Source organism: Pyrus communis, chromosome 10 (assembly GCF_041283825.1).
Source record: "Pyrus communis isolate YQ-2024b chromosome 10, ASM4128382v1, whole genome shotgun sequence".
Taxonomy (NCBI): Eukaryota; Viridiplantae; Streptophyta; class Magnoliopsida; order Rosales; family Rosaceae; genus Pyrus; species Pyrus communis.
In genome coordinates, this window is record NC_142574.1 from 23,654,858 (window position 1) to 23,796,010 (window position 141,153).

Genomic DNA, 141,153 nt, shown 5'->3' on the forward strand with positions numbered 1-141,153 from the left:
CCTTATATATTTTCCAGAATTTCTTAGATATGCTGCATCAAAACATGTAATACAATTGAATTCACATGTAAAATAACAAACAAATGCTGGAAATTTCAATGCAGCCAAGTGACTTTGACTTTACACAAGAAAAACATAGTCTTCGTTTGTTATAGGTATATTGTTTTGGTAATCCGAAACTATCCAACACACTCCGCTAACCAAACACGGCCTCAGTTTCCTCGCATCAAACGAACATTAGCTGTGTCGTATGCATAATTGTTTCATGTGTCTGCTTCAGCCAAACCATGGTTGAAAATGTACAAAAAACACCAGCTTTCAACTTAAACTTGTGAAAGTTACTAGCTGGTTCTTCCCTTGTTTCATGCAGCAGTCGAAATCAACGGGTGACTCGATCGAATTTTGCAGTTTCTTGCTAACTAATACACATACAGATTGTGATGCTATCTAAGTCAACCTTGTCCTCCCATTGCATCCAGTAAAAATCTCCTAAGCCCCTCTAACACAGTTCTCTAACCCCTTCTTTCTTAAACAACTAATCACTTAAATAAGCACACATATAATCTGTGTGTACATCCAAATTCCTCTTTCTCCGTCACTCTAAGTTCTCCCCTAATCTCTTTCTCTTAATTGATTATAGTTTTTCTTAATTGTCATTATCGCTGTGTTATTCTTTAATTAGTTACTTTTATTCCTTAATAAACAAGCACAAGCAATTTGAGTATCATTGTAGCCTTTCACAGGAAGTTGTAACTCTTCATTTTATTCTTGTGATTGTGTCCAAAACAATTTCATTTCGGGGTTTACGGGTGTTAAGCATTTTGGATTAAGGTTTTCGTGTTCAAGATTTTTATCGGAAGGATAAGTATATAAAAGTCTGAAACGACGTAGCTTGAGACATAAGCACAATATCAAAACCAAAAAGTCGAGTGGAGGATTAAACCTTTGTGGGAACGTATACGCCTAGAGTCCATTAAGTTTGATCCTAAAGTTGACTCATTCAAAGATTATGAACAATCCTTGCAAATTAAAGATGTGTTGCAAGATAATATCCCTCATTCATGTCAACACTCACCTCCCACAACTGGGAGTTACCTATTTTCAAGGTGATTAACCATCAATCTATATGGTGCTTGAAGCCTGAAGCCAATGGCTTGATCGAGAAATTGCGAACGCGATAAGTGATGTGATTATGCCACTGCAAGTGAATGTTTTCATCAACATTAACCCTTGATTTCATGTTTCGGGAGTGGATTTTTGGAATGGGAGATACTTTGGTTTGGTTGATTTCATGTTTCGGGAGTGGATTTTTGGAATGGGAGATACTTTGGTTTGGTTTAGTCCGTATTGGTTTGTATTTTACTGAATTTTCAGACTGAACATTGCCTTGTATACAAATGCAATGGCGAAGCCATGAATTATCGCTCGGGATGAGGGACAAAATATAAAGGGTAGAAACTTCTACCTTCTTTTTGTCGCGCTCCACAAAACACATTCGTTTGTGAAAACTCAAGAAGCACTTTTGTGGAGCCAAAAATAATCAAGAGGCGACACATGGATTTTTGAGTAAAAGGACAAAATTACCCTCGAGACACACCATGTTTCCTATGCGCGAGCAACGGGCAAACATCCCTCAACCAAGCCAGAAGTGCCCAAAATAGGTAACAAATTCAAAATGATTTCATCCATCCTCATCTTATATTCCCTACAAGGTATTTACTCCATAACCTTCCAAACATTCAATATAAATTGAGTTAATTGGCCAATTAATGGATTTATTACCTAATTAATCCATTAATTGCCAAATAACTCACCCATTACAACCAAAAAACACCCAAAGGCCGGCCACTCTCTCTCCCAAAGAGGGTCGGCCATACTCTATATATTGGACCCCATTTTCTCTGAAAAGCTAAGTGACACACTCTTGCAAAACTCCCAAAAACTCTCCAAACATTTTTCTCTCTGAATTCTAACTTTGACATCGGAGGTTCTTCGGCCAAATCTCCCCCTCCCATTCATCGTGGGCGCGTGAGGCTATTGACCTTAACCAAAGATGTTGATTGTTTTGTAGGTGCAATTTTGTCAAAGAAGGAGAAAGCGAAAATTTGCATCCACAAATTGGTGCCTTCATTAAGAGTTGAGATTCACACTCATAGAAGACTCTCACGCAAAAAAGTATTTTTCTCTATTTTCTAGTCCACTTGTATTTTTCGTACGTTCTTATTATTAGAATTTTTTATTTGCAAAGATTCATTGATAAAATGTAAAAGAGAAATATAATGGCTAGAAATTTAGAAAATTCCACAAGTGAAAATTCCAATATTCAAGAAATAGGACCGCGGAGATCCACGAGACTAAATGTGATCTTAGGGGGAGTGGCACCACCACCACAAGGTTTTACCATAGTAACCACCGCGGTGGCTACCACGACAATCATCCACGACGAAGTCCATGGCTCCACCACCACGGCCCGAGCCATGTCACTCCATGCCCAACGCGAGCCCAATGCGTTGCCAACCCGAGCCCAAGCCTAGCGGCCCAGCCTGCTCTTGTGGCCCAACCTACCCTCGCAGCCTAGCCTGCTCTTGCGACTCAACCTCCTCTCGTGGCTTTCTAAGCAGCCCCAATCGGCCCAAGATTAGCTCAATCATCCCAGCTTTAAGTTTCAAGACCTACGATGGAACCGGGGGTATTTTTACCATATTTCTCCGCAGATTTGACATTTCCCAACTCAAATCTCACACTCAGATTCTACCACTCTTCCACTACTTAAGGAGGTGCATTCCTTCTAGACCTTTCCAATCCAAATGGTGAACAACACTTGTCTCGACAAGTCATAGAGTTGACGAGCGCCCTCGCACAACAGACGACCTTGGTGAATCAGCTCTTGCAGCGTACCGAGATGCAACATGCCCCGGACGAGGAGTCCCGAATTAAGACAAGGGCAGACAAACCTCTCCAACAGCGTCCCGGTAAGCAGCCCCTCAAACAGCCACGATATGAGCGTTCTGGCAATTTACACTCCCAATTGGGTCCTTGGGATAACGTATATTCTCGTCGTAGCATGCAAATGAGCATGCATTCCCGATCAAGCCCACAGACGAGCATACGTTCATGGTTGAGGTCTCACTCCGCTTATCAACATGGATAAACTTCCAAGCTAAGTGTCCATTCACAACTAGGCTCGTGAGGAGCATTCTCCACCTCACATCGGAGTAGGCAGCACGGTAGACAGAAAGAAGCAGTTACTCAATCCAACTCAAGTTCAATTGGCAGTTTGCTTGCAGCTCGTTCGCCTGTCAAGAAAGTGCCACATGCACTACAGCCGTGATATAGACAAGTTAAACATCGGGAATAGTGGCTTAAACCCACATGTCACAACTGGGGGCAGCCGAAAGTTCCACTGCCCCAACAAAGGTAAATTCAAGAAGAAGTTGAGAGACTCCTAACTGAACAATTGTGCAATTTCCAACGTGATAAGGCTGCTAACGATGCGCTTCAACGAGACATGACCAACATAAGCATGTCACCATTCACGAATGAGATCGAGTAGACAGATCCACCTCGCGGGTTCACTATGCCTCACTTCAGTCCGTACAAGGAAGACGAAGATCTAGATCGACATCTGAAGCATTACTGCATTACCATGATCCTCTACAAGAACAACGATGCGCTTATGTGCGAAATTTTTGCCATAACTCTACAAGGCGAGGCACAAGATTGGTTTCACATCTCTACTGCCGCAGCCGATCCAGAGTTTCAACGAACTTTCCTTTATTTTCACTAAGGAGTATTCGTCTAACCGCTCAATCAAGAAGACATCCGACCATCTCTTCAGCATCATAAAAGACCATTGGGAGATAATTCGCGATTATGTTAAAAGGCTCAAAGCAGAGAAGGCCAAGATTGTTGGCTGCAATGAGGACATAGCAACGGCATCATTCAGAAATGGGCTTCCCACCGAACACCCTTTATTCGGAAAACTGATCATGGGAGAATAACTGACCCTAGCAGCTTCGTATGCTTTGGCGGAAAAACATGCACTATGAGATGAGGTCAAGCAGTCTAATGAAAACGAATTGGAAAAGATGCATATAGAATGTTCCCATACTAGAGAATACTTAACAGCTGAAACATTCACCAAGTTCACAATTCCAATCAGCCAAATTCTCCGTCAGCTCATGAACGAACCTTGTTTCGAACTGCTGCCACCCATGAAAGGCGATCTTACCAGGCTGGATCATACAAAGTATTGTGCATTCTATCAAGGATCGGGCCACACTACCCTGCTTGAAGTGGAAGCAGTATCTTGAGAAGCTGACAAATGAGGGCCGGTGCAACGAATATCTTAACAGGCCAACAAAACAGCCTACACAAGCAAGGGAAGTTTCCATCACCCTTTGAACCCGTTAAGGTTTTTCCAAATAAGTTCGAAGTCTCAAGCAGCTCGATGAACAAGGCTTCGCAAGCCAAGGATTATCCAGTTTGTTATACAGTTTCTACTTTCCAGCACAGTTGATTTATTTCTTTATTCTCAATGAAGATTCAAGAAGTTATTCATAAGCCTGGCTCAACTGCTGTCTACAACAACTGCACAAAATCCTTTTTGGGTCTGCTCTCTAGTGCGAAAGGGTAAACCAAATCCCCGACACCTATGTGGGTCTGCTCTCCAGTGCAAGAGGATAAACTAATTGCTCTCCAGTGCGAGAAGGTAAACTAATTCCCCAACACCCATATAGGTCTACTCTCCAGTGCGAGAGAATAAACTAATTGCTCTCCAGTGCGAAAAGGTAAACTAATTGCTCTTCAGTGCGATAGGGTAAACTAATTCCCCGACATCCCATCTGGGTAAGCTCTCCAGTGCGAGAAAGCCACATAGCTTAAAGGATAGAATGCTTGAAGATCGAGTAAGAATCAAAATGGTCAAGGGGCAGTAGCCACTTTTTGCACTCAACAATTCACTCATCCAACACTTCATCTTCAGCAGCTTCGATTTTGGCAGTTCCATCCTTGACTGCTCCATCTATGGCAGCTGAGATATCAAAGTTAAGTAATTTCCTCATTTTCGACAAGTAGCCCAAACCGTAACCTATGCCATGCCATTTCCTCAACCCATGCCTAGCCAATCCTTGGCTTCAATCAAGCCGAGCAACACAAGCAAAGGCCCCTGCCACACCATCTCTTTGGCTCATGCTAAGCCAACTCCTGGCCCCTACCAGCCGACATGTCGCATCACCCCGATGGCTGCACCGCTACAGTACTATCCAAGAAGAAGACAAGGAAAATTAAATTCTTTACATCGGTGCGGCGCGGAGACGAAACAAGCAAAGAAAGATGATCTTTTGCACATGCAAGATGTAGAAGATTGCTAGAGGAGGGGGAACAAACATCCTCTAAGCGTTCTCTCTCTTGTAGGATAGAATTAATTGTTCTCCAAAGTTGATTTAACAATCTACTTAAGGTGGACTGAAATAGACTTTGAGAGGAATTTATTTCCCTTTCCTAGAATGATCTAATTTCATATTAAAGAGGGACTCTACATCAAAATAGGAAGCATTCCTAAGTTTCCTAGAGCAAGATTTCTACACCTGCTGCCATTTCCTACAAGCAGCCCAGCAGGTGTGGGGGCATTTGTGGAGCCAAAAATAATCAAGAGGCAACACGTGGATTTTTGGGTGAAAATGACAAAATTACCCTCGAGACACACCAGGTTTCCTACGCGCGAGCAGCAGGCAAACATCCCTCAGCCAAGCCAAAAGTGCCCAAAATAGGTAACAAATTCAAAATTATTTCATCCATCCTCATGTTATATTCCCTACAAGGTATTTACTCCATAACCTTCAAAACATTCCATATAAATTGAGTTAATTGGCCAATTAATGGATTTATTACCTAATTAATCCATTAATTGTCAAATAACCACCCATTACACCCCAAAAAACACCCAAAGGCCGGCCACTCTCTCTCCCAAAGAGGGCCGGCCATGCTTTATAAATTGGACCCCATTTTCTCTAAAAAGCTAAGTGACACACACTTGCAAAACTCCCAAAAACTCTCCAAACATTTTTCTCTCTAAATTCTAACTTTGGCATCAGAGGTTCTTCGGTCAAAGCCCCCCCCCAATTCATCGTGGGCCCGTAAGGCTCTTGGCCTTAACCAAAGGTGTTGATTGTTTTGTAGGTGCAATTTTGTCAAAGAATGAGAAGGCGAAAATTTGCATCCACAACTTTCACAGCCTCATCCATTTCATCTGCATTTGGAATACAATTCAATCAACGCATAACCCCATAACATGTCCAATGTAACCTTATCATGTTTCTTCACAAACCCATGTATTATTTTTTCACGCGAGTGTCTTAACTTCGCACACGCTTTTAGAGCAATGGGAAATGGTGAAATTATCAGGCTTTTCATCATTGCCTCTTGACTCAGATGTCATGTTATTGGAAAAGATACAAGGTATCTTCCAATCGGTTCTCTCTACAGTAGCTTCTGAGCGTGACATTCAAGATAGAGACAGTTAAGTGGAATGTTTCATCAAACACTTTGTGAACATGACTGAGTGACTCATACAATTTATAAGTATGCCTACTGGGCTCTATTCTCTCACTCAACATTGCATTAAAATACCTCTTGACCTCATATATCGGTTGTGGCGCATACTGGCCTTAAATAGAGCCTTATAAGACTTGAAGCTTGTTTGCACATCCAACTCCTTCATACTATCAAACAACATAACAAACTCTTGAATAATAACAGCCTTACCGTGGCCCTCCTTAATGATGACGTTCTATTTATTTTTATCCCAAAACCAAAAAGACGTTGTCTTAGCCTAGGTATTTAAAAGCATAAAACACAAAAGCAACGAAGTAGCGCAAAAGATTTCGGCGGCAGTTTAGAGGACCAGAAAGGCTAAATTCTTACTCTCAATGGTGATTTCCGGCGACTAAAAAGGCAGCTACCCCTCCTTATGCCCATGTAGCTTCGCCCATATTTGTATGTATTTCCAAGTGTATTCACCATATGCAACACCAACGTATGATGTTTTGGTTGAATTCATGTTTGATACTAGTGTCGAGATAGTTCTATATGTGTTTATTTTTTTTTCATAATCATAAGAACTGTATTATTAATAAGCTTATGTTCGAGTTTAATCTCGATAGTTGGGGTACCATTTTCGTTATTTGAATGGTCAATGTTTCGTGTTGATACTACTTGTTTTTAAGAATATAACATGGTATGATCTGCCCTCGAATAATAAAAAAAGTGGCATGCGGATGCTGGAAACATACTCTTGGGTTACATGAACTCTCCTTCGGTTTGCTTTGTTACCGTTATTGTGTCCTGTAAGTTTAACTTCATGCAGTTTATATTGCTACCAATACAATAGAATGTTTTCTTGTGAGCTAAGATAGTACTGCAGAGGAAAAAATTGTTGTCGAACTACAATGTTCTTTTGTGTAACAATTTACGCGATTATTGTCAAAACATGTGTTTACATTTATCACTTAATTTTTACGCTCCGCGACATGATTATTGCACCGGAGATGATTGACGGCATTATCGATGTATACAATGGACAAAAATCTAGTTGACATCTAGCCTGCAATTAATTTATCTCTGAGTTTTCAATTAGTTACAAGCCTAATAAGAACCATTCCTCTCAAGTAAAAAGACATTTACACATTGTGATGAGTAACTAACCGCTCAATATTTTGTTTCACTATCGACTCATGCAAGCTTCGTGATCAATTGCAATTCCATTCAATGGGAGGACCATTTGGGCCAGCCTTGGACAACATCAACAGAGTTTGAGTGTTGGACATGCTAAGATGAGACCGGATTGGGCTTTGAATCATGTCCTATTGTGATCCATTCCTCTTATAGGGACAGTTAGTCCCGGTTTATTTGGAATCTAATTTAACATTAGTCCACACTCCTTAACAAGTCCGTCCATGTTTTTTTTTTTTGTCATGGCTAGATCCCAAATCTAACTCAACATTCACCTCCACACATTTATTCGAGCCACGGTGGACAAAGAGTAGCATAACCATAGCGATCTGTTCTAAATTAATCTTATTCGTTGAATAATTGATCGATAGTAACTGCCATGACAATACTCACAACAAGAGATGAGTGGTAATGAGAAGCCAAGACAATTTACTACTTGAGTAAATAGTAAAGGCCATAAGTCTACTCTTAAACCTGCTCCTAAACCCACATCAACAAACCAACAGGATCATCTCCGAATCCTTTTGATGGTCCTGGGGATTTATGAATCGTGTACATTCATCGTACATCGTGCGGTCAATTTTTATCAAGTATTGTTTATGTTTATTTTTAAATAAAAATATTTAAAACAATTTTTGACTGTACGATGTACGATAAACGGACACGATTCACGGATTCCCAAATCGGACTCATCAACAAAATGGTGAAAATACTCTTTATAGTACTCGTTTGGTGGACCCAATTAGATAGGATAAGTCTCTAACGATGTAACTTATCAAGTTTGCCTTATCCGAATTTTTCGCTCAAGGCCAAACCTCCCATCTCTTCTAATACAAGCTACACTACCTAAAGCATTTTTGTGCAGTCAAGCATGTAAGATCGGCTCAATCTAAGGACCAGTCATGAAGTCTACCCTTGTGTGATCCAACTTGCTGGCCTTAGAGCATCTCCAAGATAGTCCACCAAAACTAAATTTGAAATGCCACATAGGATCTTTTGTGCTCTCTCAAAGTTGTCAAATGAGTTTTCAAATTTAGAAATGCCGATGTTATCTACACTCATTTTTATCTCCTACTCACCTTTTGTTAGTTTCTGTTATTTTATCTTCTTCAATTTATTTGATTCGACATACAAAAATCAAAAGGGGTGTGAAAGATAAAAAAAAGATTTATGAATAGCACCACCCGTTTAGAAAATGTCCTACACTCTCTACATTTAAATACTCTTTATGCCACTTCAAATGAAATATTTCTCATAAAATGAAATATTAAAAAAAGTCATATGCTGGAAAGTAATAAAAAGTACCAAGGTTTGTGCGACTCGTCAGAGCAAAATTGTGAATCAACAAATTTGATTTTCAAACTGTCATGTGTCAACAAATTTCTATTTTAAAGAGTCAATACTTAAAAAAAATTGTTAGAGATGCTCTTAGCCATCATATAACCAAGTAAATAATTTTATAAGATGACCGAAGATAAAGTCATAGAAATAATATGATGATATTGTCCCATTCACATTTTGTTCACTAAGCAACAACTGCTCTAACAAGCACAATAAACTCTATATTTTGGTTTGACATCGCTCTGTAAATTTATTTCAACTTAAATAAGGGGATGAAGAAGAAGTAACTTACTAAACTTAATTCAATCTAATGAATTATGGAGCAATTACAATTGGTTCATTTTTCCTATACGATTTACTAAACTTGACTCAATCTAGAGAACTTAACCGACACTAACAGATGCTTATATGAATTTATTGAGAAATGTTAAAGGGATTCTCTTGAAACTGAGACTCTCAAGAGAATTCTCTGCTACTTTACAGTTTAACGTTAATTTTTATGTTAACATTATAAAATATTATATAAAAAACATGAGCCGACAGAAAATCTATAAAAAATTTCACTTCTTAAAAAGTCCCTTAAAACATCTACACCAGTAAGATAAAAGACCAGAACAAAGGCAACAATGTTGCTCTCTCTCACCCAAAAAGACCCTGTCCAACAGTCCATAAAATCAAAAGCCGAGTTAACCACTACCGTCCAAATGCCTAGCCTTCCCGGCCTACGTCCTTTGGACAATCTGACGTTAGCGTTTCTCAAATTTCTTCCTGCATAAATCGTGATTTTTATAGGTTTTTAATTTGAAAAGACAGGTGACGGTGATCCGCAAGAGAAAGGTAAAAAGGGTGAAAACGTATAAAGGGGAGCAAGTGTGCGCGTGAAATTGTCCTGTAGTTTGTGCGGTGGGCTACGACACCGAGGCGGGAACTTTGAAGCTTAGGTAATGATAGAGTCAGTGTTGTCAGGTAATGAGAGACAAATATGGGGCCCCACAACGCCCCATTCACTGCCATCGTACACTTCCCGTCCACGTGCTCCTCAACACCTCCTCGTCTTTTGAAAAACCCTACCACCGCTTTGCCGCCGTTTCATTTACTTTTGGTTGCGGTTCGCCCTTTTGACCCACCAACAAAATGTTTGACCCAACGCCACGACAAGTTTTTATTGTTTTACATGGCAATTTAGGGATGCTAAATTGCTAATTGCTAATTGCTAATGCAATGCGAGTGGATTAGCTTTGGGACTTTCGGTAGTTTCTGCTGCTAACGAATCTTATGTAGGTTTATGTGTTTGTGGTTGCGTTACGATGATGATGGTGGCTCACACTGAGTATCGCCCTACCAGCCCTCCCTTATGTTTGTTGTTCTGGCTACTACTGGTGTGGTTACTTATGACGTCTAACGTGCCTCGATTACCCACGTTCCTGCTAATTCTGCAAATGCTTCTTCAATGTGGACATGTCATTAATCTTTTGTATTTTTTGGTTTAGTTTTTATATTTTGTTTGTGTTGCTTTGGAAAATTGTTTGTCACTATGACAACTATGTGGTTTGCTGTTAGTGATGGCTTTATGTGAGTGTTTCGGTGTTAGGTAGTCGTGTTTGTCATTCTTGTGACATATCTACTTCGGAACTCCTTGTTTTAATGGTGTGGTGTTTGTAGCAGCTGAATAGGAGTTTAAAATCATATACGTTTTATACGAATTATCTTCGGAGCACGAAATTAATTACTAGATAATATGTACCATACGACACTTCTTGTGATTGGTTGTTCTTATTAATAAAAAAAAAACTATCTCTCATCTAAAGAAAGAAATATCAATATGAGTCTATTTGCTTCTGATCCTCGTATATCAAATTTGAGTCTCTATACGAAATCGAACCTTATTGCACCAAAACCTAGTTGATAAGCAAAATGGTGAACCAACAAACAATGTATTAAGCAAAGATAATAATCAAGATGATGTTATTAACATTCTAAAAGAATTAGCACTAAATCGTTCAAAACGAAACAACTTTGTTTCTCATATCACACATTAATGGATTGGATTTCCACATTATCCAATAAAAACTCTAAGGCTTCCACGATAATGCAAAAACCAAACGACGTGCGTTTTAGCTGTCACATGGAAACTGACAATTATAAATGTAGGTCCACAATCCCAATTAGGAATTAACAAAAAATGTTTGGATCTGTGCATAAATGTCAAATACGCCCCACCCAATATCATCTTTACACGCATGCATTCAATGCGTCAAACCTATTTAAATTAATTTCGTTACCTTATTAACCCGTTTAAATACCGAATAAAAAAATAATAGGTTCCGATTTAGTTTTTTATTAATTTATAAAATAATATTTAACATTTAATATTTTTAATTCAACCCAAGGCCAAAGCTGTCGGCGTAAACGAAGACTGTCTCCTCGCCTATAAATACCCTCCAAAAATCTCCAACCCTAAACTCTCACTCTTCGGACTCCGCCTCCATTTTTCTCTCTCCGTACGGTCCAACCAATGTCTACTGTAGACGCGCTCCACCTCCGCGACACAGCACTCTCCCTTGCCGTCGAGCCGCCTTCGCCGCCGCCTGGTATACCTCGACCTCAGCCAAAGCATGCTGCACCCGTCCAAGCTGGCGCAGGCAAGGATCCGCATTTTAGAGGCGTGCGGAAGCGGCCGTGGGGACGGTTCGCCGCTGAGATTCGCGATCCGTGGAAGAAGACTCGGAAGTGGCTCGGCACCTTCGACACCGCCGAGGAGGCGGCGCGTGCATACGACGAGGCCGCGCTTAGCCTCCGTGGTCCCAAGGCCAAGACCAACTTCGGAAATCTCGCTCTTGTTCCGCCTCACTCGCTTCTCCTCGGCGGCGGCTCTGAGATGTTCTGGCCTCCGCCGCCTATGTACTTTATGTCTGGAGCTCCTGCGGTGGCGCCGATTAGGTCGGAGTATAGAGGGTACAAGCTTGAGAATGTGGACGCGGTAGGGGGCCAGGAGGAGAAGAAGATGAGGAAGGACAAGAAGCCGTTCTTATTCGATCTGAATCTGCCGGCGCCGCTGTTCTGAGCAGCCGCCGACGTTGTTTAAGCGTTTACTTGGGTGACATTCCATTTTTGCCCTTGGCGGTTACTCTTAATTTCTACCTTACATGTGTACAGTTATTGTAAAAACGGGAATAGTAAGTTAAGGGCGAGATTAAAAGTTAATTAACGACTGTTAATTCTGTTTGTACTCAGCTTAATCTGAGTCAGATAATTGTCGCAATTTGTTGCCCTTTTATTTATTTATTTTAGCATGAACAAATTATCATTAATTCGTTTCTTAGCCTAATACTAACAAATTAACAATGCCATAATCGTGTTTATCTCATCTTTTCTTTTCTCTAAATTGAATGGTGATTCTGTAACTGATATGGACATGAAATCTCTTTCCCTTTTATATGTACGCAGTTATGATGTAAATCCGTTATGTTTTGGGTTGGGCAGTGATTTTCACGCTTTCGTTTTCTCTAGCGCATGTATTCTCTAATCTATTTATTTTTGTTTTCTCTTTGTATTTAACTGCTACAAAAAATGTAGTACTACGAAAAATAGGAGAGTTTGGAAATCAACGCAAATATCGTCATCTTGCATTCTTGAGCCGCTAGCACTGCGGTCTATTAGTTTCCCTTCACTTTAAGTGAGATTTTCGATTCACTTGAATAGTAAGTTCGAGACCCAATTATTATAGCTAGCCTATTTGAGCAGTCGGTTTTTCTTTTAAAAAAATAAACTGTTCATTTGGGACGAGCGCAAAATGACTGTTTTCGTGTTCATTTGAGATGAGTGCGAAATGACTATTTTCGTTTGGTGATCAACTCACCAAAACGTGAGTCATGGGTCATGGGTTCACCTCAACCAAGTGAACCCACCACAGATATTGGGCTGGTGCATTCAACGTCCTTGACAGCAAAATCTCGTTCTAAACAAAGTTATGGGTTGGGCTTATAACTAAAGCCCAAAACAAAACAGACTAGGCTCTGGGCCCACCTATGATTGAAGGTGATGCAAACATTTTCTTCTCATTTCTCCCTTGTCAACGAAACCAATTGAGAAACCCTACACCCACTGGTTGCTTGATTGTCAAGAATCAAGAATATTAATCCCAGAAATTAATTTTTAATTCATTAATTATTGATTGCGTATGGTATCTTGACTGCCTTTCTCTGGTTGGTTAGGGACTAGTTAATCAGAGATTTGGAAAAAGTAGTAGCAACCGTAATCGCTAATTAAACATTCTTAATCTTCCTCTTGACATATAAAAAAAAACATTCCTAATCTTCTTAAACAATATTTACTATGTTTAACCTCATTCAATCCCATTGATCATCTTCTCATGACTGCCACAACATGCCATTGATCTTCAAGAAAATGATTTTTTCTAATATACCCTTTTTTGATTTTGACAAGAAAATAAATTCAAAATTGAGTGCAATAAGACGGATGCATTACTCTACACGGTTGGCATACTCAATTTTGAATATATTAAAAGCAGAAGCTGATTGCTCCAGTGTATGACACACACTAGATCAATAACGTGTTGAATGTGCAACAACCAATAATCCAACAAACAAAAATCTAACGATCACAAATGTCGATATACTTTATACACTGATGCATACTAAAAAAAACCTCAAAAGGATGAGGCCACTTGTATTTAACTTTCTCTGTAGATTGCAGTACCCAACTCTCACAAGCAAAATAGTGGAGGAAAAAAGGTTTTAGCTCAGCAAAAATCATTTCATTTGTGCCCGTTTGTTGTGCCACATCTTTTTTATTCTGTTTATCTCTTGGGTGGCGTACTTAGCCATATCACTTCTTTAATGCAAAGGTCCCAAGGATTCACCAACCAAAGAATGAGTATTTGCTACTACTAAAATTAACTTGGGAAGCACGTACCCACCATGTTTTTCGCACAATACTTTTTATAAAAGCATAAGATTTTTTTTGTATTTTTGATCTTCTTCATACAATTGCACATTGGTCTGATCTCTCACCGCAACTGCATGTGAGAGTTGTCATAGTAGAATAACACGGTCAAAATATCTTCATCAGAAGAGCAAAGAATTGGGCATTGCCAAAGATAAATTCCCAAAAACTGTATGCTTACTATGCAGACAATTATATCTTCGCGTCGCATAATGAGTGGTATAAGAACATGGACACATGGGCTAATGTGAAGAATGCTCTAAGCAAACAGAATATATGCCCGTCTGCATGCAATAATCGTCCCCATTACCAGCGTCAGGCCAAAGAATTTTTCCTTTTTTTGCTTAAAAAGAAGTTTGGAATTGGACCCAAAAATAACATTTTGGTTTTATTCTTGTGAAGGAATAATAACAAGATATCTTATCTTGGTCCCCCTCATTAGTCACACCCAACTTTTCTTTTTCCTCACGCCAATTGAAAGCAACAGTAATTTGGTAAAAAGGATGGATTATCTATTACTTGGCTTCAAATTAAACCTGGCAAAAGTCGTGTTTGTCACGTTCGTGTCATTTTTGTTGTATATTGTATCTTAATGGGTCATATTGTTTCAAATTTGTTATCTTAACGGATTTTTAACAGATGATCCTATAATAACTCGTTTTGTTAACGGATTGTGTTGTTTTATATCAAGTTAACGAGTTATGCAATAAATTGTTTATGTCTTGATGCCTAGAAATGACAAATGGTATCTTATCCGATTCCTACCATGTGAGTCACCAGATAAAAATCTAACTCGTTAAAAGATTATCCACAAACCTGTTATTTTCGTGTTGTGCCGAATTAACGGATCATGCAATCAATTGTCAGACCTACTTTTAAATCATTCTTTTCATAGTAAACATTTTCATCCAAAATTATAAACAAAGAAAATAGTAAATGAAAAACAAAAGTACCACATGAAGGGCATTTCATTAATTTCAAAAACCCCAAATTGTTTGAAGCAATGGTTGCTAAACAGAACAGAAAACATAAAACAGTTCTTATGGGATAATGACCTAATTTTACAGACTTGTTGCAGTCCACCCCGCTGGGGCTTCATGCCCGCTTGCCTAAACGCAAAAACGCTCGAAAGAGCCCAACTCCCCAAAGCCGAAATAGCCGCTCCGATTTGTATGTCATGCTTGAACCATCCAAATATATGTACAGGAGCATCTCAAGCCGAACACAGATAAGGATTTGATAAAATGACTGTTGGGCTGAGCTCGCCGAGGCTCTCCATGAATTTCATGTTGTTGTGGATTGCGAGGGTATCCTTGGGTGGTTATGCTCACCTTCGTAGGTAACAATAAGCATGGATGGTTCTTCCAAGCACCTCTCGACATGTTTCCTTGCTGGACAACCTCTCATGCTACTGCATTTATAGTATCCCCTGCACAAGTTAAAGGAGCTTCAATAGTTAATTAAGTTCATGAGAAGTTTAAACTTAAAAAGTCTGATATTCGACAAGCATAGTAGCATCGAATAAACTCAAAACTGCATATCAACAAGCATTATCAAATATCAAGTACATGTCATATTCAACTTTGATTCCTTCTAAGATTTGATTTCCGAGAATATAAAAACAAAAAATTGCATAGAAGTATCGGATAAACTTGAAAGTGCATTCGCCAAGCCTCATCAAATACCAATCACATGTTGTATTCAAACTTAAATTCTGTGAACAATCTTGACCCTAGATTCGATTGTTAAAAATGGATAGAAATTCAAACGCTGAAAAAAGGAACAACAATTTTAACTACCATCTTTGGCCAAAAAAAGAACTATTTTGGCCACCTTCTCTTCTGAGCAACAAATAAACCACGAGAATAACTTTAAAGTAGGCATTAGAATGTTTTTGTATTAAAGGCCATAATTAAAATACTCGACGAAATCAAAAAAAGCAGGGTATTCCACATTTCCAATGTACACCACTGGATTACATCTCATCTAGCGGCACAATCCAATGACATCAATTTGCAGAATATAAACAACAGAACAACACACGAGATCACTAGATTTTTACCAAGATACTGCAATGTGCAATCCTATAGTGGTTCGTCATACTAACTGATTTTTAGTTCATGGAACACACACCTCTATCATATAGGTAAAAAATTCTTAGCAAAGAGTTAACACTAAAATTCACTACAAATCATATTCAACCATGTACATAAAGCACTAGCAAAAGATTTTGCGCATCAAATAAAATCAATTTCTCATTCGAAATGCAGAAATATTGTACCTAGGGTGAGGGGAACCCTTGATTGGCTTCTGGCCATATTTCCGCCATGAATAATCATCAGGAGGGATATCTGCAAGCTTGTTACTGATAGCAGGCACCTTAATTGACCTTTTAACCCTATGCTTCCTGCCAGCAGAACATAATTAACATAAAATAGTTCAAAAGCAAGTATAATAATTGTCCTCCATGACAGGACACAGAAGCATTGCAAGCTATTATTGAACCAAGTAGTGCATAAGGAGAAATTCAACCTCTTCTTTGAGCAGTGACATCTACCACTGCTACCACCGCATTTTACACTCCCATCGTCTCCCCTAGCAGAACACTTCCTCTTATGTTGTGAATTCTGATCCGAAGAGAGAGGAGCCCCGAGCAAATGAAAGGAATTACCATCGAAGTTGGCCACACTTCCATCTATGCTCAAGGAAGAAATGAAGGACCTCGTAGATGACATTGTAGGTGTGCAGCTAGAGCTATCAAAATTCAGATTTATGCCACTATTGCTCCTACGATACATCATTTCCGTTTGCTGCTTCATCTGGTGCTGCTGAAGTAACATCCTCTGCTGCAGTTGCTGTTGTTGTTGATGTTGCTGGTGCTGCCGTTGTTGCTGAAGCAAGTGATATTGAGCGGGCGGCACTTGTTGGGCAGGGTGAATTGGGGTTTTTCCATTAGCACTCAATTCCAACGATGGACTCCCCAAACACAACGCACTTTTAACATCTAAACTCAAATCTTGAGTTGGGTTTTCAGGGAAGCTAGATTGAAGAAAGTGGGGAGTTTTGGATGGATGGTCCGCAATCGATATAGGATTATCCAAAAGGATTCTTTCAGGAAAAGGGATTTGAAGCTTCTTAAGCTTTCTAACTCTAGCATGACCTAAACCAGTATTGAGAATGGAAACAACTTTCTTAAACCTAGACACAGCCTTTCCAGTTTCCACCATTAGATTCCTGTACTGAACTTGTTCCTGTGGCTGAGACAAGAGGCTAAGAACTCTATGGCAGCTCTCAACAGCTGTTTTGTTAGCTTCTTCAACTTCCTCCATATCTACCAAAACTACCAACCACTATCCTAAATCCAGAAAAGGTAAACAATTTACACAAAACACACCAGAAGTGCCAAAAACTCAGCAACCCAACACAATTTATAGGATGTTCAGCAATCCTCAGCAGAAAAAACAACTACCCAGGTAACCAAAACCCCAATTTTTTTACCCAACAAAGCTATGAACTTTCTAATGAAATTTCAACCAGGAGAACAAAAAACCAACTGGGTTTATGAAATTTGACAGATTAGAGGAAACCCCAGATGGAAATCAAGACATTACAGCATAGCAATTTGGTAAAATTGTGAGTTGGGAGAATGAAGAAAAAGAGAAGCAAAAGAACAGACCTTGTTGGAGTTGGTGCTGTCAAACCCTAGATTCTGAATTCATGCTTTTGAGATTGAAAGGTGTGAAGGAGAAGACTTTTGCTTTGCTCTTGATAGAATTCACACTGCCACAAGAATACAAAGCCCCCATCTTTGTTTAATATAAAAACTTCCCATTTTTTCTAGAGGGAGAAACCCAAAGAATTCAACACAGGAGAGAGAGTGGGAGAGAGAGGAGATTTAAATAAACAGGTAGTGAAAGAAGCAGGGAAACTAAGAAGGAAAGAAAGCTCAGGAAATAAAATGAAACTGCCGTCTATGTCACAGATTTGAAGGGGCGGGCCCCACACTGAAGACCTTTGTTATTCTCTTTTCGGAAGTGGTCTTCCTCTTCTCTACACATACGTCCGTCCGCTAAATGTTAAAGCGAGCCTTTGATTTTACGGTCTACACGAAGTTTTCTTTTTATTTTTTTCCCCTTCACTTTTTCCTTGTTTTCTTTTAAGATTTGAATATTTGATATTCCTTTTTTTTACCTTTTTTGTTCTCTTCCCCGCCAATTCAATTTTCAAGTTTTTAAATTTGGGAATTTCTTTTCCTCCTTCCTGAGAGTGCTAAAGTCCATCTTTACTTTTGTAACCTACATGAAAAACTTTACCCTCTGACGAAATCTACAGTGTAACCGGTGGTGTATTTGTCCATTTTCTTATCTCTTCGATTATGTATCGGTTACACAATTGAGTCTCTCGTGTGCTTGGTGAGTTGTCAGATGGTGGCAGAGTTGTTGAAGAGTTGGGTTTTACTTGGCCTCTTTGCATGTTGTGCAATCTCTGCTATTTTGGACTGGGCGTGGTAAATGAGGACATAGATGGTTTCGCATCCTCAAACGTCTGCAATTTAGTTCATTCATTGACTGCCTGCATGTCTTTCTTTTTCTGTGTAAAATGACACTTATTTGAACGTACTCACATGCATAAATGCCCGTTAGGTCAATTACATAGGGCAGTGTGCTTGTTTTTTTACACTCAAGTTTGAATTTTCACACATATGGATTAGAACAAAGTACCTGTTAAGATATTATTTTGTCAAAATAAGAAAAACTCAAACGCACAATGTTCTAATACATGGTAAAGTTGGGTAAAGTTGTAATGCCGAAAGTATATCCTTTTCTCTATTTAATTTTTATTCATCAACAGTCGTTGATAAGATTTGAATTCACCACTCACAAAATGAAGATTAAGGTGGCATTAGATTTAAGGGAACTTTAACGAAAGACTCCCAGTAATGTTCACTTTAACAAAAAACCATATTTTTACATTAAAAAATTAATTCTGGTACTATTCACTTTACTCTTTATTTTGTTCTTATCGTTAAAACTTAAAAATTTCAAGCTATTTTCGTTAGTTTTCCTTAGATTAAAATTATTGATACTCTACTACTGTTTGACAACTTGAAGTCTTGAACTTTGTCATAACAAAGATTAGATGGCAATGCTCTTTCGTTGCTTAATCTTAAGTGTTTTGATAGAAAAGAAAATGGGTAAGTTGTTTTTGTCAAATTATATCAATTCTTAAAACATTTTACTTACGAAATTTAAATCATGACTTGCTATACTAAAGTGGAGACATGTCACTAGGCTAAATAGTTAAGGGTGGTCATTGTTATATGAGAAATTTTTGGAAATGTAATATGAACTTATGAATCATTTCCACTTTGTCATATTAATTTTTCGAAATCATTAATTTTTCGTCTCACCATAACCCTGTTAAGCTTTCTATCCAAAATAAGTCATGTGGCTTGCACATTACGTGTTTTTAAGGTTATTTTGAACATTTCAACTCTATTTTTTTATCAACATGATTGACCACATTAAATTCTCAAAGATGACAATTAGCTAAATTCCATGCTAATGAGCTTAATATGCTTTTTTATTAGTTGACCATAAACTTTTGAAATGAACACAACATGTTTTTTACTAGCCAAAAGTCCTAGGTTCGTACCATAGAGAACTTGTGGAACAATAGTTAAAAGTTCGAAACCAATTCATCGCCTCACCCAGTGCTAACATATGTTTGTATAAAAGAAGAAAATTAACTTGAAAAAAGAGGTCAAAAGTCCAAAATGACCCATAATACAACTTATTTGGATGAAAAACTTAACGAAATTAAAATGATATGACAAATTAATGATTTTCAAAAATTAATACGACAAATCGCTTAAATTTAATGTTAATGGTGATGATAAGGGTGGTGATCATGATATTTTTTAGAAGATGCATTACATAGTAAATTATGATATCTGTAAACAAAATATTGTCAATATGATGGTGGACACTTTAAATCAAGATAGTGATTGAAAAATCAACCTTATGAACAAAATTAAATTGACTTAATTGGTGCAAAACTAACTTTACATCAGTTATTGGATTTAATCTTCTACTGTCTAGTGGTATTCTTCTTTACTTTTAAGTGAGATGCCTTAAGTTTTATTCTCGCCAAAGGCAAATTTGAACCATATAATTACTAGCCTATTATGAGGTTAAGCCCATCTCCCTAATTTTAGCATAGAGAATAAGAAAAACTAATGAAAATGACTTAAAATTTATGAGTTTTAACGATAAGGACAAAATAAAAGGTAAAGTGAATACTATCATAATTGACTTTTTAGTGTCAAAATATGGTTTTTTGTTAAAATAAATAGTACCGAGAATTTTTCGTTAAAATTTTTTAAATAATATTGCTTGTTAAAAAAAAGTAAAAAGATTAAATTAATCTTGATCAGTAATAAAATTAATATTATCAATGAAAAGGAAAAAGAAGAAGGTGACATAAACTTTGAGACTTTGCTTTCAAGTCTTTTACACCCTCCGCTGCGCGGATTATCCCAACGTCCGTTCAAGAGTGGGGCCCAAGCCCCAGTCCAGCACTGGAGAGCATCCAATATAGCCGTTGCCAACGACGCCTAATCATTTGTCAACACGTGTAAAATTATCCCTAAAGTCTGACACACAAACCGATGTGCTGTTCGTACATACTAATTTTACCGCATTTTTCATACCGCACTTAACAGAAGTATGAAAACGTAATAAGTGTAGCATTACTTTTTTTTCTTCGAACCGGCGAGATACTGTTACTTCGGTGACTGACACGGCATGGGGTCCCACCGGTCCTACCTCCGTTGACTTTACACCTCACTTTTGCGTAATCAGCTCACTTTCAATTAAAAATTAATTCACTTAATTATTATGTAATAATTCCTAATTAGAGATCTTACATGATGATCATTATATAGGCCACGTGAAATTGTCCAACTTTTACATAACCAGTATATAATTTTCAACAACTATATTATGATCCTGAAGGAAAAACTTAACATTATGTTATGATTGTAGTACTAAGGCAACTGAAATTTAGGAGGCTAGAAATGTTTATTTGATCGATGTTTCGTGTGTGTTGTTCTTTTTTTATTTTTTTTATATCAACATCGGTTGTGTAAAAGAAAAATTATTATGCATATTAACACTCATAAGATTGATCGTATTCCACACGGCATGTTTTCTGTTCGATTTCTGCACTGGTGAGTTACACGATGGTGGCCAGGAGGAGATTGAAATATCTCTGTAAGTCTTCTTAACCGTCATAATTGACGTGACAAAGCCACCAGCTGATCCCTTTATAAGAAAAAAAAAAAAAAAAAAAAAAAGGTGAGATGTTCTTAGTGCATTTTAATTAGTTAAATGGACAGAAGGAAAAGTAAGAAGGACACGTACAAGTTTTTTTTTTTTTTTTTTTTAAGGCGAAGTAATAGTGTTTTATTGATAATCAAACATTACAATTTTGTAAAGAAATGTCACGGATGAGATCCAGATGTTCTTGAAATAAAAAAGATTCACGTCCAAAGAACAAAGCCAACTTGGCCAATCGACATTTGCAGAGCGTTGGGCATGTGCAATTCGACAATGTGAAAGAGAACTTGAGTAGAATTTCGATGTCGTCAATTGAAGGGTTTAGGATAGAAGCATCCCGGCGGTGGCTGCTGACGGCTTGGATAACTTGCAGAGGGTCGCATTCGAGGAGAAGTTGGTTGGGGTGAAGTTCGACGGCTCTACAACCACAAGCACCTTCTCTGGCAGCAAGAAACTCAATGAAAGCTAATACAAGTTATTTGACATCAACGACATCACTTTCATAGTATTTCTAATGTACTTTAAAACTCTAATCTCAATTAGCAATCATGTTTTCCTTCTTAATTTGGTCGAAACTTGCAACTGTTTTAACGGATTGGAGCAAAGCAGCTTTTGCCTTTTATTTTGGGACGAAAATTTCGAGTATGCAGAATTGGAATTTTACAGACATTCGAAAATTGAAAGTGGTTTGGACTGAAATTGAGGTCACCTGTTTGTGATCTGACCCATCTGAAATCACGCTTATATGCGTACTACTCAAGGCTCATGAACATTAGTTCGAAAACTGAAGCAATTCCAACTCTTTCACCGTGAATGAATTTGGGAGGTCAAAACATTCAGTAACCCAAATTTAACACAATCATATAGCACTCATGCACCTCAGCGAGCGAGTCGTCGCTCACTGAGATAAAGGTGTGCAAAACCACTTTGGTGGTTTGGCTCTTTGCACCGCCTCTTTCTGCCGTTCTGATTGTATTTTGTCCACTTGCTTTGTTGGTATCAGAATTCTTCAGTTGTTGGTCCTTGAGTGGTGGACATGGTTGCCGGGTTTGGTTGTTTCTCTCATTGGATGAGTGTTTTGGAGAAATTTAATATGTTGTTTGTGGATCTTAGATGTTGTGAAATTAGGGATTTGTTTTGTTTTTTATTTGGGGTTGCTTTGTATTTGTGTTTTTGTTTCGGGGCATTTGGTTTTTGTCAGTTATGACAGTGAATCTGTTGACTCGAGTGATGGAATGGCAATGTGCACGGTAGTCGTGGCGGTGACGACTTGTGTCAATGGATTGAGTCTGATTGGGTCATCATGTGCTTTGCTTGGGCTTTTTTTTGTACTTTTAACCTACTTGTAGCTTGTTTTTATGTTTATCTCCTGTAACATTTTTTCTATCAATGAAATTTATGCTTGTCGAAAAAAAAAGAAATTATAATAAGGTGAATGACAAAAAAGGAGGAAACAGAATAAAAACATAATTATGAGTAATAAAAAGTAGAAAAAGAAAAGGCGGATTAAAGCATGGTTTTTCCTACACAAAGTGCACGAATTCATTCTTTACAACGTCTAACTCGGGAACCATTCAGATCTTATGGATCAAAAGCTTAACTTTATCCAAAATGTAAAGCCATGAAAACACCAGTACTTTACTTTTTCTCCCTTCTCCTTTATCTGTAGTTTTATTTGCGAGGTGTATAGAGTTGTCCTAAATGGGGAAGTTAACAAACGTTATGAGGCTTACAAGGAGTTAGGTTACTACTCCTGCTAACAGTAACAGGTTCAACGGTAAAACCCCATTCCTCTGTAGAACCTGAGAATGTTGGTTTACGTGCGAAGTTCAAAAAGTTCCCCAACATGCATTGCTTACCTGTGTAGGTGAAGAAAAGAATTATTCCGAATTCAAAAGTTAAGGAAGCTTGCATTGCTTCTCTCTCACTCTTCTACAATCTAATGATTCGTTCTTGTTGCTGGATTGAAGAATCAACCCCTTCCAGCTCACGTCTGCAAGAGAATCAGGCTCCTTGAAAACCGACGTTCAATCCATGAACTTGTAACTGTACCGGAACACGTCATACGGTACGATAATGTGGTAAACAATGCAAGTGTTTATGCTTCACGGTACAACATTAAGAACCCAATTGCACCTATAACATAACTGAATAGATTATACAATACGACGGTATTTCATATTTACGCGTTAAAATAATTTATGAAGAGAATTAACCAATCCACTTTGTCCACAAGACATTCTGTCCCAGCGTCCATCTGGTCTGTCTCTTTTAACTTTGAAGAATATTTGCTTCCCCAAAACCCCCCAATTGCTTTGGTTTGTTCTCTCTGATTACTAACACACCATCTGTGTTTTGGGGCCAATGAAAGGCGCGGGGAGAGAGAGAGAGAGCAATATTTCACAAGCTTTTGTGGCACATGCATGGATTCAGTTTACACCTTTACCTTTTTCTTCATGGCCAAAAAATAAAGTAAAAAGAAGGAAAGACGGCCAAAGAGTGCATTGGGATCTGGTAACGAACTGTACGGATATCATTAGATTGGCAAAGTCGAAAACACGTTATCTTTTGTTTTGGTCTTCGCCTAGACCTCTTCCTCAATTCGCATGCCTCCTCTCAAATTCATTTTTCATACAAGCCACCGCACAGAAGGAAGGGAGGGATAATCGAATCTAGGGTCTCGTGCACAATGATAAATGTTCTTAATCACTTTAACGTTTTAATGGCTTGACATGTTATGAAGAGTTTGCAAACCCTGTTGGATCTCATTGGATTAAACGCGAGCGAGTGCGGCCCATTCTACCATTCTGATTATATCAAAGAAAACTCAATATTTTTTTTTTAGTCAAAAGATAGATTTTATTATATTAGAAGTTAAATTAGTTACCGACATGATACCCGTCATGCAAGGGCTCAACATCATTGCACTACTGTGGTAAAATGCCACTTGCAAGAAAACTCAATACCTGGACAGGTTTCTTTCGACCGAAGAAGAACAATTATATTATCCTAAGACAAATCTTAGGCATGTGAGTGACAGATCGATTGGTTGCAATTCGCCAATCGACCAGGTAGTTACATCTCATAACTATTCCACAAAGATGGTTCTTAGGTCCATCAGATCGATCTTCATTGCAGTGGAGGGCAGTTAAGGACTTACAATTGGGTCAGTTATTTAACTCTTGAAACATAACTAGGAGTCATTGATACTATTCCACTAGATGTCGGGCAAGACAACACCAGTTAAAGTCGTCAAAATCCTTTATATATAAAATGAAATCGAAAGCGAAAATCGGGGAAGTAGAGAACCACAATCTTCTGTAACCATTTAGAAAATATCAAGACAATTTTTGTAGTTACACAAAAAATAACTTTTTCAGAGTTGTAGGATATTCATTCCGAGTAGTAATCCATGGTTCCCTGTAAGATGAGTCCTGAAAACAACCTAATTACGCCGACACGACTATTGTTTTCTTCCCCGTCCTTTCTTGGTTGGCTGTGCGTCCATCTGGTCTTTCCCGGTAACTTCTGATGGGTCCGCTGTTCAAAAGGAAAACAAGAGGAAAGGTGAATTAGTTTTACTCACATCAAGGCCAAACTGGAAACAAATTTAAGAAAGGGAATTTCATTGCATTTGGAACATGTTTTTGAACATCCAGAAAGCTCCTTTGTAATTAGTGAAAGGAACCTTCGGTAAAAGGCAGCTACCCCACCGTTTCGTGTTCAAACACATTGGGACCTACAGTTGTACCAAAACCTTGTCGTATTTTTTTTTTTAAATTTAGGCTTGAATACAGATACTACCTTCAGGACCTCGGGACATCAAAGTGAAGAATATGTTGTTGAGTTTCTCCATCTTCTTAGCGTCTTGTGCCTGGTCTGTTTTGAATTTCAGACACTGCCAATGCAAAAGGATCCATCACATGAGTAAATCAGACAAATGCATGTTATCGGCGAGGATGTAAATTGCATCCATTTTCTTGAATCTGAAAATTTGAGTTTTAATGACAAAATCCCAAGTTTCTAGTAAGCCATAAAAGAGAAATTTCAGTCCAAGTTTTCATTGCAGGACATGAAGATTTTATGGTCTGCTCTACCTATAAGTAACGCAGAGTGATTTTTTGTAGTGCTAAAATGCATTAAAGACGACCATAATCAAGTCAAATTTCAGCTGGGACTTCTGCAATTAGGATTTCTCCACCAACAAAATGAAGGTGGCAAAAGGTAAGACAGGAGAAAAAGGAAACATATTGCCATGCACTATCGCGATAAGATGCCCAAGACTTCAAGTAACGACATTCCCAGTTCAATTTGGGAACAATATGGCATGAAAAGGGTTCCTAGAATTACTTGTTTACATTATGTTCAGAAAAGTTGTCTCAGATGAAACCCTATGAGTATCACTCTATGTATGACAGAACAGTTAGAAATGGATTAGGTGACATTTGCAGATTTGCGTAATCTACAAACAGAGGCCAAGGAAGCTGATCTAGGTATTTCTACCACAACTGGAAGGCTACCTAAGTTCCCAAAGAAGAAGCCCCAATGCAACCACACTAGTCTAAACAAAAAACAAGTTTGTGCACCTAACATCTCACAGAAATCCAAATTCTCTAAGGCCTTACGAGCAACATCCAGAACACATAAAATAATCTAGCCTTTACATTCTTCAAAATGGTACAAAACAAGCTACAGAGATGATGTATGAAGAACTCCTTCGAAGACTAAACACCTCGATAAGTTATATAGAAGCATGCATATAAAAACAACCGATGAAAAATCATAATCCAAAGTTCTACGCACAGACTACGGATCTCTAAACGCATAACACCAAATGCTTAGAACTACTTGATGTTCTTAAACACAACAAGTACAATGAGCAAAAGATTCACCACCACATGATATAATCAAATCAGTACCTCTTTATTATCGGTGACTTTGAGAACCAATTTCCCCTCGCAATGCCGGTACTTCATCACGTAACGAGTCTGCATCAACAAACAGATCCATCACAAGTGTTAGAAACATTTAAACATCAGTCTAACAAAACAATTCAGACCACCTAATTCTTGTTCGCAAAACGTAATTAAAACAGCAATAACTGAAATTAGAAGAAAATAATCTGGTTTTGTGAAGAAAATTACGACGAGAAAAAACAATTATACTATTGTAGACTAGGGTTTTCATGCACCGGAATACTGGGGCACCAAGAAAGAAACTAAAATCTACCAGTCCGCTGTGCCCTAACTCAACTATTTGAAACAAAGTATTTTCACGCTGCAGTCAAGAACTATCGCTAACTTCATTCGATTTTCTTGAATTTTCTCGGAAGCCAAACATAAAACAAGAGAAAAAGGAAATCGAGTAACGTACAGATTCGGGATCGGCGCGGAAAATCTGGACGGATCGCTCGACGAACTCGTCCCAAGAAGTTATGTAAACCATTTCTTCGGGGATTGAGGTTCTGAGATTAACGCGAATTCTATGCGGAGAGGAGGTAGCGCGGCGGAGGAGGTGGGCGTTTGCTTATAGGATATGGGCCTTTTTGGATTTTTGAAAGTCCGTTGGGGGGTGCAATTTGGGCCTGTTGGATTGGCACTGCCCGTCCCGCTTTTGAGCGTGTGACTAGGGAAGCAGCCGGGTCGGGGCGGGTATGTCGTTGTTGGGTTTTTTGCATTTTGAACCCTCCATGTTTCGAGTGATTAGCAAAATGAGCCATGAAATTTTATTCCCTTATTGTACCTTAAGGGTATTGACGTTTAGTCTGGTTGATTGTATGAAAAATTCATTAAATTGATGAGGTGGTGAGTTTGAGATTTTTATATGAGTTAATGTGCAAGTCACACTTGCATCACATTAACAAACAAAAAATTTGGTAATTTATCGATAATTAGACGTTTAAAGAAACAAAAGGTGTGAGTTGGTACAATTTTAAATTTTAGGGTTCAATGTGAAAAAATGGGAATCACGTGATCTATTTTAAAAATCACCTCAAATCTGAAGGATGTAAAATATAGACTATATAGTTAATCTGTCATTACATGAAGGATAATTTATGGAGAATCATATCACAAATAAACAAATTTCATAAAATAAAAAGAAAATCGAAAAGAAATGGCAATTTAAGCAATAATTAATTGGATCCTTATTGATGTCGCTTGTAACTAAGATGTTTTAAATTTAACTTTTGTAAACTACAAGCTCAATATTACATTATTATAATTAACTCATCGTTTGGCTTAACTAAATTCGTTATCTTTCTAATGTGAATATATTGATGTGTTTAAAGTTGAATTTTAATCGAGAATTTTCTTTCAAATGAGTAATGGGTACCCACAACATTTGTCCTAATGGTAATTTTCAAAGAGATGCAATAATCTAATCCCAAAGTTTCCGTGCGTCCACATCCTACAACCCCAACAAGGAAAAGTCAAAAGCAGCTTATTTAGACATTTAACTAAACTGAAGGTGTCTTTGCAAATTAGCAATCGTACACAACAAATCAGCAACCGATGAAAGCAGAAGAGGCCTTCAAACTCTGAAGCCACCCAAAAATGTCACTTCCACCACCGGATCCAACAGCAGAAGCACCGAAAGATGAACAAGTGGAGGTGGATCATGAAAGGCAAGTAGCACAAGAAGAAGAAGCAAAACATGGTCAAGGCACGTGGAAGCACGCCGCTTTCCACGTGGCCACCACGATTGCCACCCCTGCCGCCTATGCACCCCTGCCTTTCGCTTTGGCCTCTCTCGGCTGGCCTCTTGGTAGTTTATGATGTTATCAGATAGTGAATCTCGACGGTTCGAAATTCTCAAGTGATTGATTATTGTTGTAACTTGTAGGGGTGAGCAGTTTGGTGGGAGCAACACTAGCCACGTGGTATTCAAGCTTTCTCGTTGCTTCTCTGTGGAAATGGGATGGGAAGAAACACGTCACCTATCGCCACCTGGCAAAAAGCATTTTTGGTACCACTTAGGCAATTTTTAATTTCTCAATATCCTAATTTTGTTATGGAAATTACAATTCAATTTCATAATTTATTTGTTTATTTATTTTTGTTGAAGGGTTCTGGGGTTATTGGTCAATTGCATTTTTTCAACAGTTGGCCTCTATCGGCAATAATATAGCCATTCAGATTGCAGCTGGAAGCAGCCTTAAGGTTTGATTACTCAACTCATCTCATTCATTCCAAGTTGCTGTAGTTCTTTCCCGTTGGGTGGCTCGGTTTGAACTGGACTATTTCAATTAATTGAACTATCGTCCTGACCGCTGTTTGGTGAACTTATAAATTGAACTGCAGTCAAACATTTTGTGTCTTACAAGTCTTCTACTGAGGAGTGGTGAGACTCCGTCAGAACCAACGGACCCAACCACCAGACGAGCCAACCCGAGACTCGAGGGAATTACATATAACATTGCTTATTCTTTTATGCAGGCTGTATACAAATATTATCACAGTGAAGGTAGCTTAACCCTGCAGCACTTCATCATTTTCTTTGGGGCATTTGAGCTCTTGCTTTCTCAGCTGCCAGATATCCACTCACTGAGATGGGTAAATGCCTTGTGCACTTTCAGCACCATTGGCTTTGCTGGCACAACAATTGGTGTCACAATTTACAACGGTAGCAGCCTACTACTGCACAACTTGAATATCATCTGTCAAGTTTGGATTTCTTTGGGCATTTGAGTTTAGTAATTTCTTTTTCCTTGCTTGTTAGGGAAAAAGATTGACAGAAAATCAGTCAGTTATAGTTTGGATGGAAGCTCATCTTCTAAGGCCTTCAGAGCCTTTAACGCTCTTGGCGCAATTGCCTTTTCCTTTGGAGATGCAATGCTTCCGGAGATCCAGGTCAATCTGTAGTTATCGGTATTTAGTGATTACCGGGAGACACTAAACAGAGGATTAACCATATATGAACCGCACTTCAGTTTCCGTCTATTGTCTGTTTAGTGTCGCTCTAGTTCTACGTTTAACTAAAAGTTCGTAATTGAAAAGTTTGAATTATGTTGCGATACAGAATACAGTGAGAGAACCTGCAAAGAAGAACATGTATAAAGGTGTATCAGCAGCATATGGTGTCATTGTGTTGAGTTACTGGCAGTTGGCCTTCACTGGGTACTGGGCTTTTGGCTCACATGTGCAACCTTACATCTTGTCTTCTCTAACTGTTCCCCAATGGACCATTGTCATGGCCAATCTTTTTGCTGTCATACAAATTTCAGGATGTTTTCAGGTACCCTTAATATTACGCGTCATATGTTCTAACCTTGCGCTCGTACGAGGAAATTCAAGAGTTAAAAGTTTCTTAACCCGGGTTTTTCTTTGTCCAAATTCCAAGTTTATTTCCTTCTTATCCGGACGCAGCGTAAATCTCCAACACACCATTTTCCACAACTTGGGATTCTCTTCTGATGCAGTTTTTGCATTTCATGTTGTTAGATATATTGCAGGCCAACATATGCCTACTTTGAGGAGGGACTCCTGTCGCACAAAACCACCAGCACCAGTCATTTCTGGCTCCGAAAAACCCTAATTCGGCTTGTTTTCACCTCGATTTATATGGTTATGATCACTCTTGTTGCAGCAGCCGTGCCTTTCTTTGGGGACTTTGTGTCAATCTGTGGAGCAATTGGGTTCACACCATTGGACTTTGTGTTCCCTGCATTGGCATATTTAAAAGCTAGAAGAAGAAGGCAGACCCAAAACACCAAAATGTACCTTTCTTTGCTGCTTCTCAACTTTGCATTGGTTACTTGGTTCTCTGTTGTGGCAGTTTTGGGCTGCGTTGGTGCTGTCAAGTTTATTGTGGAAGATGTCAAGACTTACCAATTCTTTCATGATATGTAACACAATATTTCATGACATCAATAAGTGCACAAACACAACTCTAAAGTTACGTATTCTTACACCATTCGCTCATTTTTTGGTATAGCTCTGTACGTAACATTCAATTGCCCATTTTTTGCTTCTATGAAGGCCATATTGATGACATATAAATGAAAGGATGTCATTTAAGCAACAAATAAGAGTATTAATAACTTGTGACTATGTTCTTTAGCCGAAATCCCCAAGTCTATGAGAGGTCTTGATTTCAAAACTAATTAATGACAAATTAAACATTAATTTGTTATAATTAATCGTTGTGTGATTTAGCCCAAATCTTTTGCTACTAGGCCATGAAAGATTAATGTGCGGCCAAAAAATTCAATAATTAGTAATCTAACCGGCAATTCTATTTTGACATACTAAAAAATTTCTCGTATAATATACATCAATGCTTACTGAAAAATTTCTTGTATCCATCCAATCCTATTTTGACAAATCACAATTTTATTCTTTAATGCCAAAAAACTTATATATCTTCTCATGTCGGTCAAAAAGCTATGTAGACCAGTTGTTTGTTTGGGCTTGTTTAGGCCACCTGTTTCACCAATAAAGCTTATATAGACCACTCAGCAAACGGTGGTCACCAAAGCCGAGGCTCCAACACGTCCACCTAGTCCCAATATACCAATACGACCTTCCATCAAATCACGCATTTCTTGTGCACAATTACCTCACAACTTTTTATTCAAATCTGAACTAACGACTATAATTATTATAATTTTTAAAAAAATTTCTGTTTGTAACTGTTGAATCAAATTTCAATGGTTCAGATCATTTGATGAGTAGGCTCAGTTCCTTAAGATCCGGAAAGCCGAGGCTCCAACACGTCCACCTAGTCCCAATATACCAATACGACCTTCCATCAAATCACGCATTTCTTGTGCACAATGACCTCACAACTTTTTATTCAAATTTGATCTAACGACTATAATTATTATAATTTTTAGAATGCCTTATGTTTGTAACTATTGAATTAAATTTCAATGGTCCAGATCATTTGATGAGTAGGCTCAGTTCCTTTGGATCCGGAAAAGATCCAGTTCCTTTTTTCATCACACGTAAATTTGACACGAAATAATATAAAAATAATAAAATTTGGATTAACCTATTAATAAGTAAGGTTCTTATCCAGACACATATTAAGAACTTGTTAATAAGTCGGGTAGTTATCCAAATATCTGTTAAAAATCGATATGATAATTTCTTTCATGATCCATTTATCTAACACGACCAGCTAATAACGAATATGATACAAAAACGACGTAAAGACGCATTTGGCAGGCTCACATTCCCCAAAGCACAAAATATCAGACCACCACAACAGTCTCACACAAAGAATTACAGAAACCTCCCTCCCTCCCTCTCTGTACTGTTCCGATCACCATTTTCTCTCTCCTAGTGTTTCAGTTCAGCTCAGATAGCTCCATCTTCAACCTCCAGTCCTCCACAAAGCTCAATTCTTCCAGCTCCAAATGTCTTTAGATTCGCCACCGCACTACGGCACACATCCTCCCTCCACCGCCTCGCCCGAACCCTTCTCACGCGCCAGAACCACGACCCAGTCCTTCTTCGCCACGCGCCGCCCATGGCTCGAGCTCGTCCAGCCCCTCTCCAGCTTCACGCGCCCCTACACCTTCGGCGAAGCCACCGTCCGAATCAAGCGCAACCTCGGCCACTTCAGCGTAAACTACACGATGCTCGTCCTCTTTGTCCTCTTCCTCAGCCTCCTCTGGCACCCCGTCTCCCTCATCGTCTTCCTCTTCGTCTTCATCGCCTGGTTCTTTCTCTACTTCTTCCGCGACGAACCGCTTGCAATTTTCCATCGAATCGTCGACGACCGCGTCGTTTTGGGGATTCTCGCCGTCGTCACCGTCGTGGCTCTGGTTTTCACGCACGTGTGGCTGAACGTGCTGGTGTCGATTCTGATTGGGGCCGCGATTGTTGGGTTGCACGCGGCGTTTAGGGGAACGGAGGATTTGTATGCCGGCGAGCAGGAAGCTGCCGAAGGTGGGTTGCTCTCGGTTGTGGGCAGTCCCCCGCGGACTCGGTACAGCGGCATTTAGCCAATTGGAAGATGCTGGGTGCCATTGGATCCTTTCTGGGCAGAAGAAAGTTTCTGTCTTTAGGTCTTACTTTTAGGTAACATTTCATTCAATCTTGAGCTAAATTCTTCGCTTTTAGCTTTCGAATTCGGCTGCTTATTTTTTGGGATTTCATTTTTGTAAATGTAGTGTGAATTTATGACCCTATAGAGGTTTTCTTTTATACTTTATTTAAGCACGTATCGGATTGCTCTGGTTTCTGCCAATATCTAGTGTTGATTTCAAGTGTGGTTGTTGAAAGAATGGAAACATTGTTATTGGAGTAAGGCCGTTAATCTCTTCGAGTTTATAATCGAAGTTCTTACAGTTTATGCGCATATTATGTAAAGAAAATAGCTTGAAAACTTTGAGTTTTAACGAGTTTTTGCTTATGTATGTGCCAAGCAGTGTTGTTTGTGGCATATTGTAAGTTTCTTGCATTTGGATGTGTTGCCGCCGTTTGCATTTGAGTGTTGATAGCTTCATATTTACCTTCGTCAACCATCCACCTTTGTACCATTTCTTGGCTACTCGTTCCATGTAAAACGCCAAATTGTGTTCCTCCGTGGCATATTACTTTTGGTTTTGATTTTGTTTTCTTGCAAGTGCATTAGTCGGTGTTTATGGGAAGTTTCTTCCATTGCAATGTGTTGCTATCGGGTTTCGCCATTGGCGCATTTCAACTGTCGATTGCTCAACCCCATAAGCCAATAGTTGAGAGGTTTTGATATAATTGTTCTCACTCCTCAGTTTAATGGCAATGTCTACCCAATATATGTTGCCACTCAATTTACCTTGTGTTAATAGATACTTGAGACTGCCATAGGGCCCGTGTGATGGACGTTGAAGGCCGGACGGGGAGTTAAGCATGCTCTTCTGGTTGTCTTTTAACACATTGTTGTGGAATTGTTTTTGTAGGGTAAGATAACTCTATTCTATGACAAAAATAATTGGATTATTAATGTATCGATTGCGAAAACTCTTATCATATGAAAATTCAACGGTAGGAAAAAATGTGAAATTATATCATGCGCCAATGTATAGAATGCACTCGCCAATGGAGGGTCAAGATCCACCATGTTTTCTATTTAGTAAAGAAGTAAAAAAAATTAACGGTTTAAAACCCTGATATATGTCACTTAAGTATTATGATTTAGTGATATTTCTCTTATTTATAAGTGAGAGGTTTTAGATTTGATTCCGTTCGAAGATAATTCAATCCAAATTATTATGGCTAGCTCATTGTGAAGTTTAATCCACTTGTTCACCTTTAACATAAATAGTATTGAAGGTATTAAAAAAAAATGTTATTTACACATTTATTTTTATTTTTCACACTCTTGCTAATTTATTATCGTTAATTTTTTTAATTGAACTGTCAAAAATTTTAAAAAATGTGTGCAAGGTGAATAACACTAAAAAAATATCCACTGCACATCATGCTTTGGGGCACTATAAAACAATGTGGATGTATGTTGGTTTATATTTGTTTGGCTGCCGTCTCGGGAGTCGGGACTCAGGACTCCGGACTCAGAGATGCTCAAGGCAGAAAAACGTTGCAGCCTTTACAGCATGAATAGGAAAAGCCTATAAATAGTACAAACCAGGTGTTCAGAGCCAAGCTGGAAAGTCACGTGCCATGTAAGCAAAGCAACCGAAAATCTAAATTAATGAATTTTTAGTTCGGAGACCAAATTTATACTTGAGTTAAAATTCGCAAATTTAAACTTAAGTTAAAATTCGGGAACGGATTCTCTAGTTTACTCAAAAATAACCAAGCAAGTCCAGTGACCTTTCTTCCAAATGAAAAAAATGCTGTTTCTTGATGATAAAAGAAAAACAGGGGAAAAAAAAGTTAGTGTATTGGTACTTTGCATTGTGTTACAGACAACAAACTGCGCCCTGAGACTCTGGATCAGTCGGGTTTATACAATTTCTGCATTACATAACGCGAATGAAAAATTTTAACAAGAAGAAAATTGGATCAGGTATAATACATACATTGCAAACTGCAAAGGCCATTCGCCATGAACAACGTGCCACACTAGCGTACGGGGAAGATGAGCGAGCGTTTCTTCAGTAGTCCATTCGTCCCCGTTAACCCTGCTGTGGCAAGCTGCAGTAGACAACATGGTGATTGCAAGTTTGCAACACATACTCATAACATACATGCCGGATCAGAAACTGCTTCTTGATCATCTCTCAAATTCTATGGGAAACAAAGATGAGTGAACTGTTAGGAGTTTGAGACCTTTCGGGAATAAGCCAGCACCATCACAAAATCTTTCGCAGAGGACCCGATGGATGCTGTAATTCGTTCTGAAGGTGATGCCGTTTGTAGCCACAGATCAACTAAATTATACATCTCTAATGTGGGAACCACTGGTTGCCCCATACATTTGATTTCAACCTAAAAGAAACGTTAACTGAATGGTTACCGAAGGAAGCAAGTAATCCATAGTGAAATATTTATATATTTCAAAGAAAATCAAACAATTTGGGTGCTTGAGATGTACTATGTAGCAGTTGCTATGAATTCTTTTAAGGAATGATTTTCCAGTAGTCTTTTCAAACTAAACCAAAAATGGATTCGCTTACCTCGGCTTCACTAGTGAGATCTAGTTTCATCATTAGATATTTGTGGATGAACGAGACTGGCACACTTCCATCTCTGTGACAGAGGAACCAAATATGAGAGAAACGAGACAAATTAAAGAATTTTTCCCATAAGAGAATAATTCTCGCATCTTTAAAATCTCATTAAATCTTAACAAAACAAGAGTTTATGAATGTATAAATAGCACTGCAGAATGGAGCACTTTAGATTAAAGCCGTAGAGAAGAACTCACTTTATTCTTAAGTAACTCGTCGGAAGTTGAGGCAAGGGTTCATCTCCTTCCCTGAAACCATTAATGTAAAGAATCAGTATATAGACAGAAGAACAACTTGTCAAGCAAATTTTTTTAAATAATCCAAATGGAGGGAGAATCTTTCAAATCTAAAGTTGTTTCTCACTGATCTTCAGAAGCTACGAGTGAGAACCAAATTGGACCAGCTCTTCTTTCATGTTTGCCAATGGCTGCATCCAGAACAGCTTGGGGTGAAATGCTTGATTCTCCAAAGGATTCCCTCTTTCGTCGAATCCTACGCAGCTTTTTAGGTTTTACTGTTTCTGGAGAGGTAGGATAATTACTATTCTTTTCCCCCTCTACTTTTGATTTCTGTTTGTTTTCCTTATTTTTGGACTTGCGAACCTGAGGTTCATTGGCAATGACATGCACCGGTTCTACTTTATTTTCAGACCCTTGGGAGTTGGATTTGAAAGACTTGGTCCTATTCGCAACTTCAACCAAACAATTTAATGGTTTCCAGAGATCCAATTTCCCTTCCCATGGTTCACCGCCATTCTCAGTTTCTTTATTGGATACAGGTTGGCTAGTCTCAGCAGAAAAAGAACTCTGGGGCATCAAATTTGAGAGCAATAAATGCATTAGTATATATATCCAAATACATTAGTATAAATATCAAGAAATAGAACCTCGTTGGCAGTTTTAATGAATGTATATAAGGTAAGCTAGATAAGACAGAATGTGGCCATCACTTTACCTGCTTGTTATTTTGACCGGACTTATTTGAGACCTCAGGTGAGCTGCTGCTCTCAAGGTGATCTTCCGCGGAACCTTCCTCTTTCTTAATAGGTGTCTCAACCAAAAAACTGGATGCCTGTAAAGCAGAAGCCTTTCTCGCAACAGCTTTAGTTCTCCTTCCCGTCATGGTGGCTTGAGTTGATACTCTGGGAGTGTTGACCACCAATGATGAGAGAGATCTCTCCTTTCTTCTTGCTGGTAATGTAACTGAAGGCATAACTTCAGGTGCACTAACCTTTCTTCTTTTAAAAGGGAAAATCTTAGCCCTTACATCTTGCAAGCTGTGATCTGGCCTGATAACCAAGGTAAACTAAAAACATCAATATATCATGATTAAAAGAATGCACAATGGACGTGCACGCTTGCTCAATAATTACAATTTACAGTTGCATGACAAGGGCACAAGGACTGAAGAACTACAAATCATCTGCAATTAAATCAAGAACATTGAATGGTTGCAAATGCGACTGCATGGACACAGACAGAAGATCATAAAGAATTACAAGGCATATCATGTGTTGTACCATCCTCCTATTTGTCATCATCCCACAATAAACTTACTTATCAAATGACAGTTCTTTGCCAATAAATTAATACGGGGAGGTTGTATGTTGATGGCATAAACCATGGCATTCTGAATAAAAATGAAAACTGAATGGTTCTGTTTGAAAAAATGAAGGAAAACCAACTTCTCCAAAATTTGCATCAATATTATAATCCATATAAGTACTTAATTTGCTTAATCTGGTGGTAAGTGAAGAAATAGGAACCTTAATTTCTCCAGTGGAACACAACCCAGGTCTATGTTGCATATTGGACAGACTTCTAGTTCCTCGTCTGAAATCTTATTATATATGCACTTCCTGCAAACTGGAGAAGTTCAAACAATAAATCAATCATAATTACTCTACACTGTAGACTGAAGAAACTTACGATAAAATGAAAGGGAGGGTGGAGGAGCACTCCGGGAGAAAAACTTCACACCGAAATTAATTTGATAAGCAATAGAAAACCCAGCATGAAGTACACTAAATTCTTAATCAATGGAAAGAAAAGACAGCTTATGAGCTAAAATTAATTTGAACATAATTGCTTGTTTGTAATTCTACCTGCAAGAACACATGACACTAACTCTATACATTTATTACAGAGTCTTAGGATTCCATCCTATGAACTTGTACTAATGTAATGCGGTTATGCAACTTAGGCCACTGCAAGCAGAGACCTTCCAAGAGAGACGTCGGAATTATATCCCTTTTAGTCAAGCATTCGAAGTTATCAACAAGCATGTCAATTTGACCTTTGTCAACGAAAGAAGATTCTGCTTGTTCATCAAATGGGTGGCCAATCCAACAGGCAAAGCTCCCCTCAGATCTTCGAGTCGTAAAACAAAAACAGACAGAGAGATCGAGGAAGGAAACAGTGTCTTGGAGAGCATGGAATCCCAAAAACCCACATCCCAAAACCAGCAAAACACTCAAAACCAAGCCAAACCCCGATACCAAAAATGCAAAATACCAACAACCCAGATCACCAAAAACACCAAAACGCCATAAAAATCACAGCTTCACACTTCAAATTTCCAGAATCAGAAACCCAATTTTTGGCAGAAACAGGAAAAACGAAGAGTCTGTCACTAGGGAGGAAGGAGAACTCACACGTGTGAAGGCATTCAGATATGGTGGTGGCGTCTCTGAAAAGCTTATCGCAGAGAGGACAAGTCATGCATGCTGCAATCGTCTCCCTCCTCACTCTCACCACCGGATTCACCATCTCCGACCCAACAAAACCTCCGACTCCTCCCAATCTATAAATTCCAAAATTCCGAACTCTCCCACGTATTCACACACTGCATGTTGCCCCACGCACAAAATTTACGTCCATTTCTGTAAATCCACCTGCATTAGACCCAAAAATCACGAAAATCAGAACATCAACGGGACAAAAAAGCAGGCGAAAAAGATGAGGAAAATCCAGCAAAATCCAAGGTAGAAGAAAGCAAGAAATAGATTGTTAATACCTCCGCTTGAAGCTGCGAGGAAGATTGAGCTTGTTTGGTTGGTGGGAAAGTGAGATTTGCGAGATGGGGTTCGATCGATTTCTGAGGATTCGACGTGGGTTTTGATGGATTCCAACAGAAGGTCAAGGATTACTGATCTGAATCGGAGGCTCGCTCTTCGTCATAAAAGAGCATGAAGTTTCTTTCCTTTTTTATTTTTATCTTCTCTGATTTAATTTTATTTTCTTATTCGGAAAACAATAAAAAAAAATTGAATTTAAAGACCAGGTCGGGTTCCAGATAGGGGGGAGCCACACTAATGTACGCCGGTGGGTGCGCACTGGGTTAAAGTGCGCCCGACGGCGAGTCTTTGCGGAAGTGCGAGTCTTATTTTGTGTCCACATGTGCATCATTTAACCCATTTTCGTATTTTTATTTATTTTTGTTTATTTGGATTTTAATTTATGAAATAAAAATAGAAAATAAAATAACAAAGATTTTCACGTACGGATCGAACTGATTCAAAGTTACTCCAAACTCAGACTTTGTTCCCACGTTGCAAATTCGAATCGCGTTTTCCACCTTTTTTACTTTTACTTTTTACTTTTTACCGCGTAGTGAAATTAATGCGCAAAGGTATAAAACCAAATCTCTCAATCCGTACGTGGAATGGAATATATAACAAGTAAAAAAGAAATGCCAGGTGGAATCTCTTGGGCTCTTTAGAAAGCCATTAAAATTATACTGTGGGACCATTTCAGCTGTTGCCATACAACTCTTTGTTAGTATTTTTCTAAGAACAACTCCAGCGTTGGAGCCCTCCCCCCAGGCAATACACTATTCAATCCACCTAATGAACAGTAAATGCTCTTAATGAACAGTAAATAGCCCTGGCAATAGAATTTGCATCTCCACCGTTACACTTCAATAGCCCTGGCAATAGGCAATAAAATATTAGTATTTTATTTATTTATAAAATAATACAAAATAATTTTAATTGTAATATCGGATAAGATTTTTAACCGTTCTCGTTGCGCCACGTGTCATTATCCGAAGTATTATTAAATAATACAAAATAATTTTATTTGTAATTTCGGATAAGATTTTTAATCGTTGTCAAACTTTGAGACAAAGAAAGGAATGTGATTGAAAGTAGTTGAGAAAATATGAAATTGTTGTGTAAGGTAGATGATAATGAGAAGGTATTTATAGAAAAGTAAAAACAATTTTTTTTACAATTTTTTTCAGATTTTTCAGTTTTTTTTTTTAATTTTTTTGAATTTTTTTAAATTTTTATTCAATTAATTAATCTCTGCAGTTGGATATAAAAAAAATTTGAATTCCAACACTCCAGATTGTGCCACGTGTCACAACGGTAACTTTTCTTAATTTTAAAACTATTTTTTCTTTTATTTTTTTATTTATAAAGCATTTTAATATCCACCGTTGATCTCAGATCGAACGGTGGATATTAAATAAGACTTTTTTATTTTTTTTGACCGTTGAGATCGAACAGTCCAAATTAAATAACCGTTGAGATCTAATGGACCGTGGGAAGCCACGTGGCTTCCCAACGGTAACTGACAAAGTTTTTTTTTTTTTTTTTCTTCTGATTTTGTGTCAGCGACGCGCCCCCACGCGCGAGTGGGGTGCACGCGCCTGACAAAAAAAAAATTTAATATTGCCTGACGCCAGGCTGACGTCAGCGCTGACGTCACATGGCCCTCAGGCTGGCAATTCCCCACGGGCCCGGAGCTCGGGCCTCCACCTTCGTTCGGGCTAGCCCACGCTGGAGCCCTCCCACCGGCCCTCAGGCCCTTGTTCTCTCCACAGTCCCCCGAGCTATAGCCCACGCTGGGCTTGCCCTAAGAGGTTGTGTTATCCACTTACTTATTTTTATCTGTCACACATTTTTCCCAAGTTTCTGCCCTTGGATTGAGATAAAAATTACAAGGATGTGCGAAAGATAAAAAATGTGTGTGAATAACACTACCCTTATTGCATTAGCATCGGTCGGCCGTCGTAGGCCGGTGGTTGGGTAGTGGTTTCAGAAGTTGCATGACGCTTCACAGAGAAATTCTTCGATCCGGCTGATGTAAATTAAAGATACACAAAGGGGTGTGTAAGACGCGTGTTTTTTATCGAACAGTTGACGTAGAGCTACAGCAGGGTTGATGAATTTCTAGACCAATTTTTAAGTACACAGTTCAACGAGTACTTATTCAAATGGGAATGAAATGCCACCTGTATAGGCAGCACAGCATTAGTTGAAGAACATGTAAAACATGTTAGTCACGCGCGGCATGCTCCTCCTAGGATTGAACATGTAAAAGATATTTATATATAAGCAATACTGAATGAGAGGAAATTGAACGCATGATTCGGAGTGCGAAACTAAACGACGCTTTTAACAAGTTTAGTTACAATCCTCTTACAATCTCATACATGTTATCGACATTTTGATAATCTGAATGATGCCAACAGAATCACAACATTAAACTTTATTCAGTCTTTTGAATTGATAACTACAAGTAATTAAACCCTTGAGCCAATGTTGCCTATATTTGTACATAACAATACATGATAATTGTTGCAAAGCTCTACTATGTATACATCTTTCCCCAACAGACCAAACGGTATGAGTATCAAGATCCAACGAGACCTTTGTGCTGAGCATACGACATTATCAACAAGAAAAGGGAGGCGCAAACCATCCCCGTGACGATGATCACCTAAGTTAGGTTAAGGAAATGGAGTAAGAAAAGAAAATGAATCCAAAAAGTGAAGAAAAATTATGTGGAGTGTGGGGGTATTTGTACGTACCCATTTGAATACGTATTCATGACCATCATTCCAAGTATACGGGATGTTCATGCCAAAAATTGCGGCCACCAAAGAACACATAGACAAACAAACAGTTCCAGAACTTAGGAACAGCTCTAGCTGTCACCGGAAACTCATGTTAACTATCAAAATATGTACTTATGGAACATCGGCATAGTATCTGTTTGAGTCCTAAAGACATTACCTGAATTAGCTGATTCCGATGATTGTCAAGCTGCAATGAAAGAGGCATTAATATCTCAGACATGGTAGCTCTGTGCATTTAGTTAATGAAACTACACAGCATGGGTCAAGTTCGAAATCAGTGAGTCAAGGTTTCAATATCATGTTACCAACCATTACCTGGATGTTAATGTAATCCTCTGTGTCATCGATGTATTCGCGCAGCTGGTAAAGAGATAAGGAATCACATATTATATAGGTAGAAAGTTAGGATGCTGCAATACTAGTAGTAGCGCATACCGTTGTCAATTTATTCAATGTACCGTCAATTTGCATAAAGTAAGCCTGCAAAAGATAATAGGATTCAACTCAGACTCCAGATTTGGTTTGGCTGTACGACAGTACAAGACTTATGCTGAATTATAACCTCGAGCAACATTTCAAGTTCCTCGACATCATTCTCATCTTCAACTGTCGTTGCTGCACTCGCCCTGCTTGTTCTGGATACCTTTGACCCTATAGTTATAGTAGGTGAGGCGAGAGACCAATTTGGAGCGCCAGAGTCGCTGACGGGTGAAGTCCCGACCATCTTTCTTGATAAGTAAAGGTCTGCCATGTCATCATCGTCATCAAGAAGTTGTTCGAGTTCATCTCTTACCTAGAATGCAGTATTCCATAAAAGAAATAAGTTCATATTTGTGAGCGGAAATTAAAAAATATATATAATTGCCAATTTTAGCAACTTCTTCAACCTTTATGGCAACAAAAACAATACAACATTGTTAACGGAATTGATTGCAGAACTAAATCAAGAAATAAATCCCCTGCATCGCTGAGCATAATAGGAATGTAGTTAAGTTATCAGCATATGAGCCCTGTTTTCAGCATAATATCGTTAACCAGTATACCTTTTGAACCCTATTCGTCAACCTGGTCATTGCACTCTTCAACTTACGCACACGATCCAAATTACGACTGCTAATCTGCAAATATTTCCAAGTGTTCGGACAAAGAAGAACAATCTAAACATGTTTTCCTTCTATCATGGAATACGAAATAATGTAACTCAGAGGCTTTTGACACTACGGTTATGCATCAGGGATTTAGAAAAAAACGAAATTCAAATAAATCCTTTACCTTGGAGGTCAGCTCATCTAAGGCCGGATAAGCAGCAGCCTCAAGTTGTCTAGTCTGCGCATCAAGAAAACTACAAATACCTTCTAGTGCAACTTCTAAAGCTCGGAATTCGAATGGGAATTCTAAATCATGACATGAACATAACAACCAGGACATTGAGTCAAAGAACAGATAGACAACAAGCACAAAAACTTTGGTACCAAAATTGAATTATGCTAAAAGCAACTAGGAACACAAAACTGAACTTAAACTTCCTGAGCAATATTATCCATCTTAATAAGCGCGAAGTTCTGAAGAGCATCAATCATATTCACTGAATCATACCGTTTTCGTCATCGGTTTCGCCATCTTTTTGTACCCCAGAAGCATCTTCTTCTTCTCCTTGGCCATTGAAATTGGCGCTTGATGGAGGCAAGCGTCTTTGAAGTTCCTCAACAATAGGTAGTACATTATCATCAAGTGGGTCTCTAAGCAATACCTACACCAAAAACAAACCTTAATCATTTGCTTAAAATATATTTTACTTCATTAACCAACCCACTTTACTAATTCTGATTATTTTTATTCAAGCGATATTCTGATCTAATCTAAACTATATTGCACGGAGGAGAACTTGAATTTCGACGTAGAACGGGACTTCACTACTCGAGCTAACTTGGTCACGCTCAGTTCTGCTAAATTGTGATTAGTTGCCAGTTTAGTGCGTCTTATATTATAACAAACAGTAGTTAGAGTAGAGACAAAAGGCAAAGGCAAAGCAAACGTTACTAAAACACTAATCAAATTACCTCATCCGCTGTGATTATTGCTTTGATGTGCTGGAAACCATATTTCAAGAAGGCATACAAACCAAGCACAGTGTTTAGTACAAGAAAAAAAAAGCCAAAAGCAGAATCAGAACGAAAAGCACTTATGGAAATCTCACAACCGACCTCCAAATTAAGAACAATGACTTTCTCTCTGCCCAAGATTGTAGACGGATACGATAACAATGGATCGAGAAGCCGAAGATCTCGAGCGTGAATCTGAACTCGGCGGATAATGGCGTGCTTGTCCAAATCCAAAACCGTTCCCTGCCCGTCATGGTCCAGCGAAATCCAGCTTCTCAAAGATGTAGTCTTCTTCTTGGCAGCGGCAGAGGCTTGAGCTTGCGTCTGAGCAGTCTCCGCGGCCGCCGCGACCAGTAGCCCATCTCGGGCCATTTCCAGAGCGCACATATCTACGATTGGGAAAAGCTGCTTATTGGAAAAGCAGATTAATCAATGTGGGGAAGTGGGAAAGTTTTCAACTTCTTGTGAATCAATCGACTGGGTTTGTCGGTGGATTGGAAAATTTGGAGGACTCATGGATTTTGGGGGATTTGGGATTGGGGAGGTGGGTTTTGGAGGAAAAGAGGTTTGGAGGTAAAACAATGGTGAAAACTTGGAGCTCTAGAATTTGGTGGGGATATTTGCATGGCTTGGTGGCTGCTAGTGGAAGTGTAAGAGTGCAAGTTAAATTTTGCGAGGGGAGAAAAGTATGTCGGAATCAATTTTTACTAGCATTTAATGGCGCGTGGGCTCACAATCCCTCTCATCAACTATTTGCCTGAAAGCTGGTTTTTAATAAAAAGATGTATTTCCACTAAAAATTTAGATATTTGAGTGACTAATTTCGGACTAAGCATTTGTTTAAAATGTCGGGGCTTTTAAATGGGTATGAACTTCATATAACGGATCTCTCGTTAGAGTGCATTGGAACACTGAACTACAAAATTGTCAAAGTCGAATAGTTAACGGTGCATATACGACTCCCTTAATTATACTGGAATGATGTTGATTGCGTTTTAACTTTGATTTCCATGTAAATGGAAAAAGTTAAATGATATGCGCACGTTATGGAATAGTTAACTTTTAAATGATAATTGACAAATATATGTTATTCAAAAAAAAAAAAAAAAACTCTTAGACCAAGTGCCTGTTGTTTATTTAGTTTGCCATTTTCATTTCGTGAAATAAGTGTTTGAAATATTTCTAACATCCTCGTATCATTTCATGTTATTAATAATGGTTTTCATATAAAGAGTTCTTAAAGAAGCTCACGTAGAAATATAAATGAGAAAATACACTTAAAAGAGTGTAGCATGGCTTGCTTGGAGTGTTTTGGCAACACCATTATGTATTGAAATCTTGAATGCCATTCCGAACATTTCCGATTAGTTGGAAAAAGAATCATTGATTCTAGTTCTCCTTGAATAAGAAGGATAATAACATTCATAACAAACTCATTACGCGAAATAAACACGATTAAGAACGATAATAACATTCATAACAAACTCATTATGCAAATAGCATCTTACAGCAGTGGCGGAAAGCAATCATGCATATGCAGATGGGGGTTCGACCTCCACTAACTCCCCTCCCTTAACAACTATATTTCTAACCTAGTAATGTTGTCGCTCAACTAAATGAACTCGTATAATTTATAAATTATCATTTTTTGTCAAAATAGTAGAATTTATTAGATTCTAATGGGCATGGTTACATCTTCAGCTACAATATTAAAGAGAAACTCCAGGCCAACATCATCCCACATGAAAGTGCGATTGAAAAAAATGGCATGTGAAGCAACCGCGTGAGCAGCCATATTATTACTCCACTAATAAACAGAAACTTCACATCTCGTAGTTGAGATGCTAAGAGCTTGATATCATAAATATAACCATCTAGAGAAGCATCAATGGCCTCCTCTCCATTAACCATCTTCACCAAAGCTTGAGCGTCGGTATAATTTTCATTTGAAGCCGGTTAATACGGTTGGTAAGATATTAAGGAGGGGGAATCAAGGAGGGAGTTGTTGGAGTGGAGTGTACCACAAGAAATTAGTTAGACAAGTAACAACTTGGTCTTTTTGTCAAAAACCAAGATGCTTGAAATACAATTGTTAATGTCTTAATGACATGCATGCACGTTAAGGATTAAGAAATGCGTAAAATGGTTGTCCCCTCACAGTTACGATATGATCTTATACATACATGTGACTTGCCCTATGTTTTTAGCGCGTGGAATGAAATAAATTATTTTCTTGATTTTAACTGTAAGATTTCATTGATGAATAGATACGGGTACACATATTTTAGTGATCAAATCCTTGGTATGGCAGCTTAATTCGCTAACAAAAGATTGAACCTTTGTATAATAATTAGAGAGACAGACTAAATGCCTACTTTTAACAACGTTTATATTATCTTCAATTTCGTAATTATCACTTGCATAATCCGTCAGGTATGGAGTTTTATTACAAAACGTTGCGGTATTAGTTGGAGTGAAGTTATAATATTTAAAATCTTCTTCTCTCAGAGATATGATAGATGTGGGATATTTCATCACCATCTCCAAAACATGCATATACACAAATATAATCAGGCAACCTAATCGACTAGCAATTTCTTTTTCTTTTCTTTTTTTTCTTTTTGGTTTTTCAAACCTTCAATAACAATTAGGAAAATATACCAACTTATAAAAAATGAATCACAATTCTCTATTTTCTTTCAAATTTCAATCCCTCTATTTCATTGGAAGTGGAATCAAATCTCACAATGTCTAGACGATTGCGATTTAAAGTAGTCAAATAGAAACTATGAAATTAATGTGTTTTTCAATAATTTATTATTTAAATATTGGATTTTTTTTTATAAACATTTTCATATGTGATTTTTTAAGTTTTGAATCATTTAAGGCATATTATAAAAATAAATTACCAAAGAAAACAAAATATATGAATGTACAACATATTAGATTGCCTAAGAACTCAATGGTCGTGTCACTTAGTACTACGGTTTAGTGGTATTCCTCTTCATTAGTAAATGAGAGATTTTATGTTCGATTCTTGCCAAAGACAAATTTGAACCACATTATTACTAGTCCATTGTGAAATTTAACCCACTCATTCATTGTCTTAATGTAGATAATATCGTTTATTTATATATAAACCAACGACATTATTAATACTAAGAAATTGGAGGAGGGAGCTTGCCTCATGCTTACAAAATTGCAAGGCCGGCTCCAGCTCACCTCCTACTTCTCTTCTATCATTGTTTTGTATAAATAATTTAATACATGAAGGTTTAATAAGTTGTATAAAATTAAAAAATAAATAAAAATACATAAAAACATAAGAGACTTTGCCAAAAGTTTTAGACGTGGAAAAATTACCTAAGGGTTAAGCCCACCTATTTTTTAAGGAGCAGGATTCTCTCATCTCCTAATCTCAATCTTCTTTTATCCCCTCCTATTTAAACGGTTGCAATTGCGCCACGTTTACATTTTGTTTTGAATTTTTTATATAGAGAATAAGACAAAAAGAAGAATGTGAGAGGAATGGATGGTAATAGGAGGGGAGAGAATCCTACTTCATTTTTTAATCGTGGATCTGTGTCTGAACACAACCCACTAAAATGGTACAATTAAACGATAAACAAACTTCTAAACTCATTTATAGAAAAAAAATTACCAATCAACTTGTCTCAGCAGTGAGACCACAACTTCACCGCTTATTGATAACATGATGATATGTTTTCTTTACTATAAGAGCATTTCCAGCAATAGTGCACTTGCCATGCCAATTGGGTTAGACAGCCTTTGGGTTGAACAATTCAACTCCAGCGGCTCCAAAAGGATCAAGCGATTAGATCAAGGGCAACAGCTCGTTGGGTTGCCCTGCTTATCCAAGCCCTGACTTGTGCCAACAGGCAATGGCCTGACACCAGGCATCAGACAACTCGATTCAACCCATTGCAAGCAACCGATTCAAAAGGCTCGCCCTTAGCCGTTGGATTTTCAACATTAAAAAAATACAGCTTATGCCACATGGCATAATCTAGTGCATCTGATTTAAACAAAATTTGGTTAATCAATGGCCTAGATTAATTTGAAGGTAAAATAATCTAAAAAAATACCAAAAATTCTAAAAAATTACAAATTTAATCTACCAACACACTTAATAAACTTACAAAGTTCAACCATCTTCTTCATTCATCATTTATTTTTAATTAATATGCTTGTTTTAATATTATGCTTTGATTTGTATTTAAATTAAATTATCGAAGTTAAATGCGAAGTTTTATTTTCAAAGAACACAGTTAGAAGGCTTAAACCATAAAAAACAAGGGCTTATAGATTTTAGGACCTAAATAAGATTACTTTTAGATTATAACATGCATGGTTTTCTCTATCCAATTTAAGTCCCTATTTTAAAATCTTAAAGCCATGTCATATTTAATTGCCTCTATCACATATACTATTTACAAACTTGCCATCCACATTTTCCTATTCAATTCATAATTAAGACTTAAAATTGGAAATTGACTTTTACACTCAAATCACCCATTAATACACTTAAATCAAAATTCTTAAATTTTAAAATTTTTTTGTATTGATTAATTGTGAATATAAATGTGAAAGAAATGACAAAAATACATTACAAAAGAAAAGCAAAACATCATCACTAACACAGTTCCATCTTCATAAGAAAAAAGAATAACACCCATAAAAATTATAAGTACATTAACAAAGTGCTATACATGGGTACAAAAGTATAAGTGCACAAGCATAGGTACGGAGGTATAAGTGTATAACCATAGGTATGGAAGTATAAGTGACACACCCCGACCGAGATCAGGGCATGCTGGCCGTCACACGAAGGTGACGTAGCCATGTGCGCGTGCGGAAGCTAAAGGTAAAGTAATATAAAAGTACGAATAATTAAAAACCTAAAAGCATACATAGTACTAGTGTATGTGAGACACAATTCAGAGCAAGTCTACAACAGTCCAAAAAGAAAAGATACGACGTATTTACACCCGAAGGTGACCCTACAATGGTGAATGTCTGTCAGAAATGCCGGGACGCCCTCTGGGATAAACCACCGAACTTGCTAGACCACTAGAACCTGGAGGGGCGCAAAAACAAAAGCGTGAGTGGGCAAAAACAAAGCTCTTTGAAAACTCTTTAATAAAATACATTCTAACCCCTCGCCGTAAAACCTGTATACTTCCCAGAAAATGAACATATATACGTATGTATAGGTATGTCAATCATGCTCCACATATGCCATTCATGCTCACAATATTTCATGCTTGAGAATATGCCACAACAGAATCTCATAATCAAATATAAATACTCAAGCATAATTCACATCAATAACATATAATCTGGCAGCCGGGAGTCACCTAACGTGACATGTACCGCTGCATATAGAGCTCCAATCTCAACTCAACATCTGAATCTGCACACGAGTCGGAACCACCTAACGTGGTCTGTACGACAGGACTGGGTGTGATATATACGCTCTAGTGCTACGATCACGTGAAGACTGTGCGAATAATCGCGGGTCACCTACGAGTCGGAACCACCTAATGTAGTCTGTCCGACAAGGCTTGCACCTAACTTGGATCCAAGGCGAGCGTGTGGTGCGGGTGAACATCACGTGAAGGACTGTGCCCTGGCCCTGGGCGGGAGCACTAACACCGGGGGTGCAGATTATGAGCTCTCTAAACATCTCAAATTACTATTGCATAACAACATGAATACCGCTTACCTGGCACTTACCTGTGCGCCCACAGCACCAAATACACATTTATATATATGTATGCCGCTACTAATGCATGTGATGATGCATAAGTAATAATAATAAAGTGCATGGCATAAATCAATTACTCTTTTTAATCTATTTCTGGGAATTTAAATGTATATAGGTATATACGGAAAACAAAAGCCCACTCACTGGTAATTAGAAGGGTCGTAGCCCCCCTGCCTCGAGTGTGTACGCTCGTCTTCGGAAAACGAATCACCTATACGCGACAAAGTTACGAAAACATTAATTTAAAAGCACCTAAGCAACTTCTCGTAATAACTTCTCATACATTGCTCAAATTGGACAAATGAATATACCAATGTGATCTACACAACCTCAGGATCACACCCATATTTTTAAAATAATTTTTGGACCACGCACGCGCCCCCACGTGCCTGAACAGTCACGGACCCACGCGCCCCCACGCGCAGCCACGTGCACTGCACACTGACGGTGTCAACTGACGCCGTCAGGAATATTCCGTTAACCTGACGGAATATTCCGTTAACCTTAACTGACGCAGTTAACTGACGCCGTCACTGCCGTTAGGAATATTCCGTTAAACTTAACGGAATATTCCCCTTTCTTCTCCGGCCAGTCGCCGTCGCCGGAAAACTGGGAATTTTTCAAACTTTGTTTTCTCCTTCGTTTTTCAACCATTTTTCACGATCTTTATACCAAAATGAAGCTTAGGACTAGTAGAACAACGTTAGACTAGTTTTAAGGCCTAAAAACCATGAAATCTCACCTACAACAACAATCCAAGTTCGGCCAACTTTGCACAGGACGATCCCGACGTCCAAATTCACCCAACGAACCACTCCCAAGCTCCTGGGAACCTCACAAACACAACTACAAGCTTAGAATCTCCCAAAACAAGCTAGATTAATTGTGCATGAACAGTGTTCAAATCGGCCAAGGCGATATCGACGTGAAAACGTCAAAGTTCTTACCTGGAAATGGCACCACTGGACTCCTCTCAGCCTCACGAGCACGATGGTGGTCTTGGTTTCTCGATTGGTGAAGGTTTGAGTTGGTTTGTGTGTGTCTGTGTGTTGAAGAGGAAGAAGAAGAAGAGAGGAAATGGACTCGGGGAGAGAGAGAGAGAGAGAGAAGACAGAGTGAGGGAATGAGGGAGGGAATCCCGGGAGAAAAGAGAGTGTATGAGTGTGTGTGGTCCTACCACACCACACAACACACACTAATGGGATAAAAACGAACTAGGGGTATAATCGTAATTCTCCAAGTACGTTAAAATGAAATTTGGGACGGGATGTTACAACCTACCCACCTTAATAGAATTTCGTCCCGAAATTCAAAATAACCACATAACCCCTAGTGATTGAAAAACAATCTAGGATACAAATCCCTCATTCGTTCTTCTGTCTCCCAAGTAGCTTCTTCAACCGAGTGATTCCTCCACAAGACTTTCACCAAATTCACCGTCTTGTTCCTCAGAACCTTCTCTTTCCAATCCAAGATCGTTAACGGTTCCTCGTCGTACGTCAAATCTGGATTTATCTCTAACGGTTGAGAAGGTATCACATGTAACGGATCGGCAACATAGTGTCGGAGCATAGACACGTGAAAAACGTTATGCACTTTAGCCAACTCCGGAGGCAACTCCAACCTGTAAGCTACCTCACCAACTCTTTCTGTGACTATGTACGGTCCGATGTACCTGGGACTCAACTTTCCCTTCTTTCCAAACCGCACAACACCTCTCCACGGTGAAAGCTTCAAAAATACCCAATCTCCGACCTCATACACTCTGTCCGTAGCATGTCGATCTGCTAAACTTTTCTGCCTGTCCTGAGCTGCTTTCAGGTTAGACCTAATTACCTGAACATTTTGAGTAGTCTCCTCAACAATTTCCGGACCTACCAAGACTCTTTCGCCAACCTCTGACCAACACAACGGAGTGCGACAAGATCTACCATACAAGGCTTCAAATGGCGCCATGCCAATGCTCGAATGGAAACTGTTGTTGTAAGCAAATTCCATCAAGTCTAACCGCTGGTGCCAAGCATCACTGAACTGTAACACCGATGCTCGTAGCATATCTTCCAAAGTCTGAATAGTTCTCTCGGACTGTCCATCCGTCTGTGGATGATATGCCGTACTGTAAAGTAGTCTCGTACCCAAAGCTTCTTGAAAAGCTACCCAAAACTTCGATGTGAATCGTGGATCACGATCCGAGACAATACTCACAGGGACACCATGGTACTTCACAACCTTTGAAATAAACAACTCTGCTAACCGGCTCAAAGAGTACTTCTCTCTCACTGGAATGAAATGTGCCGACTTAGTGAGCCGATCAACGATCACCCAAATGCCATCAAAGCCATTATGTGTACGCGGCAACTTGTACACAAAATCCATAGTAATATTTTCCCACTTCCACTCTGGAACGGGAAGCGGCTGCAACAATCCAAACGGCTTCTTTCTTTCTGCTTTAACCTGCTGGCAAACAGCACAATTGCTCACATACTCAGCTATCTCCCTTTTTATACCCGGCCAATAGTAAAATGGTCGAATGGTATGATACATTTTAGTTGCCCCTGGGTGCATGGCATAAGCCGAGATATGTGCTTCATCGAGAATTTCCTTCTTCAATTCCACATTACTAGGCACGAACATTCTTCCTTCTAACATTAACATGCCATCAGAATCACGAACCCTGAGATCTCGCCTCCTTCCTTGATCTCGAGCTCGAATTAGTTCTTGAGTCTGTTCGTCAGCTACTTGAGCTTCAAGCACCCGATCAACTAAGATTGGCCTAACTTGAAAATTAGCAAGTAATGCCACTTCTCGATCTTCTGCTTCTAACCTTACTCCCGTAGCACGCAAGTCCACCAAAAGAGGAATACGACTAGCGTACAACGCATTGATACGGCCATGAGACTTCCTACTAAGTGCATCGGCCACTACGTTCGCACGACCAGGGTGATAATCAATCGTGCAATCGTAATCGCTGAGCAACTCCAACCACCTCCGTTGACGAAGATTAAGTTCCTTTTGGGTGAAGAGATACTGAAGACTCTTGTGATCTGTGAAGATCCTACATTTCTCCCCGTAAAGATAGTGTCTCCACAATTTCAACGCGAAGATGATAGCAGCCAACTCCAAATCATGTGTAGGGTAATTCATCTCATGGGGTTTCAACTGCCGCGAAGCATAAGCAATCACCCTACCATGCTGCATCAATACACATCCCAGACCATTCAAGGAAGCATCGCTATAAACCTCGAAATCACCACTATCGTCCGGGAATGTCAAAACAGGTGCATTAGTAAGACAATGCTTCAACTGCTGGAAACTTTGCTCACACTTATCATTCCACTCAAACTTAACGTCTTTCCTTGTTAACCTCGTCAGTGGCAAGGCAATTACCGAAAAATCCTTAACGAATCTCCGATAATATCCCGCCAAACCAATGAAACTTCTCACCTCAGTGACGGTTCGTGGTTGCTCCCAACTCTCCACAGCTGCAACCTTCTGAGGATCAACAAGAATACCTTGAGCAGAAATGATGTGCCCCAAAAATGCGACTTGATCTAACCAGAACTGGCACTTGCTAAACTTAGCATACAATTGGTGTTCCCTCAACCTCTTCAACACCAAAGTAAGATGTCGAACATGCTCTGCTTTGGACTTAGAATACACCAGAATATCGTCAATGAAGACAATAACAAATCTATCCAGGTAAGGCTGGAATACCCGGTTCATTAAATCCATAAAAGCTGCTGGTGCATTCGTCAACCCAAATGGCATAACCAGAAACTCGTAATGACCGTAACGAGTCCTGAACGCCGTCTTAGGAACATCATCCCTACTAATCTTCAGCTGATAGTACCCAGACCTTAAGTCTATCTTAGAAAATACACAAGCACCTCTCAGCTGATCAAACAAATCGTCGATACGAGGCAATGGATAACGGTTTTTAATCGTCACCCGATTCAATTGTCTGTAGTCGATACACAGCCTCAAAGTCCCATCTTTCTTTCTCACAAACAACACTGGAGCGCCCCAAGGTGAAGTACTAGGCTGAATGAATCCCTTATCCACTAGTTCCTGTAACTGCACTTTCAATTCCCTTAACTCAGCGGGAGCCATACGATAAGGAGTTAAAGAAATAGGATTAGTACCTGGAAGCAACTCAACATTGAACTCCACATCTCGGTCTGGGGGTAAACCAGGTAAATCCTCAGGAAAAACATCAGGGAAGTGTCTAACCACTCTCACATCCTCAATTCTGTTAGGAACGGTCTCTTCCAGCACCACATGAGCTAGATACCCCTGACAACCTTTAGACAACAACTTCTTCGCTCGCAAAGCCGAAATAACTCCGTGTCTTACCCCACTCTGCTCACCCACAAAAGTAACCTCAGGCAATCCAGGACGGTGAAACATAACTATTTTCCCGTAACAATCAATGTTGGCACGATAGAAGTGCAACCAATCTGTGCCCAAAATCACATCAAAATCGACAATATCTAACGGGATAAGATCAGCTGGCATAACAACACCCTCTACTATCACTGGACATCCTGGGTACATACAATCTACAACACATCTCTCTCCTCTAGGCATAGCGAATTCTAAATCGTACCCTAGAGGTGTGGGGCGAGGTTGCGTTACTTGAGCAAATGTATGAGAAATTACGGAATGTGTAGCTCCACAATCAATTAAGACTCTAGCAAAATAACCAAGAATGTTTAACGTACCCATAATTAGATCCGGGTTGTTCTGAGCATCCTGCAGGGAAATATTGTGAATACGCCCCTGGCCCTGCTGTCGTCCGCCGCGACCTCTGCTCGCTTGAACACCGCGACCTCTGCTCGCTTGAACACCGCGACCTTGAGCTCCACGCCCCTGACTGGGCTGACCCATCTGTCTCGAAGACCCTGCACTACTAGTAGCATTCTCACTCTGCTGATACTGTCCTCCTTGGCACCACTGAGAACCACCAACTGGAGCTGGAGGATACGGCATGTAGTTGCTGGGATACGGGGGATAACCACCTTGTGAATACGGGTCCTGGGGGTACTGATACGATCCCGGAGCATAGGGAACAGCATCACCCTGATAATGATAGGCACCACCTCTACCTGCTTGACCATAATTACTCGGACCTTGGATTTGCCGAATCGGTGCAGGTGGCGGCATAAAGGTCTGCTGCGGCTTCTGCTGCTGACTCTGGGGACAATTCACAGCTATATGTCCCGCCTGTCCACACGTGAAACAAACACCGCTGCCACGCCTGCATTCGCCGAAATGTCGGTTATTACATCTACGGCAAACTGGGGGTCGGTTTCGGCCACCATCACCTTGTCTCTGGCCTCGAGCACCTCCATAAAACCTACCTCCACGTCCTTGTCCAGAGGCACTAAAACCACCACTAGACGAACTTGAACTTGCACCACCCCTTTTAAAGTTCTGAGTTTGGCGAGGCCCCAGCGACACTTGACTTTTCCCCTTGTCATCTTTCTTTTCATCACTGTCACTCGACATATTCTCAGAGTCCTCTACCCTCAACAATATCTCATAGAACTCCTGGTAGGACTCGCAGTGAGTAGTAGTTACCATAGAACGCCATTTCTTCTTAGTGCCTAATCGAAAACGACGAAGCATCTCCGCCGGATTACCAGCGACATCAGGATAGTAACGAGACAAATCAGTGAACTTACGATAATACTCGTTAGCCGTCATCTTTCGCTGTTTCAACTCAGTGAATTCCTGTTTCTTACGGTCGATATACTCAGGGGGTACAAATCTCCTCTGAAACACGTCCTTGAAAACATTCCAATCGGTCCTCTGAGCTGGAGTCAACATACGAAGTTCTTGCTCCCACCAAGCTGCAGACTCCATCTCCAGAAACCATGACGTTGTCTCAACCCACCTTTCCATAGGAAGGTTCCCCTGGTTATGCAACACACGGAAAGTCTTCTCTATGTGTTCCAACCAACGTTCTGCGCCTTCATGACCCTCATTACCTTTAAACTTATCCAACTTCAAATTATACATAGTCTCCAGAGGAGTCCTCTGGGGAGGGCGCATCACTGTTTGAAGGGCTGTAGCAATCACTTCCCCCAACTGAGTAAGATCAGGGAAACTAGGCTCATCTGAGCGACGTGGTTCCCGACGAGGCGGCATGATTCTGACAGAAGACACCAACTATTAGAATACTCACAAAGACACAGGACTGCCAAACCTAGGCTCTGATACCAAGCTGACACACCCCGACCGAGATCAGGGCATGCTGGCCGTCACACGAAGGTGACGTAGCCATGTGCGCGTGCGGAAGCTAAAGGTAAAGTAATATAAAAGTACGAATAATTAAAAACCTAAAAGCATACATAGTACTAGTGTATGTGAGACACAATTCAGAGCAAGTCTACAACAGTCCAAAAAGAAAAGATACGACGTATTTACACCCGAAGGTGACCCTACAATGGTGAATGTCTGTCAGAAATGCCGGGACGCCCTCTGGGATAAACCACCGAACTTGCTAGACCACTAGAACCTGGAGGGGCGCAAAAACAAAAGCGTGAGTGGGCAAAAACAAAGCTCTTTGAAAACTCTTTAATAAAATACATTCTAACCCCTCGCCGTAAAACCTGTATACTTCCCAGAAAATGAACATATATACGTATGTATAGGTATGTCAATCATGTTCCACATATGCCATTCATGCTCACAATATTTCATGCTTGAGAATATGCCACAACAGAATCTCATAATCAAATATAAATACTCAAGCATAATTCACATCAATAACATATAATCTGGCAGCTGGGAGTCACCTAACGTGACATGTACCGCTGCATATAGAGCTCCAATCTCAACTCAACATCTGAATCTGCACACGAGTCGGAACCACCTAACGTGGTCTGTACGACAGGACTGGGTGTGATATATACGCTATAGTGCTACGATCACGTGAAGACTGTGCGAATAATCGCGGGTCACCTACGAGTCGGAACCACCTAATGTAGTCTGTCCGACAAGGCTTGCACCTAACTTGGATCCAAGGCGAGCGTGTGGTGCGGGTGAACATCACGTGAAGGACTGTGCCCTGGCCCTGGGCGGGAGCACTAACACCGGGGGTGCAGATTATGAGCTCTCTAAACATCTCAAATTACTATTGCATAACAACATGAATACCGCTTACCTGGCACTTACCTGTGCGCCCACAGCACCAAATACACATTTATATATATGTATGCCGCTACTAATGCATGTGATGATGCATAAGTAATAATAATAAAGTGCATGGCATAAATCAATTACTCTTTTTAATCTATTTCTGGGAATTTAAATGTATATAGGTATATACGGAAAACAAAAGCCCACTCACTGGTAATTAGAAGGGTCGTAGCCCCCCTGCCTCGAGTGTGTACGCTCGTCTTCGGAAAACGAATCACCTATACGCGACAAAGTTACGAAAACATTAATTTAAAAGCACCTAAGCAACTTCTCGTAATAACTTCTCATACATTGCTCAAATTGGACAAATGAATATACCAATGTGATCTACACAACCTCAGGATCACACCCATATTTTTAAAATAATTTTTGGACCACGCACGCGCCCCCACGCGCCTGAACAGTCACGGACCCACGCGCCCCCACGCGCAGCCACGTGCACTGCACACTGACGGTGTCAACTGACGCCGTCAGGAATATTCCGTTAACCTGACGGAATATTCCGTTAACCTTAACTGACGCCGTTAACTGACGCCGTCACTGCCGTTAGGAATATTCCGTTAAACTTAACGGAATATTCCCCTTTCTTCTCCGGCCAGTCGCCGTCGCCGGCGCCGTCGCCGGAAAACTGGGAATTTTTCAAACTTTGTTTTCTCCTTCGTTTTTCAACCATTTTTCACGATCTTTATACCAAAATGAAGCTTAGGACTAGTAGAACAACGTTAGACTAGTTTTAAGGCCTAAAAACCATGAAATCTCACCTACAATAACAATCCAAGTTCGGCCAACTTTGCACAGGACGATCCCGACGTCCAAATTCACCCAACGAACCACTCCCAAGCTCCTGGGAACCTCACAAACACAACTACAAGCTTAGAATCTCCCAAAACAAGCTAGATTAATTGTGCATGAACAGTGTTCAAATCGGCCAAGGCGATATCGACGTGAAAACGTCAAAGTTCTTACCTGGAAATGGCACCACTGGACTCCTCTCAGCCTCACGAGCACGATGGTGGTCTTGGTTTCTCGATTGGTGAAGGTTTGAGTTGGTTTGTGTGTGTCTGTGTGTTGAAGAGGAAGAAGAAGAAGAGAGGAAATGGACTCGGGGAGAGAGAGAGAGAGAGAGAAGACAGAGTGAGGGAATGAGGGAGGGAATCCCGGGAGAAAAGAGAGTGTATGAGTGTGTGTGGTCCTACCACACCACACAACACACACTAATGGGATAAAAACGAACTAGGGGTATAATCGTAATTCTCCAAGTACGTTAAAATGAAATTTGGGACGGGATGTTACAATAAGTGCATAGGCGTATGTACGGAAGTATAAGGGCATAAACATAGGTACGGAAGTATAAATGCATAGGTATAGGTACGGAAGTATAAGGGCATAAACATAGATACATAATTTCGGTTGCAAACTTTACTCCATGTATCTTCATATTAGTACACAAATCATAGATTTAAAAATACGTACTTGTCAATCTCCATAGAAAAAAAAATTATCATACACGAATAAACACAATTCATAAGTAAAAAATAGATTTGCAAACCTTAGTCGTTCCATAATGTAAGAGACATTCAAATCATGAGAATATACAATAGAGAGAGATAAGAAATAATATAAAGGAAAAGTGTATATGTGAGTTGGACATGTTGCTCTCCATAAATAAGACCTGATTGTGCAACTCGTATAGACATTTATTTAAAATATATTTTTATTGATTTCAAAATAAACATATAAATAAGACCTTATTTTTATTGATTATATTTGTCCTCTATGATATACTACACTATGCATCTCATATGTACTACATATATATATATATATATATCATACGTGACGGGCCACTATTCCGTGTTCTCGAACTCTCTCTCACATTCACATATGTTTTTATATGTTTTCATTCTATATACTAGAAGATAAGCACATACTCTATATGTGTGAACAATTTCATTTTATTTGTTGTTTTTTATTAAGGAGTGTGATTAGTTTTTAAATTTTTTAAAAAGAGTATGAGACAATGATGATGAGACAGTTTCTCTTAATAAGGACATATTTTTTCTTAATATAGGGTAAATTAGGGATATGATTGTTATTTTCTCAAAATGTACATAATTACTATTTTTTCCTCCTTATGTAAACGTTGTGTATCAAAAGTGAGGATAAAATAGGAAAAATAGAGATATGATTGTCATTTTCTCAAAAAGTTGACAAAGAGAGTTTTCTTAATAATAATAAATAATTAATGTTTTGTCTTCCTTTTGTAAATATTGTGTATCAAAAGTGGAGGTAAAATAGGAATACGATTGTCATTAAAAAAAAAAGGTAAAATAAGGATATGATTGTCATTTTCTCAAAAGATACAAAATTACTGTTTCGCCCTCCTCATGTCAATATTGTGTATAAAAGTGAGAGCAAACTAAAAAAAAAGAGCAAAAAGTTGACAAGGAGGGTTCTCTTAATAAAATAGAATAGATATATAGATATATATATATATATAATGTATTAAATTATTTGTCACATGTTTTTATATTATTTTTATTAAATATTATGTATTAAATTATTTGTCACATGTTTTTATTTATTTTTATTAAATATTATGTATTAAATTATTTGTCACATAATCCAATTTCTTGTCTACCTTCACATGCAATTACCATTACTATCAGGTAAGAAAGTAGTAAGTGAATCGAGATGAGGAAATGAAAAAAAAAAAAAATATATATATATATATATATATATATTAGTCAGTAATATCTTCTTTACTTGCTTAGTTAAAAACTTGAGCAAAAGCCCTGAGCTCTATCACCCATTTCAGGCTTGCAGCTTGTCAGTGTTGATGATTCATGGAGGAATAAATTCTTATTCAATTTCAGTTGATTTCTTTCATCGCGTAATTACATTTGTGAAACGAAATTTTTTTTCAAGCTCATGTACCTTTTTTAAATAAAAATTTGAGTGGGAAGCTCACATACCTTTTTAACAAAACTCCCTTCTGCCAACTGGAATGAGATTTACTTTGTAAACTACTCTAATTTACAAGAAAGAAAATTCAAATTTAAGTGCAAGAAGGGCAACATTTATATCGTACCCAACTAGCCTAATTGAAATCCACAATGGAATTAATGAAATTACTCTAAAATACATCGAAATTAAGACCCATTTTGACCAACAAAATGGTTAAGTTCACTATAATTTCCACCCTTAAACACGGATCAGTCTCTTTATTATTGTTTAAGTTTTAGGGAACATTTAAATGTTAGATGTTAGCTTTTGACTTGAAATTGTTTAGACTATTGGGAGCTTGGAATTCACTCAATCGTCCATCGAATTTCAAAATTGAAAAACCTTTGCAAGTTAGGTTCAAAACTTGAAAAGCTAGGTTGGAGTTGGATCACCTACAACAATACATAGGACGATAAAGACAAACTAGTCCACACGATGGTTGATTTTTTTATTTTTTATTTTTTTATGAGACAACTGTTGACAAACCACAGTTATTCATCCCTTTAAAGTCTGGAGGCAGGTAGTTGGAATTGTACCATATTCGTGGCTACAATCAGGCAACTTCAAAGTGTACAAAATATCGAACCAAGACCTTCTATTTTTTCTTTTAATGAGTTCTTGTTCGCACTTTTTTACTAGACCACTTATAGTGATGATTAATGAATAAGTTTTCATCATTTCAACATGTTGACCTTTTAAAGTTATTTAATGCATTCCATGAGTTCATGAATTAGGCAGTGTTGTGAATAAATTTAATATGTAAATCTCATTATGCTACCGTAACTTTAGTGATAAGAAGTTATAGACTCAATTCATGTGGACAAGCCTTGGAAGAAGTCATGAGTTCAAATTTCCTTTCCAATAAAACTAGAATAAACTAATGTGCCAAACGAAGAAAAAATATTTATGGAAGTGGTAAATTGCACTAAACAAGGCTAGTTTTAAAATCACTTTTGTGAAAATGTTTTTAGAACTAATCTTAAATAAATATGCGAGTAAATCCTAAAAAAACACTTGGAGTGTTTCTTGCAGAAAGAAGCATTTTAAATGCTTTTAGAATCCATAAATATTTTATCTAACAACGCTTCCAGTCATTTTAAAATCAGTTTCAAACAAATCTACTTTTTGAGTTCATACCCTCGCTCATTTTGTATAAATGATCCTATCATTTTTAAAGTTTTTGCTAAATCTCACAATGACTAGCAATAATATGGTTTAAATTCTTCTTCGGTGAGAACCGAACCTAAGACATCTCACTAACAAATGAAGAGAAATACTAATATACCGTAGTGTTAAATGACTTATCATTTTTAAAGTTAAAAAAAAAAAACTAAAATAATTTTGCAAAAATCACAGTTTTAAAAAATATCTTTGAAAATATCTAATGCAACTTTTGGAAAAAAACACAATCATGACGGTCATTTTCAAAAATCAATTTAAGCCTTTCTATTTTAGTTTTAAATTTTTTTTTTATTTCAGTTACAAGAATTTAAGCTATATTTACGAACATAATTAATGCCGAGAAAATATATAAACCCAATTTTTCAACAAACAAATGATTAACCTAATTTTATAACGATTGTCAGCAGCACTCCTCGTTGTTATCACCAAATACCTGCAACAGAATTTAACGTGCCACCATGTAACTCTTACACGCTTCCCATAGTCCGAGTGCGACCAAATAGTCACACTACTCAACGATAAGTAGCTATCGTCCGCATTATCCACCCTGGACCCGACGGCACCGTCACCGTATTCGTCGACATCCAACCGCCCCAATCCCGCGTAACAATAACAAGCAACCAATCAGAAAAGAAACAAATAAATAAAAATCCGATTTTCCCCTTTTTTTTTATGTAACAAAATCTAATAAATATTAAATATTCCAAAAAAAGAGGAAAAAAAAAAAAAACTACCTCCCTCGCTGAACAAGAACATGGCCGAACAAGCTATTTCATAAACACGCACACACTCTCTCTCCTTTCTTTCTCTCTCTAAGATCGCAAAGTACGAAAAGGGACTGATTCAAAACCCTAGAGTTTGGCAATCTCTTCTTTTCTCGCTTCTTCGTACTGTTTTTTATTTTTTTTTTAATTCCGGGTGTTTTCTTGTAATTGAAGCATCGGATTCAATTGCTTTTGCTTGTGATCTGAGAAAAATCTGTGAAATGTGCTGTTGTTGGAGTGGAAGAAACCCTAACCGCCATTGATGAAGCTGTTTCGTCGATGCCAGAGGATCCTCATCCTCGCTCTGCTCTGCGTCTCTGTTTTCGCGCCCATCGTCTTCGTCTCCCAGAGACTAAAAAATGTCATGCCTACTGGTAAATATGAAATTCTGATGTAGTGGCACATTCGTAAATATTTGTTTGGTTGTTCAGTTATGGAGACTGACTGATTCGGGAACTGTGGGTTTGCAGGGCGGGAGGAGTTCATAGAGGATTTGAATATTGTATGAATCCTTCTTCTCAAATCTCGGTTTTTGTTTTTGTAATTTTGTTATGTTGTGTTTGGTTGCTGAGAAAGTGAGAGAAATTGAACTTTTGAATGTTAAGGGTCTGTGTTGTTTGATGCCGGCTAAACTTTGAAAAATTGTTTCTTTATGGCTGTTCAAGATTAAAGATGGTAAACGTATACGTTTCTGAAGCTAGAGTTTTGATTTTTGTTAACCAATTTGAGATTGAAGGTGGGTTTTGTTTTGTTGGTGCAGAAATACAGGACTGGTAGTGTGAAGCTTAGTGTCGAGCAGGTAGCGAAGGACTAATTGACCCGATATGGATTCAATGTAAATTTTATCAGTTGTGGTTTTGATTTTGGATATGCTTTTGTGATTTAGGAATCGAGTGAAAGCTTGAAAGAGCCGAGAAAAGTTTTATACGAAGATACAGATTTGCTTTCCACAGTTAATTATACTCGTAAAGAGAATAATGTTGATAAGGAATCCGGAAATGTTAGGGACGCTACTGATATGTTGGAAAGAACTAGAGACGGTTTGTTTATTTTGACTGGTGTTTGTATTCGTTTCTTTCTAAAATGCTTTCTTAATCTCACATTGTTTACTGTGCATCTGCCTAATACAAATATCAGGAATCAAATATGAGGGCAACAAAGGAGATAAGCAACTTCAGCAGAGAGAAATATCAACCATGTCTGGGGAAAAGGTATGTTTTACGCCTGTATAATATGACCACCAGATTAAGTTTGCTGTATAATCTGGTATAAGTTTGCTGTTGCAAGTCGAACATCGGAGTATGTAGTTTTTTGGTCAAGTTTGTGCATTTCAGGAATTAATAAGAAGCCCAAAGTTTGTGCCTTTTATATAATGGTGATATTGTACGCAATTTCAGAATGTGTTGTGACAAATCATGGTGGCAACCGTACATTGTTTTTGTCTGAATTCAAAAGTATGTTTTACCTTCTGTATTCTGTATATTGATTTATATGGTTTTGGTCACAGAAGCAATTGAACAAACAGGATCAGAATGTACACTCTCAGTCACGGGAAGTAATAGATGAGAGAATAAGACAGATGAAAGACGTAAAATCTAATCGTGCAGTTCAACACGATCAGAATGCACATTTAAATTTACAGAAAGTTACAGAGAAGATAAATGAGATGAAAGATCAAGTGATTAGAGCTAAAGCATACTTGAGTTTTGCACCACCAGGCAGTAAGTCAAGTTTAGTGAAGGAGTTGAAACTGCGAATTAAAGAGGTAGAACGAGCAATTGGTGGAGCCACCAAGGATTCAGATTTATCAAGGAGGTAAAACGATTCATGTCTTTTATTTTCCTCTTGTCTATTAGTTTCCAAACATCTTAAACATGCTACATAAAGAAAAGTCAACAAGATGTTGAAAACCAAAAAATAATCTGAAAATGGGATCCACTGTTCTTATAAAAGGAAGCAAGTAATAAGTTATGTCAATAGACGTCTTAGGCTGAGGAACACCATCTTGAGCTCTCATTAATATTCTCTAAAACCGAGTAAATTGCAGTGCCTTGCAGAGAATGAGAACCATGGAGTCTTCACTATCTAAAGCCAGCCGTACATACCCAGATTGCCCTTCCATGTCTACAAAGCTCCGTGCTATGACTCAAAATGCTGAAGAGCAAGTTTGGTCGCAGAAGAAGCAAGTCTCTTTTCTGTTCAACCTCGCTGCAAGTACAACCCTGAAAGGCCTACATTGTCTTTCTATGCAGCTGACTGCAGAATACTTTGCTCTGGATTCCAAGGAGAGGCAGTTTCCTAACCAGAAAAGGTTGCATGATCCAAAGCTCTATCATTATGCTGTTTTCTCCGACAATGTTCTGGCATGTACAGTGGTTGTGAACTCCACTGTTTCCACTGCCTTGGTAATTTGACTGGGCCTTTTCAGTATTCTGTGTTAAACTTCAAATTGATTTCTGAATCCCCATGATTTTTCTTTTGGCTATAGTGGAGAATCAAAAGATCCACTTAGCTTAAGCAAAAACCATGACAGTTAATCCCGCCCTTAATTTTCACGTTCTCTTTTAATGTTGCACACGAACAAACGGACACACTATATTATTAGTATGGCATGAAAGCTTGTTGACTTGGTTTTTTTCCTTTTGGTGTAATGATGTACAGAAACCAGAGAAGATTGTTTTCCATGTGGTGACTGATGCACTCAATTTTCCAGCAATCTCAATGTGGTTCTTATTAAATCCTCCTGGAAAAGCCACAATCCAAGTCCAGAGCATAGATAGTTTCAAATGGTTGTCGACCAAGTACAATACAAGATTTAGGCAAAACTCCAGTGACCCTAGGTATACTTCCGAACTCAACCACCTCCGTTTCTATCTGCCAGATATCTTCCCGGCATTGAAAAAGATTGTGCTCTTTGACCATGATGTGGTGGTGCAAAAGGATCTAAGTAGATTATGGAGTGTTGATATGAAGGGAAAAGTAAATGGAGCAGTTGAGAATTGTCAGGAGAGTGAAACTTCCTTCCTTCGGATGGATACATACATCAACTTCTCAGATCCATTTGTGGCAAAGAAGTTTGATGCCAATGCATGCACGTGGGCATTTGGGATGAATTTGTTTGACCTTCAAGAGTGGAGGAGAAAAGATCTGACTAAACTCTACCACAAATACTTGAAATTGGTACCATCTGAACTTCTACTTTACGATTCTTAACTTATTTCCTTTTCGGGTTTTAACATTTGGCATGATACATACACCTCCGCTTGTAGATATTTAAATGCTGTTATGCAATCATAACCTAATGCTTGATTTACTCCGTTTTTGGTTGCAGGGTTATAGAAGGCCATTGTGGGTGGCTGGGAGTTTGCCCTTAGGTTGGGTCACCTTCTATAACCAGACGGTAGCTTTGGACAGGCGGTGGCACATCCTTGGGCTGGGTTACGACTCAGATGTGGTTCGTGCTGACATTGATCTAGCGGCAGTAATACACTATGATGGAATCATGAAGCCATGGTTGGACATTGCGATTGCGGGGTACAAGGATTATTGGAGAAAATATGTCAACTATGACGACTCTCATCTGCAACAGTGCAACATTCATGCGTAGAGTGGAGGAAAAGCACATGTACCACACGATTAGTTGCTTCTTGCTCGTGGACAATGGAACTGCAGTGATTCCCTGAATTCTTTCTTTAACGATTCTTCGATGTAAAATTCGGCTCAATTTTTTCCCAAATTTTTCGGGGCGTAATCTTTCTAGGATCCGAGTCAAAAGATATAGAAATCATTGGAATTAATAAGTTTCCCTGTGGGATTTTGTATTGCTGGTCCGTATTTCGTGTACATAACTTGTTAAGATCCATTAGCTACACAATTCAAAACATCTTTCAACATAGACGGATTCACTTTGTTATTTGCTTTTGTATAAGGTATAAACCCTCTTATTTGAACTTTGTCGATTGTTCCAAGAAAAATTTGTGCTGAAATCAAGTTAAGCTACCTGAATAACTTACATGATACAAATACACTGCAATTATGATGTTCTGTATCAATGATTTATTGCCATGTGTAAAAAACCAAACTGCATTGTACTCGTACCATGAAAGTCATTCGTCGTTCTCAAACTTTAGAAGTACAAAGCTGGATGATATGATTCGATTTTATTATTATTCCTTGAGCAAGGGACACTTGGACTTTAGAGGGATTATGTGACACGTGGAGAAAAATGGTTGGTTGGTTGCAGATAGGGAGATATCTAATGAGGGGCTACCAAATGCCAATCTATCCATCTTGTGTGATGCACGGGGCAGACGTTGGCTCAATCATATTAATCTGTGAATTGCTCACAACCCCTGTAAACTGCAACTTCTTGTCATATATTCGGTTCCACTGCAGATTGCCCCTAAGCTTCTTTGAGTTTTCCAAAACTAAACAGAAATGGCAACCATTACTGCTAGCACTGCAGCCTCGTCTGTCGTTGGGGCAAGCCTTGTGCACAAGCTGTCTGCTGGGGCTCCATCCTCAACTGTTTTGGGTATGACTCTTGGTTTCTTCACTTCTTGATGGTGAGAGAAACTTATTTACACCACGGATATACGTCTTTGGTGGTATCCCAACTCTAATGTACTATCGTACATTTAAATTTTCTCACATGAGAACGGTTTAGTTGTCGACTTAGGGAAGTTCTTCTCTTTAACTAATTGCCATTTTATGCTATTTGGTGGCTTTTGATTTTTCGTCTTTCTTTTTTCTTCTAATTGGTCTTTAATATGATCCCAGCTTAATTATGATTTTTATGTGAGAAACTTATTTACAACATAGATGTTATTTTGGTGGTATTTCATGTCAATCTCGTAGCGTTAGATGATTTGACTTCTGCATATACAATTGTGAGTTGTATAAGTTACCAGCACAGTGACATTCCTGTCTTATAAGATGCAAACTGTCGTGAGTTACATTGGATACCGTCACAGGGGCATCTTTCTAATTGGTCTTTTTAATATGATTCCAGCTTTGCCGTCACTTGCGAGAAAGGGAAGAGTGAGCTGCTCTATGGAAGGAAAGAAGGAGAGCAACTCAAACATGGCCAAGGGTGGATCTTTGGCGGCAGCAGCTATGGCGGCGACCATGTCAAGCCCCGCTATGGCTTTGGTGGACGACAGATTGAGCACCGAGGGAACAGGGCTTCCGTTCGGATTGAGCAACAACCTTCTTGGTTGGATCCTCTTTGGGGTGTTTGGTCTCATCTGGGCACTCTACTTTACCTATACTTCCTCCCTTGAGGAGGACGAAGAGTCGGGACTGTCCCTCTAAGCCAAACACCAGTGTTCCTCAAATGATGGAGGAATGTAAAGATTTCTAGTTCATGTTTTGTAGTAAAAGCTTCCCATTTGTGGATCAAATCTTTGTACTTGTGTTATCAACTATTTTTAAGTCATCATCTGAGTTTTTCCGTAAATATCAATGCTTGATTGCTTGATTTTTTTTTTTAACATAAACTGGACTCAGGTTTCATACTTCTTTTCTTTTATGTTTTTAATTTGGAATGCAAAATGATCGGATTTATTGATGGTGATCTATTTGAATATGCTTTAAAAATAATTAAAAGCAATTTCAGATAACTAAAAGTGTTAACGTTAGTACGTTACAGTTCAATCTATTTATGGGTTAAAAAATGCGTTAAGTGCTTTTCAATGAAGCATGTTGATGCACAAAATCAGTGAAGATTTTGGAACAACATAAAGTGTCAAGTTTGGGACCTTCACTCGGTTGCTTCAATCACCTAGTGATGATGATATGTAAAGAGGTAGAGATAGGGAAGCAAACACAAGATATACTCGCCCTAAGTCTGGCTACATCCACGAAGTAGAGGAGTTCTCATTAATAGTGAAGGGTTTACACAAATACATAAGTTTAAGCATCATTATCATTAGTGGGTTCTAATGACTAGTTTAAGTACAATACTGACATTAGCCCCTCATTGTAGGAGAATGGTTTTCTTTTATAGTTGATGAGAGTCTTCAGCTTTTGTTCGCGACCAATGTAGGACTCTATGAACCTTATTCTGATGTTAACATGTGTCGTGCTGTGATTGGCCTCCTGGTTGGAGGGAAACTCTTGTGCTTCGGCAAGGGTGTCTCAGCATGAACCCCTCAATATGTCCTTGAAGGTATGACATTGACTAGTGCTCGGTAGTTTTGGGATTGGTCAAGTATGGTACAAACAAAGCATTTTGTCACATCCCGGCCCAGGCTCCACCACATCCCAGACTCGACTCCGCCGTAGCACGATATTGTCCGCTTTGGGCTTACCATTCCCTCACGATTTTGTTTCTGGGAACTCACGAGCAACTTCCCAGTGGGTCACCCATCCTAGGAATACTCTAGCCCAAACTCACTTAACTTCGGAATTCCAATGGAATCCAAAGCCAGTGAGTTCCCAAAAGGTCTCGTGCTATAGAGGTGAGCATGTACATATAAGACACATCACCCCCTCTTCGTTGGTCGATGTGGGATGTTACACATTTGCATTTTTACAAAAATTATTAATGTGCTTCTAATAAAAGTGCTTTTAAATATAAGTGCTTTTTATCTCACGAATATGGGTGATGAGCGATCACCTTCACATTAATTGTTTCATCCTTCTTTTTGGCTTGAGTTTCTACTACACTAATGTAAAATAATTGAAGATATTTGTTTTGACTGCATACTTATATGTATGATGGTTGTGGTCACATTTATATGATGGTCATATGAAAGAAAGAACAGGATGACCCCAAGACATATATATATTTAGTTTCTTTAAAAGAACCAAAAATAAAAGAAGTTATGTGCTTATAATTTTATTGTAATAATCCACAAATACTTCGTTGCAATTGCAATAAATTAGGGTATTGGAAGAAACTAATATTGCCATCAGTATACCATAACATATTCCGTATGCGAGGGCACTTGAAGGTTTCAGGCGAGACAATGTTGCAATCTCATTGTCTTCATTTTCGTTCTTTTCCATTGTTCCCTATATAGTATATATGTTCCAATTGAGCTCATAAAACATGTTTGAATGTAGCTACATGCTTGACCAAGCTATTGGTGTATATAAAAATTAAGGAAAAAAAAGCATTGTCATTACGCATTAGGAGTGGGTTCAGTTTTGAACGGTTCAGTTTTTTGTCAAATCAAAAACCAAATCGAAATCATTGTTCGGTTCAGTTTCTCTTTCAATTTTTCTGGTTTAGTTTAACTTCGGCTCGATTTTATCGGTTCCGTTCAGTTGGGTTTGCTCCACAAATCAAGTATTGGAGTCTTCTGAGTTGTTAACCTATTGATGAACAAAAAAGGCAACAAACTTCAGTTAGGACATGAAAAAACTCTGAAAACCATAAAATCAAAGACGCAATAACAGGCAGTTTCGAAAAAGAAAAAAAAAATATAACTAATTGTGATCGTGAATTTAGTAGTAGAATGATAATTAGGGTTTTGCCATATATGAAAGATACCATGAAATAATTAAACAGAGAACAAACCTCTAAATCTTTGAAGTCTAAGAAAACAAAAATCTCAGTTTCGTACTTACACTAAACATGGACTTTGCTATTGAATCAATTCAGACAACCTTATTTACACTTTGGATATACGTCTTTGGCGATATCTTAATTTTAGATTATTGTCGTATATTTAAATTTTCTTACATACCAGTGCATAAGGGAATCGTTATTGGCATCCAAACTTACTATAATTAGAAAGAATAATATACTTCTGAGGAGTGTAGAATGAGATTTTTGGAGTGTTAATAACAATTCCCGTGCATAAAGGGTTTAATTGTCATCTTAGGGAAGTTCTTGTCTTTAATTGCCATTTTATGAGATTTGGTGGCTTTTGATTTTACATGTTTTTCTTTTTTCTTCTAATTGGTCTTTAATATAATTCCAGCTTAATTATGATTGTTTTGAGAAAGGGACGAGTGAGCTGCTCTATGGAAGGAAAAAAGGAGAGCAACTTAAACATGGCCAAGGGTGCATCTTTGGCCGTGGCAGCCATGACGGTGATCATGTCAAGTCCCGCCATGGCTTTGGTGGACGAGAGATTGAGTACCGAGGGGATAGGGTATCCGTTCGGATTGAGCAACAACCTTCTTGGTTGGATCCTCTTTGGGGTGTTTGGTCTCATCTGGGCATTCTACTTTATCTATACTTCCTCCCTTGAAGAGGATGAAGAGTCGGGACTGTCCCTCTAAAAGCCAAACACCAGTGTTGCTCAAATGATGGAGGAATGTAAAGATTTCTAGTTCATTTTTTGTAGTAAAAGCTTCCCATTTATGGATCAAACCTATGTACTTGTGGTATCAACTACTGTTTTAAGTCATCATCTGAGTTTCTTCGTTAAACATCAATGCTTGATTACTTGATGTTTTTATTAAATCATGATAAACTGAACTCAAGTTTCATACTTCTTTTACTTTCTTTGTTTAATTTGGAATGCAATATGATTAGATTTATCGATGACATACTTGAAATTACTTTTAAAATAACTAAAAGTAGTTTAGATAACAAAAAGTGGTGATGTTGCAGTATTTGTGAGTTAAAAAGTGTTTTAAGTGCTTTTCAACGAAGCATTTACATTTTTATTAAAATTACTATTGTGCTTCTAATAAAAATACTTTAAATATAAGTGTATTATAAAAGGGAAAAAGATTATTTCCGGATCCATTCCTCTTAATCCACCAAATTAGGGGATCCGGATTATTGAAATTTAATCATACGGCTAAAGTTATTATAACTTTTAAAGTGGGCTCTTGTTTGTAGCTGTTGGATCAAATTTCAATGGCACGGATTCCCTAATTTGGTGGATTAGGAGGAAAGGATCCGGAGAGTATCCATTTCCTTTTAAAAGAAATATTTTTGGCTTTTTAGCTAAAATTGTTCCTGAGATTGACATAACTCCTCACTTTGGTCTTTGAGATTTAAAAATCGATATAAGTGGTCTCTAAATTTGTCAACCATCAAATCATTTTGGTCATTTCATAAAAATCTCGTTAAATAAGATCAAAATGACAAAAATACCCTCAAATTTTATAAATTTATTTTGGCATGTTATTTATTAAATTAAGAGTATTTTTATCTTTTTTTGTCCTTCTTTAATAGAGATTTTTTATAGAATGATCAAAATAATTGATTGTGTACAAATTTAGGTACCATTTCTATTGATTTCAAATCTCAGGTGTCAAAATAAAGAGTTATGCCAATCCTAAAAACCATTTTCAAATCGGTTTGCATCCTTTTATTTATTATGTAGCAAGAGATGATAAACCTACCAGATTACAACTAAAAACGGAGTTGAGTGTGAAGAATATTCTATGCATTTTATTTGATTAACATATTAAATAATTTTAAAAAAAAAAAGGTTTATGGCAGATGCATATCTGTTAATCTTTTGGCTTTTGCGGTCAATGAAGGTATAATAGCATGAATTTGGGAATGAGTCATCACCTTCACATTATTTGTTTCATCGATCTATTTTGCGTGAGTTGCTCTACTAAATTAATGTAAAATAATTAAGGATATTCATTTTGAATACGTGATTATTTGTATGATGGTTGTGGTCACGATTATATGATGGTCATATAAAAGAAAGAATAGGATGATCCTCCTGAGACAAATATTTAGTTTCTTTCAAATAACCAAAAATAAAGTAGAAGTTATGTGTTTATGATTTTATCGTAATAATCCACAAATATTTCGTTGCACCTACAACAACTTAGGGTATTGGAGCAAACTAATGTTGCCATCAGCATGCACTTGAAGGTTTCAAGCGAGGCAATGTTGGAATCTCATCGTCGTCGTCTTCGTCCTCTTCAATTTTTTCCTGTATATATTCCAATGAAGCTCTTAAATGTGTTCCAATGTAGCTACAGTGCGTGATCAAGTTATTGATAAAAAAAAATAAAGACATTGGGATTGCACACTATTGCATCATGACATATTGTCACCAACCTACCAGAATCTAGTACGTGTTTGGCTTTCTTCAAAGCTCCAAGACTCGACGAACGTAGATGATATGATGTACATGCAGTTGTTGGACAAGTACATTTTAGCATCAATTACTCTATTAATGTCATATAATTAACAAATGATATTTGCTTGGATGCATAATTATATAATGATGTTATGTTCGCACATTTATATTATGGTCATGTGAAAGAAAGAGATTAGGATGACCCTCGGACATATATATGTGTGGCTGCTACCCTTTAGCCACTGTTAAAGGGGTGTCAAAACAGAATTTGAATATTTGTTAATTGTGTTCGTTTATGATAAAATTAAACATAAAAAATACTTAATAAAAACTAACCACACATTATACGATAAACAGACGCAATTTACGGATCCTCATCAAAAGAATCCTATTAGGTCAAAACAGACCCCTAATAGAAATTGTGGAACAAATTCAGCTGGGTCCCATAGGTTTTTCACTTCCCGTGGCTAAGTTGGGTCCCACTGGCTCGTTTTGGAATCATAAAGGGTGCCAAAAAAAAAAATTATTTGCCCAATATGCTGTAATTCATTTGGGCACAATTAGTATTTAAATAAGATTGTGGTGAGTTAGTGTGGCATTTCTGTAACTCCAATTATTGCTAGAACGCAGAGAGTGACACATCCCGATCTGAAATGTCCACTAAAACCTCGAATCGAGTCATGCTGGTCGACACCTGAAAGGTGACGAAACCATAAAGTGTGATAATATATAAAATGTGAATAAATTAAAATCTAATTTGCCTAAGTACACGAGTGCGGGTGAGCGGGTCTGGACCCATTTCACGCATGATACAGAGCATAGGTATAGTACAGTAAGGTAAGATAATGATTATACCATCATAAGAAGACATCTGTACTAAAAAGTACCACGAATCCTCGTCGATATGGAACTCTGCTGCTAGAACCTGGAGGGGTGCAAAAATAGAAAATGTGAGTGAGTGAAACGAAACTTTTCAAACCAATTTCAATTACCAAAGGCAGTAGCCCCTCGTCGTAATACCTGTATAATTTTCCAGAAAATAACAGGCATGACTATAACTCTAAAGTTTAACCAAAATAACAGTTTCACAGTTATGCCTTGTCAAATATCTCAACAAGAATAAGTAACCCAGGTAAATAAATCAATATGAAATGGTATGTCAGCCGGATCCACCTATTGTGGCTTGTACGGCTAAACCAATAGCTCATCAACATGCTAGCCGGAGTCATCTCACGTGACCTGTACGGCTTATCCATATCTCATCAATCAATGCTAGCACATAAGTCAGAGTCACCTATAGTGACCTGTACGACTTATCCATATCTCATCAATCAATGCTAACATATAAGTCAGGAGTCACCTATAGTGACTTGTACGACTTATTCATATCTCATCAATCAAGGCTAGCATATAAGTCGGGAATCACCTATAGTGACATGTACGACTTAATCTATAACTCATCAAACATGCCTCCACACGAGTCGGAACCACCTCTAGTGGTCTGTACGACAGGATTGGGTGTAAATAAGTACGCTCAAGTGCTACAATCACGTGAAGACTGTGCGAATAATCGCGGGTCATTTACGAGTCGGAACCACTTATAGTGGTCTATATGACATGCTTGTGCACCTACCTTGAGTCCAAGGTAAGGTGCGTACGTTAAGTCCAAGGTAAGGTGCGGGAGGTGAACATCACGTGAAAGACTGTGCCCTGGCCATGGGCGGGAGCATTAACATCGGGGTGCAGGTTTATAAGCTCTCAATGCATCTCAATATAACATGTACAACTCATGGGCAACCTGTACGACAGTGTCGGAGTTGCCTAACACATAAATTTAGTCATGTCATAACTCCATCAATTCAACTAATTCCATAAACTCACCTGAACTTACCTGGATGTCCTGCGTTCACCTTTGCACTTCAAAGCATTCACAATAATTGTGTGGAGGTAATATACATATAGATATACCATGATGCAATCTAATACTCAACCATGCCATAGCATTTTCAATTATATACATATATATAATATGACATAAAATGCATAAGCTGTAATGCCCTACTCCCGAACTATTTATTTTTTGGGATAATCATCAGTGATAAGTCCAACTAGACACTAGTTTAATTAACTATCATTACTTACGTTTCCTTACTTTAATTTCTTAATTCTTCACACATTAATTTATAACCACCAGCACATAAGGTTAAATCTCACAATTTACACCAATGTCCCTCACATTGTTCAATTCCCCAAACAAAGCTATTGTCTCAATTATTTAACCTCACTTCTTGTATGGCTACATCTAACGTCTTGTTAGACTGCCTACGTACCCTAAATAGGGATCAAGTCATTCGTAGTTCATGTTAGTACTTTAAAGCATTCACGGTAATCATAAGCAATAATCAATTCATAAACGTTTGTGGAATTATCAATTATATATATATATATATGTTGGAGAGATTTATGATGAAGAATCATTGGGATGTTGTAAGACATGAACTGTCTTTTCTTGTTTTAATTTTGATAACATTTGATCAATTTTTTGGTTTGTGGAGAGTGTTTTCAAGAGCCTTTGAAGAAGATTCTGGAAAATTAACTAAGGGTTTTTCCTTGATGATTGATTTTGGTTAAGAAAGTTTGTCAATTTTAGTTTCAATTTTATCAAGTTGTTTACCAATAGTATGAAGACTCTGATTGGTAAAATTATTTTGTTCAATGACTGGTTTTACTCCTGCATCTTCCTTAGGGAGCTTAAAAGGAGTAGCTGGAATTTGCTTATTAGCAGTGGTGATTAAAATCGTTTCTTGTGGAGGATGACTAAAGGAGACAATTGTTTTGTCTTCTTTAAGCCAATTTTCTTTAGTTATTACTTCTAATTTCTTTTCAAACACTTTAGTTAATCCAAGTCTTAGGACTTAGAAACACAGACCATAGTCAGTCAGAAGGTGATTTGGAATTATCCTCTTCTGATAATAGTTCGTCAACCAATCTTTCATCTCCAGACATCAAGTTACGATGTACCGATGCTTGTTGTAACAAAATTTCAGTGCTTAATAAGCAAGAAGAACAATAAGATCTTCTTATCGAATTAATAAGTAAAGTCGATGACCCTGAACTTAAATCTTTTTATCTTAAGAAACTTAAGAAATTAGTTTCTTCTGATGAATCTGGCACTAGCCAACCTCAGCCAACTCCAAAAATCTCTCTTAGCACAACCTTGGAAAGCTTTAATAAGACTAAGAAAGAAATCACAATCAAAGATCTCCCACGCGAAGTTAATAAAATTAAAGAGGAAATTAGGTTTCGAAATTTCGAAAACCTAGAAATTCGTACACATCTTAGTAGTGTCCGCATTCAAACTCTTGTTGATAATCATGATGAGGAGCAAAGTAGTTCTTCTTCAGATCACAATTATGATGCTCATTCGAGCAAGTCTTCTTCAAAAGATTTAATCTCAGGTCTTTTAGACAAGATAAGAATCCATAAATGGTATTCTAAAATCAAAATAATAATTGATGATTTTCGTATCGAAACTGTTGCTTTGATAGATTCGGGCGCAAACTTGAATTGTATTCAAGAAGGGTTAATTCCAGACACTTTTAATTCAAACATGAATTTGTTTCTTCCATTCCTAATATGACTAGCAATAGCCTTGAAAACACTCTCCACAAACCAAAAAATTGATCAAATGTTATCATAATTAAAAGAAGAAAAGACAGTTCATGTCTTACAACATCCCAATGATTCTTCATTAGAAATCTCTCCAACCTCCTCTGAGTCAGATGATGATTCAAATTCCATTCGAAAAGTTGAACAAGCTTTTCAAAATCTCAAACTCGAAAGGATTACCAATAAACGAGTCAACCCAACGTCTTTTACCAAAAATTGGTATCCCATGCCAACACCTCCGGATATCCAATTTGAGGAAAGAAATATCCAAAATCAATTATCAGTCTCTTCTGATAAACCCTATGAATGGAATATAGATGGTTTATCAGAATAAGAACTTCTCAATAAACTCCAACATATCTCTATGGTTGCTAATAGTTATATTACCAATCATAATCTCAGCCAAACACAAGTTGTCGACCTTTTGGTCACTGGATTTACAGGAATGCTCCATTCTTGGTGGGAGAAACATCTCACTGAACAATCCAGAAATGAAATAAAAAATGCTGTTAAAAAAGATGAAGAAGGAATACTAATCTTTGACAAGCAACAAGGAGTCTCAGATGTAGTCAATACATTGTTTTTCACAATAATAGAACATTTCATAGGGATGCCTAGTAATGTTACCTCCAGGATCCATGATCAACTCAGCAGTTTGAGATGCCCAACTCTAAGTGACTTTAAATGGTACAAAGATGTGTTCATGTCTAGAGTCATGCTCAGAGAAGATAGTAATCAACCATTTTGGAAAGAAAAATTTATAAATGGATTACCAAATCTTTTTGCACACAAAATTAGAAGTGTCTTAGTTAACGAAGAAGGTATCATACCATATCATACCCTTACATATGAAAATATAATTAATATTATCCAGAATGAAGGATTACAAATGTGACTGATCGATATTTACCTTGAACTTGAGATACTCAATGAATTGACTGGGAGTTAAACATAAATGCCAGTTAAAATTAGTGGTAATGAAAATAGTTTCCATAATGAAAATAGTTTCCATAATGAAAATAGTGAATTTAAATTAATGATGTAGAGATATAATTTGAAAATAATTTAATTTCAAATTGGAAACCAACTTACAATTTCGTCTATTGACGATTGATTGAAAGAACAGTGGTGCTCGCAGGCATCCTTAATTCAAAATAAAATACAGGTGTTTGATGTTTGGTATTGGGATGAAGCTATGATACTTCTGTTCTAAGAGAATTCGTAGAAGTTTTAGCTTTTTGGCGACTAAAGTCTTCCTGCTCTGAGAATGAGCTCTCCTTTTATCTAGCTGAGAGGAATGATTGAGGCTGGGATGATTAACTCCGAGATTCACGCTTGCATGTGCCAAAGGTTGTAAAGGTTGACTGATGATGAAGCTTTTCACTGTGTATTCACGTGTCTTTCTTCGAAATGATGGATGAATAGTAAAAAGTGATTTTACTATTTATGAATAGTGACTTGTCTGCTACTACAACTGATGAATAGTTCCTTGTCGGAATGATTACTGCTACTGCTGATTACATGGCTGCTACTGTGCAATTTACATGGGTTAAAACCCTTAAAATGATTACAAATTATTACATTTTGAAAATCAAATTTCAAATGGATCCTGAGAATCTTGGTAATCAGACCACTTGGTGGGTTGAGACGAAGCGTCTGATAAGTCTGAATTTGTTTCTTCTTCTTCTTTGAGCAACAAAGCTGCTTCTGCCATAAGCTTATATGCCATATCTTGGAGTTGTGAGGATTTCTCTTTTTCCTTCGAACTTGTTGTTTTGTATGATCTAGATGATTTGGTTTTGCCCTTGAGGGAGGATGAAGGACTAATGTTCGATAAAGATTGAGTAATTTCTGGGGTTTCTGGCAATGCCTTCTGTGCTGGTAGAGATACCATTAGAACAGGAACAATGGGGAACTCAGATGAGACTAAACTGATAATATCTTTCAATCAATCGTCAGTAGGCAAAATTGTAAGTTGGTTTCCAATTTGAAATAAAATTATTTTCAAATTATATCTCTGCATCATTAATTTAAATTCATTATTTTCATTATGAAATTTTTTTTCATTACCACTGATTTTAACTGACATTTATGTTTAACTCCTAATCAATTCATTGAGTATCTCAAGTTCAAGGTAAATACCAATCAATCATTTGTTCAATTCTTTTTATTTGTTTATAACAGTTGGTTCCATGGTATTTTTAATTCTAGATATCTTCCTCATCAAATATCACATAATTCCATGAATTATTCATCATTTAATCCTGATCATCATTGCCCTTGGTATAATTGGATCAAGCCATTCGTAGTTCACGTTAGTACTTCAAAGCATTCACATTAATCATAAGTAATAATCAATTTATAAACGTTTGTGGAATTATCTATCGTGTGTGTGTGTGTGTGCGCGCGTGTGTGTATACACGATAGAAAGGAAAAGACCCACTCACCTGAGGTCCGCACTACGACTTCTTAGCATGCATATCGAGACATCAAGAACTAATGTCGCCTAGAACAATTATCAAATCACGTCTCAGAGTTCTTATCGATGGAATACATAATTTACATAAAACACATCCCTACGTAATTCACTTCGGAAGATCTGCATCACAGATTTCTGATCCATTACTTCTAAATATTCACATTATGTTCCTAGAACCACGTCCTAATGTTCAACGGTCGGATCTCCGCCAATTGCCAAAACCAAGTGGCGGTCAACATTTTATTTTATGAACTTACAAATCTAATTCGGGAAGATCCGTACGTTCCACCCGATCCGTAAGTTTCTATGGTCATCAAATATTACGTACTATAATGTATTAAAGTTTGGTGACGATCGAACGGACGAATCATCGATTCTTATAAAGGTCAAGTGATGTGTTGTAATGAAACTAAGTTCCAACAACCAAACCACATCATATGGATATCAATTATGGCATCAGAACATCTAATTGAACTTAAAAGGACATCGTTGGCCCACTGGCCAGGCCGCCGCCGCGGGTGGCGGTCGGCCGTCCCGACTTGCCAAAAAATTTGACTATTTTAAAAAATTTACCAAAATTTACAGAAATGAAGATCTCAATGAGTATAGCAAGTTTTATACCTGTGGCCAAGTCCAATTTGGCCAGGAAAAGCCCTAAATTCACTCAAACCCGCCGAAAACCCTAAGATGGGTGTTTTTCGATTCGACTTCCTCAATGTTCCAACGCCCCTACAACTGATTGGGTCTTGTTCCTAGGTCCAAGGGGAGTGGATTAAGAGTGGTGGTGGGTGGTGAAACTCGCCGAACCGGAGGAATCACAATCGAGCACCTCCAGTGCTCCGGTGAGGTTTTTCACGATTTTGGTCCTTAAACCCTTCGATCTTGGGTGGAAATGGAAAAGGGGAAGTCATTGAGCATTTTGCAAGTGTTGGATGGTAGTGGTTCAACGGAAAAAATGGCGAAAATCGTCAAGAGTTTGATCCGTTTAGGTGTGCGGTTGCACTGCCCGGGAAGGTTTCTTTATTTATTTTTTTATTTTTCTTTCCTCCTCCCTTCCTGATTTAACCTTTAACCCACATGTGGAAATTAAATAATTCCCACAATCTATAGTTTTACAACTTCAAACGTCTATAACTATACCGATATAATCTGGACTCGCAAACGGTTTTCGCTTATGCGTTCATACCAATGAGTACTGAACAAATGCGCTAAGTGAATAAGTCAAACGTTTCTCTACACATTGGTCAAAGAAAGTCAAAATCTTCACCTCGAGGGCATTGGGCATAAATTCATTCTTTTAAAATTTATAAAATCGTAGAACTAGGGACGAGTTGTCACAGAGAGTCCACACCTATTTATTTATGACAATAAAGTTAAAAAAAATTAAGTTTATAAATACGTATTGGTCATTATTTAGAGCACATAAAGGTCACATTTATTTTGGATGCATAAGATTTTATCTCCTAATAAATGTCCAATATGCTGACTTGCTTATGTGGCCCACTAAATTGAAGACACCTGGTATTCTAAGAATTCCAAACACAACTAAACACCTCCTTGCTTCCCCCCTGCAACTTTTTTACCATTTTCCTTCATCTTCCTTCGCCTACACCAATCACCATAGTTGTAAATAAAAAAAATTGAATTCTTTCCAAGATGAACAAAATCGGACCCATATGGAACGGGAGTCGCCATCTTCAATGTCTTTTGCACCTTCGGCAACCGTCCTCACCCACCACCACCGCCAGCAGCCACCGTCCTTCATCCACTTTCCAACCGATGATTAACTATATCTTGTGAAAATATATGGTTTGATAGTTGAGTAATCAAATTCATGGCACCTGTAAAAATTGTTTTTGGTCGGTGCACTGGTTTGGTCGAATGAATTTTCAAATGAAGGGTGATAGTTTGGTCGGATTTGCAGAGGAAGAACAATGACGGAGGAGAGAGGTTGGAGGAATGAGAGCGGGATTGACGGAGCCGGTGACATAGGGAAGGGAAGAAGAACATTGGCGTTTGGTTATCAAGATAGCAATGATTTAGGTGTGAGTTTTAAAGACAGGTGTTGCATAATTATTGAGCCACCAAATAAGTTGTTAATAACCAAGTATTATTCTAATAAATTACGAACTAGTGGCTCAATGGTAAATAACGAATTATGAGGCTTTTTTAAAACTAAAAATTGAGAGGTTTCGGGTTCGAAACCTACTGCTAATCTATAAGCCAAACTTATGACTAGAGGGAGGTTGAAAATTGGGAGGTCTCAGGTTCGAAACCTGCTGTTAATGTGGAAGCCAAACTTGTAATCGTGACTTGCCACCATTTTTTTTTTTTTTAAGTATTATCCTAACAAAAATACACATTTGGGCACACTTCGTTACAAGAATATAATAGAAAAAACAACTACATGAGGCACACTTTAGGGTGTGCAATTCTCATAGTTAGCACTTAGCACCTTTCAGGAAAATGGTGCCTCTTGAAGCAAAGGGCACGTGTAGAAAAAAGAGTGCCCTATGCCAAGATTTCAAGTAGTGATATATTTGGTTATATCCCTATGCCAAGATTTCTAGTAGTGATATATTTGGTTATATATATGTATATAGAGGATTAGGATACACTTTCCTGGCACATGTTTTTTTGGATCTTTTTTCGTAATGTATTTCAACGATCTAATTATTTATCTTTTATGTCTTAATTTAAAGATCATGTTTACCATAAATAACCAAATCTGAAACCATATGATCGTTGTATTAAATTTAGTATTTCTTTATAGAACCGTATACGTCTATTTTCATCAAGTGAATATCTTGTGCTTTTGGATTTGTCTAATTTTTTTTTGTAAGGATGATGTATAAATAAAGTACTAAAATATAGATGATTAAATCGTAGAAATACATTACAACGTGAGCCCTACAAAGAAACACTAAATTTAATCCAATATGGTTTAAAATTTAAGTGATTTTGGGTAGACATGATATTTAAGGTAGCATATAAAAGATAAACGGTTAAATTGTTGAAATATGCAGAACTGAAAATGTACCCACCCAGATAGCTCATGCAACTCAAAGCGATGTCAACAGCCGCAGATAGATAGATGCATCAGTTGTGACTTTAGATCCTAGGAAAGTGGAAGGCACTCTGAATAATATGAGAGATTTTTCAATATGACCAGCGCACGAGGTGGTACATCACGTGTCACTAAATAAATAGTGGGATATGTGTATTAAAAAGTTAATAACTTAAAAAATAAAATTTCTCACCACTTATATAAAAACACGTAGTGTACCATTCATATTCCCGTCACAATTAAATATTTCTCCAATAACATGATCAAACAATCTTCATGGGTGCATAGATCCTAAATCGGGCATCTAACGTGTCTCCAATTTGGATGGACAATTAGTTAGTTTATTAAAACGCTAAAGCAACGTTCAGTATCCTTCCAAGAAAGGTTAATAATTCTGCAAAGCAACAGCGGGACCGCCGGCGAATGAAAGAAGCCGTGCGATGCAAGAGAGCGAACAGGGCACGAGTTCGGGTGAGGGAACTTTAGCAAATGCAAAATCGAAAAACCCAAAAAAATTGTAGTATATGCATACTAGATAATCAAGTCATCTTTGATTCGGACACATGAGTTGTTAGCTACTAGTCGTAACTTTTAGTGGAATTTAAATTGTTTCGGTCATAAATAAAAAATAAGAAACTTTAATGAAAAGTTCATGGTAATGTTCACTTTAACGAAAAATCATATTTTTACACTAAAAAATCAACTATGGTACTATTCATTTTAGCTTTTATTTTGTCCTTATCGTTAAACTCAAAGTTTTCAAACCCTTTTTATTAGTTTTCCTTAAAAAATAAGGCTTCATATCGGGCTTATCCATTTTTATTTACGCAGAAGTTGTACGACTTTGACTCACGAACTTTGAAGCCTAAAACCACGGCTCGAACATCCATCTCATTTTACTTTAATCTGCCTGAGGGCTCAGATAGGTTTCACTTTGAAATCGTGTTTGCCACGCAGGTGACCAGTACCTGAGAATACCTCACCTCCTTAAGTACCTATGCACATATCATTCGACACACTGATGTCACTATCATAAGCGTGCGAAGTGCCATAAAACGCAGTTAAAAACCATCTACCGAAAATTAAAATCAACGTCAAATAACCGATCTACTCTTATTCCAACTTAGCTATATGATTGAAGTTGCGCTCGTTCTCCGCTCTATAGATGCAAACTTTCGCGTTATATTTTTAAAAGATCAAAAAGGAAAAAGGCAAAGCAATTTCATTGCTAAAACTGAATTTATCTGTGTATCGACCGAGTTAGGCTAAGATAGCCAAACCAAAAGCTTGAGGTGCTGACGTCATCATCATGGCCACCTCTCTCTCCACCCCAAAGCTCACCACCACCATGTCCTCCTCCCCAGCCCTCCACAACCTCTTCTCCAGAAAGCTCCCTTCCCCGCTCTCTCTTCCCAAAACCCTATCCTCTCTCTCCCACCTCCGCCGCACCTCTACCTCTCACCCCCACCACCACCTCCACTCCCGCCGTCGTTTCTCCGTACGCGCCGTCGATTCCGGAAACGGCGCCGACTCCACTCGCCACTACGACTTCGACCTCTTCACTATTGGTGCCGGCAGTGGCGGCGTCCGGGCCTCCCGCTTTGCCGCCAATTTCGGAGCTTCAGTCGCCGTCTGCGAGCTCCCCTTCTCCACGATCTCTTCCGATACCGCCGGAGGCGTCGGCGGCACGTACGTCTTTAACTGTTATAGCCCAATTGGGTGTTTGGGAATTGAATTATTCAGCTTTTCCAACAGTTTTGAATTCTGGGTTCTCTTGTTGTCTTTTTGCTGAGGTTTTTGTGTTTTGCTTAACCAAGGTGTGTGCTTCGTGGATGTGTACCGAAAAAACTATTAGTTTACGCTTCGAAATTTGCTCATGAGTTTGAAGAGAGTAATGGGTTTGGATGGAGATATGAGACTGAGCCAAAGCATGATTGGAGCACATTGATAGCTAACAAGAATGCTGAGTTAAAGCGGCTCACCGGAATTTACAAGAATGTTCTTGGCAATGCAAATGTCACTTTGATCGAAGGCCGCGGAAAGGTGTGGCAGTGGAAAAACTCTTAACTATTAAGTATGCAAGGCTATATTATACATATACTTGGAATGTTGTTCTTAATGTTGTATTTTTGTCACCAATACCACAGATAGTGGACCCACACACGATTGATGTAGAAGGGAAGCTGTATTCTGCGCGACATATACTAGTTTCAGTTGGGGGGCGACCCTTCATTCCTGAAATTCCCGGAAGTGAATATGCAATAGATTCTGATGCTGCCCTTGATTTGCCTACGAAGCCTGAGAAAATAGCAATAGTTGGTGGTGGTTACATCGCTGTAGAGTTTGCTGGCATCTTCAATGGTTTGACGAGTGACGTTCATGTATTTATAAGGCAGAAGAAAGTTTTAAGGGGTTTTGACGAAGAGGTGAGGAACCATGCATATTGCTAGTGTTAGTTTGGTTAACACATTTTCATGATACAAATCTCTTTTCAGAGGTGTAATATGTGTTTTCATATTCGTGCAGGTTAGAGATTTTGTTCAAGAGCAGATGGCTCTACGAGGAATCGAGTTCCATGCAGAGGAGTCCCCTCAGGCTATCGTAAAGGCAGCTGATGGTTCATTGTCCCTGAAGACTAACAAAGGAACAATTGAAGGTTTCTCACACATTATGTTTGCAACAGGACGTAGACCTAATACAAAGGTTTGAACTTGGATATTTCTATTTTGTGGTTAGCTTCTCCCTGGTTTTCATGGCCATTGGCACAAGTCAAAGATTATCACCATCAAGGCACAGGTGTGACAATCCACCAAATGAAAGACGGTTGTCTAGAAATATTTGATTGGGACTTCATGCCTTGATGTGGCACTTTGCAAGTATAATACTGACAGTTCAATGATTAAGATGTATTGTTTATGGGTTAATAATTCGAACTTGTGCTGCAATGCAGGATTTGGGATTGGAGGCCGTAGGTGTAAAACTGTCCAAAAATGGAGCAATAGAGGTAGTGTTCCTGGATATGTTCAAGTTTTTCTTGGACATGTTCAAGTTTTTCTTTGTTTCCTGCTTTCTTTGTTAGATACTTTCATGGTAAAAGTGACCAAAAGCTGGGCGATAGATAGATATAGAGTTGTGTTGTGAATGTTTTTGAGTTGATTTTGGTTCTCAGGTTGATAAATTCTCCCGTACAGCAGTTCCTTCAATTTGGGCTGTTGGAGATGTTACGGACAGAGTAAATCTGACTCCCGTTGCTTTGATGGAGGGAGGGGCAATAGCAAAAACACTGTTTCTGAATGAGCCTACAATGCCTGATTACAGGTATCCATGCTACCTTGCTAGTCAGTTGATAAGAGTTGGATTATTATTTGCTGATTTATAACTTTGGAAGTCCTCCATAAAATCTATGCAAGTAGGGTAAAAATGAGTGAATTGCGTATATTCTAATGATATTTTTTTGCCTTGAGTAGAGCTGTTCCTTCTGCTGTGTTTTCCCAGCCACCAATTGGTCAAGTTGGTCTTTCCGAAGAACAGGTGCGGAGGTTGTATTTGTATATCTGCAATTGTGGGAAATTGGCTTCATGTCTTAAACTGCTGTTACTTTTGCAGGCTGTAGAACAGTATGGTGATGTTGACATCTACACATCAAACTTCAGGCCCTTAAAGGCAACTCTTTCGGGACTGCCAGATAGAACCTTCATGAAACTCATAGTCTGTGCAAAGACAAACAAGGTTCTGGGGTTACACATGTGTGGAGAAGATTCACCCGAAATTGTGCAGGTTAATGCATTTTACTTTTAACATTTTTTTTTTTAAATCAGAATTTTAGTCTATGGAGTTTAGGTGGCAGTAAAAAAGGTGACCCCAAGCCAACAAGGCACAACTCGAACCCGTGACCTACGGTCACAAAGGAGCAACCTTTACATTGTGCCAAGGCTCGCCCACAAAGGAGCAACTTTTATTTGTTTTCTTTTTATAATCAGAATTTAGTTTCTGGAGCTTAGGTGGCAGTACATGTGTTAAATTACAGGGATTTGCAGTTGCTGTGAAAGCCGGCCTGACGAAGGCAGACTTAGATTCCACAATTGGTATTCACCCGACAGCCGCAGAAGAGTTTGTGACAATGAGGACTCCCACTCGGAAGACACGAAAAGACCCTCCATCTCAGGTTTGTTGTGGACATTTAAGGAATTGCCTTTATTTCCATTTTATGATAAATCTGGTCCTTTAAAATTCCATCATGTATAACGAGCTTTGTGACCTAAGTTGGTTAGAGACTCCCCACCTCTTTTACGGCCCAAGAAGTGCAGAAACTTTTCAAAATTTATTACTCTGAACTTGTAAACCGAGTAGTCTGTAGATTACTTATCATTTTTTTCACATTCCAGGAGAAGATAGACTCCAATGTTAAAGCTGCCAAAGGTGTTTGATCAGGGTTGACCAATCTGCTGCACGAGATAACTGATTCCAAGGGTGAGAGTTAACAGTAAGATAAATTCTTCTTATGAATGTAGAATATTATGGATTTAGTTCTAACTTCTGAAGTGTTGAGTTGTCGATTTTATATGACCAGGCTCAGTGATTTGGTTATAAAGTAATGATGCAAAGACTCTGTAACTTACTGTAGATTAAGAGCTTCTCGGTCTTTCTTCCATACTCCGTATCATAAATGATACGGGTAGTTGACAGTCTAGATTGGAAGACCTGATTAGAGGACTTCAATCTAATGGCCTTAAAGTTGTATCATTTAATGGTATGGAGTATGGAAGTCGGACCCGAGTTTCTCTTGAAACCTCCCCAAGTTAGAAGGTGAAATTTATAAACTACAATTATCTCGATGAGGTTTTGGGTAATTATACTTGACTTGTCTCAAAAGGAGTCGATAACGTTGATTTCTTTTCTTCTTGGTTAAAGCGTGTTCAGTTGCAGAGTTAACGGCGATTTAGATCATGATAATCTGAAAAAATAGGTATATGATACAATGCTTTGTATAACTGATTTGTGTATTAAACTACTGCGCAGGTTGTGGCTCCTGAAATTTGTACATGACAATCCTTGTGGAACAGTTGCTGGTATTGGAGTATCCGGCATGACAGCAGCTGAGTTTCCGGAGAGCACAGATGCCGCATGTTTCCTCTTGAGGCCGGTGACGAACTTGAGCACAAGCACTTCATCAGGAATCTTTTTACTGTAAATTGGTAGCGGGTTTTTGCTAAGTATTGAAATGAATCAAATTGCTGTATGAGCTGTTATCTGGCTCCACTTCAACATATTTTTTTACTGCAGATCGATGAATAAATGCATGTTTTTGACTTCGAATCAGAATATATGTGCACAGATTTCTGAGTTGTATCGAGATACTTCATTATCGCGAAAGAAATGCGCTTTATTTGGTTGACAGAGATGTTTAAAACAACTAAGATGGACACAGATAAATGACTCAAAATTTTCAACTTAAAAAGTTTGGTGAAACACATTCGCCGAACAAATATAAAAGGTCAAAACTGCAGAAACATTTCTGCATCAAGAAAGCCATGAAAGCACTTGTAGACTACCTTTCTAGACTAATTGCCACAACGGATAGCACAATCAGATTGTCGTTGAACAGGCAAATGATTCTTCTGAAATGAAGGAAACAAGATCACGGTGACCATCTCCCTAGCATTCGTTCTATGCGTGATGGTAGTGATGCAACTTGTACAACAACACTTTTCCAGCAGCATTTCCTACAGCCATGAAACCTCCACCGGGACTGAAATCCAAACAGCGGGGATAATGTATGGACCTTCTCGGTGGAGGCCAGTTGGAGAAAACAGTAAATGATGGAACATGTATCAACTTCAAGCTATCCTTCTTCATGCTCGAACAAATGGCCAGTATTTGAGCATCACCATTGAACTTGAGAAAGTCTACTTTCGTTGTAAGATTCTCGATGGTCTTGATGGGTTTTCTCTTGCCCCCCAAAAAATCCTCTCTATTGTAAATGTTGACAATGCCGCTGTCTGAACCAGCAGCAAACAGTGTTCCAGTAGGAGATGTACAAAGAGATGTTCCATTTATGCAACCTTCATCAACAGCCTTATGAATGCAAGCCCCAGTTCTCAGATCCCAGTGGTAAACCTGTCCATCTCCGCCGGAGCTCAACAGTTGCTTCCCATCATTGGTAAAAGCTAAAGAACGAACAGTTCCATTCATCTTTAGCGTTCGGATCAATTCCTTCGTTTTAGAGGAAACCAACAGGATATAGCCTTCATTGCCCACAAAAGCAATTGTACTAGAATCAGGGGAAACTTCAAAAAATTCCAAGCTTTTCTCCTCTCTACCAACCAGGGGTCCAATTTTGTCTACTTTCGCCTTCATCAAGTCAAAGCTGTAAAAGAAGTTCCTCCTTCCAGCTATAATAACCTGAGACCCATCAGGCAAAAAAGACGCCTTTCGAATGGGACAATCATCAAGGAAGATGCTTTCTATTTTAGTATTCCGCTTGCCATCAATTTGAAAAAACCGAAGCCTTCGATCCAACCCAGCAGCAAGAAGCAACTGCCCGTTTCTATGGAACTGCACTGAGTTTATCGGACCATTAGAAGGTTCCTCTGCATTTGCATTTAGAAGTGCTGAATATTCAAGAAGTCCAGGCAACAACTTTGAACTGCTCTTCACAACAAGATCCTCATTCGTTCGAAGGAGATCATCAACAGATTCTACACCCTTGTAGCCACGGGCCACTCCTACCCGATTCTCTTCATCCGACGATTCATCATCAGAATAACTACTCTCCCGCAAGTGTCGATCAAGTTGAGCCCATTCTGTGCCTGGGTTCAGCTTAGCATGCTGAGCCCTCAATCTCGACACGTAATCTGAACCCGAAATCAAACTCTCCTCCTCCTCCTTCCTCAGCTTCCTTAACCTATTAACTTTAGCAATATTTATTTTGGCCTTCTCCTCTTCCTCATCCACCCACACAGGTTTCCTTTCCTGAGCTTCCTCTTCCAATACCTCTCCATCCTCTTCATCAACTGAAAGCACACCACTGGCAGAACGGTCCACAAAGAACAAATCCGCTCCATTTCCAACTTCTTCCTCATCCCCCTTTCCAAACTCAAGTGGGGAATTAATGGCTCCAAACAATGAGTCCTCCAGCTGCTCCTTTTCTTTTTGCTCCACTGCCACTTTCTCATCATCTTGCTTACGGGCTTTCTTTCTTTTCTTCGTCCTCACAATTTCCAAATCAGTCACATCTTCATCCCCATTGTCTTCGTTTCCTTGCGGAAGCGAAGGCAGCTCGTCAGTAACACCATCATCATCCCTTTTAGTCTTGTTGGCTTTAAAAGCCGACGGAACATTCTGCGATATTAAACTCATCTTTCACAACAACAATGCGTCTCTGCTTCTGCACAATCAGCGAAATTCCGGGCACATTATATAATAGTAGCAACCAAAACAGCTTCCAAAACATCACTGAGTTAATAATAATTCTTCCTCTAAATGACCAAACTATTCAAAATCTCATCTTTGGCAACTACAAGTAGTTTTGAAACTATGATTATCGAGGGAGCGGAGTTCGAACAGAACTTCGGGTGAAGGATTACAAAACCCTTTCCCCAAAATTATTTTTTAAGATAAAACAGTAAATTCCTGAAGTTGTAAGCAAATAAGCGGGAAAAAAATAAATAAAATTCAGAAAATCTATGCATATAAACATTCAAATGTACAAATTGCAAAAGGAAATACAAAAACGTTTAAGAAATCAAACAAAACCAAAATAAAATAAAATGAAAAATAGCAAAAAAAAAAAAAAGGAATTTCAGCCATGAAAAGAACATAAACAGCCAAGAGGAAAAACAAATTACCACGATGATGAGGTTTCTTGAACGACGGCGACCTCCCCCAGAGCGAACGGCAGAAAACGGCGGATACAGAGAACAGAGCTAAGCTTTCGAGTGAAACGAGGGAGAAAAGGTGAGCGTTCAGGCGTTGTGTTTGGAGTTGGAGGCAAGGGTTACAAACCAAACGAAGTCGTTTCGCGGTGCGCTTGAATGTGAAAAACAGGAAAAAAAATAAAAATTAAATAGTGTAGGTTTCAGCTAGTAGAAATTTGGGCTTTTCCTTCGGTCAAAACGGATTTGGGCTTTTTAAACTTGTAGCCTCAACTGTAGACCTACCCAACCCAAAAAGTTTTCTTTTTAGATATGATCGTTAAATTGTCAAATAGTATTACCAATTCACTTGTATCATAATAAGTAAATTTATTTAGAATTTTTAGCCAAATTGATTCTTGAAATTGGCATAACTTTTCATTTTGGTCTCTGAGATTTTAAATCAATAGCACTGATCCTTGAGTTTATCCACAATCAATTATTTTGATCTTTGAGATTTTAAATCGATAGCACTGGTCTCTGAGTTTATCCACAATCAATCATTTTGATCATTTTATGAAAAATCTATTTTAAATAAGAAAAAAAAACAAAAATACCCTCAATTATTGTTAAATCATTGTTTGTTAAATTAAAGGTATTTTAGTTATTTTATCCTTATTTCATAGAAATTTTTCACTAAATAACTAAAATGATATTGATGGTAGACAAATTCAAAGTTCAGAGTTATGCCACTCTCAACGACTATTTTGGCTAAAATGCCATTTATTTATTGATCTTTTATCCTAAGTACTTGATAGCATAATTCTTTTTTCTTTTTATAAAAGTAGTAATGGAGTTGGATAGAGATGGTTCAGTATGGGATACCGAACCAAAAGTGGCATATCAAATCCCGAACCGAAAATTTTCAAGACGAAAATCTCATGACCGATCCTGAACCGAAATTTCAGGATTCCTGAAATATTTTAGGTATTTCGAAATTTCTCGAAACCAAACCTGCATCAGAATCCAAATCATCTAGACTGAAATTGAAATCATCCGAACCTGCATAAAAATCCATATTGAAATTGGAGACATAGTGATAGTGAATCAGTGAAGATTTATGGTAGAGAGAGACATGCGTCCTTCTCCTGACCCGAGCCCCCAATTCAAAACCCTAACCTTAATTCGAAATCTCAAACACACAGAGAATCACTGGAGAGAACCGGAGGTGGGGATGAAGCCGTGAGATGTGGTGATGGCCGGAGTGGAGACAGTTCGTCGGAGTGAGATTGCTAGACGGTGGGTGGTTGTTGAGCTTTGAATCCAAGAAAAAGAAAGAGTATGAGACTAAGTGCAGGCAGATGAGAAGGGCAAAATAAAATGAGAGAGAGTGAGTTGGATTTCGGCTCGGTTTTGGATTGAGTGGAAGGAAGGGTGGTTTCGGTTTTGAAGTGAGTAGGGGTGGTTTATTGGTTGCAGAGAGAGAGAGAGACAATACGAGAGAGAAGAGATGGGAAAAAAAGTGAAAGATAAAGGGTTAGGTGGTTTATGGGTTGCAGAGAGAAAGAAAGAGACAATACGAGAGAGATGACTGATGAGACAGAAAATGAAAGAGAGAGTTCTATGGTGGCAGATTGTCTGCCTCCTGTTTAGTTGTTCTTTTCATTCCCTTTTATTTGTGCAGCTATAGTTAAGTCATATCAACATTTTATATTCTTATTATTTTTAATCTTATTATCTTTATAAAAAATTAATATAAAATGTTGACGTAACTTAATCATGATCGCACAAAATAATAAGATATGAGAATGGCACCCAAACAGAAGGGTAGACAATCTGCCTCCGAGTCCTATCTAGAAAACAAGCACCGTGACCCATCCATCAACCTTTTGTCATCACCACACCACACTTTAGTGATTGTAATTATATAATAATAATAATCATTACAAATTCCAACACCACACACTGACACACACATATATATATATATATATATATGTTATACTAGTAAAGTTCGGTTTGGGAATACCGAATTATTCAAAGAGTGAGATCAAATCCTATACCAAAAAATCCGGAATTGGTTCAGTTTTGGTATCAAAATTTTCGGGATTTTTTGTTCAGTTTCGGCTTGGGGTTTTCGGTATTTTTTTCCAGCCCTAGAGTTAGAGAATAGAGGAATCTAAACAAAATCAAGGATGCATGAATAATTGCTCTACACGACTCTCAATTCCGTTGCGTAGTTTTTTACTTCTTAAGCTAGTTGAAATATTATGTACAACAGAAAAAGGGAAAATCTATATTACTATTCCGTAACAATGTTATCAAATAGTACTACTATTATAGGGACAAAATATTGCGATGATATCAATATAATGTAAATTGGCACTACATGAATCAAATTAACATTGGTAGAAGTACTTGCCTCTAAAAATCACTAATAGGGGCAAATACATTGAAAAAGTGCCTCTAATAAAAATGAGTAGCGAAAAGTAGATTCACCTCTAAAATAACCATTACTATTGTTATTAAAAGCGAAAAATGTCAAATATCACTCCCTATTGTTTTTGTTGCCACACATTGTTATAGGTAGAAACATCCGCACTTTTATTTCCGCATCTAATATAACGCCCTAATACTCACTTTTCATGTAGTGTCGATAACCCCTCTTTTAAAAAAAAAAGGGACAACTGGTGGTAAGCCACGGTTATCCAACCCTTCCGGTTTTGGATAAACTATGGGAAATTTCACCTTACTCGTGCACACAATCACGCAGAGCTTAGAGCATTGAACCCAGGACATCTCACATTTTTTTGACCTCCTATATTTTTTTTGTTTATTAGAAAGACACAGTCTGCGCCCTTACCACTGGATCACTTGATGTGGTTGTTTTTTCGTTTAGAGCTAGATGATGAAACGGTATGTACATTGAAATTTCGTGCATTGTCACACAGCACTCTTCGTTTTATTACATTTTTCGCAATCATCAACATTAACAATCCTTCACATAAACCCTGCTATATATACAGTTGAAGAAGATTGGAATGCTAATTAGTGATCAGAAGCAAGGCCTAGTTGCTTGAGATGGTGGTGTATGTCTTCGGGGTGATGATCGTCGAGTTTCGGCCGTTCGGCCTGGATCCACCGGCCGTCCTTGCACCTCACCATGCCCTTGTTATGATCTTGCCTCCAGTAAGGTGGAACCAAGTAATGGTCTTTCAAAAAATCCGAGGCTTTGTTCACCAGTGCTGGGTCTCTTCCACTGGCTAGCACAAATCTGTGGCCTTTTCCATGGTACCTGCATGAAATATCACGTAATCAAATTAGCAACAGTTTATTATTTTATTTTTCAAGGACTTGTTAATTAATTGCTATTTATGGCATTCACTAAACATGCATATATAATGTGTGTTAGCTGGAAATCATTCTTTCCTGCTCAAACCATATAATATTTAAATTAGTTGATAAAATATTTACTTACAAGTATAATTATATAGATATATGGAGCACATATTATTTACCACAGTAATATGTCGTCCGAGAAATAATATGTTGATATTTACTGATGATATTGTTAATTAAGTTTTACTAACCCATCCAGCAAATGCAAGTGAGCCTCCAAATTATGGGCGCAACCAGGGTCATTCGTCGGCTTCAAAAAGGGCGAGTTTTTGTGATCCAGCTTAAGTTCCACTCCGACATGCGAATAGCTCCACGGCAGACCCTCCGCTAACTTCATGACCCTCGGCGCCACGTGTTCGTTAAAGAACAGCCCGGGCGACTTGGGGACCACATCGTGAACGTTCACCACTCTCAACACTTTAACACCCAACGACTCGAGCCGCTCCTTAAACCGCACGTTCCCGACCCGAGGACCCGAAAACGACAATACGGATACGGGCACGACCCGCCCGTCCGACATCACGTTCAAACCCGTTTCGGTTATGTCGTACGCGCTCAAGATTGCCAACGCGCTCCCGAGGCTGTGCCCAGTAATCGTGATGCTCAATTCCTCGTCCGAGTATTTTTCCACCAACCGTTTAATCTCCGTCAAAATCTGCTCCCTCGCCGAGTAATGGCAAAATCGGCACGTCACGTCTTTATCGGTGTAGAGATCCAGAAAACCGGATTCGACTTTCACAGTCTGATCCGGGCACGGGATTCGATTCGCGGAAACCGGCTTTAGAAAGTCCATTAAGTCGACGATCCACTCGAGGCGGGTGACGGTGCCGCGCCACGCAATACTGATGTCTCGGCGGCCCAAACGCGCCGACGTATCGTCGTCCGAAACGGCGACATATCCAATCCAGTTGGCATTTTTGCTCCATACCTTGGGCCAGCGGGACTTCTTGAAGAAGTTTGGAAGGTTGATATTGGACGTGGCGAAGAGGTAGCGCGACACGTGGTAGCCGTTCTGGGCCATGCCCAGGGACTCGAAGAAGGCTTGGCGCGTGAAGCGGCAGCTGCCACAGTACTTGGAGAAGGGATCGAAGTCGAAGGCGTCGTAGCAGGCCTGGGCCATCTCGCCATAGCGGATGAGCTCAGATCGGAGGAGGGGGTCCATCGGGTCGAGTAACCCGACCCAGTCATCTTGACCGTGGAGTTCCCGCCAAACATCGGACAAACGACGCTCGTTTTCGTGAGTGGTAGTGTCGGTCTCTCGTTCATTTTGGTCGTTCTCTTCTTTGCTGTGGACTCTTTCTTTTTCAAGCTCGGTGATGATGGAGGGTAAGGAATCGGTGGTTTTTGAGTGGAGGACTTTGGCGGCGACGGTGGAGGTTGAAACGGTGAGTTTCGAGGTTCCAAAGGGGTGTGATTTGTAGGCTGATAAGTTGAGGTTTGTGAAGGGAAGAACGGTGCAGGATAAAGAAATGGCTGCCATTGGAGACGACGATGAAAGAGGTGGTGAGCAACTCAGTGGTGAATGACGCAGAGAGCAATGTTTTTTATGTAAAAGAAAGGGAGCTGGCAGCTCTGCCTTCCACTGCCGATACACTCTTATTCCTGCTTATTTTAATATTTTATATTAATTTTTTATAAAAGTAATAAAATAAAAAATAATAGTAATATAAAATATTAACATGGTTTAACCGTGACCGCATAAATAAGAGGGAATAGAAAAACATGGGAAGTGGGAGGCCAGAGAAGCCAGGTCCAAAAGAAAGTGGATGACGCAGAGAGCAATGTTATTCTTACCATAATTTTATAGCATATTTCTTTACATCTTAGACCATCTCCAAAGGAGATGTCAAATTTGAAGGCTTACGTGGTACTTTGACATCTTTTAAACTTTTGATCTTCAACCAATATGTTAAATTTTAAACATAAAATAATAATTCATATATATTTTCTTTGAATTGGGAATGAAAAGAATGAATGAAAAGAAACAAAAGATAATGGTTTAAATCCATAAAAAATTAATAAAAAGCATTTAATAATTAATAAAAAAATTGAAGGTGCTGTCAAATTTGGCAACAATGGGAGAGATGTCAATCCATGTCATCCCACATCAGATTTAGCTTTTCGGTTGGAAAATATTAATGCTGTCTTTTGTTACCGTTATTGCTGATTTGGACATTTTGACATATTCTTTAGATATGCTCTTAGGTGGCAGATGGGTTGGACAAGTTACATTATTTAATTTCAATCTTTTTATTAATTATTGATTAACATTTTGAAATTAAATGCTAATTAATTTAGATGATGTGGATGTCCACGTCAGATGCTACCTAAGGTAGTATACAATTGTAATACAAAAATATGGTAATAATAGCATTATTGTAACTGTTAAGTTAAAAGAAAATGATTTTTTTTTTTTTTTTTGTGGAAGTTAAAAGAAAACAGTAATGTTATTCTTACATGTTTTTATACTACCTTATGTGGCATCTGATATGGACAGCCACATCATTTAAATCAATCAGAATTTAATTTAAATTAAAAATCATTTAATAAACCAATAATTAAAAAAAAAAACTGGAATTAAATGGTGATTTTGGCATTTGAGGAGTCTTCTCCTTCCTTCCCTGTTCAACTTCTCCCCCCATTTCTTCTTCCACGCTAGTTCTTTCATTTTATTTTTTTAGGTCAGTTAAATCCACCACAATTTAAATTAAATCTGATGCGGTAAGGTTCATGCACTCCTCTATTTGGATTATTGGTACGCATCTATGGATGCCTCCACTGTAAGTTTCTTGACATCCATCAATCCGCATATTCTTTTCCCTTCAGCCTTTGTTAAACTAGGGTGCTCCTAGAGACACGGGAACTAATCATCACTCAAATCTTAGAAACATGACAAGGCAACTCTAGTGAGAAGCAAAAAGCATGACGGAGTAAAATCAAAAGAATAAATAAACCTAGCGGACATGGCTTAAACGCATACCTTCACGTAGATGTCGATGGCTTTGTACAACCCATCGTGAATTGGCTTTGCTAACTTGGGAATTGATTGTGACAACTCTACGAAATTACTGAGGTTAAGATTTGGGTCATGTGCAATTTCCGCAAGATACCCATCAACCAGTCTACCAACACTCAACAACGTAAAAGTATCAATCCCCTTTTAGTTTAGATTGTGGTGGATTTGACTGACCTGAAAAAATGGCATGAAAGAACTGGAGTGGAAGAAGGAACGGGTGAAGAAGTTTTTTTTTGGTAAAAAAAACGGGTGAAGAAGTTGAACGTGGAAGGAATGAGAAGATTCTTCATATGCCACAATCACCATTTAATTCTAACTTTTTTTTTAATTATTGGTTTATTAAATGGTTTTTAATTTAAATTAAATCTTGATTAATTTAAATGATGTGGCTGTTAACATTAAATGCTTGGTATATAAATATGATACAAAAACATAGTAAGAATAGATTACTGAAAAGAAAATGATTGGTAATTGCAACTAGGATTAGCATTATATTAGTTAATGGCAAGTGCCTGTTTTATGAATATTTTGGTAGCTACATGTGGTTCACGAGGAGGGTCGATCTTGATTGGTCAAGGAAACCCACGCTGACCAGTCACCATATAATTCCTCGTTACCTCTCACACAAGTCAATCATCACCAACACTTTGATTCACATTCATTGCTTAGGAGAATTGAAATTGAGTGCAACTAGCGTTAATTGATAGTCTGTTAACATAATATTTACGTAATTTACAAAATTAATTGATTTGACAGGGTTTCAAGGGGTGGTGTTTTAATTTGTTTTGAATTTTGTTTATTTTTTTATAATATAGTATTGTATATGAGATTTTTGAGTTTAGCATATATATCGAATGTGAGTAACAATTCTCTCATATTATCAGTCGTATATGTCACGTAACAATTATAATAGAGTAGCACTTTTAATAGTTCTTGTATTATTGCCAAAAGCTGTGTTATGTAATTACACATATAGCTAGTTGTAGGTCCTCGTCCAGCACATGTCTTCTTGTCATTTTGTTTAGAATACTGAGGTTTAGTAAGATGTGCTTAAGCTGGACAAATCTTGGATATACAAAATAAATCACCTCATATTTATAAATTGTAAGGAACTCTCTCTCTCTCTATATATATATATATTGGTTTTTTTGTTTAGTCGAAGAGCTATATATAATATATGGTATATAAGATACTCGTATCGACTTATGTTCTTTTTTTTTTTTTTTTTTTTTTTTTTTTTTTTATGCCAACGAAATCCAGGCATCCAAGATATTCAAGAACCAAACCTAGTTTTGAATTGTTGTAATATATCTACCAAAGAATCCCTATGAAATGTTTGGAAATTTATCTGTTAGTATTATCTGAAATTTAACTATGTTTGTGTAAGTTTATATTATGTTGTTAGTTCCAAGTCAGAACAAAAGAAGAGAGAGAGGGCGTCAGGTAGTCCACAGCCAGCATTTCGTTTTTCATGTCAAATTTCTAGGATAATGAATCTTAAACGAAATTGCGCTAAAATTAGGTTGTCACCAAGAAATGGCGCGTCGTGTAGCCTAAACACAATAATAAGTGAAGCCGACTTCACTTAATATGACAAGACTAAATTAGTGACGCATTGTATGTGATGCTATCATATTCATGCGACAAAGTAGAAAGGAAAGAGTAGTTATCATGTCTACTTGTCTATTGGTGATGGTGGTGGAGTTCACCAGGATGCAATTAATTAACGAAAATTAGTAATAAACAACTTAAATTAAAAGTTCAAACTCACGATGATTTGACCGTTTACTGGCTAATTGCAGTACCAATTAGCACAAAAAGTAAGACCAGCTTAGCAAAATAATCAAAGGTCAATATCCAAACGACTCAACTTGTCAAATTTTTACCGTAAGTGGCTTTATTTTTCTGTATGCTAATTCTTAATGTAATCTGTCCACTTTATTTTATAAAACTTCTCTACCTTCTGATAAAAAAAAAAACAAAAAAAACTTGTCAAGTTTTGAAATTGGGAATATTGTTGGGAAAGATTTGTAGTGATAACTTTATGCATGCTTGAGAATAAAACGTGGAGAGTTTTTGTTGGTGGAGAATTGAATGATCTGTTTGGTACTTTATTTGAATCTAATTTTTTAAACTTAAAAAGAATTTTCAAGTTTCAGGTTTTAAAAATTTGTTTGGTAAGACTATTTTAAAAAAATGAACTCAAAAATATAATATATTATTTGAAAACATAAAAAGTGAGTTTTTAGAGTTTTTAAATTTAAACTCCCTCATTTATTTTATCTCACTATTCCCCTCTCACTCAAAATCTATCTCTCTCTCTTTTCTTCTTTCTCTCTCCCTTTTTATTTTTTATTTTTTACCTTTTTCGTCTCTTATCCAATCCACTATCTTCATTCTCTCCGTTCTTTCTCTCACTTCTCTTCCTCTCTATCTCGTCCGATCATCTCTCTTCTTTCTCTTTCCTTCAATCATCTCTTACTTTCTTTCCTCCTCTCTCCTCTTTCCTCTCTTGCGACCCCATCTTTTTAGATCTCTTTGTCTAGCTTAAGTCGTAAGATTTAAAATTTTTAAATCGCAAACCAATCAAGTTTTTGAATCTTAAAGAAAATTGTTTTCAAGAAATGTTTTGAAGAAAGGTTTTGAGAAATGATTCAAATTTTCAAATAGGATGATACCAAACAAGCTTGAAATAATTTGAAGCGGTGAGAGGCGTGAGAGGTGGAAGACCCAATTTTTTGATATCTAGCGTACCAAGATATATACTACCTGTTTTCAAATGTCACTCAAAGAATCTTAAACGAAATTGCGTTAAAGTTAGGTCGTCATTCATAAGTGACACACTGTATAGCCCGGGCACAATTATATGTGAAGGCGACCCTGCTTAACGGGATGTTGTCTTTTGTTGCATCATTATCTAAAATTTAATATAGATCAATTGCCTTCGCCTTCATAACTTTTGGATCAAATGTTGAACACAAGCTGGTGTGCACTAACTATTTCTTAAGCTAAATATAGTATCTCTCCAAGAAGTCTAACGACCATTCTTCTCTCTCATCTTGTCTAGACACTTTCTCACCTTCCAAACACCTTTTATTCTTCTAGTTTTCTTTATTCTCAATAAATTTTCTCTGAATCTCTTCAATTTCCAAACAACTTTATTGTATATAAACGATTAATGAATTAACGGAAATTAGTTATAAACAACTTAAACTAAACGTTTAAACTCACGAAGATTTGACCGTTTACGAGCTAATTGCAGTCCTAATTGGCAGCAAAAAGTAAGATCAGCTTGGCAAAAATAATCAAGGGTCAATATCCAAACAACTCAACTACATCTATGAAATTGGGAATAAATATCGTGGGGAAAGATTTGATAACTTTATGCATGCTTGAGAATAAATATCTATGAATAAGACATGAAGACCTTTTGTTGGTGGGGAGTTGAAATAATTCGAAGCGGTAGTTGATAGGCGTGAGAGGTGGAGGACCCAATTTTATGGTATCTAGCATACCAAGATATGTACTACTAGTTTTCAAATGTCACTCAAAGTTAAATCATCTACCCCACCAAGTTAATTATTTATTTTCTTTCACTACTTTGAGGCGCCTTACAAAAAAGATTATTTGTTTTCTTCTCTTTGTGGAAACACCTATTTACTGAGATACAAAAGAAAATAATAACTCATAATCATTTGTTTTCGTGAAATTTTCAAGTTCTACATAATGTTATAATCAATTTGGTCTTTTAACCAAAATACTTTATGAGATTGTTATAACTCTTTATTTTGATTTTTGAGATTTAAAATTGATAGAAGTGATCCCTAAGATTGTCCATATTAATATTTTAATCATTTCGTAAAAAATCTCCGTTAAATTGAAAAAACCACTTGTTCAAGTAGAGATTTTTCAAATGTCAGTTAAAGCATCTCCCATCAAACTAATTATTTATTTTCTTTCACTATTTTTAGAAGCCATAAAAGATTTATGAAGTTCTAGTAGACTTTAAAAACTGGGTGGGCCAAACTTTTCAGCCAATTCCTCTTTCAATAATTCTAGCCCATTGTATAATCATTATCTAAGTTTGGGTCTTCTTCATTTGGGAAGGGTTGGAAGCCTGCTCTGATATCATATTAAGATAAAAAAGCTATGAAATTTATGTCTTTGTATTCTTCACTTTGTGGAAACACCTATTTATAGAGATAAAAAGAAAACAGTAACTCATTATTTATGAGTAGTATTATACTCACCTCATTATCTTATCTCTTCACCTACCTTATATTCCGACCCTCCGTAAGAAGTGAAAAAACACATAAACTCTTTCCTCACCCGCCAATATTCCCAAAACAACCCTACATTTTTTTTGTTAGATTTAAAAAAGTTATATAATTGTAAAAAGCAATTATTATTAAGACCTTAGTTAGTTATAGCAATGGAGGATGGGTCGCTGACATGAATTTGTTCTCATCATCTCTTTACACCCCAGCCAAACCGCCATTGACACCCCCAAACCCTCAACTTAACTGCACCACCCCCCAAAACCCCATCTCAAACGTACCAAAACCCTAAAAATCACGCCACACCGACAACCAGTTCCCCGCCTCGATCGCCAACCATCGCAATACCACCATGCCTCAAAACCGCTCTAGTGTAGAATCTCTATCATCATCCACTTTAATATAAATCTTCTGTGAAATCTTGATGAAATCCTTTATGAAAAGCTCGCGACGAGAATTCTAACAACTTACTCAATATTGTGTTCGCCTTCCTCCACTTTAGTTCCTTGGCAACCAAAGAATATGAAACCAGTAAATGCAAGGATGGGAAAACCAAAACCACCAGATCCTATTGCAATGACCGATACAAATACAAATCCTAACAATGATTTTTCATTGTATTGAAATGTTCATTAAGGCTAAAGCAATCGCCAACTTCTCAATATGATGTCTTAGGTTTCAAAACTTTAAAGTATATAACTAATAATTATGTGGCAAAACTTGATTGGTTGGTCTTTGGAGGTCTTTTTACACAAGGATAAATTTATCAATAAAATTATTATTTCCAAGTAGGTGAGAAAATAAGATAATGGGGTAGGCTTAGTAGCACTCTTATCTATTTACAATTTTTTTTTTTTAGTACATCGATATTTTTACGAAAGGGGGAGGGGGGAGGGGAAGTTTGGTTAAGCCACACAATGGGCAACCTAATTTGGTATCGAATTCGCCATTCACGAGATTCGAACTTAAGACCTCTCACTTTTAAGCGAAAAGGAATACCACCAGATTGTAGTACTAAATGGTTCTTATCTATTTACAATAAATCATAATCTTTTATTTTCGTGATAATTTCAAGTTTTACATAACGTTTTAATCAATTTTGTAAAGAATGTAGGATTGAAGAATTAAATGAATAGAAATGAAGGGTTTTTTTGGTACAACGGTAAATTGAATTACCAACAGAAAACTTACACAACAAAGTCTCAAACCAAATACACAAGAGAAAAGTGGACCTTACAAACAACACACTAAGGGGTGTTTGTTTGCCCTAGCTAACTCTCACTGGATTGGACTGGACTAAGGGTTAGTCCAGTCCCGTGTTTGGTACCCGCTGGGACTAACTTTAATGGCACTAACCTTCACTCACCTCGACTAACCATGGGATTAGCCGGTCTTAGCGAAAACCCTAAAAAACTATGGGATTGCTAGTCCCGTTTTCAAAATTGAATGCATGTTGTATGAAAGCTGCAAGTCTGCAAGCATGCTTCTAGGCAACTCCATTTGCCCTCCCATGCCCAGATATGAAACCCAAACCCACTCACAACCTAAATCTCAAAATCCAACCACCAAAATCCCATAAAAAAAAAAAACACAATAAGATCAACAATCTCAATAGAAAAATTCTACCTTATTTTCGAAAATTCCCATAAAGGTTCCTTTTCTCTAGAAAATTCCGAAGAGAAATGGATAGAGAAGGGGAGAGAGTTGGGGACGAAGAGAGATTAAGAGACAGAGAAGGAGGAGAAGTTAGCTTTGGGGACGATTTTGCAGGAAACTTGGTTTTGAAGCTTTTTGCAGGAAAAAGATGGGAGGAAAGGAAGTATTGGGGACGGAACCAAAGAGGAACAAAAGTAAAGAACTCTCTAGAGAGAGGTAGAAGTGTGGTTCAAATTTTTTGGGGGAAAAAAGTTGAATTAATAATAAAATATTAGAAGATATATATTAAATAATATAATATTATAATTTGTTATTTTATCCAGTTTTTAAGTCCGACATTGCACCAAACGCTTCACTAAGTTAGTCAAGTTTAGTCTAGTCTAAGTTAGTTCAGCTTAGTCCTTGAAGCTAGTCTAATCCGAGATAGTCCGATGTAACAAACGCACCCTAAGAGCCCAAACAAATGATAGGGCCCAAAAACAAAAGCACACCAAACAAACCTAGCCTTCTGCTACTACCATTGCTGCAGCACCACAGAAGCAGCACAAACCAAGGAGCCCAACGAACCCTAGAAATCCGACCAAATAACGCCTCAGATATGGGAGGAAGGAAGATTCCATGATCCATCAAAGAAACCCTCCCTGAACACAACCACCAAGGAGAAGAAAATAAAGAAGCTTGTGAGATTCCCACAAACGACACTACCAACAATGGCAGACCGAGGGAAGGTGGTGGTGCATACACCCAAACCGATATGCATACTGAGACTCTACACACCTTCTGAATAGACCACTACAGATCACGATCAAAAGTGACTACATATCGAATTTGGGAAGAAATTGTTGTAGGATGGAGCCAAGTTGAAGATAAATGAGATCATAATTGTGCAGGATGGATGAGGGGCATGAAGATGGAGGGATGGATCTTAGGACATGATTTAGTTGGAACGATAGCTACTGGGTGGATAGATCACACTAACAAAAAAAGGATTGCCACAAACCCTGGCCATAGTTAGGATCGACGATCGAACACAAGAGGAGAGAAAGACTCTCACCGACACGGAAAGAAAATGAAGTTTTTAGTACCAACTGATAATATAAATGAAGGGTTTATAAGAAAATGAATTTTGTGTTTAATAAGTTTGAATTGTTAGGATTAATTTAAGAAAGATGGGGAAAATAATGGTAGAGAGAAATGTAGCTAGACTGGTAGAGTTGATCTAGTTTCTTTTTAATTCCTTACGTGCATGTGTATCATGCAACTTTTGATAGAAAAAATGGCTGCCTTTTAATTAAAGAAAGTAGCTAACTTAATTGGCTAATCAAAGTGTATGATGAAATAGCAAATAGAAGTAGCAAAAGTTGCTCCGTGTCCGACTCACGGCTGCAGTTTGCTTTCGACTTTGGGTTTTCAGTTTTCAAGGGTGGTGAATTTTCCTCCACTTACAGTTAACGAACTTTTATCATCCTAACATCACAATCGAAACTGTTTATTCTCTTTATCATCATCTAAAGATCAACTCTGCAAAAAAAAAATTTAATTTTAATATCGTTTAGTTACTCATGCATTTCCTTGAAACCAATTCATTATCTATAAAGGATGGAAATTTCACGAAAACAAAAAATTATGAGTTAATTGTAAATAGATTTTGAGTTACTGTTTCTAAAATTATGAGTTAATTGTTTCTAAAATTATGCGTTAATTGTAAATAGATTATGAGTTACTGTTTCTTGATCCACAAGGGTTGTATCTCTACTTGAATATGATCCTAGTCACCAAACCAGTCAGGTAAGATGAGGCCAGAGAAAACAAGATCCAAATGGGCCATAGTAGTGATGAAACAATAGGCCCACAGTGGGTCGTTCCTCTTTATTTTTATTTTTTATTTTTTTTGGGATCAAAATTTCATCATTTTTTTTTTTAATTTATAGAACAGAGAGGTGAGGAGGGTTCGTACTTGGTAGGGTTGAAAGATTTGCATTGCCAAAAGTCATGTGACTGCTTGGCTTTTGTTCTTTAGCCGCAGTATTCCCGCTGCTTTTGCCTATCACGTTGCACAATGTTCATTAATTTTAATAAGCGGTTCAGTGGTAAGATGACAGATTACGGCTTTTTAATAAACAAAAAAATATGAAAGATTCGGAATCGATGCTTCAAGCTAGTGAGTCTGCTTGATTGTGGCTACATACATGGTGAAATTTCTCATAGCCTCTGGACCTGGAAGTGGTGGATAACCATGATTTGCCACAAGTTGTCCCTCTTTGTCTGATCGAATGAATTAAAAACGATTAATGAACAAAAATTAGGATAATGCTAGGAAAACTAAACTTTTAAATCAAATGATGTGTCATCAATAAAAAATAAGTACGTTAACCAACACCTGAGTAATAATCCAATCATCTTATCCACATCATTTAGTTTACAAATTTTAATTAAAAAATTTGGTTTTCCTAGCATTATCCTAAAAATTAACTTAAATATATTGTACATTACATTGTATGAAAATTTATTGTATTTCAATTCCTTGAACTTAAACTCAAATCTATCAACCTACGATCTTGTGTTGTGCGTTGTTCATGTAATGAAGCCGCACACTTAGTTACCTTATTTCTCTATTGAACTAGAAGGTTTGTAGTTGAGATCTATTTGAGTTGAGTTGAGTTACCTTTTCGATACATTACTTGTAGAGTTGTAGATGTGCAACTCAAATTAATAAAAATATATGGTTTGACTAGCAACATGAAATCTTGACAATTTAGTTCATAAGATCATGTATAAGACGTGTGCTACCTGCATATGTTTGTATACTTTGAAAAGACTTCCCCTTTTTTGTAACAAAAAGAAAATGTTTTCGTTTTCAATGCTCTTCTCAGTTATACAAAAGATATGTGTTTCTAGTCGTACTTATCAAAACACTATAAAACAACCGAAACATTTCACCGTTATTTTTTAAACAATATGACTGAATAACACTTGTGTGTACTATATCATGAAATATAAATAATTCAACTTTAGGAACAAAATTCCAAATTTAGGGTCATATGGAAAATTATCTATCATACAAAATCTAGTCAATTTGAATTTTGAGTGCATTTTGCTCGCCTCCTAAAGTGAATGTGACATTTACGGATCCATTGATTGCCGTTAGATTTATCTAAATTTTGTGATTCATGCATAGATCAAATAAATTGAACTACTTTAACGGTGACCAAGGAGATGAATTACCCTCACTTTTAGGGGTGAGCAAAGATGAAATCCTAACAATTCTTCAAAATCATTATCGATATTTGATTTCTTATTCATTTGTTACAAATTTCCAAATAAACATAACTGTGACACATATTAGTCGTATAAAAATACGATTGTCCAAAATCATGCTTGCAATAAAAAGAAAAATAATTCCCAAAATTAAATGCTGGAAAATCTGATTCTTGAAGCGCCATTTATTAAGCATCAATATTTTGGAAGGATTTGTGTTCTAGTTATAAGATTAAAGATAACAGTGTATTTCTTATTTTTTTTATGCCTCGTGATATTGTTTTCAGGAAGCATATCACGTTAGGATTTTGTATTTACGTTGTTATGAATAACATTCTTCCAATTAAAAAAAAACGTAAATTACATTTGAGTACATTAGTTTACAAGAGATTTGAAATTATTATGCGGTTGAAAATTGAGATTGTTATAAAAATACTATTTTTACTATTTATTCGTATTATTTTTTTAATAAAAATGAGACTTACATATGTTAAAAAAATGATATAAATATATAATAAATGTACTATTTGCCGGTTGTAAAATATAATTTACCATAAAAAAACACATGAAGAAATTTTTTTCCAGCAATAGCCGCATTTTCCACCCACCGCCAGCGCCATTTTCGTTATTTGAAACCTTTACGTCAGGTTGAGACAGGCCCTCCCTCCGCTCCTGCGCATTATTTTAATGTTTCAAAACCGGCGCGCGAAATCCCGCTTTTATCTCCCGCGCCTTTCCGACCCCCTCACGCGCCTTCTTCCTCTCTCTATATTTCTCACCTCACTCTCACTCTCTCTACCTCCTCTCTCTCTCTCTCTACCGCCTCTCTCTCCCACTTTCTCTCTCTAAACATCTCAAATCTCCAAAACCATGCAGCATCGCCACCACCATTACTCAAACCAACCCCATTTCTCCGTCGCCTCGGGTCCCACCACTCCGTTCGGGTCCCATGTCGTCGTCCCCTCCGCCGGATCCGAGTCCAAGCGCGGAAAAAGGCGCGGCAGTTACACCTGCGGCCGATGCGGCCAGCCGAAGAAGGGCCACAAGTGCCACCTCCCCGCCAACTCCACCGCCGATGACTCTTTCGTCGATGAGGCGCCCTCCCCTTCTCTCTCGGACATCCGACCCCCTCCGCCGCCACGTCAGCCCTACTCCCACCTCCGCCGAGCGCTATCGTTCGATGACGATGTGGATAGTTCTGGAGGGGGCGGTTTTGACTCTCCGGACCTTGACGAGTTCGGAGACTCCGGGGACGATATAGATTTGGCTACGGGTTTGGGCGGTCTGCCGGCGAGCTGTCTTTGGGAGATTTTGAAGAGGTTGCCGCCGCCGGGACTGTTGTCGGCGGCAATGGTGTGCAAGGGGTGGAGGGAGACGACGAGGAGGTTGTGGAAGGCGGCGGAGATGCTTAGGATTAGGGTTCCGACGAGGGCTCAGGTTGGTTTTGTTGGATCGGTATTGCAGAAATGCCCGGGCCTTGTGAACCTATCTCTTAGAATGGAAAGGTATTAGTGCTCTATGTTTCAGATCTAAGGTTTCACCTAACAGATCTGCTTACAGCGCTGAGCTTTGAAGATTAAACAATCTAAACCCAAAAAATGAACTCGATATGGACTAAAACTGAAATAAAAGAAAAAAAAAATTAAGGGCTAAAACGAAATGGGGTTTCGATGGAATGCAATTGGTAGAATTATACTGAATTGATTTGATCTAAAAGGATTTGATCTGATGCAGCATTGTTTTCCAAATCAGCGAGCTACATTGTAAATTCTTGTATTCTAAATAATGCATTGCGTTTTGGTAATTAATTTGATAAATTTTCTGTTGCAGTGATGTGGATGCAACATTGCTGGCGTGGATTACATTTTCATGCCCAAATCTTGAGTTCTTGGAGATAAATACTAGCGGAAGCGCTATCAATCGGATCACCGGGTATGCTTCCTCTTCTTTTTTAGCTCCTATGTTCCGTTCTTCGCAGGTTTAATCGTTTATCTGTTGTCTTAAACAATAAACTATTGAGCTGCTGTTTTATTGGGCATTTAGAATTGATATTGTTGGCTATTTTCTGTTTGCTACTCTTTGTTGTGCGGTCTGCATTTGATAAAACAGTGCTTGTGTTGGCTGATTAATTCAATCCCTTCCATGATTTTTAAAACTACAGGGATGAACTGGGTCGTTTCGTTGTTGATAGACGATTCCTGAAAAGCCTTAAGATGGAAGGTTGTTCTAACTTAGGTGGATTTTCTCTCTGTTCATCAAGTCTTTCTACAATTTGGCTTTCGGGTCTTTACTCCCTCTCTAAGATGGTGATTATTTTTCTCTTTACTCTTTGTCTGTCGTGTAGTTGCCGATTTCCATTTTTTGTTTTCGATTTATTGTTAAAAGACTTCTCTTTTACTCATTCACATTCCCTTTTCACAGGTTTTCAATTGTCCCAATCTAAAAGAGATATCTGTAGACTTTTCTCACGAAGAAAATGATAATACTGATCTTGTTACCATGGCTGATGTGCTGGCAAGGAATTGCCCAAGGTTACAAAATATACACATTGCATCAATCCGGCTTTCCAACACTGTTGTGCTCGCCCTTACAGCGGCAAAGCTAAGGTTTGCCACTGAATCTGTTTTGAGGCTAATCTTATCATATGAATAGGCTGCTGCAATGATGTTTAGTGAAAGAACTCTCTTTGAACAATGCGCAATTAGTCTCATGAAGATTGTTTGACCATGTCATCCAGGGGGTTGAGAATGCTTTCTCTTGTCCTTGGGTCTGAAATCACCGATGCATCTGTTGCTGCCATTGCTTCGAGTTACCAGAACTTAGAATTACTTGATCTGAGCGGGTATGTTTCAGTCCTATGGTTCAATTGCAATAGTCTTTGTAGTTAACCTTTGATTGTCTGATATTTTCCATGTTTGATTATTGTGATTTATTGCTTTGCAAAACAGATCCTCGAAATTGATTATCCTAGGTCCAGGAAGGTTGTGATTCTGTTTAGAATAAACGGGAATTCCATCCCTTTATGGAATGACTCATGTTTTAAACCTTTCCACCAGAACTGTTAACAGATTAGTAATTAAAAGTCAGATGAGTTGCAATGATCTTTCAAATTGTTACAATGAACCATGAGATGCAATGACTTTTATTGTTGCCTAAAATTTTTACCTTGAATAAACATTTTTGCTGACTCTAAACTTTCAACTGCAGGCTTTCTAATGAAAGCAGAAAACAAATTTGTTTCACGAGCATAGTTGGATATGTATGGTTGAAAATGTTTGCTTCTCTATCCATTCATTCTTTGAGATGTAACGTTTGGCTCTCCACTTTGATTACAGATCTAGCATCAGTGATAGTGGCATTGGAATTATTTGCAATGTGTTCCCTGATACTCTATCGAGACTACTCGTTGCTCTTTGCCCCAACATCAGTTCAAGTAATCACCTAGACCATGGACTAAAACTAGTAATTGATTAGTTTCACATAAGCTTTAGTTGACAAACTATTGCATGTACTATTCAGGTTTCATTCAATTTGCTACTGCGCAACTGCCTCTGCTTGAACTCCTGGACTGTGGCATGACCATATGCGATCCTAATTCTCCCTCTGCTGAAACCAATGTCCGTGAACTCCCTCAAGCATCCAATGACAAAGTACACAACAGTTACCAGAAGTTGATTATCAAACATACCCGGTTGAAAAAACTGAGCTTGTGGGGTTGTTCTGGCTTAGATGTGAGTTCCTGAACCGAGACAAGTTGATACTTAATTTTGTTCTCGTAGAGTTTCTTTTCTGGTTCTTAATTTTCAATCTAATGCAGGCTCTATATTTAAACTGCCGAGAACTCAATGATCTGAACTTGAATTATTGCAAAAATTTGTACCCAGGTATCCCATTTGCTCTCCTCCTCACTTTAGCTAAGGTTTCTATCAATTCTTTATATGGTGAAAATTTTGGTGAATTTATTCGTATGGTTTAGTGATTGTTGTTTGTATTTATGCAGAGAGATTGGTGCTTCAGTGCCCCAATTTAGAAAATGTGCATGCATCAGGTTGTCAAGAATTGTTGATTGGGGCCATTCAGAGCCAGGTAATCATAAGTTCCCTCTCTATTTGGCATACACCCTTTGATTGGTTTTGTAAGTTCTAATGTCAAATGAAACCCGCGTAAAGAAAGCGATCTGATCTAGCATTTTGATGTATTGGATTGTAGGTTGATAACAATGCTGCTGCGGATAACCAATTACCATGTAAGCGCCTAGCTGATGGCTCGAAGAGGGTTGGGGTGCCTCATTTTCTCAGTGCTGAACAGGTAATGCCTAAACTCTCCAGTTTCTCATTCTATGATGGTTCAGAATCATGCCTATACGTTTCTGTAAACATATTCTTTTTGTTTTTGTTTGTTTTCGGTGCAGCCATCTGAGGATGATAAGAAGCGAAGAAAGATCGAGAGGCGGCAGTGCAGTGTGCTTGTGTTGTGAGCAACCTCGTTGGATGCCCATGTTGGTTTCACAAGGCTCTCTGTACTATTACCCTGTCAACATTATGTTTTATTATCCTTAATCACAATAGGGTAGGGTTGGGGGCTGTTGCCTTGTAGAGTTATTATTTGCCTTTTCTTTCAAGAAAACTAAATGTTGTTTTTAGCTTTTAGCTTCAGAACTAATTAGTCCATTTCCAAATTGGAGACATTGGATTTCATAAACCTCAATTAAATAAAGGGTTGTTTTATTACATTTACGTTCTATTTTTAGGTTGTATCTTAATTCTACTTTTCTAACAATAAACATGTTTTGATGTTGTTTGTTACATGAACCAGCATTATTTCTATAGCAAAAACAATATGTTGTGGAGGGTTACTTTTCTAACAATAAGCATGTATTTTAGATTTTAGCTTTTTAGAACCTTGTTTAGAATAGATTGTATATATATTGAATGCTTGCGCCACAAGTAACTAAATTTCTTTTATAAAGGATTGTGCCAATTTTTTGCTCAAGTTTGATTCTTTTTAATGCCTTTTTTGCTAGGGATTTTAATTGTTTTTTTTATGTTGGACTAGAAACTACTGAGATGTGGTTAAATATACATTGATTATATTCTAGTGCACCACTTTAGTCATTCACAACGTAAAGTAAATACAAGAAGTGATAAAAACAGTAAGTATGTAACTAAAATTGATATTAATATTGCTGAATATCACAAAACAAAGTACACACACACACACACACACACACACACACACACACATATATGAATTGAGAATGATCAATAAAGCTCTTATCAGATTGGGTTAAAGATGCTTCCTTGTAAAGGTTACAACCAATGAGACTAATTGTCTTAAGGTTGGTAAATCGATACTACACAAAAGAGATGGTAGCTGAGCAAATTCTAATTGGTTCTAGGGTCTAAAGGATGGTTTTCTAAAGTTCTAGGATCTTGGTTTCAAGTAGTCTTTTGATAAGGCAAAATGAATGAAACGAGTAAAAGGCATGAACTTTTGGTTTGAAATCATGTAATCTATTTTGTTGAATGATCTGAGTGTCCTGTACTTTGAGTTATTCACTTGTATTTATAGATCTTTACTTCTTCCTTCATTGCTTCCTATGTTTTCATTTGAAGACGATCTAGTATTACTTTCCAGAAAATAATGCACTAATAAGAAAGTAATCCAAAATATATGGGGTGATAAATGTAGATTAGCGTAACTAAGACGGTGATTTTGCCTAAATCCATGATCACCTTCTCTCCAAAACACCAAAGTGCTTTGCATTTAGTGTTCTTTGCAATCAAGACGAAAGACTGAGATTTTGGTATCTTTGACAAGTCAAAAATAATCGTGGGCATGCACTGTTTATTTATAATAAATTAAAGGCATAGCTGCATAAGTTCTATTTCCTTAAAATTATCATATTAGGCCGAACCAAGGCCCAATAATATATTATTTTGTGTAAACAGACGCTTTCTTTCCATCTGTATTGCGTCACGTGTATGCAAATTCAAGGCCCATCTTCATTTTCCTTGGAAGATATGAACTGGGAAGTAATTTACGCACTCCAAAAGGGCAAGAAGTTTACTTTTGGAATGCGAAGAACATATCCCACTAGAAACATTAGGATTCATCATTCAAAGCTGTTAAAACACCTCCTATTTCCTCCTTATGATTTGGATTCCCCCAATGAGTATGCACTTTGCGTGCATACAAGATTTATGATAAATTTACACTAAGGGATGACATAGTGGATTAAGCCTCACAATGGGGTAGCCAGAATAAGTAGGTTCAAATTCCCTTTTGACAATAATCAAACTTACTTATAAATGAATATTAATACCACTATACGGTAATACTAAGTGGCCACACATTGTGTTGTTTAGTTTCATTTAACTGTTACTTATTTTGCTATAACATGAGAAAGTATAGTAAACATTAAATCAGATTAGAAATAACAATTCATTTCCAAAGTCTAAGACCATCTCCAATCCTTGGTTAAAACTTAAAATTTTTAACCCATAAACAGTTTTTCTCCTCTAATCCTTATGGGTTAAATTTTTAGCCCGAGATTATTAAAAAATGAATTTAAGATAATTTTTTCCTAAAGTAACTTTAAAAGAAAAATATTATGTAGACTATCCTAATTTAATTTTTTATGAACATTTTAACCTAAAATTGTTTAGATTCCGATAAATATTGAAAAATTACTAAAGCGTCACTATGAAACTCGTGGAACACTATAAAAGAATATGAAACACACAAAATAATTTTTTAAAATTATTTTAGCTTTTGGATTTAAATTTGGGCTGTTAGAGCTTTTTTTTACTGTTGGATTTGATCATATCAGATCTTAGCTTTTGGATTCAATGAATTTATAAATATAAAACTAAAAAGAATGCACATATATGGTGGGTCAGCCCCACTAACCCAAGGGGAATTCTGGCTAAATTTACCCCATAAATGAGTTTTGGGTTAAAACTCATATTTGTCCTAAGGATTAAAGCAAATTAGAGTAAATTTAGAACCTAAAATTTGAGTTTTACTCCAAGATATTGGAGTAGGTCTAAGACAATAAATATAGAAAAGAAAAAAAGAATGGTCATGCATATATTAATGCCTCCATAATTAACATGCACATGCTCATGTTCCCTCTATCAACCACGTCCTCGAAGCATTCCCAATTAATATATTCTTCACTCCCACTATTTCATGACTCCAAGGACTCGATGTTCTAACCAACTTAACGTACATTAAGAAGAATATTTACCAAAAATAGATAGTTTATTGAATTAAAATAAAAACACACAAATCATTAAATACAACAAATTAACCACATAATTAATTGATGCATTACATTATTATGCTTAAGCAAGCCAATTATTAATACTAAACAAGCAAACACCAAGCCATCCTTGAGCGCACTTAAGACAGATCGTTCGATCGAGTTTAAATGGTTCTGTCCATGATAAAAACTCAAATTTTAAGCATCTCACTTTATATAAATGATCAAACCATAACATTAATATTACAAACAAACGTATCCAATCATTCGAACAACCTGCTCAATCCATCTGCGCGTTTCCGGTGGTTTTCGATTTGATTTTCCGTGACCGCGACGAGATCAAAGGAGCAGGCTGTGATGATCATTCGTTACTAGTACTTCAGCTTCTGTTCTTGCATTTCTCCATGGCCCTTGGTGCTGAAATATTCATATTTCAACATGTTTTAGTAAGCTAGTAGATTAAAGAAAGTGATAATCGTGATGAATGGTGGTTGATTAATGATCGAAGATAGATACTAACCTAGTCCAACAGCCTCCTTGCTCTTCATTATGCGCAATCTCTTGCATGATTCAACAAACATTCTGCTTGCACAATTGAACATGTTTAACTAAAATAAATAAACTTGAAGTTGAATGTTTAGGGGGTTCTTGATAAACATTTTGTTTTTGTTTTTGTTTCTAATTTTTAATTTTTAGAAAGCTGAAAACTTGTTTGATAACCAATTACAATTTTCAGAAGAATGACAACTGATTTTAAAATGGAGCCAAATTTCAAAAATTTATAAAAATATTTTTCTGATTTTTCAGTTTTCAAGAAAATAAAATGATAACAATTACTAAATAACTTTTCACGTTTTAAAATTGTAACTAAAACTAAAATACTTATCAAAAGACTTCTTGAACTATCTTAGCTAGGGTTGGAATTAATGAGCTCCAAACACACTTTCTATCCACCTCCTACAATAGGAATTCTCGTAGAATCTCCTAAATTTAGAGAGCGAGAAAGAAGATCCTAACAGTAGTTACTAATATTTTAAATAAAACCTTATTCCTATTGGTCTACAATCATTATCACTCCATAAATTAGAGAGTATGATTGAAATAATTTTTTTTATCAGAGAGCTAAATAACTTTTTAGTCTTTTTAGTAAAAAAATTAACCGAAAAAATAAAAAGTATGATTAGAGATGCTCTTACTCCCATGGCACATCGCCAACCAGCATCCAATCACCATCCTTGTCTTCATATGTTGGAATGTAATCAGAACCGTTGAGAACATCCATCAGCTTGCTCTCATTCATGAAGTCCTTCATTCCTTGGGATCCACAATTTCCTTCAATGATTGAAAATTTTATAACATTACTCCAGTATCATAATAATTGAAAATTTAACAGACAAATAATGCATTAACTTGTTCCAAAAATATAAGAGAGAGGTGATTCCGCACACCCTTTTTTCTATCTACGTACTCTTATTTATTTTTAACAGTTAAATTCATCAAATTCAAAAAAATTTAGAGACAAAAGTTAACAAAGTATGCGTAAATCATTTTTCAAAATATAAATAAAGTAGTTACCAATGGTGAAGGAGCTGAACATTTTGGCCAGGGCATCAGAGAGCTCAGGGTAACTCTTGTACATCTTCAAGTCGACCTTGCGAAGGTATGGTGCACCATCCATGCTAACCTTCACCAAAACTGCATTGTTATTGCCGCCCTTGTTCATCTGCTCACTTTCTCCGTCATTCGTGCTCTTTTGCACCGCCGTGAACATGTTCTTTCGAAAAGATCGCACCGGTGGCCAACCCACAACTTGTGCCCTATTAGTTAATAGTAACATTAGTTTGTTTTTTTTCTTTGGACAGAAATGATAGAGAATTTCATTGATTATAACAAACAAATACAACCAAGCATTACAAAGAGGAGCCAGATGGGTACATTTCTCCAGTAATCAAACATCTTGATCTGGAGATAAATCTTCACAAATTGGCATACAAGGGAAACCTCTACTAGGCAACCACAACGCAACAACAAGAACCATTAGCCACGAGTAAAGATCTGCCATAAAGAAGGTAAACGTAACAAACCTTGCACCGGGGTGACAAAAGTCATCACAAGAACGAGACCAAAAAAGCCATCACAAGGATGAGCCCACAAACAACTCGCTAAAGCGATACAACGCAGCCCGCTAAGCAGGATAGAACAACACAAAATTGAAAACTACCTATCCGAGAATGAAACCATCAATCAACAAGTTTATAGCTAATTACTTTTCTATTTTCGTTAAACCGATTATATTTAACATGATTATTTGTAAGCTCAAGTTACTAAGAGTACGTAATAAATTTTATAAAATTCTATTTATGTTCAATTCTCTTCTCTCCAGCATCGGTTGAATCAAAGAAAAAAAAATATATACATATTCAGAATTTAGTGCTACTAATTAACTAGCTATAAGTTCTATATATAACAACTAATTTTTGCAATATATAATTTCTTAATTTCATTTCAAATTATATATTCTCCTTAAAAGAGGAAGATCTGGAAGCCAAGTCATCCAATAGAGTCAACAAATTTAAGTCCAGTTATTAAGTAATTTGTTTACACACAATACATATGAATTAAGTAATCAAATTGATCAATCTCAGTTTTTGTTCATTCTTTCTTTCATTTTTATGATGAAAAAAAATCCCGGAGGAAAGGAAACAGCCATGCATGTATCCAAAACTAGAAGAACTCCCAGAGAAGAAAATCTTAATATTTCAAAAGTAGAAATCTATGAGATGCATGGAGCAAAAATTAATTGGATTAATTCTTGTAATAACCAATTAAATTGACTAGAGATATACATGGCTAGCTAAAAAAGTCCTGAGTCAGGACTCAGGAGAATGACTACATACATTAGATGGCATCAGTTATATATTATTAATCAGGGCCATCATATCAATTATTGAAGGGCAAAAACAGGAAGCACACACATGTTCATTATTATCATTAATTATCAGATCGTGATTATCATCATTATCAACTTACTTGGCAGCAGGAGGCTTTGCTGGATCGGAAGCCGGAAAATCAAGGTTGTTGTTCTTCTCCTTGTTGGTCTTGGACTTTCCAGCACTGCCATCTTTCCCACCAGTACTAATTGCCTCCTTAGAATTACTAGAAAGATTAAGCTTCAAATCCACACAAGTACTAGTATCAGTACTAATATCACTCTCAGTTTCAGAAAACCCTCTCTTCCTCATCACGATCACCTGATCTCCATCACGGACGCCGCCGCCACCACCACCCGGCAACCCTAGCCTCAGCTCTGTCTCGTCGAACCCCATCTGATGATTAACTTCTCTCTCACTCTCTCTCTCTCTCTCTCTCTAAACTCTTTCTTTCTTTCTTTCTGTAATATTGCTAGCTAGCTTGGCTTTTGGTGTTTCTTTGCGTTGATGTTTGATGTTTGATCTTTTTGGAAAAAATAATAGTGTGGGGAAGGATTAGGAAGGAGGGGACTGCTTGGGCTGGCGTCGGTATTAATATGCGAATGGGTGCACTGTATACCCGGAAATGGGTTCTTGACACGTGGCATACTGCATGAGCTGGCTTTTACAACCCTGCTGGGCTACGTGACGACACCACTGTTGATGTTATCTATCCTACAATTGTTGTGTGGGTGGATGGTGGATCGTGGAATCTCCACTGTGGACAGCGATATGTACATTGTTACTATATTACTAGTTATTCAATATTCACGTAATAGACTAATTATACAACGTAATTGTGTTTAACGAGACATAAAGTTACTAACTTAGTGAGAGAAAGCTGGTGATGATATGAGGCATAAGCAATGAGCTACGTAAAAGGGGCTGATAAGTCAAGATTTTGGTTATAAATTATTTAGATATACAGGACCACTGCAAGTGCAAGCATTGGATCAATAAGTTTCAGAGCTCAAGAAATTAACCCACTTACCAATTGATCTTCTTTTCCACTTTGTTGGGAGAGGGGGAGAGCCAGCCAGCCAGCTAGCTATGTGTATTACTAACTAGCTAGGGTTCTTTATTCCCACTTTTTAGGGCCAACTCTGGGGAAGAAAGTACACAGACAACAAATTCTCTAATCCCAAACGCCCTTCTAGCCCAAATTTTGAGGACTCGCTTTATCCTTTTTCAATTTCATTTTAACAATTTTTGTTTGAGAAAATTGTACTCTCTTTATAAGTTTTTAAGTAAAGAAAATTCACTACTTGTTCTCTTATTAGATTCGACACATGCATGTTTTGGTCAAGTAAATCTTACACTTGTACCTATCAAAGTTCAACTTAATTAGTGCACTTCAATTTATAGATCGTCTCACAATTATTCTTTACTATTAGATCGTCCATGCATATGTTAGTTTGCTCTAATTACTTTACTGATTATCTTCTTTCTTGACTTCTAACTCTTTCTTCTTTCAATCTTTTTTCCTCTTCAACCATGATATTTATAAGATATATATAACGGAAATGCTGGAAGGTGTTCCTTTCTTTATATCTAGCAAGATGTGCATTTATCTTAGCTATACGGTCGGTTGGTTTTAATTTCTTTTTGTGTTATTAGACTCGTTACATGCATATGGCTGGCAATCGTTTAAACATCACCAAATTCATAAGAATTGATAAGTGACAACTTGATCTCTATGTTGATGGCTAACAAGGGATATATGTTATAACCTCTAATTTGTAATCCTAAAATTAATTAATATCCTTCTTTCGCGGTCCCTTATTGGAACAATCAATCAATGAAATTATTCTAAAATTCTGGCTAGAAGGACTTATCAAACTTAATGTGAAGAATTATTTAGAAGTAGACATCTACTCATTCATGCTTAATTTTTTGCTTAAAACCCTTAAAGTTGACAATCAGTATGTGCGTCTTAAGAATATTAAAAAATATTACTGGTGAAGCGGTTAAAACTTCAAATGGAAATGATTTACGACTTTGTTTACGTTTATATGTTGATTATATTTTGATTTATGCAATTTTACGGTCATTGTGTACAAAGAAAAAAATGTGTAAAAACGTCACTTCGCCATAATGTGTATATATGTACCACCATGCTTTGGTGTTTTATATACATCCACCATACAATGTTAGTGAAACATGCAAAAAGTAAATGTTGGGTTGTACCCTTTTATCGCTTCACCAAAAGAAATTGTTGGAAGAAAAAAGCAGAAGGTGGTGCAATAATATGACAGGCACTCTCAACTGTTCGTCGTTGTTAGGGCATGCTCACAGTACGTGTGGTGTTCATCATCTGTCTGATGCTATATATATATGCACCCTTTGGTGGCCACGAATTCAATTTCATTTTTGTTGCACAAATGGCTTGTCAAATCATAATTCCTCACAAGCTTGTTACAGCGAGTCGTTTACATACGCACAAACAATCGAACATCAATAATCACGAACCAATCACGCGTGTATTGTAACTGACGTTAGCATTCTCCTAATCTGTTTGTAAAAAATGTGTGATGAGCGACCCCTGCAAGTGCACAAATAAATTAAGAACCATTTCTCGCAAAGATGCAATACTTCCATACCAATTTAGCTGCAATACTTCCATACCAATTTAGCTGCACGGACATCATAACCGGGACACCATATATAGGCTAACCCCATTAATATGGGGAGTTGGTAATCGTTTGGTCTTCTAAATGATTTGTAGCTAGTAATTAACCAATGTTTTGTAGAGACACTAATAGATAAAAATTAGCTATCTTCTTGGCTTCCGGAAGGGTGGGCTGTCGTGACGAAGTCACCTGTTGATCCTCTTTTAAGGGAAAAAAAAAAAAAGAGCTACACAAAATTGATACACTTTATAACTGCATATTGTTCGAACTAAATTTTCTAGAGAATAATGACTTACATGAGATATGTTCACTGCCAACATGACATCTTTGTCCAAGCATACAACACCTAGTGTAAGTTCCACTCTACGTGTGATGGAACACTGATTCTATATAAGTTGCGATCCTACTCTAGGGTTATATGAGAGTGTGAATTTTGTTTGTACAAAATAGATAAATAATTTTTTACAAACAATAAGATAATTACATTAAATGAATCTAAATTACGAAAAGATTGATTCAATTTTAGATACAAATGATGAATCAATTGCATTTTGACTAAAACATTTAAAAGAAGTGGGACCCATTAGGCATGCAGCGAGTGAGATTCATTGCCATTGGGTGGGTCGTACAATTGATTTTGGATTTGGGCCCACAGAAGGGAGCATGTGAAGTTGTTGGGTCTGTCACCCTAAGCGTCAAACCCGATCCCGTGTTCGGCGCTGCAGGGCATCCCGCTGATCCACCTTCACATTTCCTTCTTCATTTGATTATTCTTCTTATTCTTCCCTTGTTTTTTTTTATTTTTTATTTTTTTATTTCACTCTATAAATTATAATGTCATGACCAAAACTGACCCGTTGACCAATTGACTCGATGTACCAAAAAAGTGGAAGAGAAGAACCTTCATAATTTTCAACTCTTGCTCACAGACTCATCAAGCAAGATGCTTAGAGGTCAGATAGATCTTCTGATATCCAGTCAAGATAGTGTTACATATACGATATCATATAACAAAAAAAATATTCCACTCTTTACATTTAATGAATAATTTTTCGTTGAGACAAATTATAATTTGACATATACGTATCAACATCATTTGTATATTCTCTACAAAGCAATACTTTAAGTTACTTTATCATATATAAGGGGAGAAAATGGAGCAGGCTAGCACACTGTCGTTCACTAGCGAACTTGTCGAACCCTCACATACATTCATGACTTTTCTTTTTAGTTATTTTAATAAATTAATTCTGCATATGTATCAAACTGTAATTTATAATAAAAGAGAAACGACTCATCATATGTAAATAATAATAAAGTCATAAATAATATAATTCATGAGATATATCTTTCTTGTATAAAAATTTTGAGACTTTGATTTATATATGGTTGTATCATGGCATCATATGCCAATGTACCATATAATTAACAAGAAAAGTTATAATGCAACACCCATCTGCCAAAGTGCTTGATCATGATCAGTAATCATTGTAATTCGATCATCACATTCTCTTGTTAATAATTTTAATTTTTGTTGGTACGTAAACAATAATTATTTAATGATTAAAATCATATACATATATATATATATATATAGGTAACGCTAGTTTATTCCCTTCCTCCTTTCACCACAACTAGATTAATTATTCATTGGACGGTGTTCTGTAAGAATCATGCATGTTAAAGAGAGATTAAAGTCAAATCGTTCGGGATTAGGGTTTGAAGCAAAGAAGGGGCCGGTCAGTCAAACACAATGTAACCAACAATATTTTGTTCTCCAATTCTCTATGTATGGAATCTTTTTATTCCCTTAATATATATATATATAGCAGCTTCTGCTTGCTGTAGCTCATGCATGCAACATATATATGCTATATACTATATGGCACATATCTGATAGATCCACCGATTAGCAGTTTTCTGTTTCTTAATATAACTCTATATAAAAGATTATCAAATCAATGGTTTAACATGACATGAATATTTCTGTGGTACTAGCTTGTTCATTTGGCAACATATATATGCTTACATGCATTGTAACTAGACCCTTTTGTATTATAGAAATATTTATTTATAAGGTGCCACAATTCATATCTAAAGTAAAGTAAAAGCTACAGTGTGAACGCATTGCATTATGCCTCCATTGGCATTAACGTTGTGGAACTAGTTGGTGCCTTCCTGATGCAGGTCGGGGGTGGTCTCACTTCTTTCCCTTGCTTTCAATAAATATTTATATGGCACGGGTATACTGTTGTTTCATGTCAACTATGAAATGATAAGTGTTAACTCCTCTCCACATAACATTATATGATCGGCACTGAACACCACGAAAGCAATGTACTAATTGTGAGGCTGTGAATGTAAAAGAGTGCCACATAGGTGAAAGGAGAAACTTTGCAAGGGCTTACAGGAGGTTAAGCTACTCCCGATATTGTCAATTGGTTTTATGGTGAAACCACAATTTTCTTCACTAACTAGTTTCTTGTAAGTTATTCTTCTTGCTCATAGTCGATCCTTGCTAAACCTACCTAATGGAATAGGTATGTATATATAATTTGTGATATTACATAAAGTTGTTCTTACATTTATGAATAACCGTTAGCCGCTGATACAAGTAAGTAGTCTTACGAAACATCACCAACTGACATCCACATGACCCAAGACTGGGCAACTGTTGCCAGTATACAGTTCATAATTGAGTGATGATGATGATATACACACACACAGTCTGTACGTACAATGTATGAGTGTGAAAAGCTTCACGAAGAGACGCGACATGAAATATGGGTATGCATGGCATGTTATGGCGGCATGCATGATGGGCAAGAACCAGTATACATATTTAGGACCACTCTTCCTTCAAAAACTGGGACGCTCTTCCTTCGAAAAAAGGGACAAGCTCTTCTGGTAATGGGCCTTCTTAGCTTCTTCAAAACCCTAAAACTCCAAAAACTCCAAAAACTTCAAACTTTTGCATTGCATTACACCCACGTGTGGATTAAGGCCCACATGATCTCGACATCGATCAATCTTATCATGTCACACGTGTGTCCGTACATTGGTCTGCCAATTTGCCCTATCTCATCCATCATTAATTACGATGGCCAAAATGCATGGACATGATAAGAGGGATGTAGCGAAGGCAGGGGCAGAGGCAGAGGCAGACGCGACGAAATCAATGCCCTGAGAGTCCCTGGCCCAATCTATTTAGGAAGATGATAAAGATTGAAGGTGGTAGACCCGATCATCAACTCATCTTGTCTGCAGTCCTTGTCGAGCGGGAACTGATTCAAGACTCCGAGTGTGAAAACAAATGCTTTTAAATATTTGAACTACTAACTCGTTGTATATTTCTTACCGTACTAAATTTAGCTAACCCTAGCTAGCTGGTTGACACAAAAGAGTCTTCAACATTGAATGGCTTAATCGTGACACTTTTCTTTGTCATTTGCTCCTCCTTTTTGCATGCTTATCAGTTCTGAGTTCTTCCTTGATGTGTGCATGTACATATCCCTGGCGAAAACTCAGAATTTGGCTGTCCGACTCCAGAAGTTGCTTCGAACCAGCTAGCTAGGTCGTGTCGGTGGCCGTTCTTCAACTTCTTCTTCTCCTCTTTATTTATTTTTTTAAATTGCTTATTTTGTGAATCCTTGATAAAGCATGCATGGTCTTTAGCCAAAAATTGATGGAGAAAAACTCGAATATGTAAAACCTTTTGGTGGAATGGTAATTATAGTAGTAGGAAACCCTTAAGGGAAGGGATTCCTTTTTTTTTATTTTTTTATTTTTTTATTTTTTTTAAAATGGGGATTAGTTGTGGAGTCCACACCACATCAAACTTTAACGATCCGAACCATCTATTTTTCAAGTTGCACCTCATAGATTATCCTTGCAAAGTATTAGCTAAATCAGAAATGTTTAAGTCATCTAATTGAGTTCAAAGAAATTAACGAATACTTTGTTATATAAGAAATAATGAAAATTTATCTTGATAATTAAATAGGCAAATGGTTTCAAATTGAATTGAATTTTTGTAAGGATGATCTATGAAACGAGACTTACAAAATAAACAGTTCGGATCGTTCGATGTGAAGTAGGCCCCACACCTAATCCCCATTTTTTGAAAATATGGGAATCTTTTTGCATAAAGGGTCTGTATAGTAGTATATGTATATGTATATGTATGTCTGTATATATATATTGGATACGGGACATTTGTTTTTGACACACATTTTTGTGAGGCCCACTTCGTAATGTATTTCAACAACTAACCATCTTTCTTTTATTTCTTATCTCAAGATCATATTTACCAAAAATACCCAAATCTGAAACCATATGTGTCACATCCCTGCCCGGGCCCCCACCACATCCCAGGCCATGCCTCTACCGTAACACGATATTGTCCGCTTTGCGCCCCTACCACACCCTCACGATTTTGTTTTTTTTTGGAAACTCACACCAGAACTTCCCGGTGGGTCACCCATCCTAGGATTGCTCCTGCGCGAACTCGCTTAACTTCGGAGTTCCAATGGAACCCGAAACCAGTGAGCTCCCAAAATGCCTCGTGTTAGGTAGAGATGAAAATATACATATAAGGCTTACATGATTCACTCCCTTGAGCAATGTGGGATGTTACAATTCACCCCTCTTAGGGGTCTGACGTCCTCGTCGGCACACTTCCGGCCAGGGATTGGCTCTGATACCAAATTGTCACATCCCGTCCCGGGCCCCCACCACATCCCGGGCTCAACTCCATTGTAGCATGATATTGTCCGCTTTGGGCCCCGGCCACGCCCTTACGGTTTTGTTTTTGGGAACTCACATGAGCAGAACTTCCCAGTGGGTCACCCATCCTGGGAATGCTCTGGCCCCTTTCTTGCTTAACTTCGGAGTTCCAATGGAACCCGAAGCCAGTGAGCTCCCAAAAGGCCTCGTGCTAGGTAGAGATGAAAATATACATATAAGGCTTACATGATCCACTCCCTTTGGCGATGTGGGATGTTACAATATGACTGATGGATTAAGTTTAGTGTTTATTTGTAGAATCTTATTCATCCATTTTCTTCACCACAAAGAAATATTTTAGTGGTTTTGGATTTGCTAATTGTTTGCAATGATGATCTATGAATGATGTACTAAAATATAGACTATTTGTATCGTTGAAATACATTACAAAATAGGCCCTAAAAATGAATTTCAAAATGTGTGTCAAAAGCGTGAATCCCAAAATCCTAACTCTTTTTTTTTTAGATCAATGCTAGGTAGACTAAATTTGCAAACTAAATGATGTGTCACTAATAAAAAATAAACATGTTAATCAACATTTAAGTAATAATCGAATCATCAACTTTCATGTCATTTAATTTAGTCTCCCTAATATTACCCCTCTATACATCTATATATCAGTCATTGTGCAACCCCCAAAAACACTGATATATCCAATAGATTCAACATTGGGAAGTAGCTAGGTATGGGAAAAAGATGATGAAGTTAAAATTAAACAACTTCGCAAATCAAATATCCATGTAAAATTTGTTGCTTCAGATACAAGACAAAGTTCTACTTTCTAATACATGTTTGTCAGAAAATTAATTAGAATCATGAATTAGGTCTGGTTCTTGGAACTGTGCGAATATTTATATGCACGAATGTGGTCATTTTCATCATCTTATGTTATATTTTCGTCTTCTTAAAAAGGCTCAAATTGGATGATTAGAGAAGTGTTCAAAATTCACACCCATGCATATTGGCATCACATCTCATTTATTTCCTAAAGGTATAGAGATGTTATTATAGTGTAAGGATAAAATATACTTTTGTTTGTGGACTTGAACAGAGCTAAATTTTTTGTGTCAAGCAAAGAAAACATAGCTATATTGTTTAAAGTGTTATAACTTCTTTATTTGAGCTCAAATTTCCTTCATCTTAGATTAGATTACTTAACAAATCGTTCCAATAAAAAATTGATATATATTTCGTTAGAAAAGTTAACCATGTGTTTGTAATGTATTATATTGTGAATTAAAAAACAATGATGTGTTTACACCGTTGTATTCGATTAAGAGTTTAAAATATTTTAAAAGAGTTTACAAATTTAAGTATTCAGTCAAAGATTTTAAATAAATCCATGGAAGTCCATGGGTATTGAATCAAAATTCTAAAGAAGTTCGTAAAACTGCAAAGAAATTGGATATATTCAATCAGAATTTTAAAGTTGTCCATAAAACTCTATGTGTATTCAATTAGGAATTGATTTAAAAGTATTTTGAAAAATTAAGGATTTTGATGGCTTTAGAATAATTTTATAGTGCATTATAAGTTTTAGGAAATCAGGTCTCTCTCCCTAAAATTTTAAATGAATTCACATGAAGTCTATGAAACTCCACTAGAACTCCATCAAACTTCACGGACAATTATAACTCTTTTAAAACCTTCAAAAGAGTACACCCCCTAATATTGTATTATATTGATGTATTGGTTTATGACAATTAACCATTAGAAATACGTTGGATTATGAGAAATTTTTCATTGTGCTTAGAACGCTGAGTGTTACACCATATTTCATTATACAAATGATGAGATACTTATGTTAAAATATTAATAAATTAAAATATAAAAAATTTTCACTACTTATATAATAACACGTAATGTAACACCTGTGTTTAGGGGGTAAGGCAAAGAGTGAACGGGAAAGGTAAGCTGACCATACCACATGGAATCCCACATGTCATGTAACACAGCCAATTAAATCTCCGGTCCCACTTATCTCAGCCCACATGGCCATGCCTACCCAATGCACAACAGCCACGTGGGACCGTATGGTAGTCACATGGGCTGTTTTCTTCCGCTCCATCCTTCTGATCCAAGGGCGCTGTATGAACAGTTCCAAAGCCTACCCTAACTGCCGATCACAGCCGTCCATTATTGGTCCACGGTCTTCAATAGCATCGGCAATGGTTGTCCCTCCCTTGTCCCCTTAAATCAGGCACCAAACTGCACGGTGTTCCTCATGTGAGTAGCATCCATATCTTCACTTGTCTAACCTAAATCAAGAACTCAATCACACCACCCACAACCAATCAATAAAAGAAATGATTTTGCATATCGAAATTATAATAAAATGAGGAGATATGTTTAGGTCGTTTACGCGAAGGGAGAAACTTATAGCAAACATGTGTTAGGTCTCAAATGCATTAACAATTTATAGTCAAATATTTACGTATAAACAAGTTTATCAAATATTAGTTTTAAAAACAACTCATGAACAAACTGAGTAGTATTCACTCACGTTTTCTTCTTCATCACTTATTCTCTTGTTTATATTTTTCAACTCTTTTAATTTATTTATTCAATCCAATAACTGAAATAAAAAGAAGAGTGGAGAGGGAGCAAAATCTGTTCTTCAAATTTCACTTTTTTTAGAGATGTGGTACGGAATGTTATTTACGAAAGTGGTTTGTATAGCAATATTACAAATCAAGTAATCGACGGTAGAGCGCGTAGGCCCCGCTTTGAAATTCCGGTATGTCCAATTGTCCACCTGTGGTGGTTGGTCACTGAACTAACGCGTGGGGGACAAGCATGTGATATTACCATTTATCAAATAATGAGTGAATCTCATGCTGCCATGCACCATGAAAGGATAAAAATCACCTAAGATTTTATATTATCTGTCTCACAATATTCACACAACACATCCTATAAAAGTTTTGAGTGCCATCACATCTTCCACCTCAAGGAAAACAAATCATACTTCAACTCCACCTGACTGAAACGTTCAAAATCTCTCACAACAAACACTAAACACACCTTTCTGTTTATCTATTATGCTTCTGCAAATCAGTCTGCAATCTGCAAAAGCATTAGGGTTTATTTAGCAAAGTGATTAAGATGGAAGACCAGCTAAATTTCAAGGCAACTGAGCTAAGATTAGGGTTGCCTGGAAGCTCTGAAGAGCATGAGAACAAAAAAGCAGCAACGTCTCCTCCTATAGCCAAGAATAACAAGAGGGCTTCGCCGGATTCAGCGGCTGAGGAGTGCAGTACAAGTTCTAATCTCATAGATGCCCCTCCCACCAAGTAAGCAATGTTCATATATGGACTATGAGTTTTATGTTAATAAATGATTATGAAGGTTTAGTTAACTGGTTATGTTGCTAATTTATGATTGAATAAATGTGTGCAGGACACAGGTAGTAGGGTGGCCTCCAATCAGATCTTACAGGAAAAACAGTCTGCAACTGCGAGAGGCGTACGTGAAAGTAAGTGTCGACGGAGCTCCTTATCTGAGGAAGATTGATCTCAAGGTTTACAATAGCTACCCGGAACTCATCAAGGCCTTAGAGAAAATGTTCAACCTAGCCAATATTAATGGATCTGATTTTGCTCCGACTTATGAAGACAAAGACGGTGACTGGATGCTTGTTGGAGATGTGCCATGGAAGTAAGTTCACTCTTTTCGATTAAATCTCTATTTCTTATCGGTATTCAGATAATCCGTTCGATCTCTGAAAAAACTCGCATCTAATGACTCTTCTTTTGTTTTGGTTGCAGTATGTTTGTTTCTTCCTGCAAAAGGCTGAGAATCATGAAGGGATCTGAAGCCAGAGGATTGAGTACTTGTTTCTGAAGGCATGCAGTAAGACGGATGAATATATACATTAAGGAGACACTTAAAACTCCTTAAAACTACAGGAAAATACACAGATACATGTAGCTCAGAGAATACATTTTCATTTTTTCGATGTTTGCTTAAAGAACAATTAAGGTACTGGAACAAGAAACTTAGCTGAGATCCAAATTGTACAGAGAGGGTGAAATGTTCCATTTGTCCTAATAATATTATATATATATATATATATATATAATTGTTTGAGCTCCACTTTTCAGACTTTTCGTTAATGGCAATTTTCATTAATTGTTTGAGCTCTACTGTACCGTTATTCCATCGTTATCGTTAGATCGATGCTTTCTGGTGTTCCTGTAATTAAACTCGTATGATGTCCGATGCCAAAAATCGAAATTGTAATGTTATTGCCAAGTTCCAGAAGGATGAAGAGTAAACAAATCACCAGCATATCATATAAATTGCAAACCTAGGATACAAACTATAGAAACAAAGCCGAATTGTTCAGTATCTCCACCAAAAATTGATAGACTATACACAAATTAGTCCTTGAACTCTGGTTTCCTACAGCTAGCACCGCAATCACTTAGAAAGGTGAAAAACTATCACCGGCAAATATATTTGTATGCATGTTATGATCTTGGTCATTAAGGGTCCCCATTCTTGTATCCAGAATAGCAAGTTGGGACTTCACCCACGGCGGATTGTTCCGGCCTTCAATCCACAAGGCTTCTCCAGTATCTTTATGCTTAAAATCGGGATATTTTGGGTTCCTCTGAAAATCATAAAACAAAACCGAATAAACATGCGTGAGTTTGTTCACATATTCTTATCGGAAATCTGAACAAACAGCAGATGACATGAAATGAAAATTTTACAGGTGCACATATGGCATTCACCAAGCATGAATAACAAATCTTAAAATTCCATTCAACCATTTCTATTTCAACATTGATTCTCGACATGTCTAGAGACAGTGTATAACATATCATCACATCTCATCCATTATAGTTTTCTTTCTATTTTGTAGTATAATGCTAGTTTTTAGGCACTGTAATTTCAAAATTTGGTTTGATATTTTAGGTGGGGAAAAATCTTCATGCATTTAATGTAGGGCCAAATAAAAAAACACAGTTTCTTCTCATCATTGCAGCACCAGCAGCGTTTTTGCATTTGTGCATGCACAGAGGATCAGGGCCGGCCCTGGACAGCTGCAACCGGTACTTATCAGGGCCGGCCTTGCATAGGATGCACACCTACGCTCAAGAATGAAAGAATGCATCTTGTCAGACCTATATAGTGATTGAATAAAGTACCTTGGTCTTCCTATTATCCCACCATTCAACTGGATTAGCAAAGAAGGCTTGCCATAATTCTTGTGTGGTTTCCGTTGTGTTCTTTGTAGCATTGTTGCCAAGATTTCTACCTGGAAGAAAAGATTAACAGTAATAAGAACGAATGCTATCCCTGCTCTAATCAAAACTCACGTTACTGAAGGTACGACTTGCCTGCTGTAAATGAATCAGAGTCGTGATCTTTCAAAGCCGGCGATGAAAAGCCCTTTTCAACAAAATTCAGTTGCTGAACAACTACCTGCATGAGATTTAGGGACAAATTCATTTTCTAAACAAACAAACAGAAGACTTCACTACAACTAGAAAGACGAGAAGCCAAAAAACCTTATAGTAGGTCTGCTGCTTCCCTTCATCGGTTTCCACAGAATCTGATATCAGACGGCCCGTTACATATATTTGTTGGCCTTTCTCTACATGCTGAAAAGCAACATGTGCTAGCTCATCCCAAAATGTCAGATTAATCCTGAAAGAAGAAGAAACCCAATTTTCATATTTAAATGTCTCCTACGGTCCTTATACCCACAGTAGCATTTACAATTTTACTAAAGTTGGATTACCTGAAAATCTTCGAAAATATGCGCAATTAGAAACGGTTAAAAACTTTACAAACAATAACGGCCCCCAAAACTAGGGTTTATATACGATTCATTGTCTGTTTAGTGTCTACCAAGTTTTGTTTTTGTTTAAAACTTTGTAACCAATTCTATTTGTGCATATTTTGCGAAGAACTTTGTGATGCAAAACAACTATTTAACGTTTCACATTGTCTCTAACAAAAAATATGCGCAATTAGAAACGGTTAAAAACTTTACAAACAATAACGGCACCCCAAGACTGGGGTTTATATACGATTCATTGTCTGTTTAGTGTCTACCAAGTTTTGTGTTTGTTTAAAACTTTGTAACCAGTTCTATTTGTGCATATTTTGCGAAGAACTTTGTGATGCGAAATAACTATTTAACGTTTCCATTGTCTCTAACAAAAAATATGATTAAATCAGAGCAAAACCACACTAATTGAAAGCATCAAAGTGAAACAACTAAGCATCAATCATCAAAATTTAAAATCTTGAAGGGATACCATCAACTGTAAAATATGAATAAACCCGAAAAATAGATAAATTTAAGAATTATTACCAAGAGGTGTCGGTGGCGGACTTCTTAACGGCGAGGCGGGTCCAAGCGAGGACCTTTCCGGAGGGGAGGTGCTTAATTTCGACGGGAAGACCGACGACGCCGATGAGGTGCACCGTATTGCACAGCTCCTTCTTCCACTGAACCTCCGCCGGTCTAGAGTACGCTATCGGCACCTGAATGCTGCTCCCGTTGCCGTTGTACTGGTCTCTACTGTACTCCATCGAGCATTTGAGATTGAAACGGCGCCGTGCGAAGGCCAAGTGGTTGGTGGATGGGAAAAAGGTGGGAACTTGGGGGTTTGCGAGGAAGGTTGCGCTTGTTGCTGCCGGAATTGCTCGCTCCAACGCCATTGCTCTCGGTGGTTTCTTGGGGGAGGAAAGGCGCCAAACTCCGCCGTTGCCGGATAATGCTACTAAGACTTGGACTACGTTTCATCTAAACTTTTCAAAGGATTATCGGAAGGTTTTGTGCCGCATGAACTCAAACTCCTCTTGGACCGGGCCCAAACTAAAAATGGAAATGTCATGGGCTTAGTGTCCATGATACAATCGTATAACCTTATATTATTGGTCGTCTGCTGAAGTGCATTTTAGCCCTTCCCCATTATAATGAATCATTGATTCTACATGTTTACGAGTTTCAGTTTATCATACCAATATCATGAGAGAATTTTTAACGTGCCACGAATAGGGATGGTACATTAAATATTATTATATAAGTGGAAGAAGGCTTTTTGTTATTTTTTATTTTTTATTTTTTAAAAATATCTCTCTACTTGTATAATGATATTTGTCGTATGTGCTTTGTTTCTGACACACTAAAAAATCTTACCATTACCATGCACCCAATCTTGATGTTGATAAAAACCGGATATTGACTATGCAGAACTGACCGTCTAGTTTGGTATGACGATTATTTAGCTTTTCCTTACATGTGAAATTCATAGCATTACAATTTAAAAAAAAAAAAAAAATATTGAAAACTCAAGTGACATAGTAATAGTATTGTTTTTTTCCAATTTACTCTATTTGTTTCTTCTTTACAATGTCAAGACGAACAATTGGTCTTGAGTCAGGTCAGGGCCAGAGCATTTTTGATTGATGCCTTAAATTGACAATAAGCACTAGTTACAGTTGGATTGCTACATTGTTTTCAAATTTAAATTGATTTAACGACATTAATGTGCCGGTAAGTAAAAATACTCTCTTCCATCTTGATCTTGATGAATATTTCTTGAGTGGAAATTAGGGTTTTAATCAAATCAAGTGCCATCATAATCCTCAAAATCAAATGTCAAGTCAGCTGATAAATTTGAAGAACAAATCAAATAAAATAAATCATTCATAAGCAGAAAAGGAGAAACTAAAAGAAAATTGTGGTCCGGTCAGTCGATATATACCTACTCCACCACTAGTTAAGTTATGACTGTGGGCAGCCATGGGAGCGTAAATGGGAAGGTTTTTACACTCCTACAGTTAATAACAGCACCAGTTGAACTTGTAGTATTAGTTATCTTTACCGCTCTTGTACGAATGTTGCAGTACATGATGAGATTGTATCCCTTCACAGTTAGGTAGATGATATCTGCATTATTCGGGCCGAGAGCTAGCAGCTTAATCTCGTACAAGCTCCATCTGCGTAGTACATCACTAACCAATTTATCTTCTGAAGCCAGTTTACCTAGAGGAAACATGGGATACGCTTATGCGCTCGTTGAATTTATGGTCCTTTCCTGCTAAAGGAATCAAGTTAAGAAAATGACAATGCTTGTCGTCCTCAACAACAGTACCTATAGTACTAGTAGTAGTAGTACCGGCGTTGTTGTTAAACAGATCCAACCCGATAAGAAAGCCGGAACTAGTCGACCAATACAACAGTCCATTGAAAGCAAAGCCATGAAAAGTGTCATCGAAATTAATGTTTGGCGAGCATGGTACAACTGAATCTTTCCATTCACCAGTTCAGAAAAGATCTGCACGCGAAATCGTTGAAGTATAGCTCTGCAGCTGCTTTGAATCGAAGCAAGGATGACTGGAATTCAAGTGGTTGGCAGATATACGTATAACTAGCTATTCTGCAGAGACAATATATAGCCCACATAAGAAACTTCTTATATAAAAAAGAAATACAATGGGGAATAAGAAACATCCAGTTTTGTTTGCTTGCCCTAAAAATTCAACTACTAGGGTTAGGATTATCTACTTCCAGTTTTGTTTGCGTTGGGATTCTTACTTGATTCTTTCCTATTACTTACTGCATATAAAACTTCGGCCAAGCAAACAACACAGCCCAAATTCCTTTCTTCAATCTTCGCTCCGCAGATTTGGTTTCTGTAACCATGAAGGTGTTAGAATCTGAACTATTTGATGGTATATTTGCAGCAATTTAATACAGAGAGGAAGAAGATTTAGAGAGAGAGAGAGAGAGAGAGAGAGAGAGTGAAGAGATAGAGAGAGAGAGAGTGCTTAGAATTTCAGAGAGAGCTAGAATGCTCTTCTGCGTGTGCTCATTTCATCACATCAGCATTTACATAACCGTTAGAGTGGGAGAGAATCTAGGAGAGCCTATGAGCTCATCCAACCATTCATTACAAGACCCTATGAGATCTTGACACTTGCTCACATTTGAGCCTACTACAAATTGATCTAATCTCAGCCCTTGATCACTAACAACTCTAATTACTCAAACTAACAACTTGCTACAAACAATGAAATGACAGTTTAGACCTTAATCAACCAACACTCCCTTCTAAGGTCTTGACTGAAATTACTCCAAGCTTGTCCCTCAAAGCACAAAATTTGTCTTTAGCAAACGCCTTGGTGAAGATGTCTGCCAATTGCTCCTCATTTCTGCAGAATTGTAAATCAATTAATTCCTTCTTGGATTGCATCCCTGATGAAATGGAATTTCCTCTTGATATGTTTAGACCTCTGATGAAATACAGGGTTCTTTGACATTGCAATTGCAGATGTGTTGTCACACATCAAGGGGGTTGGTTCAATCAGTTCTTCACCAAAATCATGCGGCACAAATCTCAGCCATATGGCTTGAGTAGTAGCTTCAGAAGCACTCATATACTCAACTTCTACAGTTGAGAGTGCAACACTTTGTTACTTTACAGAGGCCCAAGAGAGAACACCATTGCCAAAGCTAAAAACATAACTTGATGTGGATTTCATGTCATTTTCATCCCCACTCCAGTCACTGTCATAGAAACCTATAAGCAAGGCTGCATTTCCTTTCTTATACTTGATTCCATAATCCACTATTCCTTGTACATATCTCAGGATCCTCTTGGCAGTGCTAAGATGCTTGGTGGAGATACAATGCATGTATTTGGCAAGTACACAGGCTGAGTACATGATATCAGGCCTTATCGCTGTCAAATGCAGAAGGTTGCCAACAATTATTCTATACAATTCCTTATATGCAGCCTCACTCCCATCATATTTTCTTAGCTTATCAAGTGGGAGGTAGAGGAATTGAGACAAATTTTGCAATTCTTCAATCCAAACTTGTCAATCAAACTCAATGCATATTTCTTTTGATTAATGAATATGCTCCCTTCTTGTTGAATAACTCCAATTCCCAGGAAATGATGCAACAGTCTTAAGTCTATCATTTCATACTTACTCATCATGTCACATTTGAAATCTTTAATCATCTATGAACAACTTCCAGTGTAGACAATGTCATCCACGTAGATTGAAACAATTAAAGTTCCTTGTCCTTCCTTATACTTCACATATAGAGTAGCTTCACTTGGACTCTTTGTAAACCCACACTGCACCAAGTTGGTGTCAATATTGCTATACCAAGCTTTGGGAGCTTGCTTCAATCCATACAAGGCTTTCTTTAGCTTGTATACCTTGTGTTCTTTTCCCTTTGACAAGATACCCATTTGGTTGATCTATGTACACTTTTTCTTCAAGGATCCCATTTAGAAAAGCAGACTTCACATCTAACTGGAATATTTTCCACCATTTCTGTGCTGCCAAAGCAATAAGAGTCCTTATAGTGTCCAATCTAGCCACTGGTGCAAAAGTTTCATCGAAATCGATTCCAGGCTTTTGAGTGTAACCTTTGGCAACTAATCTTGCCTTGTGTTTATGTATAGTGCCATCCAGATTTAGCTTGGTCTTAAAAATCCACTTTACTCCAACAATGGGTTTATCACTTGGTCTATCAACCAATTTCCAAGTACCATTCTTCTCAATCATGGAGATCTCATCATCCATTGCTTTTTTCCAAGCTTGATCTTGAGAAACTTCATTATAGTTTTCAGGGTCAATGACGCTAAGTTTACACTGAGCAAACACTTCATTCAAATTTCTCTACTTCCTTAGAAACATCACTGTGTACACTAGTAACACACTTATCACCTGTGTTTGGACAGTTTGACTCAGAAGAACCAATGTTAGAGTCCTCACATACACCATTTTCAATCTCATTTATTCTTGCACCTTCATTAGCTTCTGAATAGGGCAAAGGGATATGCACTGTCTCCATATTCTCCCAATTGAGCACTGCATCTTCATCAAAAATGACACTTCTGGAAACAATGATCTTGTTACTTTTCAGATCATACACTCTATAGCCCTTCTCTCTTGTCCCATATCCAACAAATACAAATTTTTGTCCAGTTTCATCCAGTTTCTGCCTTAACTGAGTTGGCACATGAGTGTAGCACATGGAACCAAAAATTCTCAAGTGCTTTACTCTTGGTTTTCTACCACAAAACTCTTCAAAGGGAGTCTTGTTCTCCAATGCTTTTGTAGGACACCTATTAAGTAGGTAGATATCAGTGTAAACTGCTTCACCCCAGAACTTGAGTGGTAGCTTCTTTTCATAGAGCATGGTTCTTACCATCTCTACAATGGTTCGATTCTTCCTCTTAGCAATGCCATTTTACTGGGGAGAATAAATGACACACTCCAATCCCGATATTCCCCTTAAACCCATTAACCCTAAACCCGGATCCAAGCCTAGACCTGATTGACCCGGTCCGACCTGAACCCGTGACCCATTGACTTTGACCGTTGACTTTTTGGGTTTCGTGTGGGACCCTACCTAGGCTAATTTCGACTTCAAGAACCCGTTTCTGAAGTCCTTTTTCCCAAATTCAATCATTTGAGTAGAGTTTGACTAAATGTACCCTTTATGTGCTTAGGGGCAATTAATTGTGGCGTCTCCGTCTTCGTTAGTTGCGTGGCTCTTCGGCAGCTAAGTATTGTGAGTGGACCCCTTCTAAAAATGCATGTTTTGATAGTAGAAATGCATACATGAAAAGCATAATTTGATGACTATTTAATGAAACGTTTTATGAGATAACATGTTTACTGAGACTAATTTGAATTATTACAATTTTTCCTATAACCCGTGTTCTTATAGAATATCTGATGGATGATGATATGATATTTAGAACATGTTTAGAACACCTTTTAATAATATAGATGATGAATGACTTTATACTATGAAGTTGCTTTTCAATATATGTATGTTCAATGATGTTGTATTTACCTAGTGGTCCTTATTCTACTACAGGATGTATGGATAGATTCTGGTCCGTCCTGGGTGACGGTTTGGTGTTGGCATTGTCACGCCTTGGCCCCAAAATATTTATTTTTGGGAAATAGTTCCAATGATAGGCCCAATTCAATTCTCCTATTTGATTTATTAAACGTTCACACAATTTATAACTAGAATTTAAATATACAAAACATAAGATTTCCCTTTTGTAATAAAATTCCAAACTTCTTACTTAGTTCAATTTCTCAATCAAAGCTTTGTCTTGTTTATTTAATCTCACTTATTGTATGACTGCATCTAACGTCTCGTTAGACTGTCTACGTACCCTAAACAGGGATCAAGCCATTCGTAATTTACATTTCCAAAAATTCAAACCAAAACCAAATATATTCATTTAATCCAACATATACCACAATCATATTAATATTCAAACCACGGTAGTTAGGTCTCAAAAGTATAATTAGAATAATGAAATTCGCATAAAAACACAATGTCGGCTCCTTAGCCGTGCGCTGCCGCACCCGTCGCCGCCAATGGCCTCGCCTGAAAATTCAACTATTTCTAAAAATTCCCAAATTTTACAAAAATGAAGATCTCAAAGATTAGAGCAAACTTTATACCTGTGGCCAAGTCCAATTTGGCCTGGAAATGCTCCAATTTGCCTTGAATCCGCCATAAACCCTATAAATGGGTGGCCTCGATTCGTCACCTCCGGTGCTCCGCCGCCCCTACAATTGTTTGGGTTTTGTTCCAGACCTCTAGAGGAGTCTATTGGTGATAGTAATTTGATGGAATTGTTTCAGAATTGGGGAATCGAAGACACAAACCCATCACATCCACCAGTCCGGGTTACACTAAATCAAAGCCAATTCCCTAATATTTTAAGTTGAAATTGGAAGAAGGAGAGTCACTAAGTCGAGTGAAGGAGGTGGCAATGTCCAACTCGCCAGAAAAACGCCGAAATTGGCGTCGGACCTTGGTATCTTAGACCGGGACATGCGGTTCAAAGAGGAGACCCCGTTTCCTTCTCTCCTTTTCCCCCCTCCTCATTTCCCTCCTTTCATTCTTTTCTGATTGGGCCGTGCCCAATTCCTTCTCTCACAACTCGCCACGTGGCTCCACTCCTATCTGCTCCAGAAGATTTAGAGTCTTCCAGAAATTGGTCAAATGACCATTTCACCCTTTTTTTGCTCGTTTATATCTTCTTCATTATAACTCCGTTTCACGAACGGTTTGCACCCACATGTTCGTGAGGTCGAGCTCTATTCAAAAATATAAATTGTGACCTCGAAAGGTCTACGTATTTTAAATAATTAATGTCCAAACTTTAAACCTCGTAACTAGTTTAATTTAAAACTAAACTTTTATGAATTAATATAAATTCTCAATTCTTTTCACATATTCATAATTATGAATATCCAATTCATATATTTAAATTTTTTGGGGTATTACAGGCATAGGGCTTGTAGTGTGTTTCCTCTGGCTATTAACACATGGACGGGTAGCTAGCATGGGGTATGAAGTGTATTTTCCTCTGACTGTCTGCTCAGAGATAAGGGAGTTGGGATGGGGCCTAAGGGTTATCGGACATTCACTAATGATTATTATATATACAAGTTATGATTTGAGACATGCATTTTCATATCTTGGCCTGGGCCCCTACCACATCCCGGGCTCAACTCCACCGTAGCACGATATTGTCCGCTTTGGGTCCTGACCACACCCTCACGATTTTGTTTCTGGTAACTCACATGAGAACTTCCCAGTGGATCACCCATCTTGAAATTGATCTCGCGCGAGCTCGCTTAACTTCGGAGTTTCTACAGAACCCAAAGCCAATGAGCTCCTAAAAGGTCTCGTGCTAGGTAGAGATGAGAATATATATATAAGGCTTATAGGATCCACTCCCCTGGGCGATGTGGGATATTACAATCTACCATTCTTAGGGGTTCGATATCCTCGTCGGCACACTCGATTAGGGTTTGGCTCTGATACCAAATTGTCACATCCTGGCCCGGGCTCTCACCACCTCCTGAGCTCGACTTCATCGTAGCACGATATTATCCGATTTGGGCCCCGACCACACCCTCACTGTTTTGTTTCTAGGAACTCACACGAGAACTTCCCAGTGGGTCACCTATTCTGTGATTGCTCTCGCGCGAACTCACTTAACTTCGGAGTTCCTACGAAAACCGAAGCTAGTGAGCTCCCAAAAGGCCTCGTGCTAGGTATAAATGAGAATATACATATAAGGCTTACATGATCCACTCCTTTGGGCAATGTGAGATGTTACAATAAACAACAATGAGTTGCTTTTCAATACCAATATCTTCACAAAACTTCTCAAATTCCAGAGATATATACTCTCTTCCCCAGTCACTTCTGAGCTTCTTCAACTTGTGACTAGTTTGTAGTTCAACCATAGCCTTGAACATTTTAAAAATTCTGAATACCTCATACTTATACTTCAAGAAATAGACCCAGCACATCATTGACTTGTCATTGATGAAGGTAAGGAAGTATTTGCTGCCACCAAGAGTCTCACTCATGGGTCCACACACATCTGTGTGTACAAGTTCTAGTGGAAATGTTGCCTTCCATCTTTGTTCTTTGTTGAAGGCTTCTCTGTGAGCCTTTCCAGTAGCACACCCTTCTTACACCTAATTATATTCCTTTACGTAGGGCAGACCATACACTATGCACCTTTCTTGCAGCAATCTCAAACTGTCATAGTTCAAATGCCTAAATCTTCTGTGCCAATTCCATGTATTTCCTTCAATAGTTGCTGTATTTGCTACAACGTGATCCACATATTCAAACATTAGAGGAAAACATCTATTGCCCTTCATTTTCACAGTGGCAACATGATCTTGCAGTTCTCTGTCACCAAATATGCAAGCCATGAAATCACCAAATACCAGCCAATACCTATGTTCAACCATTTGACCCACACTGAGAAAGTTCTCATCTAAGCCAGGTACAATCATGACTTCTGGTATGAACCTTGTTCATCTCTTAGTCTCCACTACCAGAGTCCATTTACCAATTGAATTAACTAGGTCTTATGTGCCCATTTTCACCTTGCACCTTATGCTCTTATCAATGTTGATAAGTAGTGATTCAGTACTAGTCATATGGTTATTGCAACCATTGTCTAGATACCAAACACCGCTGCTTTCTTGCACAGAGGCCTTATAACAAGCATAAAACATCATTGCATTGTCCTGAACATGGTTCAAATAGTTTGCAGTATAAGTTTTCTTGGGCTGATGGCAATATTTCACTACATGTCCAAATCTGTTGCAGTTATGGCATTTAGGTTTTCCCTTAAACCAACACTCTCCAAGTGAGCTTTATCACAGATTTTGCACTTTTGTTTGATACCTTCAGTAATCTCACACACTGTCGCAGTCTTGTGAGTTTTGTTTTCCCATTTCTTATGCTTAGACTTCCAATTCTTCTTTCCCTTATTGTGATTTCCCTTAGCCAATAACCTATTATGTGGTTTTGACCCAAGACTCATGCTAGAGAATGCATGCCCAGAGCTTGCATCATCATCATCATGTCTACTATGCCTAAGTTCATAGATCTTAAGAGATCCAACTACCTCTTGTACAGTCACAGTATTCAAATAAGAAGTTTTGTCAATCACAACATAGATTGGATCATATTTACTAGACAAACTAATCAAAACCTTTTGAACTTTTCTTTGATGAGTAAGGTTCTCACCATAAGATTTCATTTGATTAATTAATTCAAACAGTCTAGTAAGATAGACAGATAGAGATTCATTTTCTTTCATCCTCATATACTCAAATTCACGACGTAAGCTTTGAAGTTTGATAGACCTTGCCTGTTCATCGCCACGAAATTCCTCTTGGAGTAGATCCCAGGAACCCTTGGATGTCTCTTGATTCACAATCCGAGGGAATATCTCCTTAGAAACTGCACTTTGAATAATTCCCAGTGCTTTAGCATCTTTCATGAATTGATCCTCCATGTGAGCGATAAACACATCTTCGTCTCCTTCATCATCATCCGATGAGGATGAGTCTTCCTCGCCTTTCTCCTTCTTTCTTTTCCCTTTTTCCCTCTTCTTCTTCGACTCTGGAGCAACAATCCATTTGTCTACCAGTTTCCAAATCCCATATGATTTGAAAATGGTGACCATTCTCACCTTCCAAAACTCGAACTCCATTCCATAAAAAACGGGAGCTCGTAAATCGCTGCTTCCAGACCCAACCATTTCAACTTGAATCAGAATGAAATTGAAAGTTTTCTCATTGGATTCTCTAGCACAATTTCACATAAATCAACGCCCAGTCCGAAATTGAACCTAGACTCTTAATACCATGTTAGAATCTGAACTATTTGATGGTGTATTTGTAGCAATTTAATACAGAGAGGAAGAAGATTTAGAGAAAGAGAGTGCTCTGAATTTCAGAGAAAGTTAGAATGCTCTTCTGCGTGTGCTCATTTCATCACAATCAACATTTACATAACCGTTAGAGTGGGAGAGAATCTAGGAGAGCCTAGAGCTCATCCAACCATTCATTACAAGACCCTATGAGATCTTGATACTTGCTCACATTTGAGCCTACTACAAATTGATCTAATCTCAGCCCTTGATCACTAACAACTCTAATTACTCAAACTAACAACTTGCTACAAACAATGAAATGACAGTTTAGACCTTAATCAACCAACAGAAGGGTGGCGAATACACTTGTAAAGTGTCAAAATTAGTGCAAAGAATACCATCAGATGCCTTTAATGATCTCCCTGACGTTTGTAAAGAATACCATCAGATGCCTTATGTCACCATGAAAGGTGGCGAATACGCTTGTGAAGAAAACCTTTGATCTTCCTAACGTTTTACTAGTACTGGTTAAAAGTCTTTGTCTTCTCCCTTGGAAATGCATTGTTCGATGAAAATCCACGTCCAAGCATTGGTTGGCTCTCCTCGTCAATAATAATTATCTACATCTCCGAGGCCAGGGACGTACTACCCTGTATTCCGGGCACATTGAAAAATCTCTCGTACTTTAGGGTCTGGTGCCACAACCAAAACATGGCACATAAGTGAGTTTTTTACCATGTTTGAGTTTTCGAAATTCAAAGCACACACGTTCTTTATAAGTTTCTTCCCCTTCTTTCAAGCCAAAGAAGAAGTGCCATAATTAATGACTTGAATCCACACAAGAATTACACGAAGAAATTTTTTAAGAAGATTATATTTGATCTAAAGAACTTTTATAATAGAGATGAGACCTTCTTATGTTGTGGACCCTACCTCCTACTTCTATGAGATGAGAGGTTCTTGAGTACGACACCTAGGTTGAAATTGGTGTGAGAGAGGGTTGAGATCAAAAGTGGACAGGTTAGCATGACAAATAAAGGATGGGGTAGGTTAGTTGTTTATGTGTCTTGGGCTGTGGAGATGAGCAGGTACGGTCTGCGGATTGGAGATATGATTTTGGATGTGGTCTCCCATTCACCACCCACGAAACCAACATGCACGATTAAAGTTACGGGTCATTTTTTGGCCACTTACTTATATACCCACTTATTCGAACTTTTTTTTTCATATAATTGAATTTTTGGAATTGGAATGTACGTAAATTTTTTCATGCGACTACATTTGTGATACATCGTGCATCCACAACCATATTGATGATGAATTCCAGTTTTGTGTTTGGTATATGATTTCCGGCCACTGCTTATATTATTACTGAAAATCAATCAATTCCCAGTCACTAACATTTGGAAGAACAAATCAATTCACTAATAACCAAAAAAAGGAAAATGAAGAACTCAATTGTGTAAATTGAAAACTCAACATTGCTATTACAAGAATTGCAAATCCTTTATGTGCTCCATAATATTCTCTTATACCCCAACAATTAAAGAATCTCGAATAATGTTATTCATACCATGTTTTTGTACCATATTTTCATACCACTTTAGACTGTCCACATCAGATGCCATCTAAGGTGGTATAAAAATGTGGTATAAAAATATGATATAAATGACATTACTCTTGTTTCGCAAAGAATCAATTATTCTTTTTGTAGTAAAGAAAAAACCAAAGTCAAATTTTAGGAAAAAGTACTAAACTACACACTTCATATCGGCAGAGAAGCCCGGCCGACCCCAATTAATATACTCCGGAGATGGTATGCTACTCTCTACGTACTTTGTTTTTCTTCAATTTCCTTTTCTTTCTGGTCAGATTGTGCTCCTCTAGTTTAGGTATGGATGTTGGCAGCCATGGGAGCAAAACTTGGAAGGCTTGTGAACTGCTGTTCTTCCTAACTATCTCTAACACTCTCGTACGAGTGTTGAACATGACTAGGTTTCACACGTAGATACAAGACATCCTCATTATTTGGGTGGACAGCTACTGGCATAATTCGATTCCCCCAGTGCTGGCTTAGAGATATGGCCAAATCCATGTGGTCGAACAAAATCTTGTGTACCAAACACCATTTGCAACTGTCCTCTTCTTCTTTCAAATCCATTTGTAGTAATTAGCCGATTGATAAAATCAAATGCAGCACAAAAATAAGTCATCATGCGTCCCTAATATCTCAAACCGGTCTCTTATACTTTGAGTGAAAGCCAGGAAGGAAATCCATACGAAGCCTGCGCGTCTTGAATTTGGCAGAATGATGAGACATGACAAAATATTCAATTCCCTGCGGCTTAAAATCTTTATTCAAGGTAAGAAACATGAATTCTTCTTCCTGCTGTCTGCTGAGGCATAGAAAAGGATCCCGGATGAGAGTGAACCAACGCTTTGACACACACTTGCATCGACCAGAAGAATCCCGAGGAAGTTGGCGAAAGATTTCAACCAATAAAGTGTCAGGAAGATTGTCAATTGTGAGAGCATGTGATTGCACTCTTGGTGATAATTTTGATATTCGAGTGATGAGACAGATGATCGGATTTGGAGGGTGCTCCAAAGGACTGGCATAGTGTGTTGAAGCGAGTTCCTTTAGTAGCAGTATCGCCACCTTTCATGGTGGCCGAAACCGGTTCTGCAGAAAATTACGTATAGCCCACTGTACTTATCTCGGGTTTCAATCAATAATTAAAAATAAAATAATGAATCGATCACCAACAAATATAATAGATAAGACATTTAAACTGAATCATGAGTTTCAGTTAACACTGCAAAAAACATCACGCAATAGCGGTCTCAAGGAATCTCAAATAATTCGAACACTTTGAATATCAATGCAACCAAAACAGATGAAACAACAAAAACATAATCGAAACTAGAAGTAATTAAATAGATGAAGAAACTAAATTTGATTCAACTAGGACACTGGTTAAAACAAATGTGATCACAAATATTAGGTTAGAATTGAATTGAGGAACAAATATTTAACCTAATTTCAACTGCGCGTCCCAGATTTTATTTATTTATTTATTTATTTATTATTACTATTATTTTTTGGAGTATATTGCCAGGAATCACTCTTCCTTGAGAGGTACGAGACGGGAACTCCACCTACCTGGACTCACTCTTCCATCGATGGTTGTTTCTCCATAGAATGGACAGTCTTCAAAAGTCTGGGGACGGGCTAAGCCTTACAAGGGGCTAATAATAATGTGGTTCAAATTCGCATTTGGCGAGAATCAAACTTAAGACCTCTCACTTGCGAGTGAAGAGGAATACCAGTAGACCGTAGTACTAATACATTATTTGGGTCGCCTCTAAATACAAGATTATTTGGATACGTAGGCAATAATCCCGGAGGACCTGCTCTCTACCAATATAATGAGCTTGAATGTCTACTAGTCCTTAATTTCGACCTAACTTGCACCCTAAATTATATTTTCGTGTCCCACTTTAACATTGCGTTTTCAAAGTTTGCCAAATTTTATGTTAAGAAATAGGAATTGGAATCATTTTAAATCTTAAGTTCTTTGCGTTTAATATGGGTAAGGAAATCATTCGTTCCTTAACTTTTGCTGGCGTTTACTTAGACGTAAGGAATCGGAAAAGTACAAAATTCCCCTTAGAATCGTTAATAAA

General features: G+C 37.7%; 16 protein-coding genes and 1 pseudogene across 20 annotated transcripts; 9 read left to right on the forward strand and 8 right to left on the reverse strand.

Annotated features, from left to right (window-relative positions):
• Positions 1-11,515: 11,515 nt before the first annotated feature.
• On the forward strand, positions 11,516-12,383 carry LOC137730340 (uncharacterized). The gene has a single exon (XM_068469405.2). The coding sequence runs from the start codon at positions 11,588-11,590 to the stop codon at positions 12,134-12,136; it is 549 nt and encodes a 182-aa protein (XP_068325506.1). The 5' UTR covers positions 11,516-11,587; the 3' UTR covers positions 12,137-12,383.
• Positions 12,384-14,987: 2,604 nt separating this feature from the next.
• Positions 14,988-17,960, reverse strand: LOC137728979 (putative WRKY transcription factor 21). The gene is made up of 4 exons (XM_088678399.1): positions 17,714-17,960; positions 16,570-17,392; positions 16,319-16,444; positions 14,988-15,466 (listed from the first exon to the last, which is right to left on the reverse strand). The coding sequence occupies exons 2-4, from the start codon at positions 17,364-17,366 to the stop codon at positions 15,322-15,324; spliced, it is 1,068 nt and encodes a 355-aa protein (XP_088534525.1). The 5' UTR covers positions 17,367-17,392; positions 17,714-17,960; the 3' UTR covers positions 14,988-15,321.
• A 6,660-nt stretch (positions 17,961-24,620) lies between these two features.
• Positions 24,621-26,908, reverse strand: LOC137729714 (signal recognition particle 9 kDa protein). Its single transcript, XM_068468722.2, has 4 exons — positions 26,751-26,908; positions 26,297-26,365; positions 25,182-25,275; positions 24,621-24,917 (listed from the first exon to the last, which is right to left on the reverse strand). The coding sequence occupies exons 1-4, from the start codon at positions 26,820-26,822 to the stop codon at positions 24,841-24,843; spliced, it is 312 nt and encodes a 103-aa protein (XP_068324823.2). The 5' UTR covers positions 26,823-26,908; the 3' UTR covers positions 24,621-24,840.
• A 929-nt stretch (positions 26,909-27,837) lies between these two features.
• Positions 27,838-30,309, forward strand: LOC137729889 (GABA transporter 1). The gene is made up of 7 exons (XM_068468939.2): positions 27,838-28,142; positions 28,221-28,343; positions 28,443-28,537; positions 28,814-29,000; positions 29,097-29,227; positions 29,397-29,612; positions 29,819-30,309. Exons 1-7 carry the CDS (start codon positions 27,932-27,934, stop codon positions 30,224-30,226), a joined length of 1,371 nt encoding a protein of 456 aa, XP_068325040.2. The 5' UTR covers positions 27,838-27,931; the 3' UTR covers positions 30,227-30,309.
• A 1,140-nt stretch (positions 30,310-31,449) lies between these two features.
• LOC137729961 (PRA1 family protein F2 pseudogene) lies at positions 31,450-32,646 on the forward strand (annotated as a pseudogene). The gene has a single exon (XR_015951944.1). The product of XR_015951944.1 is annotated as a PRA1 family protein F2 pseudogene (transcript).
• Positions 32,647-34,189: 1,543 nt separating this feature from the next.
• LOC137729358 (E3 ubiquitin protein ligase DRIP2) lies at positions 34,190-38,244 on the reverse strand. Of its 2 annotated transcripts, XM_068468293.2 has the most exons (9): positions 38,014-38,244; positions 37,652-37,891; positions 36,764-36,863; positions 35,953-36,286; positions 35,362-35,804; positions 35,196-35,246; positions 34,945-35,017; positions 34,598-34,756; positions 34,190-34,462 (listed from the first exon to the last, which is right to left on the reverse strand). In XM_068468293.2, exons 2-9 carry the CDS (start codon positions 37,764-37,766, stop codon positions 34,391-34,393), a joined length of 1,347 nt encoding a protein of 448 aa, XP_068324394.2. In that variant the 5' UTR covers positions 37,767-37,891; positions 38,014-38,244; the 3' UTR covers positions 34,190-34,390. The 2 variants fall into 2 exon arrangements, with proteins under 2 accessions (XP_068324394.2, XP_088534747.1); XM_088678621.1 differs by having other exon boundaries at positions 34,445-34,756.
• Positions 38,245-40,475: 2,231 nt separating this feature from the next.
• LOC137728981 (magnesium transporter MRS2-I) lies at positions 40,476-43,697 on the reverse strand. Of its 2 annotated transcripts, XM_068467797.2 has the most exons (11): positions 43,068-43,697; positions 42,924-42,953; positions 42,460-42,613; positions 42,136-42,257; positions 41,907-41,981; positions 41,426-41,656; positions 41,299-41,343; positions 41,179-41,223; positions 41,021-41,050; positions 40,816-40,935; positions 40,476-40,724 (listed from the first exon to the last, which is right to left on the reverse strand). In XM_068467797.2, exons 1-11 carry the CDS (start codon positions 43,350-43,352, stop codon positions 40,638-40,640), a joined length of 1,224 nt encoding a protein of 407 aa, XP_068323898.2. In that variant the 5' UTR covers positions 43,353-43,697; the 3' UTR covers positions 40,476-40,637. The 2 variants fall into 2 exon arrangements, with proteins under 2 accessions (XP_068323898.2, XP_068323899.2); XM_068467798.2 differs by lacking the exon at positions 41,907-41,981.
• A 17,147-nt stretch (positions 43,698-60,844) lies between these two features.
• On the forward strand, positions 60,845-64,801 carry LOC137729186 (putative galacturonosyltransferase 6). Its single transcript, XM_068468041.2, has 9 exons — positions 60,845-61,282; positions 61,379-61,410; positions 61,669-61,707; positions 61,795-61,948; positions 62,046-62,119; positions 62,416-62,723; positions 62,956-63,313; positions 63,570-64,088; positions 64,240-64,801. The coding sequence occupies exons 1-9, from the start codon at positions 61,171-61,173 to the stop codon at positions 64,513-64,515; spliced, it is 1,872 nt and encodes a 623-aa protein (XP_068324142.2). The 5' UTR covers positions 60,845-61,170; the 3' UTR covers positions 64,516-64,801.
• A 421-nt stretch (positions 64,802-65,222) lies between these two features.
• Positions 65,223-66,366, forward strand: LOC137729428 (photosystem II reaction center W protein, chloroplastic). The gene is made up of 2 exons (XM_068468375.2): positions 65,223-65,442; positions 65,920-66,366. Exons 1-2 carry the CDS (start codon positions 65,346-65,348, stop codon positions 66,219-66,221), a joined length of 399 nt encoding a protein of 132 aa, XP_068324476.2. The 5' UTR covers positions 65,223-65,345; the 3' UTR covers positions 66,222-66,366.
• A 2,480-nt stretch (positions 66,367-68,846) lies between these two features.
• On the forward strand, positions 68,847-69,143 carry LOC137728406 (photosystem II reaction center W protein, chloroplastic-like). The gene has a single exon (XM_068467202.2). It carries the CDS (start codon positions 68,847-68,849, stop codon positions 69,141-69,143), a length of 297 nt encoding a protein of 98 aa, XP_068323303.2.
• Positions 69,144-81,216: 12,073 nt separating this feature from the next.
• Positions 81,217-85,455, forward strand: LOC137728707 (glutathione reductase, chloroplastic). Its single transcript, XM_068467450.2, has 11 exons — positions 81,217-81,825; positions 81,954-82,179; positions 82,284-82,562; positions 82,663-82,839; positions 83,087-83,140; positions 83,306-83,454; positions 83,604-83,667; positions 83,743-83,913; positions 84,164-84,301; positions 84,522-84,606; positions 85,156-85,455. Exons 1-10 carry the CDS (start codon positions 81,446-81,448, stop codon positions 84,561-84,563), a joined length of 1,680 nt encoding a protein of 559 aa, XP_068323551.2. The 5' UTR covers positions 81,217-81,445; the 3' UTR covers positions 84,564-84,606; positions 85,156-85,455.
• Positions 85,456-85,569: 114 nt separating this feature from the next.
• Positions 85,570-88,173, reverse strand: LOC137728706 (U3 small nucleolar RNA-associated protein 18 homolog). Its single transcript, XM_068467449.2, has 2 exons — positions 87,984-88,173; positions 85,570-87,523 (listed from the first exon to the last, which is right to left on the reverse strand). The coding sequence occupies exon 2, from the start codon at positions 87,493-87,495 to the stop codon at positions 85,804-85,806; it is 1,692 nt and encodes a 563-aa protein (XP_068323550.2). The 5' UTR covers positions 87,496-87,523; positions 87,984-88,173; the 3' UTR covers positions 85,570-85,803.
• A 2,737-nt stretch (positions 88,174-90,910) lies between these two features.
• LOC137728695 (phospholipase A1-Igamma2, chloroplastic) lies at positions 90,911-92,974 on the reverse strand. The gene is made up of 2 exons (XM_068467436.2): positions 91,580-92,974; positions 90,911-91,284 (listed from the first exon to the last, which is right to left on the reverse strand). The coding sequence occupies exons 1-2, from the start codon at positions 92,866-92,868 to the stop codon at positions 91,038-91,040; spliced, it is 1,536 nt and encodes a 511-aa protein (XP_068323537.2). The 5' UTR covers positions 92,869-92,974; the 3' UTR covers positions 90,911-91,037.
• An 11,157-nt stretch (positions 92,975-104,131) lies between these two features.
• On the forward strand, positions 104,132-108,325 carry FBL17 (RNI-like superfamily protein). Its single transcript, XM_068469281.2, has 11 exons — positions 104,132-105,100; positions 105,426-105,527; positions 105,757-105,901; positions 106,017-106,201; positions 106,333-106,437; positions 106,931-107,028; positions 107,115-107,326; positions 107,413-107,479; positions 107,596-107,681; positions 107,805-107,903; positions 108,007-108,325. Exons 1-11 carry the CDS (start codon positions 104,466-104,468, stop codon positions 108,070-108,072), a joined length of 1,800 nt encoding a protein of 599 aa, XP_068325382.2. The 5' UTR covers positions 104,132-104,465; the 3' UTR covers positions 108,073-108,325.
• Positions 108,326-110,842: 2,517 nt separating this feature from the next.
• On the reverse strand, positions 110,843-114,396 carry LOC137729341 (auxin-induced protein AUX28). Its single transcript, XM_068468267.2, has 5 exons — positions 113,893-114,396; positions 112,438-112,679; positions 112,059-112,194; positions 111,383-111,444; positions 110,843-111,279 (listed from the first exon to the last, which is right to left on the reverse strand). The coding sequence occupies exons 1-5, from the start codon at positions 114,186-114,188 to the stop codon at positions 111,242-111,244; spliced, it is 774 nt and encodes a 257-aa protein (XP_068324368.2). The 5' UTR covers positions 114,189-114,396; the 3' UTR covers positions 110,843-111,241.
• A 9,800-nt stretch (positions 114,397-124,196) lies between these two features.
• On the forward strand, positions 124,197-125,341 carry LOC137729193 (auxin-induced protein IAA4). Its single transcript, XM_068468049.2, has 3 exons — positions 124,197-124,539; positions 124,646-124,903; positions 125,014-125,341. Exons 1-3 carry the CDS (start codon positions 124,352-124,354, stop codon positions 125,087-125,089), a joined length of 522 nt encoding a protein of 173 aa, XP_068324150.2. The 5' UTR covers positions 124,197-124,351; the 3' UTR covers positions 125,090-125,341.
• Positions 125,342-125,512: 171 nt separating this feature from the next.
• Positions 125,513-128,014, reverse strand: LOC137729192 (protein OSB1, mitochondrial). Of its 2 annotated transcripts, none has more exons than XM_068468047.2 (5): positions 127,578-128,014; positions 126,766-126,904; positions 126,595-126,679; positions 126,403-126,512; positions 125,513-125,861 (listed from the first exon to the last, which is right to left on the reverse strand). In XM_068468047.2, the coding sequence occupies exons 1-5, from the start codon at positions 127,925-127,927 to the stop codon at positions 125,673-125,675; spliced, it is 873 nt and encodes a 290-aa protein (XP_068324148.2). In that variant the 5' UTR covers positions 127,928-128,014; the 3' UTR covers positions 125,513-125,672. The 2 variants fall into 2 exon arrangements, with proteins under 2 accessions (XP_068324148.2, XP_088534658.1); XM_088678532.1 differs by having other exon boundaries at positions 126,403-126,508; positions 126,591-126,679.
• Positions 128,015-141,153: the final 13,139 nt, after the last annotated feature.

Coding starts and splice junctions, on each gene's coding strand:
- LOC137730340 (XM_068469405.2), top strand. CDS start 11,588: ATGTCTACTGTAGACGCGCTCCACCTCCGCGACACAGCACTCTCCCTT.
- FBL17 (XM_068469281.2), top strand. CDS start 104,466: ATGCAGCATCGCCACCACCATTACTCAAACCAACCCCATTTCTCCGTC. Junction 106,438..106,930: donor GAATTACTTGATCTGAGCGG/GTATGTTTCAGT, acceptor CTTTGATTACAG/ATCTAGCATCAGTGATAGTG. Junction 107,904..108,006: donor ATTTTCTCAGTGCTGAACAG/GTAATGCCTAAA, acceptor TTTTCGGTGCAG/CCATCTGAGGATGATAAGAA.
- LOC137729186 (XM_068468041.2), top strand. CDS start 61,171: ATGAAGCTGTTTCGTCGATGCCAGAGGATCCTCATCCTCGCTCTGCTC. Junction 61,949..62,045: donor GTTGGAAAGAACTAGAGACG/GTTTGTTTATTT, acceptor TACAAATATCAG/GAATCAAATATGAGGGCAAC. Junction 62,724..62,955: donor GATTCAGATTTATCAAGGAG/GTAAAACGATTC, acceptor AGTAAATTGCAG/TGCCTTGCAGAGAATGAGAA.
- LOC137729714 (XM_068468722.2), bottom strand. CDS start 26,822: ATGGTTTACATAACTTCTTGGGACGAGTTCGTCGAGCGATCCGTCCAG. Junction 25,276..26,296: donor AAGTCACCGATAATAAAGAG/GTACTGATTTGA, acceptor TTGCATTGGCAG/TGTCTGAAATTCAAAACAGA. Junction 24,918..25,181: donor GATGTCCCGAGGTCCTGAAG/GTAGTATCTGTA, acceptor CCTTTTGAACAG/CGGACCCATCAGAAGTTACC.
- LOC137728695 (XM_068467436.2), bottom strand. CDS start 92,868: ATGGCAGCCATTTCTTTATCCTGCACCGTTCTTCCCTTCACAAACCTC. Junction 91,285..91,579: donor CACTTGCATTTGCTGGATGG/GTTAGTAAAACT, acceptor TATTTCATGCAG/GTACCATGGAAAAGGCCACA.
- LOC137729192 (XM_068468047.2), bottom strand. CDS start 127,927: ATGGCGTTGGAGCGAGCAATTCCGGCAGCAACAAGCGCAACCTTCCTC. Junction 126,680..126,765: donor AGCAGCAGACCTACTATAAG/GTTTTTTGGCTT, acceptor AATCTCATGCAG/GTAGTTGTTCAGCAACTGAA. Junction 125,862..126,402: donor GGGATAATAGGAAGACCAAG/GTACTTTATTCA, acceptor TATGATTTTCAG/AGGAACCCAAAATATCCCGA.
- LOC137729341 (XM_068468267.2), bottom strand. CDS start 114,188: ATGGGGTTCGACGAGACAGAGCTGAGGCTAGGGTTGCCGGGTGGTGGT. Junction 112,195..112,437: donor GTTCAGCTCCTTCACCATTG/GTAACTACTTTA, acceptor CAATCATTGAAG/GAAATTGTGGATCCCAAGGA. Junction 111,445..112,058: donor GTTGGCGATGTGCCATGGGA/GTAAGAGCATCT, acceptor TTGTGCAAGCAG/AATGTTTGTTGAATCATGCA.
- LOC137728706 (XM_068467449.2), bottom strand. CDS start 87,495: ATGAGTTTAATATCGCAGAATGTTCCGTCGGCTTTTAAAGCCAACAAG.
- LOC137729358 (XM_068468293.2), bottom strand. CDS start 37,766: ATGGTGAATCCGGTGGTGAGAGTGAGGAGGGAGACGATTGCAGCATGC. Junction 36,864..37,651: donor ATCTGAATGCCTTCACACGT/GTGAGTTCTCCT, acceptor GAACTTCTCCAG/TTTGCAGGAAGTGCATATAT. Junction 36,287..36,763: donor GTTCCACTGGAGAAATTAAG/GTTCCTATTTCT, acceptor CTTGGTTATCAG/GCCAGATCACAGCTTGCAAG.
- LOC137728979 (XM_088678399.1), bottom strand. CDS start 17,366: ATGGAGGAAGTTGAAGAAGCTAACAAAACAGCTGTTGAGAGCTGCCAT. Junction 16,445..16,569: donor TGTCACTGCTCAAAGAAGAG/GTTGAATTTCTC, acceptor TTCTGCTGGCAG/GAAGCATAGGGTTAAAAGGT. Junction 15,467..16,318: donor AAGGGTTCCCCTCACCCTAG/GTACAATATTTC, acceptor TAACTTGTGCAG/GGGATACTATAAATGCAGTA.
- LOC137729193 (XM_068468049.2), top strand. CDS start 124,352: ATGGAAGACCAGCTAAATTTCAAGGCAACTGAGCTAAGATTAGGGTTG. Junction 124,540..124,645: donor ATAGATGCCCCTCCCACCAA/GTAAGCAATGTT, acceptor AAATGTGTGCAG/GACACAGGTAGTAGGGTGGC. Junction 124,904..125,013: donor GTTGGAGATGTGCCATGGAA/GTAAGTTCACTC, acceptor TTTTGGTTGCAG/TATGTTTGTTTCTTCCTGCA.
- LOC137728981 (XM_068467797.2), bottom strand. CDS start 43,352: ATGTGCGCTCTGGAAATGGCCCGAGATGGGCTACTGGTCGCGGCGGCC. Junction 42,954..43,067: donor TCATTGTTCTTAATTTGGAG/GTCGGTTGTGAG, acceptor TATGGTTTCCAG/CACATCAAAGCAATAATCAC. Junction 41,982..42,135: donor TAGATGAGCTGACCTCCAAG/GTAAAGGATTTA, acceptor AAATATTTGCAG/ATTAGCAGTCGTAATTTGGA.
- LOC137728707 (XM_068467450.2), top strand. CDS start 81,446: ATGGCCACCTCTCTCTCCACCCCAAAGCTCACCACCACCATGTCCTCC. Junction 81,826..81,953: donor GCCGGAGGCGTCGGCGGCAC/GTACGTCTTTAA, acceptor TGCTTAACCAAG/GTGTGTGCTTCGTGGATGTG. Junction 82,180..82,283: donor TGATCGAAGGCCGCGGAAAG/GTGTGGCAGTGG, acceptor CCAATACCACAG/ATAGTGGACCCACACACGAT.
- LOC137729428 (XM_068468375.2), top strand. CDS start 65,346: ATGGCAACCATTACTGCTAGCACTGCAGCCTCGTCTGTCGTTGGGGCA. Junction 65,443..65,919: donor TCCATCCTCAACTGTTTTGG/GTATGACTCTTG, acceptor ATATGATTCCAG/CTTTGCCGTCACTTGCGAGA.
- LOC137728406 (XM_068467202.2), top strand. CDS start 68,847: ATGATTGTTTTGAGAAAGGGACGAGTGAGCTGCTCTATGGAAGGAAAA.
- LOC137729889 (XM_068468939.2), top strand. CDS start 27,932: ATGTCACTTCCACCACCGGATCCAACAGCAGAAGCACCGAAAGATGAA. Junction 28,344..28,442: donor CCTGGCAAAAAGCATTTTTG/GTACCACTTAGG, acceptor TTTTTGTTGAAG/GGTTCTGGGGTTATTGGTCA. Junction 29,228..29,396: donor CAATGCTTCCGGAGATCCAG/GTCAATCTGTAG, acceptor GTTGCGATACAG/AATACAGTGAGAGAACCTGC.